Source organism: Chionomys nivalis, chromosome 12 (genome assembly GCF_950005125.1).
Source record: "Chionomys nivalis chromosome 12, mChiNiv1.1, whole genome shotgun sequence".
Taxonomy (NCBI): domain Eukaryota; kingdom Metazoa; phylum Chordata; class Mammalia; order Rodentia; family Cricetidae; genus Chionomys; species Chionomys nivalis.
Genome location: NC_080097.1, coordinates 55,019,771 through 55,163,949, shown reverse-complemented (window position 1 = coordinate 55,163,949; position 144,179 = coordinate 55,019,771). Strand labels below are relative to the sequence as shown.

The 144,179-nt window shown below is 43.3% G+C and overlaps 4 protein-coding genes and 1 pseudogene across 12 annotated transcripts; 2 read left to right on the top strand and 3 right to left on the bottom strand.

Moving 5' to 3' along the window:
• The first annotated feature begins 21,193 nt into the window (after positions 1 to 21,193).
• On the top strand, positions 21,194 to 27,835 carry Sap18 (Sin3A associated protein 18). The gene is made up of 4 exons (XM_057786577.1): positions 21,194 to 21,335; positions 21,457 to 21,566; positions 25,159 to 25,281; positions 25,587 to 27,835. Exons 1-4 carry the CDS (start codon positions 21,207 to 21,209, stop codon positions 25,738 to 25,740), a joined length of 516 nt encoding a protein of 171 aa, XP_057642560.1. The 5' UTR covers positions 21,194 to 21,206; the 3' UTR covers positions 25,741 to 27,835.
• Positions 27,836 to 30,301: 2,466 nt separating this feature from the next.
• On the bottom strand, positions 30,302 to 53,911 carry Ska3 (spindle and kinetochore associated complex subunit 3). The gene is made up of 9 exons (XM_057786814.1): positions 53,656 to 53,911; positions 51,011 to 51,075; positions 50,252 to 50,417; positions 48,235 to 48,649; positions 43,341 to 43,447; positions 36,410 to 36,495; positions 34,545 to 34,745; positions 32,342 to 32,466; positions 30,302 to 31,078 (listed from the first exon to the last, which is right to left on the bottom strand). Exons 1-8 carry the CDS (start codon positions 53,756 to 53,758, stop codon positions 32,344 to 32,346), a joined length of 1,266 nt encoding a protein of 421 aa, XP_057642797.1. The 5' UTR covers positions 53,759 to 53,911; the 3' UTR covers positions 30,302 to 31,078; positions 32,342 to 32,343.
• On the top strand, positions 53,882 to 56,073 carry Mrpl57 (mitochondrial ribosomal protein L57). 4 transcript variants are annotated; one of them, XM_057786816.1, is made up of 2 exons: positions 53,882 to 53,970; positions 54,300 to 56,073. In XM_057786816.1, the coding sequence occupies exon 2, from the start codon at positions 54,308 to 54,310 to the stop codon at positions 54,614 to 54,616; it is 309 nt and encodes a 102-aa protein (XP_057642799.1). In that variant the 5' UTR covers positions 53,882 to 53,970; positions 54,300 to 54,307; the 3' UTR covers positions 54,617 to 56,073. The 4 variants fall into 4 exon arrangements, with proteins under 4 accessions (XP_057642799.1, XP_057642798.1, XP_057642801.1 ...); XM_057786815.1 differs by having other exon boundaries at positions 53,889 to 53,984; XM_057786818.1 differs by having other exon boundaries at positions 53,907 to 53,948.
• Positions 56,074 to 65,628: 9,555 nt separating this feature from the next.
• Positions 65,629 to 133,890, bottom strand: Zdhhc20 (zinc finger DHHC-type palmitoyltransferase 20). 6 transcript variants are annotated; one of them, XR_009058100.1, is made up of 15 exons: positions 133,654 to 133,877; positions 121,348 to 121,374; positions 119,376 to 119,402; positions 110,660 to 110,763; positions 96,975 to 97,095; positions 90,180 to 90,249; positions 88,932 to 88,964; positions 88,095 to 88,215; positions 81,781 to 81,816; positions 79,394 to 79,526; positions 74,786 to 74,912; positions 73,013 to 73,102; positions 71,928 to 71,971; positions 71,463 to 71,578; positions 65,629 to 69,112 (listed from the first exon to the last, which is right to left on the bottom strand). XR_009058100.1 is itself a non-coding variant. In XM_057785749.1 (15 exons), the coding sequence occupies exons 4-14, from the start codon at positions 110,717 to 110,719 to the stop codon at positions 70,099 to 70,101; spliced, it is 945 nt and encodes a 314-aa protein (XP_057641732.1). In that variant the 5' UTR covers positions 110,720 to 110,763; positions 119,376 to 119,402; positions 121,348 to 121,374; positions 133,677 to 133,890; the 3' UTR covers positions 65,629 to 69,112; positions 70,060 to 70,098. The 6 variants fall into 6 exon arrangements, 4 of the variants coding, with proteins under 4 accessions (XP_057641732.1, XP_057641729.1, XP_057641730.1 ...); XM_057785749.1 differs by lacking the exon at positions 71,928 to 71,971 and adding an exon at positions 70,060 to 70,136 and having other exon boundaries at positions 133,677 to 133,890; XM_057785746.1 differs by lacking the exon at positions 71,928 to 71,971 and adding an exon at positions 70,060 to 70,136.
• Positions 112,304 to 114,442, bottom strand: LOC130884634 (SEC14 domain and spectrin repeat-containing protein 1-like; annotated as a pseudogene).
• Positions 133,891 to 144,179: the final 10,289 nt, after the last annotated feature.

Here is a 144,179-nt window from a genome sequence, read left to right as displayed (position 1 = left end):
AAGTAGCAGGCACACCATCTGATATAAATTAAAATTAAGAACAAAGCTTTTTTTCTCCTCCAGACAGGGTTTCTTTGTGTAACAGCCCTGATTGTCCCGGAACTCTGTCAGTTGGGCTGAACTTGTACTCACAGCAATCCACCTGCCTCTTAAAGATCTTTTTTAAAGATTTATTTATTTATTTATTTTTGGTTTTTCGAGACAGAGTTTCTCTGTGGCTTTGGAGCCTATCCTGGAACTAGCTCTGTAGACCAGGCTGGTCTCGAACTCACAGAGATCCGCCTGCCTCTGCCTCCCAAGTGCTGGGATTAAAGGCGTGCGCCACCATCACCCGGCTAAAGATTTATTTTTGTGCATGAATGTTTGCCTGCATATATGTATGTACGCCATGGGAGGGCCTTGTGCCTTCAGACGCCAGAGAGGGCTTTGAGTTCTCTGAAGCTGTTGTTATGGACAGTTGTAAGCTGTCGTGTGGGTGCTGGGAACTGAATCCAGATCCGATCCTCTACAAGAGCAGAAACTACTCAAGGCACGTCTCAAGCCTCAGGCATGAAGCTTTTGATTTAACATCTCACAGGGAGGAAGTGGCGAAACCAGGTCCCAAACTCATATCTGATCCACTTTCCCAAGTCAGTACATTGAAATTAATCAGACCAATGATGTCAACCAGATGGTGAAAAAAAAAAAAGACCAGAACTCTTTCTCTCTGTGGACACACACATCGAACAACGCTCCATATACATTTCCTCTTTATGAGAAATTCAGAGACTAGGTGAGAGACCCCTGTACCCTGAACAAGTGCAGAACCACATCTATCAAAAATGGTAGGAAAAGTCAAGATATTTGTGACCATAATCACTACCCTCAGCACAGCTCCATACAACCAGGAGACTGTAGTCCCCGGATTCTTCCTGAGAAAGGAGGGGGTTGGACTTGATACTGGTAAGATGTCCATAGTCCCGAAGCAATCTTTGGAATCAATGCTATCCCTGCCAATGCCCCAATAAGTAACACTTAGTTACAGAAAGAATAACTTTGAGATTCACTTGAAATCTGAAGGGGTCCCAAATAGACACAAGAATCTTGAAGAATAACAAACCTAGATGCAGCACAGTTGCTGGCTTCAACATCCGTCTCAAAGCTATGGGCATTAAAGCCACATGACACGGTTATACTGCTATTACTCCTGACATTTAGAGAAATGGAGCAGAGTAGGGAGCCCAGAAACAAACGCGTCAATCAGTTCCTAAAGAGAGCAATGTGCAGTGGGCAAACGCCAACAGACGATGCCGCAGATCTTGCAGAGCAATGGGCTGAACGCTGACCCAGTTTGCTTCTCAGTTCCTGTGATAAACACTGACTGATACCAACTTGGGGGATGGAGGGGCTTATCTGGCTCAAAGGTGACCGTTCATCTTTGAGGAAAGCTGGGGCAGGAACTGAAGCAGAGACCATGGAGGAATGGTGCTTATGGGCTTGCTTCCCTGGCTTGTTCAGCTCCCTAACACCACCCAGGATCACCTCCCCTATCAGGCTTGACCCTTGTACACCAATTACCAATGAATAAAATGCCCCAAAGGAGACAGAAAGATTGTAAGAGCCAGAGGCGGTGGATGACTCCAGGAAACAGGGTCTTCCGTACACAACAGACTGAGGCTCACGTGAGCTCCCGGAGAGTGAGAACACTCGTAAGACCCGCTCAGGTTCAAGCCAGGCAAAGTCCCAGCACCGAGAAGGGGAAGTGAACAAAAAGTCCTACTTCTAACCAAACTGATGCTTGATGGGAATGGGTGCCAAGCCAGCTGAGTGCCACCGGTGTATCAGCCACACACCAGGGCAGGCCAGGTGCAGGAGGAGTTGGCCAACACAAGTAGACTCCATGGTGCTTTTTTGTTTTGTTTTGGCACTTTTCTTATTGAGTATTTAAATTTTGTCTTGCTTTTGTTGTTGTTGATGATGATGTTTTGCTTTTTTTTTTCTTTTTTTAGAAAGACAAAAAGAAAGACTATGAAGTTGGATGGATAGAGAGGTAGAGAGGATCTGGGAGTTTGAAAGGAAAAAGGATTTTACCAAAATATAATGTAACAAAGACTAAGTAAAATAAAGTAATTATAAAAATAAAATTAGTAACAAAGAGAGAAAGAAAAAACCTCTCACAAGCAAGGTCATAGGTCAAGCCAATAAGGGCAGTTCCTCAGTTGAGACTCTTCTTCTTTGATTGTCAAGTTCATGACTGAAGCTAAGACAGTCAGTTATCTTCCATCATCCACAAAAATTGACTCAAAGTAGAGTCAAAACTTATGTATAAGACCTGAAAATATAAAACTTGTGGAAGATACAGCAGGAAAGCTCCAAACATTGATCATGGTGATGCACACCTTCTACAAGTTCAATATCTGTTCATGATCACAGCCCCAAGAAATGAGGAGGAGGAGCGTGACTCATGTTACAGAGGGCAGGGTGTGTGTGAGAGACGTGCGGCTACTGGGGAAGCAACATTATGGCTTTTGTAAAGAATGCCACTGGACTTTGGTAGGATTTGGGTTGACTAATCACTTTCAGCAATATAATCATTTTCACAATATTCTTTTCTCTTTTCTTGAAGCTGTTTGAGGGTGTGGTTTTTAGGATATTGTGGAGGATTGACTTTATGAGTAAATAGAGTTGACTATTAGAACAAGGAGTGAATGTTATTGCTCTAAGGCCCATGGAAGGTCACTGGGTTGTCTGTACAGCAGGAAGTTACAGTGATGAAGAGTTTTGGGCATGAATCCCATTTTAAGGGGGAGAAGAATCATGGCATCACAAGGTTTCTACAGAATTGACAGCCACTATCTAAAAGACAAGTGTTCCCAAAGCTCTGCACTTGGGTCCCCATAAGTTGTACACTTGTGTGTCTGTCTAAGAATCTGTCAGCTGTTCATTTACTGTATAACACTTGTGGCTCCACACAGGTGTACCACTCAATCCTACAGGGCAAGCAGTTAGAGAAAGATCTAATCGAGTTCTAAAACTTATGCTTAATAAACAGAAAGGGGTAATAAAGACCCCCAATGTTTCATTTTGCAGAGTTTGGTAAATTAAAATATGTATACTATACCATAGCTATATATTCAGGATTTCAATAGGCAACTACTTTGAGTTTTGAAAAGGCTGATTCTGTAATTGGACACTTATTAGTGTTATGGCCATCATGGGAATACCTGTGCAAATCAAGACTGACAATGTTCCAGCATATGACTCAAGTAAGATGAAACAGTTTTTTGCATATTACAACATATAACATATTACAGGAATAATGGCAGCCTTAAGTACCAGCCTTGGCACTCCCTCAGAGCTCAGAGCAGGACATCACAGCAAGTAAAAATGTCTGAGGGTAAATGAATAAATTATCTTAAGCACATTACTCTGCATGTTCTTTATTCTTTGGGCAAAGGGTATCTCCATCAGGTTTGTAGTTTATAAACGTGTTTTAAAAAAATTACACAGGACAAAACAATGATATCAGTATGCATTTCAGAATCATAAAAAAAGACAGGTATATCTGATAAAGCAGTACTCCAGGAAAAGCTGACACCACCCAGGAAGGGCCAGCATACAAAGCGAAATACCTGACAATCCAAAACATTAGATAAGGTTACTAAATATCCCTGAACCCTGGACTCACCCATTCCCCTCACCCCAATCTCTACTGTGATAACCAGTTTGTCAGTTAGGGCAAACACACTGTCTTCCTATCTTTTTGAAATTCCTACATGCCTTTCCTGACTTGTTTGCATTAGTATAGAGGGTAGGGACTCCAGAAATTGGTGTCCCTCTACAATGTGAGGAAGGATTCAATTGCTGCTTTTGGGATATTTGTTGTTAATTCCTCCCAAAAAATTTACTGCAAGCCCTTTGCCAATCTTCTGTCTGTAGACAGAGATTGCTTGTTCATTTCCCAACTGCTTAGACCTGAACTATATTAACTATATAACACAGAAACTATATTAATTATAACCCTTTTCAGCCAAATGATTCAGGTATATTTCTAGCTAGTTCTTACATCTTGAATTAACCCATTTCTATTAATCTGTGTATCGCCACAAGGCTGTGGCTTACCAGTAAAAGCTCTGGGTGTCTGTCTTCTTTGGCAGCTACATGATGTCTCTTTGACTCCACCTACTCTCTCTATATACATCTGTTTGGTTTTCCCACCTGGCTTTATTCTGCCCTACGATAGGCTGAAACAACTTTATTCATTATCCAATAAAAGCAACACATATACAGAAGGTTATCCCATATCATCTGTCCATAATGAGGAGCTTTCAACATTAGTAAAAGGTACTATAGTTTCTGCTGGGTCTATTCCTGCTAATTGGTAAAGTCTTAATTTTCCTTTTAGAATCAACAAGAAACCTTTTCTATATAGGTCTTTAATTTCTTACTGTTTGTGTGGTAAAAATTATTCATTCTAGGATATTATCTTTTCTCTGAATTAGAATTCCAGTAGGAAAATACATAGAAGGTAAAATAGCCAGAATATAATCAAGTTGTAGATGCAAATGATCCTCATGTATATTCTGTAATTTCTTTTCTATCAAAGCCAATTTTCTATCAGCTGATAATTTTCTTGATCTGTTTAAGTCATTATCACCTTGTAAGGTTTGAAATAAACTACTTAGTTCTTGAGTTATTAGTCCAGTTATGGACTGTAGCCAGTGAACATCTCCAAGCAACTTTTGAAAACCATCAAGAGTTCATAATTAATTTCTCTTGATTCATACATTCTGGGGTTGAATTTTTGGTAAATCTATCTTATATCCTAGGTAATTCATAGTATCTCCTCTTTCTTTTTTTTTTCAGGAATAATTTATAATCCCCAACAAGACAAATTTTTCTTTTTTTTTTCTTTTTTCTTTTTTTTTTTTTTTTGTTTTTTTTGAGACAGGGTTTCTCTGTGGCTTTGGAGCCTGTCCTGGAACTAGCTCTGTAGACCAGGCTGGTCTCGAACTCACAGAGATCCGCCTGCCTCTGCCACCCGAGTGCTGGGATTAAAGGCGTGTGCCACCATTGCCCGGCGACAAATTTTTCTTTACTTCTCTAAACATTTTCTCTAAGGTATCTGAATCTGAATCCGTTAGTAAAATATCATCCATATAATGGTAAATTATAGATTGAGGAAACTGTTTACTAATTATTTCCAGTGACTGTTGTATAAAATATTGACATAAGATAGAACGGTTTAATATTCCTTGTGGAAGGATTTTCTATTGATATCTTTTTATAGGCTGGGAAGTATTATAAGTAGGCATTGTGGAGGCAAATTTTTCTCTATTCTATTTTAGCAAAGGTATATTTAAAAAGCAATCTTCTAAATCAATCACTAGACTAGTGCATCATTTAGGTAATAGAGGAGGCAAGAATTGCAGGTTATAAAGAGCCCATTGGGGGGCTGGAGAGATGGCTCAGTGGTTAAGAGCATTGCCTGCTCTTCCAAAGGTCCTGAGTTCAATTCCCAGCAACCACATGGGTGGCTCACAACCATCTGTAATGAGGTCTGGTGCCCTCTTCTGGCCTTCGGCATACACACAGATAGACTATTGTATACATAATAAATAATAAATAAATATAAAAAAATAAATAAAGAGCCTATTGGTGAGTCACCTTATTAATAGCTCTTAAATCCGTCACCATTCGTCATTTTCCAGATTTATTTTAGTAACAAATATAGGATAATTTCAAGCACTGGTCTATTCTTCAATATGTTGAGCATTTAGCAACTCCTGTGCCAACTGCTATAATTTTTCTGATGTCAAAGGCCATTGATCCACCCAGACAGGTTTGTCAGTTAGCCATTTTAAAGGTCTACAGAGCAAGTTCCAGACCAGCCAGGGCTACACAAAGAAACCCTGTCTTGACAAACAAAACAAAAGTCTGTGAAAACACAAATAGTGCAATGAAATAATGAAAGTAATCTAAAACATGAAAGTATAAATAGAATCATTAGAGAAAGCCCAAACCAAGATAAATCTGGAAAAGAAAACTTTAGGAAGTCAAATGAAAACTTCAGAAGTAATCAGAAGAAATAGGAAGAATACTACGTACTCATTGACACTACATACTAGTTAAAAAACTACAACAGAAGGATATTACAATTCTAAACATTTGTGGACCAAACACAAGGTCACCCAAGTTCATGAGAGAAATACTTTTACAGCTAAAATCACATATAGATTCTCACACAGTAATAGTGGGAGACTTTGATACCCTATTCTTGCCAACAGATAGGTCATCCAGGCAAAACTAAGCAGATAAATGCTGGAATTAAAAAACATCATGAATCAAATGGATCTAGCAGATATCTATAGAACATTTCACACAAAGGAGTATACATACAAAGAAATATACACACAAAAGAGGAATATACACACAAAGGAGTATGCACACAAAAGAATATATACACAAAGGAGTATACACACAAAGGAGTATACCTTCTTCTCAGGAACTCTGAGACTTTCTCCAAAATTGACCACATACTTCGATACAAAGTCTCAACAGACATAAGAAAATTGAAACAACACCCTGAATCCTATCTGACCCCCATGAATTAAAGCTGGATATCAGCCATCACAGAAAGTAAAAAACTCATGAAAACTGAACAACACTGTACTGAGTGAAAAATGGATCAAGGCAGAAATTAAGAAAGGAATTAAAAACTTTTTAGAACTGAATGAAAATGAAAACACAATATACCCAAGCCTATTGCACACAATGAAGACAGTTCTAAGAAGCAAGTTCATAGCACTAAGTTTCTACATAAAAAACCTGGAGAGTGTGTGCATCAGCAATTTAATGGTGTACTGAAAGTTCTAGAAGAAAAAGAAGAAATGACACTAAAAAAGAGGAGACGGCACGAAATAAACTTGGGGCTGAAATCAATAAAATAGAAATAAATTAAAAACTCAATGAAACACATAGTTGGTTCTTTGAGAAAAATCAGTAAGATTGATAAACCCTTGGCCAAATTAACTAAAAGATGAAGAGAGACTATCCAGATTAATAGAATCAGAGGCAAAAAGAGGGACATCACCACAGACATCAGGGAAATCCAGGGAATCATAAGGATATATTGTAAAACTATGTATTTTACCATATTTGAAAAAAATGGATAAATTTTTGATATGTTTCATCTACCAAAGTTTTATCAAGAGTAGATGAGCAATTTAAACAAAGCCATAAAATAGAAGCAGTAACTGAAAATGTACCAACAACAAAAAAAAAAAAGGCCAGGGCCAGATGGATTTAGCACAGAATTCTACCAGCCCTTCAAAGAAGAATTAGCAACAGTACTTCTCAAATTATTCTGCAAAATAGAAACATAAGGAACATTGCCTTTATTATTTAATGATGCCACAATTGCCCTTTAATATCAGCACTTGATAGGCAGAGTCAGGAGAATCTTGTGAGTCTAAGGTCAGCCTGCTCTATAGATTTATTTTCAGGATAACCAAAGAAAGAAGAAAAAAGAAAGTTATGGAGAGACTAGGGATATAAGGGACATTCCTAGACATAATAAAGACAATTGACAGCAAGTTCACAACCAACATCAACTTAAAGAGAAACTCAAAGAAATTCCACTAAAATTAGAGACAATAAAAGAATGTCTACTCTTTCTATACCTAGTCAATATAGTATTCATTTGAAGTCTTGGCTAGAGCAATAAGATGACTGAGAGAGATCAAATTGAAAAGGAAGAAGTCAAAGTATCTTTTTTTTGCAGATTGTGGTAGCTTGAAAGAAAATGACCACCTTAGTCTCCATGGCACCATTGGAGGTAAGACCTTGTTAGAGTAGGTGTGGCAGTGCTGAAGGAAGTCCATCACTTGCGGGTCTCAGTTACTGAAGCCAGGCCCACTGTGGCACTCTCTCCTCCTGCTGTCTTTGGATCCAGATGTAGAACTCTCAGCTACTTCTCCAGCACCATGCCTCCCTGCGTGTGGCCGTGCTTCCCACCATGTTGCAAAATATTTGTTTAATTATGTAAAAGATATGTTGCATTTGTTTATGTCGTGGAATATTTGTTTAACTATGTAAATATATGTTACGTTTGTTTAATTATGCAAAGATATGTTGCTGTTTTACCTTGCCTGCCTAAGACACCCTTAGGCAGTACATTAGATTGATCTAATAAAAAGCTGAACGATCAACAGTGAGGGAGAAGGTACAGGCAGAATTTCCAGGCAGGGAGAGTAAGCAGGAGGAAGAATTTGGCTTGGGGGAAAGAAAAAAGAAAAAGAGATGACAGGGAGATTCCAGGGGCCAGACAGACAGAGAGGACGCAGAAAAGTAGGACATATAGAATATAGAATGAAAGAAAGGTAAAAAGCCCCAAGGCAAAACACAGATGAATAGAAACAGGTTAAATCAAGTTAAAAGAGTTAGCGAGACAAGCCTAAGATAAGGCTGAGCACTCATATCCAACAATGAGCCTCCATGTCCTTATTTGGGAGCTGGTTGACAGCCCAAAGAAAGTATCGCCACGACGATAACGGACTAAATCACTGAAATGTGGGCCGGCCTCAAGTAAGTGTTCTCATTTCTTAAGAGTTGCTATCGTCATGGTTTCTCTTCACAGAAATAAAACCCTAAGACACAGACAATATGAGAGTATACATAAGTGACCCTAAAAATTCCACTGGGAAACTTTGGCAGCTGATAAACATCTTTCAGAAAAGTAGTAGAATACAAAATACATTACAAAAAAAAAACAATAAATAGATTTCCTATATACAAATGACAAACAAACTGAGAAAGAAATCAGGGAAACACTAGCTTTCACGATAGCCTCAAAAAGTTAAAATGTCTTGGGGTAACGAACTAAGCAAGTGAAAGACTTGTATAATAAAGCCTTTAAGACACTGAAGAAAGAAAGTGGGGGAGTCATCAGAAGATGGAAAGATTCCCCATGCTCATGGATCAGTTGGTTTAATATTATGAAAATGGCCAACCCATCCAAAAGCAATCTACAGATTCAGTGCAACCCCCATCAAAATTTCAATACAGATCTTCACAGAAACTGAAAAGACAATTTTCAACTTCATGTGGAAATACAAAAAATTTTGAAAAGCTAATACAGCTGAGTAATAAAAAAATTGCTGACGGTATCACCACCCCCAATTACAAGTTGGATTACAGAGCTATGGTAGTAAAAACAGCATGACATTGACATACTGGTGAATTTAACTTAAGACCCAGACATAAATTCACACACTTATGGAGATTTCATTTTTCCCAGAAAAGCCAGAAATACAAACTGGATAGAAGGCAGAATCTTTAACAAATGGTGCTGCTCAAACCAGATGACTGGAGAAGAATGCAGATAGATCCGTATTTACCACCCTTTACACAACTCAACTCCAAATGGATCAAGGACCTCAACATAAAGCCAGATGTCATGAATCTGAAAGAAGTGAAAGTGGGGAGCAGTCTGGAACTCATTGGCACAGAAGACTTTCTGAACAAGACACCATTAACATAGGCACAATGATCGACATTAATAAATGTAACTGAAGCCGGGCAGTGGTGGCGCACGCCTTTAATCCCAGCACTTGGGAGACAGAGGCAGGCGGATCTCTGTGAGTTCGAGACCAGCCTGGTTTACAAGAGCTAGTTCCAGGACAGGCTCCAAAACCACAGAGAAACCCTGTCTCAAAAAACCAAAAAAAAAAAAAAAATTAAAAAATAAATAAATAAATAAATAAATAAATAAATAAATAAATAAATGTAACTGAAAAGCTTCTGTGTGGCAAAGGATACCATCATCCGGGCAAAGGATACCATCATCCGGACAAAGTGGCAGGCTACATCCAATACAGAGTTAATGTCTAGAGATATATAAAGAACTAAAAACCAGACCAAAGCTATACATCAAGAGAACAAATACCCCATTAAATATGGGATACGGAACTAAATAGTTCTGAAAGGATAAAACACAAATGGCTGAGAAACACTTAAAGAAATATTCAACATTCTTAGTTATACAGAAAATGCAAATTATCTCAGTTAGGGTTCCTATCACTGTGAAGAGACAATGACCATGGCAACTCTTTCTTAAAAACAAAACAAAACGAACCATTTACTTGGGGTGGCTTACAGTTTCAGAGATTTAGTCCATTTTCGTCGTGGCAGGACATGGTGTGCAGACAAGCACGGTGCTGGAGAAGGAGCAGAGAGTTCTACATCTTCATCTGCAGGCAGCAAAAGGAGTCTCTGTCTACACCGGGAGTAGCTTGAGCATAGGGGACCTCAAAACCCACCCTGATAGTGACACTCTTCCTCCCACAAGGCCACACCTATTCCTGCAAGGTCACACCCCTAATTGTGCCACTGCCTGTGAGCTTATGGGGGCCAATTGCCTTCAAACTACCATGCAGATCAATGCTGCTGTGAGATTTCCTCTTGCCCCAGTCAGAATGCATGATCGGTAAGCTTATGCTGGCAAGGATGTGGGGGAAGGGGAACACTCATGCGTTGCTGGTAGGAGAATAAAACCAAGTGTGGTGGTTCTCAGGAAGACCCAGCTAAACCACTCTTGGGCATATACCTAAAGGACACTTCATGCTGCTACAGAGTGACTTGTTTAACCACACTCATTGCTGCTCTATTCATAAGAACCATAAACTAGAAACATCTTAGACGTCCACCACCTGATGAATGGATAATGAAAATGTGGTATATTTACACAATGGAATATTATTCAGCTGTCAAAAAATAAAAACATGAATTTTTTCAGGTAAATGAATAGAGCTAGAAAAGTAATCCCCTTGAGTGAGGAAACCAAGACCACAAAGACAACTATTGTATGTGTTCTCTCATATGTGGATGTTAGCACTTAAGCCTCTGATAGTTGTGCTACAATCTGTATAGCCACAAAGGCTAGGCATGGAGTGAGGGACTAGGAGAAAGGGATGCTCCCCTAAGGAAGGGGAAATAGAATATGTAGGAAGGAATATGGGGAGGGCAAATAACACTAAAAACCATTTGAAAAACCATATGGAAACCTGCTACTGTAGAAGCTTCCTGAAACACCTCTATACATGAAAGGGATCTAAGTGGGGTCAGCAAACTGCAGGGGAGATGATGCTCCAACTAGACTTTGGCCACCAAGTAAAACCTCTAGTTCCTGGAATGGGTTACATCTTGTTGAGTTGTTGGCCAAAGGGACCCCATAGAAACCCCAAAACATCATAAACTATTACCAAGGTGATCGGTTACTCTCTACAACCTGGTGGTGAGTTCAGCCCCTGTTTCTGGAGACGACACTTACGTAGCTCATATCTCACCAAACCCTGCTGACTAGTGTTCATAGTCCTGGAAGGTACATATCAATCCAGCTGCAAACTCTGCACTCTACAGTGGTGCCCTGCCTGCATGATTGATGGTATAATGGCACAAATGTTGTGGGAGTAACCAACCACTATCAGATTGGATTTAAGCCCCACCCCATTTGAAAGACCCTCAGGACCCTTCCCCCCCAGAACCTGCAGCTGGCCTGCTCCCGTGAGAACATCCTGTTTGTTTGAAAGACCTTCAGGACCTGCAGTCGGCTGCTCTCATGAGAACATCCTGTTTGAGAGACCCTCAGGACCCCCTCAGGACCTGCAGCTGGCCTGCTCTCATGAGAACATCCCATTTGCTTAGGAGAACAGGATATCTGTGATTGGCATATGTGCCAAACTTAGAATGTCAGCAGTTCACAAAAGGAACAATCCCCCCCCCACACACACACACAGACTGCTCATCCTCCTGTGTCCCTGTGAATAATCTTCAAACATAACTCCATTCTGGGAATTGAGGCAAAGACAACCCACAGATGTTTCCCTTATCATGCAGCTATTCTGCCCTGGAATAGACCAAGCACTGCTAGTAACCCTTTGAATAAGCCAATCCAATAAGTTGGAAAACAACCTACAGGTCACCCCCCTTGTGTCTGTGGCTTTTTGCTTTAAAAGATGGACTGTAACAGCTATCGGTTGTCCTTCATATCCCGAACCTGAAGGGCCCTGTCATGACAGAATAAAAATCTTCTTGCTTTTGCATCAATTGTGGTTATGTGAGTGGTGTCTGGAGCAACTCCTCCCTGACGTTTGGACTTCTAGTCCAACACCATGAGATGGAATTCACACCTGATAATGCTCCTATGGCCAAGAACCTGAGACTAGACAGACCACAGGCCCAAAGGAAACCCAACTGTTGTCCTGCTAAAGGAACGCAGCAATAAAATGACTCCTAACAACATTCTGCTGGACTCACAGATCCATGTCTTGCTCAGCCCTCGTCAGAGAAGCTTCCTCCTGCAGCAGATGGAAACAAACACGGAGACCCACAACTAGACTATATGCAGAGAGTGAGAGACTTTGAAACACTTTGTGGAATCGTAAGTGAAACCCTCCTCAGGACTCAGGGAACTCTGAGAAGAGGAGGGGGCCGGGATTGTAAGAGCCAGAGGGGATGGGTGACTTCAAGGAAACAGTGTCTTGCAGAACAACAGGGCGGGTGCACACGTGAATGCACAGAGATTGTGACAGCTTGCACAGGTTCAAGCTAGTTTCCAGCACTGGAGGGGGAAGTCAAGATAAGCTCCCCTCCCTAATCAGGAAGGGGATTGACAGCCATTTGCATAGGAGGAAAATCTGTTTTTTTCCAATGGAGTTTTACTGGGTGTATAAACCACATTCAGGGCCAGGCCCCATGCCCAGCAGTAGATGGCCAAAAGAAAACGAACTCAATAGCAGTTTTAGAGGTTTTTGTTTGTTTGTTTGTTTTTTGGAGACGGGGGGGGGGGTGTCTCTGTGTAGCCCTGGCTGTCCTGGAACTTGCTCTGTAGATCAGGCTGGCCTCGAACTCACAAGGATCCACCTCCCTCTGCCTCCCGAGTGTTGTGATTAAAGGTGTGTACCACCATCACCCGGCTTTGAGCATTTTTTATCGTATACTTTTTATCTTTATATATTATGGCTTCCAGCTGTGTGTTTTTCTGTGTGTGTGTGTGCATGTATGTTAGTGTGTATTCTTTTTATTTTTATTTTTTTCTGCCTGCTTGTTTTCTAAAGAGATAGAAAGAAGGCATGGAGTTAGATGGGTGGGGAGGTAGGGAGGATCTGGGAGGAGATGGGGGAGGGGAAACTGGGATCCAAGTATATTGGTACGAAAAAAATTTATTTTCAATAAAAATGGGAAAAACAAAGTTAACAACTTATATTAAGCATTTTACCACTTTTTTTCTTCCAGGAAAGGAAGGAAGAAAAAAAAAAAAAACAGTCACAACATGACAACCAGAAATCACCTTTTCTATAAAGCTAGTGACTTGAATGAGGTCATCAAGGAGCCTACCTCCTCCTCCTCCTCCTCTTCCTTATTAAATTAAACACACTGCTCATCTGGAGCTTGGAACAGCTTCTAGTTGGCTTTACAGCAGCCAAACCAAGAGATGTTTACTGTGACATTTTATACAACGGGCCAAGATTGAGCTTCACTGAAAACTATGTAATACATTTGCAATAAATTGGCTTTTGTTTTTATTCCACTGAAAAGACTGAGGCTCATCTCAAAACCGAGGAATTTGAAGATTGTTTTTCATAACAAAAAGCATGTCAACAAAATATTAGCAAGTCACCAGACCCACATGGGAGGTTTGGGGCACTCAGAGGAGGTGACAGAAGCTGACTCGGCCAGGAGTCTCCTTTTCTGGCCTGGTTCCTCAGCAACTCTTATCAACAGCTCCTCCTTTCAGTCCGGACTTCGAACTTCGGGATAACGCAAAGTCTGACTGGCTAGGACCCAGGAGTGGTTTCCAGCAAGTCCATGCCATTCAGGAAATCTCAGGGGAGTCTCAGTCTAGACCCTGTTTTGAGCCATGAGCTCCCAAATGAGACCGAGAAAAGCAGTAGATCACTGTCTGCCGCGTGTGAAGTCAGAGCTCAACCCCCAGCACTGAATAACAGTAGCAAAAAACTAAAAATAGTGATAATTTATGAGACAATTTTTAGCTGGTATAATGGCACATAACTGTAGTCTCAGCACTTGGGAGGCTGAGGCAGGAGAATGACCATGTGATCTGGTTACTGTGTGTGCACACAGGTGCGAGTATCAGGTCCTGACGGCAGGCCTGACGTGTCCAGCGCTCTGCAGTAGCAATCAGTATTCATGGCATTCCTGGAATGGCGGTGAGAACACCCAGAATTTCTGTGAGCAGTGCGCCACTGGAAGTGCCAATGTTTCTAAGATACACTATATTTACACCAAAAGGAAAGTCAGTTTTAATCAGAGGTCAGATAAAATAAAGATGCAATTCTTACCAATTAGCGAACCCACTTGGGTTCTATCCACTTGTGATTAAGACGCTCTCAGCTGGACCCCTGTGTCTCCAGAGAGCCCAGGAGTTCAGAGGAGAAAAGGAAATAAATAAATAAATAAATAAATAAATAAATAAATAAATAAATAAGGGATGGAAGAAAAAAAAAGACAAGGAAAGAAAGAAGAAAGCAAAGAAGGAAGACAGATGGCAGGCAGGCAGGCAATAAAAATACAACCTGTACTCACGCTGACACTGTTTTAGTCTCTTTTCCTGTTGTGATAAAATACTCTCACCAACGCAGCGTAAAGGCAAAAGGGTTTGTTTGAGCCCACAGTTCCAGTTACTGTCCACCACTGCCGGAAGCAGCTGGGATACTGTGTGCAAAGTACATATGATGGTGCTTGGCTAACTCTCTCTCTCTCTCTCTCTCTTTCTCTCTCTTTCTCTCTCTCTCTCTCTCTCTCTCTCTCTCTCTGTGTGTGTGTGTGTGTGTGTGTGTGTGTGTGTGTGTGTGTAAGACAGGGTCTTACTATGTAGCTCTGACCGGCCTGGAATGTGCTATGTAAAGCTGGCTGGCCTTGAACTCATGGAATCCAGGTGTCCCTGCCTGCCTCAACCTCCCCTTTGCCTCTTCGCCCATTGCTTTCTTCACTCTTACAGAATCCACAGTCCCCTGCCTCGGGAAAGAATGATGCCACCTTCAGTGTGTGGGTTGTCCCACTTCCATGAATGTAATAAAGATAATGACCTTAGGCACGTTCAGAGGCCCGCCTCCGGGGTGATACATGATACCAACCTCTGTCATGTTGATAGTTAACAGCAACCCTCACAGCTCCACACAGGGATAGCCTGGGCTAACACAGTGTAGGGTCAGTACTTATCAGAAGCAACCACAATATGCACTGTTACTCCCTTTCCTTCCACAGGGACTGAACTTCCTAGCATGATCTGTAAACACTTTTCAGAACTCGGGAGAAATGGAGACGCCTAGTGTGGTGATGTGGATGGGAATATCCCCCACAGGCTCATATGTTTCAATGCTTGGTCCCCAGTCAGTGGGGTGTTTGGGAAGGATTAGGAGGTGTGGCTTTGTTGGAGGTGGTGTGTCACTGGCTTTGGGGTTTCAAAAAAGACTCTGCCATCCTGGGGTTCTCTCTCTGCCTCCTGCTTGTCAGTCAAGATGGGATCTCTCAAATGTTCTCTCTAAGCCTCTGAAACTCTAAGTCAGTTAAACACTTTCTTTATAAGCTGCCTTGGTCATCATGTTTTGTCACAGTAGAAAAGAGACAAAGGTGACAACACCATCTGTAGGTGACAGATACCATCTGTAGGTGACAGAATCATTGTAGGTGACAGACATCATCTGTAGGTGACAGACATCATCTGTAGGTGACAGACATCATCTGTAGGTAACAACACCATCTGTAGGTGACAGAATCATTGTAGGTGACAGACATCATCTGTAGGTGACAGACATCATCTGTAGGTGACAGACATCATCTGTAGGTGACAGACATCATCTGTAGGTGACAACACCATCTGTAGGTGACAGATATCATCCGTAGGTGACAGACATCATCCGTAGGTGACAGACATCATCCGTAGGTGACAGGCATCATCCGTAGGTGACAGACATCATCCGTAGGTGACAACACCATCTGTAGGTGACAGAATCATTGTAGGTGACAGACATCATCTGTAGGTGACAGACATCATCTGTAGGTGACAGACATCATCTGTAGGTAACAACACCATCTGTAGGTGACAGAATCATTGTAGGTGACAGACATCATCCGTAGGTGACAGACATCATCCGTAGGTGACAGACATCATCCGTAGGTGACAGATATCATCGTAGGTGACAGACATCATCTGTAGGTGACAGACATCATCTGTAGGTGACAGACATCATCCGCAGGTGACAGATATCATCTGTAGGTGACAACATCATCTGTAGGTGACAGACATCATCTGTAGGTGACAACATCATCTGTAATGAATTCTAACTGGAAACCACAGCCTAAAGCCTTGCATTTCTCCAGAAAACACTTAACAAGGATTCATGGATCCCCCCCACCCCCAGACAGGGTTTCTTTGTAGCTTTGCCTGTCCTGGAACTCGCTCTGTAGACCAGGCTGGCCTCGAACTTACAGAGATCTGCCTGTCTCTGCCTCCCAAGTGCTGGGATTAAAGCCATGCAACACCACTGTCAAGTTTAACAAGGAATTTTTAAAGTAGATGCAGCACATCGATGAATTTCTGGTCAAGTAACCACACGAATGTTCCAAAAATATCTGGGTGTGAAATAATCTGTTGCCCAGTGCTATGACGGACTGAAGTGAGCCTGATCACATTACATTCCTAGGTACAGTGTTGGCAAGCAGCGGTAGCTGCCAAAGAAAGAATTTAGAAATGTGCATAACGAAAGGGCATCTTAGCCCCGTTCAGATCCACACTGAGCGATTAAGATAAGTTTGTTGCATGTGTGTGTGTGTGTGTGTGTGTGTGTGTGTGTGTGTGCTAGAAATGGAACCAAGGGCCATCAAGCTCCACCGCCAGGCTTTCTCAGTGGTTCTCAACCTTCCTAATGCTGAGGCCCTTTAATACAGTCCTTTCTGTTATAAAATTGTTATCTTTGCTACTTCATAACTCTAATTTTGATACTGTTATAAATAATGATGCAAATATTTGATATTCAGGATATCTGATATGCCTCCCGTGTGAAAGGGTCATTTGACCCCCAGAGGGGTCGAGACCTACAGGTTGAGAATCACTGCTTTAGACATAACTATTAGCAAAGCAAGCACAAATCAGTTGATAAAGCCCATTTAGTAGCTCAGAGAAGTTCTAGCTCTCTGTCCTCAGAGTTGCTGTGCCTGTAACTTTGTGGCTGATACAACATTCCAGGAGAGATTGACCTCTGGGCCATGTGATCCTCCAACCTCAAGCCAGCCTCTAGATGCAAAGGCTGCAGCCTTCTGAATTCTCGTTCTTGCCAGCGAGGGCAATTTCTCATTGTTTTTAATCAGTTAGTACCTAGAGACCTTTAATTTCCTGAGAGCTCCCACCTCTGCAGGTTGTACCACTAAATAACAAGAAGCTACTCTATCAAATCAAAGCCCGTTTGTGAGATTCTGCATGTTTTTCAGAAAAGTCTAGGTGCTCACAGGGACACTAGGAGGACAGGCCATAGTCACCCACAGAGGTTCTACTTCCTGACAGGGCCGACTGACCCCTCCTGGACTCTGTTCTCTGTCAGCCGGCATCTTAATACAGTTGGTCATCACGAGCTGAAGTATGAAGGCACTGTGTGATGCATAGGCCCATATGCCAGCAGACCACTGTCCAGTGCTGTCCGTCATCCATGTACACCAGCAGACCACCGTCCAGTGCTGTCCATCATCCACGTACACCAGCAGACCACTGTCCAGTGCTGTCCGTCATCCATGTACACCAGCAGACCACCGTCCAGTGCTGTCCGTCATCCATGTACACCAGCAGACCACCGTCCAGTGCTGTCCGTCATCCACGCACTCCAGCAGACCACCGTCCAGTGCTGTCCATCATGCACGTACACCAGAGGACCACTGTCCAGTGCTGTCCGTCATCCACGTACGTCAGCAGACCACCGTCCAGTGCTGTCCGCCATGCACGTATGCCAGTGGAACCACTGTCCAGTACTGTTCGTCATCCACGTATGCCAGCAGACCACCGTCCAGTGCTGGCCGTCATTCACGTACACCAGTAGACCACCATCCAATGCTATCCGTCATCCACGTACGCCAGTGGAATCACCGAGACTCTAAAACACAGGCTATGTTGCTGCCCCAGGATGTCTGCCTCAAGGCTTCTAGCTGACGATACACATTCAGAGACGCGTCCAGGGATGCAGATGCCACTCTGTGCTGCATATCAATCAATTTGAGAGTCACAGATCATGGTGCTACGCCGATACTCTGGCATACAGTCACAGGCCACCTCACCGTGGTGACAAGTTCTGTATTGGATGAATTCCTCCTTGTGTTAATTTCCTGGAGTGCATTTGCACAAACTTAGAGGGACAGCACGTTAACCTCTAGATGGGACAGGAAACAGTACATAAACACAAGACATAAAAGGCTGCTTTTGGTAGAGAACTGAGAACTGAGGTCCTCTGTTTGTCTGACCACTACATCCAAGAGATTCAGAAGGTCACGTCAGGTACCATGGCAACACACTCATGCTACAGGGCTGTGGCCTCCCACACAGCCTCTACTTAACCTCCCTGTCCCCTTCTCTCAACGAAACCTAGGGTGTTTATTTTGTGACTCTACCCAGCAGGTTCTCCCTTCTACTCCTGTTTAGATCTCTGCTCTTCATATATTTTTCCATCACCTTCTACCTCTTTGACAAGCGTTGCTGTAGAGTTGAAACCACACCGCTGTTGGTAAGTAGTGTGGAAATGCCCACAGTGTGTGAATGGCCAAGACCACAGAGAACTATCAGCCCCTACAGTCTACCCACAGCCTGGGATCAACCTTGGAGAGCACTGGGGATCCAGGTATGGAATTTCTCAGGACAAACAAGGTGAAATACATAGAAAAGAACAATGAGGAGGCTCTGTCAGTACTTGAATAATGGCCAGAGACGTTCTAGATTTTATGATGAAAAGTAAAATAGTCATCCCTTCCATTCTTCACACAGGAAGTATGATAATGTGAATGTAATTGGTCCCCATAATCTCATAAGGAGTGGCACTATTAGGAGGTGTGGCTTTGTTGCAATGGGTAGGGCCTTGTTGGAGAAAGTGTGTCATTGCGGGGGCGGGCTTTGAGGTTTTCTATGCTCAGGATACTGCCCATTGTCTCAGCTGACTTCCTGTTGCCTGCAAGATGTAGGACTCTCAGCTCTTTCTCCAGCACCATGCCTGTCTGTATGCCACCATCCTTCCCACCATGATGATCATAGATGGATGTTTCTTCCCCACAGCTGCTCTCAATTAATCACTCTGCGGCTTAAAATTAATTACAAATGCTTGGTTGATACTTCAGTCTTGTTACCAGCTAGCTCTCACATTGAAATGAACTCTTATTTCTTTCTTTTTTTTTTTTTTTTGAATTTTTCGAGACAGGGTTTCTCCGTAGCTTTTTGGTTCCTGTCCTGGAACTAGTTCTTGTAGACCAGGCTGGCCTCGAACTCCCAGAGATCCGCCTGCCTCTGCCTCCCGAGTGCTGGGATTAAAGGCGTGCGCCACCACCGCCCGGCCCTTGACTGCTTCTTTGATCAATTAACAGCTGTCTACTAGAATAATACTCACGATTAATATATATCCAGTTATTCTTACCCTCAGATGTCCTCATAACAAAACCATAAGATACTATTCTCTACATTGGTGGAACTGTTTTGGTAATAGTATAGTGTTTGACACAGATAGGTGCAAACGTGATAAAAATGCTTTTATTCCTTTTTTCAATTACATTTAGTGTGTGTGTGTGTGTGTGTGTGTGTGTGTGTGAGAGAGAGAGAGAGAGAGAGAGAGAGAGAGAGAGAGAGAGAGAGAGAAAGGACACTTTAGTGGGAGTTCTCTCTCCTCTTCCGTGGGTCCTAGGGATGATCTTGAACTTCGGCTGTCAGACTTGCTTGCAGGTGCCTTAACCCACTGAGCTGGCCACCACTCCTCCTCCTCCTCTTTGGACAGGGTCACTCTTATCCCAGGTTGGCCTTAAATTCATAGCAATCTTTCTATATTAGCTTCCTAACTGCTGGCATCACAGGTGTATGCTATCACTCACAGCTTAAACACACCATTAATATAATAAACTAGGTATGATAGCGCACACTTCAATCCTGGCATTTGGGAGGCAGAGGCAGGTGGATTTCTGTTCAAGGCTAGCCTCATCTACAGAACGAGTTCAAGGTAGCAGCCAGGGCTACACAGAGAAAATCTGTCTCAAAAAATAAACAAAACAAAGGAAAGAAAGGAACTTTCATCAAATATTATAAAGTCAGTGATGCTATGGTTTAGATTGTAAATGTTACTCAAAAAAGTACTCAGCGGGGCGGTGGTGGCACACACACACACACACACACACACACACACACGCGGGGGGAGAGAGAGAGAGGGAGGGAGGGAGGGAGCCCTTGATTTTATAAGGTCTGTGACTCCAGAGAGCCCTGGCTAATAGAGCGCTGAGTGCTCTGCCACCACACTTCCTCCCAACCTTCATTCCGGGTTTTGATTCATTCTTTTTGTTTGCTTTTGGAGTTTCGTTTTGTTTTTGAGACATGGTCTCTCTCGATGGAGCCCTAGCTGTCCTGGCACTCACTGTGCAGGCCAGGCTGACCTCGAACTCACAGAGCTTCGCTTGACTCTGCCTCCGAGTTGAAGGCATGGACCCACCACTGCCGGGCCTAATTGACTTGAATTTTGTGTGTTCATTCCCTTCCCCAGTACAGACGCTTTCACCACCTCCTACAGAAAAAGCATTTCTCTGCCGGCCTTGCAGTACTTGTCTACTTTAGGGGTCCCCGCCCCTTTTATCACCAACGTCAGTACCTTGCTCATATTTTTTTAACATATTACCTGAATGTTCTTAATATTTTCGTGTTTTCTACATATTTTCATCGCTGCCGTATGTAAATGCCACGTTAAGCTGTGGACAGCTGTTGGGCTGTGGACAGACCCGTAAAGAAAACTACTAAGACCCAACTTTCCTACAGACAACTCGCAGACCGGCGCATGCGTGTGTACCGCCCCCCTCCCCGAGGTAACACGCAGGCGCGCCCAGGCTACACTCACAGGGAAGTGCGCCTGCGCCGACTGACGCCCCGCCCTGCCAGTCGCCCGCTATAAAACCTCGCGCCTTTCCTCGCGAGAAACGAGTAGCTCATGCTCGCTGCAGGGGTCGGAGGTCAGGGCGAGCGTCTCCCGGGCCGAAGGAGGAAGATGGCGGTGGAATCGCGCGTTACCCAGGAGGAGATTAAGAAGGAGCCCGAGAAGCCGATCGACCGCGAGAAGGTGCGGGCGGCGGGCCGCTGCGGGGCCGAGGCGGGAGGACGGGCGGGCGGGCGCGGCCTGCCGGCGGGTGGGCGAAAAGACCAAGCGGCGCGGCCGGGGCTGACTCCGCGCTTCTCCCCAGACCTGCCCGCTCCTGCTGCGGGTCTTCACCACCAACAACGGCCGCCACCACCGCATGGACGAGTTCTCCCGCGGGAACGTGCCCTCGAGCGAGCTGCAGATCTACACCTGGTGAGCCGCGCGGGACTGGGGCCTGGCGGGCTGCATCCCGGGGGGACCGGGCTCTTCCCCCGGCTTACCCGCCTCGGAAGGCTCTAGGGAGCGGTGAGGAAACGTTAGGGTGGAACGGACGGACCGGCCCGGCTCCCGCCATAGGGCTACCGGGTACAGAAACACGTAGGTCGTTTAAAATACCACGGCGAGATGGGAGACGATCGGGAGTTGGGTGCTGCGAGCTGTGCTCAGAGCGTTGACACTGAGAAGCCTCAAGTATCGCAGCACCAGCAAACCCGAGTCCTTTCTGCTCTGGCACTCGGTGTGAAAACGTTTGGTGGTGGTTCAGTGAAGACGGCTGTCCACTCAGCTAGGACCGTACAAGCTTTGTGTCGGGTAAACATCGTAATGGCTTTTGGAAAGCAGTAAAAGCTATTTTTAATATATTTTTGTTGTCGCAAAATGTAACCGGAAATTTGCCTCTTTAACTTTTGAAAGCTGTGCCCCACCTTTAAAATCTTTTCACACACTTCACAACTAGAAACTCTGCACCTGTTAAGCAAACAGTAATTTCTTGTTACTGCGTTCGAGGCCAGCCTGGTCTACATGGTGAAGCCCACAGAGACCCCATCTCAAACGCACACCCCCAAAAACAAAAGGTAGTGATTGAAGAAATATTCAGTAATGGCTTAATGTAAGCCACTTTTCAAATATTAAAATTCCATATGTCTTCCCAGCGAACTAAGATTCCAAATTTGTCAGTACTTTCCTTACACCCTGAGCTTGTAACGAACTGCCTTCTGCACAGAGCGCAGCTTTTCAGAGGCCACCTCTCTGTATTGTTCGAGATTGTTGTGAGAACCACATGGGTGTCAACAAAAAAGGAATGCAGTGCTTTTTACTTGGAAGCTGTATGCATCCTTCAGTTTATCCTTACGACTTTCGGCTGGTAATTCAGGCCCACCCAGACTCATAGAGCCTATTTAAGCTTTAGAAAGTTGTCTCCAAACAAAAGAAAATTAGTTATCTCACCTCATAGTTTATGCCAGCGTTGAAGTTCACTGGAGGCAAAATTTCAATTTTCGAGTTAATTGAAGAATAGAATATAAATTCTGAGAAAGTAAAATTCAACTGCAAATTCCATAAGGTCACAGTGAGAGTCTTTCCGTCTGAAGTTTTACAACTCTGACTACACAGTCTGTGTACAGCTCTTCTGAGAAAATAAGACTTTATGTGAAGTACACACAGCATGAACTACATATTTTTGTGTCATAGTTTCAGGATGCTATCTTTCAGTTTTTAATTTATTTATACGTATATAGGGTTGTTTTACCTGCATGTATTTGTATGCACCATATGAATGCCTGGTGCCCATTGAGCGTAGAAGTGGGGTAGGATCCCTGGAGTTACATGGGGTTGTAAGCTGTCCTGTTAGTGCTGGGAATTGGAACAAGGGTTTTGCAGAAGTATCAGGTGCTCTTAACTGCTGAGCCAGCTCTTCAGCACCCCCTCCCCAACCCCTGGCAGTGGTGGTGTCCACCTTTATTTAATCCCTGCACTTGAGAGGCAGAGGCAGGCAAATTGAGTTTGAGGTCAACCTGGTCTACAGTTGACCAGGACAGCAGTGAATTCTAGAACAGCAGGACAACCAGGGTTGTTACACAGAGAAACCCCATCTCAAAAAGAAGAAAAAGGTTTTTTAGGTTCTGAAGAGAGAGCTGAGTGGATAATAGTGCTCACGGGGCCAGAGTTCAGTTCCCGCACCCATGTTGGGGAGCTCACAGAAGCCTCTAACCCCAGCTCTAGGGCCATCCAATGCACTCTTCTGGCTCACACAGACATTAGGCACACACATGGTGCACATAACATATGCAAGTAGAATTCTCATAAAATGTTTTCCAAAATCCCTCTTGAATTCTGTATTTTAATGTGCAGAGAGGCCACAGTGATTATTTTTTTGATGGGTAAGAATTGTACTATATTTCATTGCATTCTAGAAAGCACTTGTATGCATTCTTGCAATGCATAAAGTGGCCTTTGGTCTGGAACATTCCCATGGGAAAAGATAGGGGAGACCGTCCAATCTGTTTCTAGAAATATCATTTCCTGTTCTGGGCTTGTATACTTCTTTATTCCGCTTAAGCATGTGTGCGTGTGCAAGCGTGAGTGTGACCACCACTGCTCTGTTCCCAGTGGGGAGGAAACAGGTAGACCATGTCTGTAGTGAGATAAGGATGCCAGCTTGGGGGAGCCTTTGCTGATCTAACTTGTATCTTTGTGAGCAAAGTATTTATAATTAATGTCTTTTTTGGTGACTGACACCTACAAGTCACTTATTAGCTTGATGCCAGGCTGGGACTTAAAAGATGCCAGGCATTGGCATCCTGTGCTATACTGTATGCAGGAGACCCTCCCCTAGAGGTGACAACAGGTGGCACTCCACAGCATTTATAGATTGGAGCTGAGGGTGGAGCTCAGTGGTAAGTTGCTTGACTGTAAGAACTCAGCACAGCTGAACAAGGTGGGAATGGATTTTCATCTGTGTTTAAAAGCTAGAATGGAAAGGCTTAATTAGGGCAAACTGGGGAAGCTAAATGAGTGGTTTATTTTAATCAGACTAGCAGAAAGGAGCCTATAGTTTGTTTTAAAGTTTCATGTCCTTGACTTTAAAAAATCATTTTTTATTATTTTGTGTTGTGCAGTGTGCAAGTACTGCAACATTTGTAGAAGTCTGAGGGCAACTTTTGGAGTATCTTCTCTCCACATTTACTTGAGAATTCTGGGGATTGAGCCCAGGACAGCAGGCTTGTGCAGCAAGTGCCTTTACCTATTGAGCCATCTCACTGGCAAATTTTCATTACACTTTTGTGTATATATGTGGCATATGGGAGTGCCATGGTACGTGTGTGGAGGTCAGAGGGCAGGTTGTGGGAGTTACATATGTCTTTCCATGATGTGGGTTCCTTGGATCCAATTCAGGCCATCAGGCTTGGCAGCAAGCACCTTTACCTGCTAAGCCATCTTCTGCCACCATCATTAAGATTCTATGAGAGAACGAGAAATTGCATATCTTTATGAAGATGCTATCCCTGCCCATTGATTCTAAGATGCATTCTGATTTTAGGGGCTATAATATATGAGAGATTATTTATCTTAGCAGTTAGACAGTTTGTGTAGTTGAATAACTTAGGACTGGTTTTTCTTGTAGGTAAGTATATCACTGAGCCAGATGTTGTTATGTAGCCTCAGAAGAGTTATGTGGGAATCTCTTTAATCTCTTGTAGCAAGATTAATTTATTGATGTTTTTAGCATTGAGGACAACAGGATATATTCAGAGGCAAATTAATTTATTATTTAATGTGTGTTTGTGCATATTGCACAAAATGCTTGAGGAGGTCAGGACAGCTGTGGAATTGGTTCTCTCCTTCTGACCTTCGCTTGGGTTGACACAGGTAGCCAGGACTGTGCAGCAAATTGCCTTTTCCATGCCAGCCATCTTGCAGTAAATCATAGTGCAAGGGCCCTGGAGTATGACTTGAGAATGTACTATGTACTGGTTTTATGCCCTTGTTATACTAATGTTTATTAATCATCTTTTCAAAAAATTAGGATGGATGCAACCTTGAAAGAACTGACTAGTTTAGTAAAGGAAGTCTACCCAGAAGCCAGAAAGAAGGGCACACACTTCAATTTTGCAATTGTTTTTATGGATCTTAAAAGACCTGGATATAGGTAGGTGACTTGTTTAATTTCTGTAATCTCTGGACTTTGCAAGAATTTCCCCCCTACCCCCACCTTTCTGGCAAGAGGACGGACGTTATCAGTCTGTCTCAGGCTTCAGTGTTGGAATTACATCATAAGCCGCCAGGCCTGGCTTTGGGATAATCTCTTTATGCCAGTGGTGGTGCCCATAAGTTTATATTCAGAGCTCAAGTGCTTACATTTTGGAAATTTGTTATGTATAGATCATTCTCTGTTCTCTGTACTGTTTGCTGATGCATTTTTAGTCTATTAACAGTTGACTTCCTTTCCAACAGAGTTAAGGAGATTGGCAGCACCATGTCTGGCAGGAAGGGCACCGATGACTCCATGACCCTGCAGTCACAGAAGTTCCAAATAGGGGATTATCTGGACATAGCCATCACTCCTCCAAATCGGGCCCCTCCTTCAGGACGGATGAGACCATACTAAATTCTATTGACTTTCTTGAAGTTATTTTTCAGCCAGTTTGTAAAATAAACTTACTTAATCTTTTCCTCCCTTGAACCTTGCCATTAAGCCTTTAAATTTTAAGCAAATTGTAACACATTTATTTAGGAATTAGAGTTGGATGTACTTTGGTATATTAAAGAAAATGTATGTTTTAAACCCTCTGTAAAATATGAAGAAAAGTGCTCTTAGCATTCTGTGTAAAACTATTGTGAAATACACGTGTGCAATTAGCCCATTTGTGAAAGTTAATGGTGACGTGGGAGCAATCTCAACTCATGGATTTTTACTAAGCGGCAGAGGGCATTTTAAGACCTAAAGAGGCAGAACAAGAAAGCCATGGAGTTTGTATAAAATGGTGCAGTATGTTTGTGGAAGAAGCTATCTTGTGTTGGAAAAGTTTGGCTCACTTAGGTGACGAGAGCTGGAGAGATGACTTTGGTTAAGAAAACTTGTTGCTCTTGCAGAGGACCCAGGTCCTATTCCCAGCATCTCCGTGATGGCTCACATTCTAACTCCAGTCCTAGGGGATGAGAGCCCTTCTCTTGACCTCAGCATCAAGCATGCATGTAGTGAGAGGAAATGACTCGTTCTAGGCTACAGTGAGCTACCTTCAAGAGCTGAGAGTGGAGGGAGAGAGGAAGCAGGTCCTGTGAAGTGCGGGAGAACTGCGAAACCTAGTGCCTGCAGGGCAGCCTAGATGGCTGAGTAGGCGAGTCATGGACTAGGTGGCATTCGTTTCAGTACCAGGTGTGTCGATGTGCGTGCTGGCACGTGTGTGAAGGGCAAGTGAGGAGGGAGAGCTAGTTATAGTTACTAACACAGAGCTGGGCTTGTCCTGCTTTCTAGCTTTTGTGGGACAGTTTAGCTGTACCAGGTACCATCTCAAAACTTCCACAGCTGAGGTGCAGTGATTGACTCCTGTCCACGGGTAAGGCTGTGCCTGCTTGAGTTCAAGGCAGGCATTTGGAATAACTGACCCTGCTTTATTGAATTCATACACAATTAGAAACTCCAATCTTAAAAATTCATGGTAGTTTCCACTTTCAAGGTGGTTAAGAAAGCAGAATGACTGCCTGTTGGGTTTGTTGTCATAAACACTCGCTGATGGCTATGATTTCCTAGGGTTGGCAATGAAATAAACTTCTCAAAGTATTTATTGCATTGGGATTAATGTTGATCAGGTAACCATTCTCTGAAGACTAAAAATCCCAGATTTTTTCCCCCTAAAATAAGGAAATTCCTAGGGGCACTAAGCTAAAACCTAAGATCAAAATAAAATGACATTTATTTGGAGGAAGGGGAGCGTGAACTAGGGCAACGTTGGGAGCTGGTTCTCTGCTTCCACCGTTGAGTCCCAAGGTTGTCACTGGGGGCAGCAGGCGACTTTACCCACCGAGCCATCTCACTAGCCCGAAGTGCATCTTACCAATTTCGTTATTTTATGTATATGGGTGTTTGCCTACGTATATGTGCACCACGTGTATTAATGGTCTTTTCAGAGGTCAGGGGGGTTGTGTCAATTTTGGACAACTGGTTGTGAGTCTGCATGTGGATGCCAGGAACCAAGAGGGGTTCTCTGCAAAAGCAACAAGTTCTTTGACCCTTGGTTTTGAGACAGGGTCTCACTGTGTAGACCAGACTGGCCTAGAATTTGGAGAAATAACCTGCCTCTGCTTTCTATACCGGGTCAAAGGCATGTGGGACCACACCTAGTACAAAGAGCATTTTTAATACCAGTCACTTTAGCAATTCACTTGGAAAGGTCCTGTGATTATACTTTTTGGTTTCTCAAAACGGTTTGAGAAGCCCTGGCTGCCCTGGAACTCATGGATCCACCTGCCTCTGCCTCCCGAGTGCTGCGATTAAAGGGGTGTGCCACTATCCAGCATGCGCAACCCAGAGCCTGGCACACAGCTGTTGGTTGTTTTCAAAGGGGGAAGGACCGCCTGTCCCTCTGCTCTGCACTGTAAGTTGCTGAGGATGTCCTAACCCTGTTCAGCAGCTTTTCACCACTTCCAAGGAAACTTCATGTACAGCAACTAAATTAAATAAAAACCGTTTTTAAGATGGTGTCTCTACTGTAGTCCTGCAACTCTCTAGTTAAGGATGACCTTGAACACCCGACTGTCCTGCTATTGGTTGTTCCCAACTAAAATAATTGGAATGAACGAGGGGAACTTTTAGATAGTAATCAGAAACTGGGAAAAAAACCCTGCTGTTTCTGATTTGCTCCACTCAAGTTTTCCAGCAGTGACAACAGGTGACTTAAATATAAAGAGACAGATCCTTAAAAAAACATAAGAAAAGACATGAAAAAGATAATTGCTGAAAGTATGCGATACAATTCTGGAGATTGTGTGAGTTTGTCCATCTCCAAGAAGGGCCACAGTGCACAGCGTTTTTGTGGTGCTAGGCTTCCAATGCAAGGTCCTTCATGTCAGGCAAGCACTGCCACTGAGTTAGACCCCAGGCTTTCACCCGTAGTCAAGAGTTGAAGGTAAGGAGGTATGATGGAGGTGGGTCTTGTATTAATCTGTTGCTTTCATTGGTTAATTAATAAACTGCCTAGGCCCATTTGATAGGCCAACCCTTAGGTGGGTGGAGTAAACAGAACAGAATGCTGGGAGAAAGCCGAATCAGGCAGTTGCCATGATTCTCCCACTCCAGACAGACGCAGGTTAAGATCTTCCCTGGTAAGCCAGCTCATGGTGCTACACAGAATATTAGAAATGGGTTAGATCAATATGTAAGAGCTAGCCAATAAGAGGCTGGAACTAATGGGCCAGGCAGTGATTAAAAGAATACAATTCCGGTGTAATTATTTCGGGGCATAAGGTAGCCATGCGGGCGGCCGGGTGCCAGGGACGCAGCCCTGCCGCAGATATTACAACAGAGGTAGACATGTCAGAGTACATAACCTGAGAACATGTCTGAGAACATCCCAGATTTTAGAGATTAGAGTTTTGCAAACAGTATAAAACAGGATATGAGGGAAATGCCTCAGTTTCCTCTTCTGAAATGCCATTGAACCTAACTCATGTAAGAATTATATAGAATTACAAACATAGCATTTAGAGTCGAAACTGACAATAAGTTAACAAGCAAGGATTCAGTGAGTAGCTCGTGGAGATGAACATGAGTTTACACTTGCATATACAGAACAAGTTCTACTTAGTGTGACAGATAATGCACCACCAGCTGGGCTGGGGTCTGGGACCAGCCCTCCACTACTCTTCATTGATTACAATCACAAACTCCAAGTAGCCTAGCACACAGGTTTATGACCATTTATATGGGAAGTCCAGGTAGACTCACCCTGGATGGCTCCAGGTGTGCCTCTGCACATTCCACCTAGCACTGGGTCAGAGATTGCAATGCTGCTTGGTTGAGCTGTAAGTTCTTTTTTGTTGTTTTTTCAAGACAGGGTTTCCTGTGTTATCTCTGGTTGTCCTGAAACTCGCTTTGTAGACCAGACTGGCCTTGAACTTACTGAGAGAGAGCTCCACCTGTCTCTGCCTCCTGAGTGCTGGGATTGAAGGCATGTGCCACCACTGCCTGGCAATCCATTAGGTGTAGAAAAAGAGGCAAACAATAGCTGTCAACTGCTGGAAGACCGAAAAGAATGAAGCAGAGTAGGCAGAAAATTTTAGGCAGAGCAGCCAATTTGTAAGCCCCAAGGCAGGAAGCTGAAGACTGGTGTGGCTAAGCCACACATTGCAGGGAGCAGTCACCTATGCCATAGTAAAGATCTTGGCTCTCATTTAAAGAATAGTGGAAAACACCCTGGGAAGACCATGGTGTATATAGCTTGGTGAGCTGGAAGCACCATTCTAAGCGACAAGCTAGGGATAGTAGGGAAGGGCTGAGGGTGAGGCTCAGGGAAACAAAATTTGTACAATCTGAGAATCCAAGATCAAAACAAGCAGAGCCCAAGCCCACTGCTAACCTTGAAAAGAGCCTATCTTGTCTTTCCCTTCTAGTCCTACCCATTTAGTAGCTGTCTTTAGCAAAATTCCAAAGAGCTGCCTAAACCTGCTCTCTACTCCCTCCCCTCTGCTCTTCTTCAGTCAGTTCCAAACTTCATGTCTAAAATTGATTGACATCAACTTTGGCAAACCTAACAACCTCAGCCTCCATATTCTCAGCAGCACTGAAAGAAATGAATGCACGGCCTAAAACACTCCTTCCTGCATCACCAGCCTCTTCCCCACTTCTGTACAACACTCCCCTCTTCCTCTTCTTTAAATATTAGATTTACTCAACATATTTTATGTGTTTTGCTTGTATGTAGTATGTGTACCACACCTGTGTGTGCTTGGTGCCCTGGAAGTCAGAAGAGGGCACTGGAGTTAGGGATTGCTGTGAACTACCACTCAGGTACCTGGAATCAGATGGGGTCCTCTGCAGGAGAAACAGCAAATAGCACTCTAAGGGCAGAGGGAGCCCTGTCCCCAGTGCTCTTCAGCTCTCTACTCCTCCCACAGTCCCAGCAGTAGTGTAAGGTAAATGCCATGGCGTGAAAAGGTGGGCTAGAGTTTGACTTTGAAAATTATTTATTTTATATTATGCAACAAAAAATACAAGCACTTAGAATTCTGGAATTCTCCACTTAATTTTCAATGCATAATTAAATAATCTTTATGTCACAAAATATTTCCTAAAGCTGCTGGGAGGTGGTGACACACTCCTTTAATCCAGCACTCAGGAGCAGAGGCAGGCGAATACTGGAAGTGAGTTCCTGGACACAGGACAGTCAGGACTACCAGAGAAACTTTGTCTCGGGGAAAGGGGTGGTTAAAAAAAGGGGGGGAGGGTTCCCTAAGCCCAATAAGTACCTTATTTGCTAATTTGTCTGAAAATTTTAGCTGGTCACTACAGAACACAAGCTCCTCATTCCCCTACTGGCAACAATGCAAAACTCTCCCAAAAGCACTATCATGAACTTAAGAGATTACTTTCTAGCTGTTCTTGGATCAGAAGGATCTTGGGCTCAGAAGGATATGAGAAAGTTGTAGAATCAAGATGTTCCCATGGCTCCTGGTTTCAGAATCTTCCAGACAGAATTAAGTTCAGATCTGCTGGGTGGAGAGGCCAACACAGTGTGGTGGAACAGAAACAATCGTGTAAGAATAAAAACAGTTAAAAACTGGAAGAAAAGAGAAAAGACTGACGGCAGTGAGCCCTCCTCCTCCTCAGGTCTGTGCGACCCAGCTAAAATTCCCAACAGAAAAATTCGAGAAGAACTTTAGTCCAGCTTGCCTCCCCATTTCTGTATTTCTGTCCTGCTTCTGTATTGGTAGTATCCACACTAGAATTCCTACAAACAAACAAATAAAATCAAGTAAGGACAATTAAGAGACATCAGGACATAAGGCAACATAGTAGCTAAGTATTCTACAAACACACACACACACACACACACACACACACAAAAACACTAAATTTTTTTATTTTTTATTTTTTTAGAAACCTGTCAAACTTAACAAGATGGACTTAAGACACTATTAAATATAGCCGAAGAACTTTTATTCTTCCAATGTATCTAGGAAGTCAATGCTTAGTAATTTATTTCATGATTTATTTTTTAAACGTGCAAAACTACACACTCATACCCCATTACTCTAAATTTTGTCATTCTTCCTTCAAGTCTGAAGAAAAAGAGTAATTTATGAAGTTCTAGAGACCAATCTCACAAATGTAACATTTATTCTCAAGTCTATACTTACGAAAATTAAGAATAGCCAGTATCACGCTGGCCTAAAACCTAACTAGGTTCTTGACAGTGTGAGCACATCTGTTGGCTCACACTAAAACACAAAATTAGACTGGGGTGTATGTATCTCAAAAAATTCTCAGGACATTTTAAAGACTAACATTAAAATTCCAACTTCATTGATTAACCAAATTAAACTTTTAAAATGTTTATTAACTGTGAATTAATTGCAAATAATTTTCTTTCAGGTTTCCAAGCACTTCAAAACTGCTAATAAGGCAATATAACCTTTAAAATGTGAAAGTAGACTATACATATTGCACTTTTCTAACAGGCTAGGCTAGTATCTTCTGCGATGATATAAAAAGTACTGAATAAAATACGTGTTAAAAATAGTTAAGTTCTTGATTAATCTCCCTCAAATTATAAATATAATTCTCAAAACATCCCAGGTTTTCCTAAGATTTAATTTCTTAAAAAACTTTTAAAAAATTTGCTGGGCGGTAGTGATGCATGCCTTTAATCCCATAAAACACTAAATTTTTTAAAAGAAAAGAGGATGGTGGCAGATGTTGAAGCAGGTAGGCAGATGTGTGATTGGAAGCCAGCCTGGTCTATGTAGCGAGTTCTAGGCCAGCCAAGGCTACACAGTAAAATGCTATTTCAAGAATTAATAATAAAAAAATATAAAAAGTACCACGCAAACAGACTAGCTAATTCGGGATGTGAGACCATGGGCCAGTTGCACGCTCAGATGCAGCCAGGCTGTCAGGCTCCCTGGCAATGCAAAGGGAGACGGCGACTTCCATTCGCGCCCTAGTTTGTCTCAGGTAACACAGGCTCCTTCTGCCGTGCCATCTTACTCACTGTCACCAGTTTTCCTTGTTGGCAGCACCCCGGACGCTCTGCCCCTCATACTTAAGGAAGCCTTTCCTGGGTGGCTTCGCTTTAACCTCCAGTGGAGTAGCTAGGTTTGAGTTGTGCTTTAACATCTAAAAAGCAATGACAAATCCAGAAGTTGTTATAAACATTCAAGAAAAAACAAAAAAAAAAGAAAAATAAATAAACATTCAAGAAGAGCTACCAACAATTAGATACAGGTTACTTAAAATACTTTAAAAATCAGCAGTCTATACAGACATTGAACAGCAAAGACAATAAAAAATGTTGCATGGAAGTTTGATGTCTGAAATCTAAATACACGTTTACTAAAGTTGATGGAAACATCCCGGGAGCCGTGTAAGTCTTACTGATGGTGTGGACGACAGGAGGACGGACAGACTAGCGCACTGAAGAGAAGGTGTACAATGCTGTGACTGCGCAAACCAGCACCCATCATGGAGAGGGAGAGGCTCTCAGGCCCTACCTCTCTCTCTCTGAGTATCTAGACACAGTTAATGAGGAGGATGAGAGTCTTCAGTGGCTTGGCCACTCCTACATACTCACTGGTGCTCCAGAAACAGCCCTAATGAAACTCATTTGAGGACACACTCACCCTCTTCTGTCTTAACATAAAAGGAGAGGGGCTCAGTTGGGAAGGGAAAGGGTTGCAAGACTGGGACACGAGAAGGTACTGGGTGTCTATGCGACTGTGAAGGCCAACAAGATACATTATGTACATGTATGAAAATGTTATCATGTAAGCCAGGAAGTGATGGCACATCCCAGCACTCTGGAGGCAGAGGCAGGAGGATCTCTGTGAGTTCGAGACCAGCCTGGTCTACAGCATGAGTCCCAGGACGGCCGGGATACAGAGAAACCCTGCTTCGAAACCAAAATTTAAAAAAAATCATGAAATCCATTATTTTATATAATTAACATAGGCTATTTAAAACATGAAAAGGCCGGGCGGTGGTGGCACACGCCTTTAATCCCAGCACTTGGGAGGCAGAGGCAGGCGGATCTCTGTGAGTTTGAGACCAGCCTGGTCTACAAGAGCTAGTTCCAGGACAGGCTCCAAAACCACAGAGAAACCCTGTCTCGAAAAAACCAAAATAATAATAATAATAATAATAATAATAATAATAAATAAAACAAACATGAAAAGAAAAACTAGAAGCAGCATACTGGATGTAACGTGTTCTTGGGACTGAGCATGTAATAAAAGGTAGAATAAGAAAAGCAAACAAGGAAACAAAGACAAGGTTCCCTTACTTTCTCATAGAAAGAAAACCCACAACAGGAAATTGTAACCTTCTACATATACCCCCACAAAGACAGCCGTTCTGTTCATTTTACCTCCTAAGAAAGCAAGCCGTCAGGAGGGACTGGAGACAGCTTTAGCACGTACGAGCAAGTACTACTCTTAAAGAGGATTAGAGTTCGGTTCCCAGCCCCACTTTGGGCAGCTCACAATTGCTTGTAACTTTAGATCTGACGTGCTCTTATCTCTACTCAGGCACCTGTACATATCCCACAGAGACACACATACATCACACACATAATTAAAGACAAAATAAATATTTAAAAAAGACAAAAACTGTAACTGATGCTTTGTTGATCTTTCCCGGTGAGTCAGTTCTACTGGCATTTAGGCATTTTCTCACAGGTCACTGTCCTCACGGCTCCCCATGAGGCGGAAGAGCTCTAGAATAGTCACTGAGGGATTCATTGCACCTGAGTACTGACTGCCCAACACTATAGTAACCCTGATTAGAGCCAGACTGGCCCGCAGCATCTACTAGTTGGTGATGCCATACTACAGAGTCACCTGTTTTAACATCAAGTGAGTCAGTTTGAGAAATACAGACACACGTTATTAACGACACCCTGCTGTGGTGAGTATACAGAAAACAACATTTTCACTTCCAGTGGAACAACAAATAGTGAATGTGGCAACCACAGATAAAAACTAACGGAAACAACACACTATAGAACATAAACTTAAAGAGAAAACACCTTCTAAGAGTTAGGAACTGGTACTTGGTTCAGGAAAACCTGAAGGATTTTCTCAATACTCAAAGTAACACATTGGCTTGATGGTAAATATGACAGTTTATATGCAATTTCGGTTCTCTAATACAAATACACAACTGTGAAAATATGAGAAAACGATAGCCCGGGAACCAACCTGGAGAATGTCCTCTGGAATTGCAGTGACTTCCGGAGGAGTAGGTGTTCTGATATTTTCACAAGAAGTAATTGTAGGAGAAGGGGGGTCTTCAAAATTCTCATAGCATTCATCTGAATTTAAAATTAACAGAGCACAATCTTCAACTTCCAGATCACTTGATGAACTATTTAGTTTTGATAATGGATAATTTCTATATACCTACAGGATAAGAATAAATCACTGAATTATATGGTAAGTAAATAATAATGTTGTAATGTATTCTATTAACTCCACTGGAGTCTATTAAAGCAGGCCCACAAATGATCCCACTTTCCTGACGGAATTCTACCAAAATCAAGAAAATTGTATATAAAGACAAAGTATTATCTTCACTATTAATGCAGGCTTTTGGGGAGAACTCAACAGAACAGTGGCTGAACCCTGGATCTGGGCAGATTCCCCACCCCATCTTGGGCAGCACAAAACTGACCAGTTGAGAACTGAAGAGGAAGAGCTGGGTAGCAGCTCCTGAGTCCTAAGGAGGAAGATTGAGCTCTAACTTCATGAAACGTTACCAAAGCTGTGAGCCAGAATTTCAGTGCTAAGGGTAGAGCATAGAACAAAGGAGGAAGGCCCAGCTCAGAACAGAATGTCTATATACGCTGCCTGCATACAAACAGGATGGTTCCCCATCTAAGAGAGACTTAACATACACTCAACTCATGCTAAGTCTCAAGTTAATAAAGACAGAGTGGCTAGGAATATCACAGCAACGGGGTGCCTTCCACAGGGATAGAAACACAACAAGTGGGCATGGTGGTGCAGGCAAGAGGTTGTAGTCAATTCCAGCGATGAAGCAAGGTCAAGGCCCCTCTGAGCTACGTGCAGCCCATTCTCTTAAACAAAATGAAAATACACACACAACAAAAGATGTAAATGAGCTGCAAACGGCAAGTGCCTGCAGTCAGCCTACACGTGAAAAGAAACTCTCTGCAGCAGCACTGCTGGGTATTACTTACTAGCTGCAGCTCAGTGCACCAAGCTACATTTCAGTGCTTAAAAATACTGCCTGATTGCAGGCCACCATATGAACACTAAAAAGGACAGAGCATTCTCACCATCAGCAGAGTACTGGCTGTCTCACCTGACTAATGAGGAAGGTTTTGATTTTGTTAGATAGGGTAACAAGGAAAACTGAACCGGGGAGACATTAAATTACTTAAAAATTTCTTACTCAGGAAGAACCACTTCGATCTGTTTCTACTAATTTCTTTTTTCTTTTTTGAGGGGGAGAAAAAAATTTCAAGACAGGGTTTCTCTGTAGCTTTGGAACCTGTCCTGGAACTCACTCTGTAGACCACGTGCTCTGCCTGCCTCTGCTTCCCAAGTGCTAGGATTAAAAACGTGTGTCACCACCACATATGCATGTATATAACCACTTATCTTCAAGAACAACAAATTTCTTGTAAACATTCTTTTTGCTTGGTCTCAGCTAATTTTCAGATCACGACAGACAGCTGCCATCAGCTCTTGGCTCTGCTCACTGTATTCACTCTGCTGCCTTCTCACTAGCTACTTACATTTCTGTAGGCATCTTCTCTCTTTTGGTTTTCTGAGACAGGGTTTCTCTGTAGCTTTGGTGCCTGTCCCGGAACTAGCTCTTGTAGACTAGGCTGGCCTCGAACTCAGAGATCCACCTGCCTCTGCCTCCCGATGAAAGGTGTGCACTACCACTGCCCAGCTTCCGTACTCCTTTCTATACTGTTATGAACAGATTCTGACACAATATGCACTAGTCTAATCTGTTAGACACACTAACTCCAGAAGTCATGACTGAGTCCTAAGGAGGAAGATGAGAGCTTTTAACTTTAGTGGAACTTTACCGAAGCTCTATTGCCCACTGTAGAAGGGATTTTCAAACCAGGAGTACAGAATTTAGGTGGCAATGGTGAATCTGTATATTCAGCATCTAGAAGACATAAAATAGAAATGAAAATTAAGTTGAAATTTGGGGCAGGGAGCAGAAACCAGAAGCTGCAGAAGTCACCATGCAGCAAGGAAAAGCCCTGGGAAATGCAGCAGTCGTGCGTGCGTTTGGAAAACCGACAAGTTGTCACACGCAATAAAGCTGTAAATTCTGCTGTGGCAGGGATTCCACAAAAAAACCCGCTTAGGTAAAAGCAAGCCAAGAGGGCAGGGCTGGGAGACTGTCTGGGCCGGGGACCGGCTAGGCCGTTAGTCCGTCCACCCGGTAGGCGTGGAGTCCGAATCCACATGGGCGACAAATGAAGGACACTTAAAAGAAATCCCACACTAGCTCAGAATTGAGAAATAGACGGTTCTTTATTTAGGGGTAAACTCACAAGTCAGAATCCTCTGCTTGAACGGAGACGAGAAACTGAATCCCGCAGTGCGGGCACATGCTCTACACCCTGGAGCTGGAGGTGCCTGATGTGAGCGCTAGGAATCGAATCCAGGTCCTCTAGAAGAGCAGCATTTGTTCCTACCACTGAGTCATCTCTGGGGCCCCAGTATTCCATTTTTTAAGTTAAAATTATTGTCTCGAAAAATTTTTAAAAATCTGATTATGTGTGTGGTTTGGCTGCACAAGAAAACAAAACAGTCCAATTCACATACATACCTATCATGAATTAAAGTTGTATGGTGTAAGAGCAGTACCAAGTCATGAATTCTGCTGTGATCTGTAACACACGATAGTGACAAACTACTGGGGACCTAACCCAGTTGTCAGAATGCTTGCTAAGGCCTGGGTTCAGTTCCTACTATCAAAATAATTTTAAAAAAAAATCAAATTAGCTACAAAGATAACTCTAACAAAGTCTATTAAAAACCATGTAAACAGGCGCTGAAAATGCTCAGCAGGTAAAATCACTTGCCACATAAACCTTATGACTGCTGTTCAATGCCCATGACACAGTGACTCTCAAAAGTTTTCCTTTGACGTCTGTACACACTATGGCAAGCACATACCCATACTCAAATACCCACCTACCCACACAAACAAAAATTAAAAAAAAAAAAAAAGAAAAAACCTAACATAGAACAAACAAGCAAACTGTAATGTGTTGGGTATAGTTCACTTCACTTGGCGGAGGGCCTCCTTCACATGCACGAAGCCTGGAGTTCAGTCCCCAGTACCACAGAAAACGTGGTGATGGAGGGTTGAAGAGGCGGCTCGGAGGTTGAGAGCACTTGCTGCTCTTGGAGAGGCCCTAGGTTGGTTCTGAGCACTCACGGTGGCTCACAACCACCTGCAGCATGAGCTCCACAGCCAGTGCCGCCTTCTGCCCTTTGTGGACACTACACACACGGTGCACAGACATTCACGCGGGCAAAACACTTATATACATAAAATGAAAATAAATCTTGTTGGGGAATGTTATGTTAAGGTGTCTTACTTTTTGTTTATGCTGCATTTGTTTAACTCTGTGAAGCTGTGGTTCTTTGCCTGTCTAAAACACCTCATGGTCTAATAAAGAGCTGAATGGCCAATAGCGAGGCAGGAGCAAGGATAGGTGGGCTGGCAGGAAGAGAGAATAGAGAGAAGGAGAAATCTGGAGGCCCAACAACAAGGAGAGGAGGACACAAGGGACCTGCCACTCGGTCAGCCACGGCTAGGAGTGAAAGTAAGATTTACAGAAGAGGAAGGTAAAAGCCCGCAGGAAAAAGGTACATGGGATAATTTAAGAAAAGCTGGCTAAAACAAGCCAACCTAAAGCCGGGCATTCCTAAGTAATAAGTATCCGCGTGTGTGACTTTTTTTTGAGAGCTGGATGGTGAGCCCCCCCAAAAACCAAAAGAATAAAACATCACACAACAGAATCTTTTTTTTTTTTTTTTTTTTTTTTTTTTAAATATTTATTTATTTATTTATTATGTATACAATATTCTGTCTGTATGTATGCCTGCAGGCCAGAAGAGGGCACCAGATCTCATTACAGATGGTTGTGAGCCACCATGTGGTTGCTGGGAATTGAACTCAGGACCTTTGGAAGAGCAGGCAATGCTCTTAACCTCTGAGCCATCTCTCCAGCCCACACACAACAGAATCTTAAAAGAAAAAAAAAAGATATTTTAACTGGATATGGTGGTGCAAGCCTGTAATCCCAGAACTCAAGAGGTTGGGACAAGAGGACTGCTGTGAGTTCAAGACTCAAGGTGAGACACTGCCAAAAAATATACATATATACATACATACATATTCTCCTTTCTCTCTTTCGGGTGAGTGCTGTGGTGCATGCACAAGTGTGTCTCAGTACACATGACTGGAGGGTAGAGGCAGATATCAAGTGTCTCCTCAGTTCCACCCCATTTATTTGTTTTGCTTCGAGACAGGGTTTCTCTGTGTTGCCCGGGCTGTCCTGGAACTCACTCTGTATGTAAATCAGGCTGGCCTTAAATACAGAGCTCTGCCTGCCTCTGCCTCCCTCCGTGCTGGCTCTAACATACACGCATCACCACGCCTGGACTTTTATACAAATTCTGGGAATCCAAACTCAAGTCTCTCCTCATGTTTGTGTGGCAAACACTTGACCAACTGAACTATCTCCCCAGCCATACTTTTTTTTTTTAAATTTATTTATTTATTATGTATACAATATTCTGTCTGTGTGTATGACTGCAGGCCAGAAGAGGGCACCAGACCTCATTACAGATGGTTGTGAGCCACCATGTGGTTGCTGGGAATTGAACTCAGGACCTTTGGAAGAGCAGGCAGTGCTCTTAACCTCTGAGCCATCTCTCCAGCCCCCCCCCCAGCCATACTTAAAAAAAAAAAAAACAACAAACATACTCTAATGATTTATTTACTTTGGTGTGTATGAGTGTTTTGTCTGCATGAATGTCTGTTCATACTTGTTCCTGCAGAGGTCAGAAAAGGACATTGGAGCCCCTGGAATTGGAGTTACAGATGGTTATGAGCTAGGAATCACAGTTGCTGGAAATCAAACCAGGTCACAGGAAGAGCAGCTAATGCTCTTAACTACTGAGTCATCTCTCCAGCCCTAATTTCTTTTTTTCTTTTCCTTTTTGTTTTTTCAAGACAGTGTTTTCTGTGTAACAGCCTTGGCTATCCAGGAATTCGATCTGTAGACAAGGCTGGTCTTGAACTCACAGAGATCCATCTGCCTCCGCCTGTCTAGTGCTGGGATTAAAGGCGTTCTTTTTTTTTTTTTTTTTTTTTTAATAGTATCTTGGGTGCTGGAGAGAGAGCTCAGTTGTTAGGACACTGGCTGTTCTTCAGAGAACTAAGGTTCAGTCCCCAGCACCTAGATGGCAGCTCACAACTGTCTGTGACTCCAGGCCCAGGGGAAGGATCCGACATCCTCTCCTAGCCTCTGAAGTTATCAGACATGAATGTACATGGCGCACAGATACACGCCGCAGACACAGTACCCAGACACACTTGAATAAAAAAAAACAGTACCCTGGCAGGCAGCTCTTCTGCTATTGCCATACCCGGCGCTCTCCTTGCCATACTCATGAGCCGGCTTTCTTTCTTTAAACAACTAGTATTCTTTAATACAGTCCTCTTCCTTAGAGTGGGCGGTAAGTTACCATGAGTACAAGCCAGTTACATTTTTAACTTACTTGTACCAGCAGTGCTTATTAATAACATGCCATGAAATCAGCAGACTTTTCTAAAAAGAAGTGCAAAACTTTGGAAAGATGATGAATACAATTTTAAACATTTGCCAATTAGTTGAAAGGAACTCAGAGATTTGCAAAAATTAAAAATTAAATGGGGGCTGTATAGATGGTTCTATGATTAAGAGCACTGGCTGCTCTTCCAGAGGACTTCAATTCAGTTTCCCAGCACCCACATGGCAGCTCACAGTCACCTATAAGTCTAGATCCAGGGTATCTAATGCCCTCTTCTGACCTCCACAGGCACCAGGCACACATATGGTATACATGCAGGCAAGGCACTCATACACTCAGCATTGAAGTGCCTGCCTGTTCTAAGCATGGGGCTTGAGCTCAGGTTCAGTGCTCCAGCACTGTCTCAGGTAAGGTTCCTATCGGTGTGAAGAGACACCATGACCTCGGCCACAATTATATAGGGAAACATGCAACTGAGGCAGCGGCTTATAGTTCAGTTTAGTCCATTATCATCATTGTGGGGAGCACGACAGTGTGCAGGCAGACATGGTGCTGGAGAAGGAGCTGCTATATGCTGATATGCAAGCAACAGAAAGTAGACTGTCTCACTGGACAGGGCTTGAGCATATGTGAGACCTTAAAGCCTGCCTCCTCGGTGACACACGTCCTCAAACAAGACCATACCTACTCCAACAAGGCCACACCTCTAATAGTGCCACCTCCTTTGGGGGCCGTGGCACTATGTGGTAGTAATTCCAGAGCTAGTGGGATGGCAGGCTCATCCCTGAAGCGCAATGGCCAGTCAGCCTAGTCAAATGAAGGGATCCAGATTAGCTAAGGTGGTCAACAATCAGGGAGATACTCTATTAAACCTCTGCGCCCACATGAACACTTCCAACCAGAGTAGCCTGAACTGTGGGGAACAAAAACCTGACACATACTGCACATAATAATACTGAAAACTTACTGGGGTGGACAGAGGGCTCAGCAATTAAGAGCACGGGCTACTCTTGCAGAAGACCCAGGTCCAGTTCCCAGCACCCACATAATGGCTTACAACTACCTGTAACTCCAGTCCCAAAAGCTCCAACGCCGTCTTCTGGACTCCAAGGGTACAACAGACATGTGGGGCACAGACATATGTGAAGGCAATCAAACACAGATAAAAGATAGATTAAAGAAAAAAACTATCAGAAAAATGTATTTCTCTCTCCCATGAAATAAAGCTGAACCTAAGTGGAATGGTACTGAATAGAGCCCAGCACCACAGATTCAAAAGATGCAGTAAGGGGCTGGGCAGATGGTTCAGCAGTTAAGAGCACTGTCTGCTCTTCTAGAGTATCCAGGTTCAATTCCCAGCATCCACATGGCGGCTCACAACTGTCTGTAACTCCAGTTCCAGGGATCTGACATCCTCACACAGACAAATGTGCAAATAAAAAACAAAAACAAAGCAATCTACAGATTCAACGCAATGCCCATCAAAATCCCAGCAAAATTCTTCAAAGACCTCGAAAGAACAGTATTCAACTTCATTTGGAAAAGCAAAAACCCAGGATAGCCAAAACAATCCTGTACAAATAAAAGACCTTCTGGAGGCATCACAATCCCTGATTTCAAACTCTACTACAGAGCTACAGTACTGAAAACAGCCTGCTTTTGGCTTAAAAACAGACAGGAGGACCAATGGAACCAAATAGAAGACCCGGATATCAATCCACACATCTTCGAACACCTGATCTTTGATGAAGTAGCAAAAAATATCAAATGGAAAAAAGAAAGCATATTTAACAAGTGGTGCTGGCATAACTGGATATCAACATGTAGAAGAATGAAAATAGATCCATATCTATCACCATGGACGAAACTCAAGTCCAAATGGATCAAAGACCTCAACATAAAGCCAGCCACACTGAACCTCATAGAACAGAAAGTGGGAAGTACACTTGAACATATTGGCACAGGGAACCACTTCCTAGATATAACCCCAGTAGCACAGACACTGAGAGAAACAATTAATAAATGGGACCTCCTGAAACTGAAAAGCTTCTGTAAAGCAAAGGACATGGTCAACAAGACAAAAACGACAGCCTACAGAATGGAAAAAGATCTTCACTAAACTAAGGTCTAATCTCCAAAATATACAAAGAACTCAAGAAATTGGTCAGCAAAAGATCACATAATCTAATAAAAAAAATGGAGTACAGACGTAAAGAGAGATCTCTCAACAGAAGAATATAAAATGGCTGAAAGACACTTAAGGAAATGTTCAACATCCTTAGTAATCAGAGAAATGCAAATCAAAACAACTCTGAGATTCCATCTTATACCTATAAGAATGGCCAAGATCAAAAACATTGATGACAACTTATGCTGGAGAGGTTGTGGGGAAAAGGGAACACTTCTGCATTGCTGGTGGGAATGCAAGCTGGTACAACCCCTTTGGATGTCAATGTGGCAATTTCTCATAAAATTAAGAAACAACCTTCCTCAAGACACACTAATACCACTTTTAGGTATATATCCGAAGGATGCTCAATCGTGCCACAAGGACATGTGCTCAACTATGTTCACAGCAGCTTTGTTTGTCATAGCCAGAACCTGGAAACAACCTAAATGCCCCTCGACCAAAGAATGGATAAGGAAAATATGGTACATTTACATAATGGAGTACTACACAGCAGAAAAAAATAACAACAACTTGAATTTTGCAGGAAAATGGATGGAGCTAGAAAACATCATTTTGAATAAGGCAACCCAGACACAGAAAGACAATTATCACATGTACTCACTCATAGGTGGTTTTTAAACATAAAGCAAAGAAAGCCAGCCTACAAACTACAATCCCAGAGAACTTAGACAACAATGCGGACACTAAGAGAGACTTACATAGATCTAATCTACATGGGAAGTAGAAAGTAGAAAAAGACAAGATCTCCTGAGTAAATTGGGAGCATGGGGACCTTGGAGAAGGATTGAAGAGGGGAACGGAGAGGTAGGGAGGAGAGCAGAGCAAACTGTAGAGCTCAATAAATATCAATTAAAAAAAAGAAAGAGAGAAAAAACCACCCAAACAAACAAACAAAAAAGATGCAGTAAACTACTTAAGGTTAGTAATCTAAAAATAGAGAATCGTTGTGTCCACAGTTAACCAGGAAAGAACACAAAGGAGAACTTAATTTTTAAACTCACCAGTCTTTCCCAGCTGCTGGCTTATAGAACGAGGAATGGCAAAAGAACTCTCAGTGGTCACAGGCCCTGTCCCCATGGCCTCTCCACTGGCAGTGCTCAGAGGGGAACTGTAAAGTCACAAGAGGTAAACTTTATCTTATTATACTTCAGTTTGGGGTTGTTCGTTTTTGGTTTATGAAATAAAGACCAATGAAAGAAATTAAAATAATTTAGAAATGCATTTGCCATACACACCTTTAAATGTTTACAGTAGTATACATATTTATTTTAAATAATCAAATATATAAAGCAAAATGTGGAGGCACATACACGCAATCCTAGCACTTGAGAGACAACAGGTCATTCCCTGCTTGATCGCCCTGAATCAGAAATCTGCAGATATTACCCAGTATACACAGTAAGTTAGCATTAATAAGCTAGTGTGGCAGGATTTTTTTTTTAAATTAGTCTATCTGGTAGAAAGCAAAATTATTGAAGCCCATTAACAAGTTGGGTGAAAGGAGGTTAGAGAGATGGTTCAGTGGTTAAGAGCACTGGCTACTGTTCCAAAGGACAATCCTAGGTGCTCTGACACCCTTTTTCGCCAGGTATGAACGAAGTGCATGCATAGACACACATTCAGATAAAAGACCCAAACATACAAAAAACTTAAACTAAAAACACACAAACAAAATAAAACTGTCATTATTTTAGAGTAAAAAGACTAAATCTGTCATTTTATTAAGATTGTCTTGCTCTAGCTGGGCAGTGGTGGGTGCACGACTTTAATCGTAGCACTCTGGAGGCAGAGGCAGGTGGATCTCTGTAGTTTGCGGCCAGCCTGGTCTACAGAGTAAATTCTAGGACAGCCAGGGCTACTCAGAAACACTGTGTGTGTGATGTGTATGGGGGACTGACTTGACCAATTACACAAATACACAGGAGAGAATACTGCATGCTGTGCAGATCCTATCACTCCTTAGGAAATTAATAGCAGATCCCTAGGACTCAACAAGATGGATCCCTCTGACCTCCAAATACTGGCCTGGGTGCACACAAAAGTGCACACACACAAATCAATTGGGCTGGAGAGATGGCTTAGTGGTTAAGAGCATTGCCTGCTCTTCCAAAGGTCCTAAGTTCAATTCCAGCAACCACATGGTGGCTCATAACCATCTGTAATGAGGTCTGGTGCCCTCTTCTGGCTTTCAGGCATACATGCAGACAGAATATTGTATACATAATAAATAAGTATTTTTAAAAAAAAAAAAAAAGAAAGAAATTAATAGCATGCACTTCATTGATGAAATTACTGATTCAAGATTTAAAATATGAAACAGTTGAAATCTTTCTAAAAGAGGGCTGGAGAGACGGCTCAGTGTTTCCTGTCTTTCCAGAAAACCCCAGTTCAGTTCCTAGGCACAGACATCAGGGATCAGGAACAGCTCATGTTACCCTAGTTACCAAGGCTAAGACTAAAAAAAAAAAAAGTGATGGCATACATACACTTTTCATCTCAGCACTCAGAAGGCAGGAGCAGGGGAGTCTTTGTGAATTTCAGGCCTTCCGAGATTCACACTTCGGAGATTTGAGTCAGAGAGGCCCTGACTCAAAGGAACAAAATCAACAACAAAAACTCAACCAAACACAAAACCCCAAATTTTGCTGGCATGGAAGTCAGGAAAGTGGGGAACATTCTTTTACTACTGGTGGGAGTTTAAACCACTGTTGGGCATGCACCCAAAGGAGTCTATATCCTACTACAGAGATACGTGGTGCTCAACTACATCCACTGTTGCTTCATTGATGGCCAGGGAAGGGGAAAAGCTTGCATGGTCATCGACTGACAACAGATAATGAAAATTTACACCGGGCGGTGGTGGCGCACACCTTTAATCCCAGCACTCGGGAGGCAGAGGCAGGCGGATCTCTGTGAGTTCGAGACCAGCGTGGTCTACAGAGCTAGTTCCAGGACAGGCTCCAAAGCCACAGGGAAACCCTGTCTCAGAAAAACCAAAAAAAAAAAAAAAAAAAAGAAAAAAGAAAATTTACACAATGGAACATTATTCAGCTGATAAGAAAGATGAAATCATGACATTGCAGGTAAATGGATGGAGCGGTAAACAATCATATTTTCTCTCTTTTTTTTAAATATTTATTTATTTATTATGTATACAACATTCTGTCTGTGTGTATGCCTGCAGGCCAGAAGAGGGCACCAGACCCTATTACAGATGGTTGTAAGGCACCATGTGGTTGCTGGGAATTGAACTCAGAACCTTTGGAAGAGCAGGCAATGCTCTTAACCTCTGAGCCATCTCTCCAGCCCTCATATCTTCTCTTGAATGTAGAAGGGATACAGTACTGGTGTGTGAGTGATATTGGACTCCCCTCTGTATGCTGTGAATATGATTGGTTAATTAATTAAGAAACTGGCTTGGCCTGATAATGTAGGGCAGAGCAAGGTAGGGAAAACTAAACTGAATGCTGGGAGAAAGAAAGGCAGAGTAAGAGAGAAGCCATGGAGCCACTGCCAGAGACAGACATGCTGAAATTTGCCAATATGCCACAGCCCTGTGGCGAAACACAGATTAATGGAAATGGGTTAAATTAAGATATGAGTTAACCAGCAATACACCAAGCAGTGATTTAATTAATTAATACAGTTTCTGCGTGATTATTTTGGGAGTCTGGGCGACTGGGAAACAAATAAGCAGAGTTCTATGACATGTGTGTCTGTGCGTGTGTGTGTTTGTGGTGTAAGAGATGTTGGCTGTATAACAAAGTATGAAGGATTAAGTGGGGTGGGGGAGGAGGGCAGAACAGAGGGACAACTAACACTAAAAATCTTTGAAAAAGTCATGAAGACCCACTACTGTAAATGCTTCTTAAAACATATGAAACATTTCAATGGAGTTACCCTATAACCAGGAACAATGGTTCCATCACAGAGATATCACAGATTAAAAATCCCAGCGATGGGCTGGAGAGATGGCTCAGAAGTTAAGAGCAGTGACTGCTCTTCCAGAGGTCCTGAGTTCAATTCCCAACAACTACATAGTGGCTCAAAACCATCTATAATGAGATCTGGTGCCCTCTTCTGGTGTGTAGGCAGAACACTGTAAACATAATAAATTAAAAAAAAATAATCCCAGTGCCTGGAATGGGTTACCTTTCGGAGTTATTTGTTGGTGAGGTCCCATAGACTCCCACACATTACAGATGATATACGTCCACTGGAATTTCAGAAATAAAACCATGCTTAACACCTAACACTACTATTGGGGACAAGAACCCATGGCTAGATGGGTCTTAGGAAAGAAACTACTATTAATTATGATACATAGAGATAGTATTAAACTGAAGCTTAATGACACTGCTATGCCACAGATTAGTGTACCCAATGCTTTCTTTAAGACAAGCTCTAGCCGGGCGGTGGTGGCGCACGCCTTTAATCCCAGCACTTGGGAGGCAGAGGCAGGCAGATTTCTGTGAGTTCGAGACCAGCCTGATCTACAGAGCTAGTTCCAGGACAGGCTCCAAAACCACAGAGAAACCCTGTCTCGAAAAACCAAAAAAAAAAAAAAAAAAAAAAAAAAAAAAAAAGACAAGCTCTCTATGTAGCCCTGCTTGTCCTGGAGCTTACTATGCAGACCAGTGATGTGGGATTCCCCTCTGTATGCTGTGAATACCATTGGTTAATAAAGAAGCTGCTCTGGGGCTATTGCAGCACAGAATAGGGCAAGACAGGAATTCCAAGCAGATGGAGGAGGAGAAAGATGGCAGAGTCAGAGAGAAGCCAAGTAGCTGCCGCAGAAGACCAACACCAGACACTTACTGGTAGGCCACAACTGCATGGCGATACAGATTAATAGAAATGGGTTAATTTAAGATATAAGAGCTAGCCAATAAGAAGCACGAGCTAACAGGCTAAGTAGTGGTGTAATAATACAGTTCCTGTGGGATTATTTCAGGTCTGGGCGGCCCTCCGACTACAGACTAGGCTGGCCTCAAACTCAGAGATATGCCTCCTGAGTGCTGGGATTAAAGGCATGCACCACCAGGGTAGCCTGATTACCGTATCTCTCTGAATCTTTATCAAGGCAGCTTCATTTTTTGTTGTTTTTGTTTTGTTCAAGACAGGCTCTCTCTACAAAGCCCCAGCTGTCCTGGAAATCTCACTACAGAACGTCCGTCTGGGAGAAGCTTCTTTTTGCAGATGACCATTACACAGTCAACATGGGGAGGGTAAAAGACAACAGAGTGCTCAGCCCTAACTGAGTCTTGGGGTCATCTCAGGAGAAGAGGTGAGAGATGAAAAGAGCAGAGGCAGTAGCTGACGACGTTAAAATGTGTTTTCCTAGCACAACAGGCGGTTGTTTGCACATATGAACTCACAACCATTTTGACAGAATACCTAAGGTTAAATCATACAAAATCCCAACATGGAGGAGGAAGTAACAAAGTCTCACCTTAGCAGAGGAGCTACAGGCAACTGTTATCTGCTGTTTTCTTTAAGGTAGACTAGACTATGCCCCAGCAGTAAAGGGGCAACACAAATCGGACTCCATGGGTTATCAAAACAAAACAAAACAAAAACAAACAAACAAAAAAGACATGAATTGGAGGAGCTTAGGTACTAAAATAAAAAACACTGTATAAAGTTTCCAGAGAATTAACAAAAATATTTTCAAGGGCCTGAGGCTCAGTTGTTAACATCACATATGACTCTAGGACCAGAGTTTGGTTCCCAGCATCTACATCAGACAGCTCACAAGGTCGTGCACCCCCAGTTCCAAGGGGCACCCAGTGCCTGTGCCTCTGAGGGCACCTGCACATGAGCTCACCAGCATATACTCACGCATATAATTAAAAACCACAAAATAAAGCTTTAAAAAAATTCCAAGTTGTTTACCTTTTAATGTTCTTCATATTTTTAAGTCCCATTGTATAATCTTCATTTAAACACATAGTGTATTCGGATATACCAAAGTTTTCTAATTTAGGAGTTACACACTCAAAATCATCCATCTTTAGAGCACACCTGGGAGTCTTTAGCACTGTGATGCAAGAGTCTTTGGCAGGAGGGGTTTCAGACAGGCATTCTTCTTCAGGGCTCTCAGCAGTCTGTGGAGGATTTGGTGGGACTTGGGAGACCATGTACCGCTCAAGTCCAAAATCTGAAAGCTGTGGGCTGCACAGTAGGGGCTTTTCAGCAACAGAACTGCTGGGAACACATGGCTCTGACTGCTCACCCTCCACTCCAGGTTTCTGAATGTCTTCACACACACCCAGCTCCAAGGTTGGGTCACTGACCGTGAGCTCACACACTGGGAGGAAAAGCCAAAGACGTAATTTCTGCTCAAACACCAAGACAGAATCTCTTGCTCATTAAAACAACACAGTGTAGCCAGCCCACCCCAAATACTCCGTGTCAGTCAACTGTCTCTTCTGCAAGTCTGGTATATACATCTTACCTACTTGTGTTCCATCTACACACTTTAGAGAAATGAAACTGCTTTGAAAAAACCAACACCCACTAAAAAAAAATCCAATTTCTTATTCCTCAATATGATTTATTAATCAGACTTAAGTTTTCTGAAAGTATTATTAGTATGGAATTAGTGTATAAGCAACTTTATTGTAGATTTAATACAAACTGTAACAATATGCTTTTAGACTTAGTTTTGTAAAAATTTTCAATTAAATTTTGTTTATTTTATGTGTGCCACAGGGTACATGGGGGTGCTGGAAACCAAAAGCAGGTTGTAAGGTCAGGTGACAAGTGCCTTTACCCAGAGCCGTTTTGCCAGCCATAGACTTAACTTTTGAGTACCCAAGCACAAAAGAAAAGGAGTATTTGAATCTGTGATTATTTTAGGAGGAAAGCAAACTATATTATACATTTTCTAACTTCCAAAGTAAACTGAATTCTAGTACATGTTGATTAACATACCACACATATATACTTGCTGGATTTCACTAATGCTTTTCTCACATACAAAGATCATCTTCATAAAAGACCAAGAAATTGAAGCATATTAAAGCCAGCCCTGAGAGATAATGAGCAGAATGGCGGCAGTAGCATTAACACTGGGCAACAATCACCAGCTGGCCTCCAAAGCGCTGCAAAATGCCAGCTCTAACTGGTCTCTATGAGACCTCATGAAGTAGATACATTAAATACCCCCACCTTACACTGAGGAGCAAGGTCAGTTATTAGACCCTGAGTAATGACAACTTTTCAGCTGGTGACCCTTCTCTCCCCGGTTCCTAGGTTACAGGCATGTGCTGCTTTGATGAGCCACCATGGTACAGTAAACTACTTTATTAATTTACATAGCTCAAGCACCTTGTTCTGCTGAGGAGGAATCTGAACATAAGAGAAACGAGCGAGCCGGGCGGTGGTGGCACACGCCTTTAATCCCAGCACTTGGGAGGCAGAGGCAGGGGGATCTCTGTGAGTTCGAGGCCAGCCTGGGCTACAAGAGCTAGTTCCGGGACAGGCACCAAAGCTACAGAGAAACCTGTCTCGAAAAACCAAAAAAAAAAAAAAAGAGAGAGAGAGAGAAACGAGCGAGTCCCCAGTGGTTCTCCAGCTTCTTATTGGTAGAGCTAACCAGGCTCACTTGTTCATTTTCAACAACTCAAAGACACTTTCACCCAGCACCATGGAAAGGAGAGCAAGGGCAGTTTTATTTCTTGCTGCAAGTCTTACTACTATGTAGCCCAGGCTAGCCCGAAGCTTGCTAGTTAGTGTCCAAGAGGTCCTTCAAGTTCAAGATCCACAAGGACTACCCACAGTGTACCACTGACTAGCACAGAGTGCTGAATGCTCACCGAACAACCCGGCAAACAGAACTAAGGCCCCAGTCAAGCCTTTTTTTGTCTTCTTCTGTACCGAGATGCTAAGAAATGAAAGTCAGTCAAACCTGAATCTTCCTTGTCACGTGTCTGATAGCCATACTTCTGGAAAAACTCTCTTAGTTTCATGATGTCTGTTGAATTTTTTTTCATCAGTACTTTTGTTGCCTTTATGAATCTTGTGCTATCTTGACTTTCCAATCTTGCTTTATTGAGATGAGTGGTAACATCATCCTTTTAGGGAGAAAGCAAATATAATACGTATGGTCTAATCTACTGTGTAATGGCTATCATTATGTTTAAAGTTTAGACTTACTATGCTCAAGAGACCAAGAAACAAAATAGCCTCTAGCAATAAGCCCCTAGGATTGTACAGGCTATCCCCTAATTGCCCACTTCCCTCCTTCCCCAGACATTGACAACTAATCTTAAAATTGAATGATCTTGTAAAATTTACTTTTCTTGCAAGAAGTCACAAGACTAACTGCCATTTCTGCTTTTGTAATCAAGCTTGCTTACTCTGCTCAAAGAGATGACTAGACTATCGCAAGACATACATGTTAAAACAGGCCCTACCTACATGCACGCAGAATACTTGTAATCCTTGGCTTTTGCTTTGATAAGCCCTGGGTTGATATGGCTAAATGCTGCAGCTTGGGAGCGCTCTCAGGGACTATTCTGGTCCCAAGCAGTCAGGTGCCAGTAAATAAAAAGTCTCTTATTAAAATCTTAGGTGCTGCCTGACTGGTGGATCTCTGAGACCTAGACTCGTAACAATTTAAGATACAGAAAATCACCCACCATAAAAAATGATAAATAAATAGTACCTTTAGAGTCTGAACTTCTGAGAGAAGGTCATATAAAACTCTCATTGGAGAATCCTCAAAGTCTTCTAGGAAGGAAGGGAAAAAGTTCAATAAGGATGAGGAAAACAGAAAAGTTAGTATAGTTCCTCAGACATAAAAATCCTGCTGGGTGTGGTGCCTTTTAATCCCAGCAGTTGGAAGGCAGAAGCTGGCAGATCTCTGAGTTCCAGGACAGTCGGAGCTACAGAGAAATTCTGTCTTAACAAACTAACAGCAAAAACAAAATAAACAAACAAATAACCTTCAATGAACAACAACAGACACAAAGTACATAAATCTCCAGACGTAGCAGGCCAGGTCTTTGATTCACAACTGAGGCAAAAAGCAGATGGATCTATTTGAGTTCAAGGCCAGATCCCAGGTTCTGATCAACACAGCAAGGGCTACACAGTGAGTTCTTATTTCACCAAATAAAGTACACCTAACAGACAAATGTCCTACAAACACAGAAACACAAAATATAGCAACTGTAATGGAGTAATGGAGTAAGTAACTGCTGTACAATGTGGGTGATGAACATGGGGAACGGTGCTAAAGGGCTACGGCCTCTAGGGTTCTTTTTATAGGAAAGGTCCCGAATGGGCAAGTCCACTCACACAGAAAGACAGAGGGTTGTCTAAAGCCAGCGGGATGGCACTGACAGGACTGGGGGAATAACTGGTTGCTATTTTCTTTCTTCCTTCCTTTCTTTTTAATGAATCGGTTTGGGTTCACTAAGAGACACCTGTAAAGACAGGAGCAAGCTAAACCTTCTTCTGTACTGAGAGTTCCACAACTGACTATACTAAGAACCAGTGAAAAGCACGTTGAAGAGTTTTACTGTGTATGTAAATTATCTGAAAGTGAATTTGGAAGTCCATTTAGTGATCCAACATTATAGTCACTGTTTGTTAGGGTTTCTATTGCTGCAAGGAACACCATGACCAAAAGCAACTTGGGGGAGGAAAGGTTTATTTGCCTAACACTTCCACATCACAACCCATCAGGGAAGGAGGTCAGGACAGGAACTCAAACAGGGCAGGAACCTGGAGGCAGGGGCTGATGCAGAGGCTATGGAGGATGCTGCTTACTGGCTTGCTCAGCCTGCTTCTATAGAACCATGACCACGAACCCAGAATAACCCATCTACAATGGGCTGGGGGCTGGGCCCTCCCACGTCCAAGCACTAAGAAAAAGCCCTCTAGGCTTGCCTACAGCCCAGTCTTAGGAAGGCATTTTTCTTTCTTTTCTTTTTTCTTTTTTTTGGTTTTTCGAGACAGGGTTTCTCTGTGCCTTTGGAGCCTGTCCTGGAACTAGCTCTGTAGACCAGGCTGGTCTCGAACTCACAGAGATCCGCCTGCCTCTGCCTCCCGAGTGCTGGGATTAAAGGCGTGCGCCACCACCGCCCGGCTAGGAAGGCATTTTTCAACTGGGATTCCCTTTTCTCAGAGGACTCTAGCTGACAGAAAATTAGCCTGCACAGTGATAAAGAGTGAAACTACTGGGCAACTATCTTCTGTGTAATTTTTACATAATAATTAAAGAATTATTACAACTTTTCATTGTAAAAAAACAAATGAAGTATGTGCAGAGGTAATGTTTTGGTAAGAATACTGACCAGCAAACACTTTGTGAAAAGCAATTTTTATAGAGTTGAAAATACTAATGCACTTTAATCTATTATGCTGTGTTCACTCAAAAACATAAACAAATAAAGCACATTTAATCCCCTAAAATAAGAATGGCAGAAATGCTGCTAAAACAGTAAGTTATGTCTCTTGTGAGTAAAACAGAAAACATGTATACTTTTTCTACTGTTCTCTATCTTAAAGTGCCTACGGTGCATATTGATTTTAGAGTCACAAAAACATTTCCAAATGGACGGTTTGTCACAACTAATAGGAATCTGTGTCTACAGGGTGCAATATTATTTAAGACACATTACAATTGTGTCATTTTAAGGAAACAATCTCAAAATTTGAACCACTGTTGCAACAATTTTTTTTGGGGGGGGGGGGTTTGGGTTTTTCTGTAGCTTTGGAGCCTATCATGGAACTAGCTCTTGTAGACCAGGCTGGTCTCGAACTCACAAAGATCCGCCTGTCTTTGCCTCCCGAGTGCTGGGATTAAAGGCGTGCGACACCATCGCCCGGCTTGCAACGATTTTTTTAAAGACAGGTTCTTTCTATGGACAGTCTGGAGCTCCCTGTGGGGCGCAGGCTGGCCTGAAACTCCCAAAGCACTTGGGAGACAAAGGCAGAGTGAGTTCCAAGACAAGCTCCAAAGCTACAAAGAAACCCTGTCTCAAAAACAAAACAAAAGAAATGGTGTTGAATTTTATTTAAAAAAAAAAAAAACAGCAGTTCTGAGTATTTGTACTGCAAATACATTATTACTGGAGAAACTTCAGATGTTAGCTTCAACTCACACACAGGAGAACTGAACTTAGTGCGTTTCCGAACAGACGAAGGTGGATGCTGTTGGCAAGTGTCCAACACACCCAGGACGCCTGGCAAGCACAGTCAGCCTGGGCGACACCGGCGGCGAAGCACAGCTCGCCTTCGCCCACCCTGGCGGGAGCCACCGCCCACTGACAACCGCGCCCGCCCGGCCACGCGCGCCCTCACCGCTGTCCTCGCCGTCCAGCGCCCGCGTCAGCCGGGCCGTCTCGCCGTCCAGCACGGCGGCCAGACCCCGCAGCTTAGAGTGGAAACTCTGGATAGGGTTCATGCTGCGGGAAGCTGAGCCGACCGCCGACCTCCTCGCTCACCCTCCAACCCGCGGCTCATTTGAATCCTACCGCCCGGTACCAGGCGCCCACTCCGCGCAGGCGCAGAAGACTCTCGCGAGAGTGGAGATCTCGCACCGGGGCCCCAGCCAGCCTCGGAGGAGACTCGCGCGCGCGTGCGTCCTCGCTTCGGTCAGTGTCTGAGAACTCGGAGGTGAGAGCGTCTAAGTGAGTTCGAGGGCCAGGCGGGTTCTTTGGGGGGGCTTATCGTCCCCCGCCGTGTGGTCGGCACCGGTGCCCCACTTCCGGTGAGGGGCAGAGCGAGCCCTGGCATCGGCCCGGTCCCCTGTCCGCCACTTCCGGTGAAGGGCAGAGCGTACCCTGGCATCCGCCCGGTTCCCGCTCCCCCACTTCCGGTGAGCGGCAGCGCGTGTTCTGGCATCGTCCCCGTGGGCGCGGGACGTGGGAGGCAGCGCGGCACGCTCGCGGCTAGCTTCCCGGCTCCGGATCTCAGCGACCCCGGCTTCCGTGTCTTTTCCTCAGGAGGCGCCATGTTCCTCACCGCTGTCCTCCTCCGCGGCCGCATTCCGGGCCGGCAGTGGATCGGGAAGCACCGGCGGCCACGGAACGTGTCTTCCCAGATGAAGGCGAACATGCTGCGTCGCCTGGAGGTGGAGGCCGAGAACCACTACTGGCTGAGCATGCCCTACATGACGGCGGAGCAGGAGTACGGTCACGCCGCGCAGCGCCGGGCGCAGGCGTTCGAGGCCATCAAGGCGGCCGCCACTTCCAGATTCCCCGAGCATAGATATGTCGCCGACCAGCTAGGCCATCTCAACGTCACCAAGAAATGGTCCTGACCTGGAGTCATCACCTTTGCGCTCATGGAGACGAGACTGTTGTGTACTTTGCTGGCCCCGGAGCTGAAGGAAAATGTATTTATGTAACCTTCGACCAGAATATTATTAAAGCAAACGTGATTAATAGTTGTTTCCTCTAGGATATTTGGGACTCTCCCTAAGCACTGGCTCACGCCTGTGACCCTCACACCCAGGAGGAAGAGGGAGAGAAATCTCTGCTGGTGTGCTCAGACCCAGCCTCAGAAAGCCAAGAAAAGAATATTTGGGGCTCTAACCTGGCTATCTGTGCGTAATTTCTGATCAATTTCAGTTGTGGTTTGTTTGTTTCCTGACCTCAAAAAGGTAGCCTTGCCTGTCTCCAGGTGCTGGAATGAAAGGCATTGGCTCCCTGCCCTACTGTGAAATGTGGTGTTTTATTTATTTTGGAGCCAGGTCTCCCTGTGTATTGAACTCACGAGATCCGCTGGCCTCCACCTCCTAACGCTGGGGTCAGCGGCTCCCCTTCGCACCTTGAGCCTTTTTTTTAAATGCTGTTCTGTTATAAAACTAACTTGAGGAGTCTAATCTGAGACACTTGTCTAGGACTTTGTTGTACGAGTTTTGTTAGTTTCTGTCTAGAACAGCACCTATGTGTGGGGAGCAACTCCGTCGGTGGGGGATGGGATATGTTGAACACTATTTCACAGGAGTCCCCTAAGACTATCAAAAAACATTTACGATTCATAACAGCAGCAAAATTACAGCTATAAACGTGCAATGAAAACATTTTATGGTTGGGGTCACAGCATTAGGAAGTTTGAGGACCACTGGTCTAGAGTGTTTACTCCCCAGCACAATAAGCTGGGTATGGTGGAGCATACCTGGAATCCCAGCATTCTGGAGATGGAGGCAGATCAGAAGGACAAGGTCATAGCCCACTGTGGAGCAAGGTTGAGGCCAGCCTGAGATACATGAGACCATTTCGCAAAAGAAAGCAGTATTTTCATCCAGGATTTGAGCACCGTGAGCGGACGTGTGAAGTGAAAAACGTTAAAGTCAGGCGGTGGTGGCGCACGCCTTTAATCCCAGCACTCAGGAGGCAGAGGCGGGCGGATCTCTGTGAGTTCGAGACCAGCCTGGTCTACAGAGTGAGCTCCAGGACAGCCAAGGTTAGACACAGAGAAACCCTATCTCAAAAAACAAAAACCAACAACAAAAATGTTTATTGAAACTATTAACAGGAAAGTTTCTGGTTTTTCTTGAGCACATCTCCTATGTTGCCCATGCTGGCCTGGAACTCCTGTCCATACTAAATGGAGATAGATGGAGTACAAGATTTTTTGTTTTGTTAAAACAAGAACGCACACAGCTTTTTTTGAACTAGGTCTTGCCATGCTGCTCAGGTTGTTGAACTTCTGGACTAAATTGATCCTGACTCAGTCTCCCGGGTAGCTCGCCGGGTCTACAAATGCACAGCAATTTAGGGTTTTTTTTTTTTTTTTCATGATAGGATCTCACAGTGTAGTCCTGGTTTGCCTGGAACTTGATATGAACACCAGGCTTGCCTGACACTTAGATGTTCCCTATCTCTGCCTCCTGAGTGCTGGGAGCAGAGGTATGGACTACCATGCCCAGCCCTCCTTTTTAATCTTTTTTTCTTGAATTGGAGATTTCATAGAAAGTTACCGAAAAAGAAAGTAAGTACAAGTCCATTGTAACTACCACCCAATTTCTCTCAATGGTAACACTTTTTCTCTAACCATATCAAAACCTAGAAATGGTTCCTTAGTGGTGATGGCAGTATGGGACTTTGATACCCGCACTCTGGAGGCAGAGGCAGGCAGATCTCTGAATACAACCTGGTCTACAAAGAGAAACCCTGTCTTAAACAGCCAAAACAAACAAACCAAAGCCTAGAAATTAGTATTAGTATGATGTGTAGAATTTACGCAGACTTCACTATTTTATATGGATGCATGTTTGTGTGTGTGCAGGTCTCTGCAGTTGTCTGTAACCATTCCATCACTGCAGGGCGTTTCATGCTCTTTGTAACCTCTGACCCCCCACAACTGTTCATCTTTATATTTCCGTTCTTTGAAGACCCTATGTGTACTGACACTGCCAAAATTGAAAGAATAATTCAGGTCTACAGTCCAGAGATTGCTGCTTTTGACACTCTGGTTTACATCTTCCCAGATACCTGCAGATGCTTAGTCACTGTTCATATAGAGGGAATTATACTAGTCTTTCAGAAATGCTGAGTCAAGTTTGCACTTGGGACTGTTTAGGCGTCTTTGCTTATAATCCACCCTCCCTCTGTAATTTGGTCATTACAGTTTTTTTTGTTTGTTTGTTTTTTTATAAATTTGCAGGAAAGTTTGATTCACGAAACAAGCAGTGAAAACAAAGAATGGTTCCCCTCATCATTTTGCTTCCTATTTCCCTTTCCTCAACAGCACAGTGTTTTCTTGGACATGAGTCAACTACTTTTTCTTCTGAACCTAATAGACATAAACAAAACTAGTACATTTAATACGTAATCCATACATCTACTCTTAACACGTAGTGAGCACTTCTAAACATGTAGCAAAACTAGACATTTAAACAAAGGGCCGAGAGGTAATCACCATACTCACAGGGCAAGGTAATACACACATGAAGCAACAGTTCTAATACAAAGATTTTAGAAGGAATCGGTCCACTTCCTTACAGTGTCATTTCATTTGTATTTTAATAAAGCTTGCCTGAGGATCGGGAAAGTAAAACAGCCACACTGGCCAGCCTTACAGACCAGGCAGCAATGATACACACCTTTAATCCCAGTAGCCACACTAGTTTGCTATAGAAGCCAGGCAGTAGTGGTGCACAACATTAATCCCAGCCCTATCGAGGAATATAAGACAGGAGACAGCTCTCAGTCCCAGTCTCTTTCTGAGCTGTAGTTTCCTGGAGGCAGGATCAACATTTTCGGACTGAGGTCAAGGTAAGAGCCAGTGCTGACTGCTTTGCTTTCCTGGTCTTGAGGCTGAACCCCAGTGTCTGTGAGTTTTTATTAATCATGCTGCACTTCCTACTTCCTACCCTCCTCCAACCTGTGAGGTAAAACTGGCTTGAATGAGTCCAAGAAGTGATGTGAACATCACTTTACAAACTTCCCATCTCTCTAGATTATTAAACTTGATAATGCTGGTGATGAAACCTGGGGTGTCACATGTTATACAGGTGATATGGGAGTGATTTCTTTCTAATCTGTTGCTTTCATTGCTTAATAAAGAAATTGCCTTGGCCCATTTGATAGGCCAACCCTTAGGTGGGTGGAGTAAACAGAACAGAATGCTGGGAGAGTCAGTGAGTTGCCATGATTCTCCCACTCCAGACAAATGCAGGTTAAAATCTCCCAGTAAGACTGGTGCTACACAGATTATTAGAGATGGGTTGATCGGGATATGAGAATTAGCCAGTGAGGGCTAGAGCTAATGGGCCAAGGAGTTTTTAAAAGAATACAGTTTCCATGTAATTATTTCGGGTAAAGCTAACCACGCGGGCGGCTGGGCGCTGGGAATGCAGCCCCGCCGCTCCTATTTCAACATACAGGGGCTCTGCCAACTGAGCTCCATACCCTGCCTGAAAAGTAGGGGATTTTGTTGGCTGTGATGGATGCCTTTGATCAGCATTCAGGAGGCATAGCAGATGACAGTTCCAGGCCAGTCTGGTCTACATAGCTCCAACCCAGCCAGGGATACATAGTGAGACCCTCTCAAAACAACAAAAATTGGTAGTGGCTGTGGTCCACAGGATTTGTGAAGACAATCACAATGATTCAAGTCAATAGAAACTATTAGCCAGTTGGTCACTACACTGGGTGTTTGTCACTTGAGTCCTCAAAACACCTGGTTGACATACTTCCCATAACAAGAACAGTTAGCCAGAAGCAGAAGTACAGAAGGAATAAAGAGTAGGAGACATTTAGAGACTTGCCCAGAACTCTGGACTTTGATGGGTTAGGTTCTGTTTTCATTTTTGGCAAGTGTGCTGCCTCTGTGCATGTCCATTATGCAGTGTTGGGGAATATTTTCAGGTGTGTGACTTTTGTTTCCACTGTATTTGTTTAACTCTGAAGCTGTATTACTATGCCTGTCTAAAACACCTGATGGTCCTAAAAAAAAAAATGCACAGCCAATAGTGAGGCAGGAGCAAGGATAGGCAGGGCTAGCAGGCAGAGTGTATAAATAGAAGGAGGAAATCTGGGAGGAGCAAGAGCTCCTGGCAAGAGAACAAGGAGAGGAGGACATAGGGGCCAGTCACCCAGCAGCCATGGGGGTAGGAGTGAAAGTAAGATTTACAGAAGAGAAAGATAAAAGCCCAGAGGCAAAAGGTAGATGGGATACTTTAAGAAAAGCTGGCTGATGGAGGAAGGTCATTGGCTAATAAAGAAACTGCCTTGGCCCATTTGACTGGCCAGCCTTTAGTTGGGTGGAGTAAACAGAATAGAATGCTGGGAGTAAGAGGAAGTGAGCTCAGACTCGATAGCTCTCCTCTCTGGGGCAGATGCGATGAAGCTCCGACCCAGGATGGACGTAGGCTAGAATCTTCCCGGTAAGCGCACCTTGGGGTGCTACACAGATTATTAGAAATAGGCTAGTCCAGGTGCGAGAGTTAGCCGAGAAGAGGCTAGATATAATGGACCAAGCAGTGTTTAAAAGAATACAGTTTGTGTATTATTTCGGGGCATAAGCTAGCCAGGCGACCAGGAGCTGGGGCGGCAGGAACACAGTCCACAGCTCCTACTACAGCTGGCTAGAAACAAAACAAGCTACGGCTGGGTTATTATAACTAAGAATAAGTGTGTTTACTTGGGAGCTGGGTGGCAGGACCCTCAAAAAGCCAAAATAGGGGCTGGTGAGATGGCTCAGTGGTTAAGAGCACTGACTGCTCCTCCAGAGGACCCAGGTTCAATTCGCAGTACCCACATGGCAGCCTGTAGCTGTCTGTAACTCCAGATTCAAGAGAATCTGACATCATTATACCAATGCACATGAAATAGAGTTAAATAAAGTTTTTAAAAAAGCCAAAATAATAAAACATCACACTACAGTGGTTTATGTTGTGCTAAGATCTGGGACTTGTTACAGGTTCATCATGTAACCCAAACTGACCTACAAATTATCTTCCCCCAGTGCTGGGATTATATGGAAAGTGAGTTTTTCAAACTACTTCCAGCACACATCCACATCCCCACACTTTGAAAGGAAAGCATAATACAGGCACCACATTCATTTGAAAAGATTGAAGTTGACTGCAGCACTCAGAAGGCAGAAGCAGGTGATCTCTGAGTTTGAGGCCAGCCTGGTCTGCAGTGAGTTCCAGAATAGCCAGGACTACACAGAGAAATCCTGTCTCAAAAAACCAAAAGAAAAAGGGATGGGCTGCAGGTATAGTTCAGAAGTAGTGTTTGCTTCCTTACCAGGTTCTAGACCCAGAATAGGAAAAACACAAAAGCCAAAAGGGCAGAGGCAAAGCTAGGTCACTCTACATCCAGGTTCACTCGGAGTTGATTAATCTTCCAAATACATGGCCATTACTACCAGTGGCCAATGAAGTCAGACTTAAGCTAACATCGTGTGTGTGTTTGAGACAGCCCTTTGTTACAGTTCAGAATGAATTTGAGCAATCCCGCCTCAGCCTCCAAGTGCTGGGATTACAGGTGTTGAGCTGCCACAAGTGGCAATGAGCCATTTCTTTGTGCCAGACATCTTCCAGAGCCCACACAGTCTTCAATTCTCTCACTGGCTATTACCATCTAACCATCTTAGCCCTCCCTTTGCCAGAGAACCCCAGTCGTTAAAGGTGCCCACATCTATACCCACTGCCTAGACAATAGCTGCTTGAGCCATTCTCGTCACTGACCCTGTGCAGCTCAATAGATGGCGAAGGAACTTATAAATACTGCCGTTGGGCCATCATGTGTGAAGATTCCTGAAAACTTTTATTTTCACTTCATCTTCAAGATCTTTCCCATGTATATAATTCAATTTTTTTTTTTTCTGTACTGGAACTATGTAGACTAGGCTGGCCTCAAACTCAGGTATCCTCCTGTATCTACCTCCAGAATGCTAGAATTGAAAGCTTATTCAACTATGCCCACACCCAGGGATGCCCCAACTTTTCTATCTAGTTATAGGAAACCTTTACATGGTTTCATGGTGTCTCTGTAAATGCAATGTAAGACAGGTCTCCCTCATTGAGTGCCTTGTAAAAAGCCCTCCAAACAACTCGCTTTCCCTGCTCACTCCTGTGTACATTCCTAAGGGCATTCATCCAGAGGTTACATCTCAGGCCTCCATCTAATCAGTGCTACTTCTCAACTCTTCATGTAAAGTCAATGCTTTCCTTTGATTACTAGCATGACAACTGAGCTGATTTCTTGGAATAGTTTTAAATTTTATTACATTCATGTGTGCGCACATGTACATGCGCTGGCTACTAAGAACACTGGCTTCCTGGAACTAAACCCAGGACTTCAGGTTAGAGGCAATTGCCTTTATCCGCAAAGCTATCGCACTGGCCCAGTAGATTTAAAATAAGTGCAAGTCCTATAGAATCTATGTGCATGAAATATGTGTATGAAAGAGGCAGACCACCCTCACATGGATAACACAATGGTCTTCTCATCATTGATGCGGACTATCTATGGGAAATTTTTCGGTTTAAAACCCAATGTAGGCATATGGTAGGAAAGTGTAAGACGTACATGGAAGCAGGTGCTGTCTGCTCCAAGCTCCCCTCTCTGGAAGCAGCCCTCTGGAGGCTTGGCTATACATGTCTTTAGACACTCCACTAAAACAAAAGTGGACTCAGACACAGGGCACTTCAGTCTTCTCTTGCTTCAAACAGTACTGTAATGGATACTTTTTCCCTTGTAGGGTAGAGCATGAATACAGTCTCCCATACCACAAATGATTCAGTAGGGTTTCTGGTCTCGAACTTGAAAGAACAATAATCAAATTCATATGGAAAAAAAGATACAGGATAACCAAAACAATCTTGTGCAATAAAGAAACTTCCGGAGGCATCCTTGACATCAAGCTCTATTACAGAGCTGCAGTAATGAAAACAGCTTGGTACTGATACAAACAGAGGGTGATCAATGGAATTGAATCGAAGACCTGGATATTAATTATGAACACCTGATTTTTGATAAAGAAGCTAAAATTATACAATGGAAAAAGAAAGTATCTTCAACAAATGATGAAGGCATAACTAGATGTCAACATGTAGAAGAATGCAAACAGATCCATATCTATTCCCATGCACAAAACTCAAGTCCAAATGGAATAAAGACCTCAACATAAATCTGACCACACTAAACCTGATAGAAGAGAAAGTGGGAAGTAGTCTTCAATACATGGGCACAGGAGACCACTTCCTAAATATAACCCCAGTAGCACAGATACTGAGAGCAACAATAAATTAATGGGACCTTCTGAAACTGAGAAGCTTCTGTAAAGCAAAAGACACAGTAAAACAAAAAGGCAACCTACTGAAGGGGAAAAGATATTCCCCACCTCACATCAAAGGACTGATCTCCAAAATATATAAATTACTTAAGAAATTAGACATTAAAATTCTAAATAACCCAATTAAAAATGGGGTACAGAATTAAACAGAGAATTCTCAACAGAAGAATCTCAAATGGCCAAAAGATACTTAAGAAAATGTTCAACAAGCCAGGCGGTGGTGGCACACGCCTTTAATCCCAGCACTCGGGAGGCAGAGGCAGGCGGATCTCTGTGAGTTCGAGACCAGCCTGGTCTTCAAGAGCTAGTTCCAGGACAGGCTCCAAAACCACAGAGAAACCCTGTCTCGAAAAACCAAAAAAAAAAAAAAAAAAAAAATAGAAAGAAAATGTTCAACATCCTTAGCCATCAGGGAAATGCAAATCAAAACAACTCTGAGATACCATCTTACACCTGTCAGAATGGCTAAGATCAAAAACACCAACGATAACCTATGCCGGAGAGGATGTGGAGTAAGGGGAACACTCATCCATTGCTGGTGGAAACACAAACTTGTGCAACCACTTTGGAAATCAGTATAGCAGTTTCTCAGAAAATTGGGAATCGACCTACCTCAGGACCCAGCAATACCACTCTTGGGCACAGTCTCAAAAGATGCTCAATCAGGCCGGGCGGTGGTGGCGCACGCCTTTAATCCCAGCACTCGGGAGGCAGAGGCAGGCAGATCTCTGTGAGTTCGAGGCCAGCCTGGTCTACAAGAGCTAGTTCCAGGACAGGCTCCAGAGCTACAGAGAAACCCTGTCTCGAAAAACTAAAAATAAAATAAAATAAGAGCTAGTTCCAGGACAGGCTCCAAAACCACAGAGAAACCCTGTCTCGAAAAACAAAAAAAACCCCCAAAAAAACAAAAACCAAAAAACAAAAGATGCTCAATCATACTACAAAGACACATGTTTAACTATGTTCACAGCAGCATTATTTGTAATAGCCAGGACCTGGAAACAACCTAGATGCCCCTCAATGGAAGAATGGATAAAGAAAATGTGGCACATTTAAACATTACTACTCAGCGGTAAAAAACAATGACGTCTTGAATTTTGCAGGCAAATGGATGGAATTAGAAAACACTATCCTGAGATAACCCAGACCCCAAAAGATGAGTATGGTATGTACTCACTCACAAGTGGATACTAGCTATAAACAAAGGATATTAAGCTTATAGTTCACGATTCTAGAGAAGCTAATAAGGTGAACCCACAGAAAAACATATAAAGATCCACGTGGAAACTGGAGACAGACAAGACCACCTGACAAAATTGGAAGCATGGGGGTGGTGGAAGAAAGGGTAGAAAGGGGAGAGAAGAGAAGGGGATGGATGAGAACTTGAGGGAATGGGATAGTGGAGATGGAGGAAGGACAGAGAGCAAAGAAAGCGCTGTCTTGATTGAGGGAGTCACTATGGGGTGAGCAGAAACCTGGTCTAGAGAAATTCCCAGGAACCCACAGGGATGACCAGCTAAGACCCTAAGCAACGGAGGAGAGGGGACCCGATCTTGACTTGCCCTGTAGTCAGACTGATGAATATCTTGTTTATTTTTATTTATTTATTTTATTTTATTTTTTGGTTTTTCGAGACAGGGTTTCTCTGTGGTTTTGGTTCCTGTCCTGGAACTAGCTCTGTAGACCAGACTGGTCTCGAACTCACAGAGATCCGCCTGCCTCTGCCTCCTGAGTGCTGGGATTAAAGGCGTGTGCCACCACCGCCCGGCTGATGAATATCTTAAATATCATCATAGAACCTTCATCCAGCAACTGATGGAACTAGAGGCAGAGACCCGCACTGGAGCACTGGACTGAGCTCCCAAAGTCCAGTTGAACAGTGGGAGGAATGAGAATATAAGCAAAGATGTCAAGACCATGATGGGTTCACCCACTGAAACAGTCTAATGGGAGTTTACCAACTCTAGCCACACTAGGAAGGAACAAGCATAGGACCAAGCTAGTCCCTCTGAATGTGGTTGACAGTTGCACGGCTGGGGCAGACTGAGGGGCTACCAGGAGTAGCACCAGGATTTATCCCTACTGCATGTATTGGCTTTTTGGGAACCTATTCTCTTTGGATGGCTACCTTGCTCAGCCTAGATATAGTAGGGAGGGCCTTGGACCGTCCACAAAGTAATGTGACTTACCCTCTCTGAGGATTGGATGGGGGGTGGGGGGTAGAAGGTCTGTGAAGGGAGTGGGGAGGGGAGTGGAACTTGGATTGGTATTTTTGAAAATCTAATAAATTATATAAAAAAAGGATTTAGAGTTGATTGGAGTCACACAACCAGCACTGCAAAATAGAAACTATGCTAACCAACCTGTCAGCCTGTGATGGAAGCCAGGCAGCTCAGGGGTAAAGGGGATGGAGTTTAAATGCATCCTAGAGTGGATCTCTGAGCAGAAGTAACACTCAGAAGCTTTATAGTTGGTTCAGTGCTTAGAAGTGCTTCCCACTCTCCAGAGGAATGTTGAGTGGCTCACAACTGCCTTTAACTCTAGCTCCACAAAATCCAGGGCACCCTAGTCCCTTTCTCCCCCCCCACCCACAAAAAATACACCTTAACACAAACAAACAAAAAAACACCCTATAAGGTGGGAGTCATGGACACAAGGTCAAAGAGTTAACATCATGGAACTGTTAAATACCCATAAAATCCTGTGGCTCCAAAGAGCTATTAGTTGCTATCCTTGTGGATTTTGGACCACCACCTAATGGTGCTGTTCTGTTGTTTAGAGACAGAGTTTCAACTATGTATCCCTCGATTGCCTGAAAATTGATATGTAGACCAGACTAGCTTCAACTCACAGATATCCTCCTGCCTCTGCCTCCTGTGTCGGGATTATAGATGCGTACCACCAAGACTGGTCTCAGACAGTGTACTTACTGAACCAGAGGAAAAGGCGGTCATCTCTGTGAACCTCTCTCTATTGGCTCTTATACATACTCTTGAGATTTTAATGGTCAAGATAACACCTATTACTCAGTAATTTAACAACCACAATTCAACCATTTTACACATGTAGCAGGTATGCAAGATCCTAAAGTATTCTGTGAAACAACCTGTGTCCAGTTAAAAGCCTAATTAAACCTTTTAGGTTCTGAAGAAAACTGAAGTACAATGTAACTTGCCTCTTAGAAGCCAGCTGTCCTCAGAAATCACTAAGCTCTCTAAACCAGTGGTCCTCAACCTGTGCGTGGGCCAAGACCACATCAAACATCAGATATCCTGAATCTCAGATATTTACATTGCGATTCGTAACAGCAGCAAAATTACAGTTATGAAAAATCATTTTATGGTTGGGGGTCACCACAACAAGAGGAACTGTGTTAGAGGGGTGCAGCATTAGAAAGGTAGATGAACCACTGCATTAAATAAACAATACTTTTAAGAGATTTTCACACTGATCAAAATGAAATTATTTCCTCATGTGGCAAATATCACTTTATAATGATAACAAAAACATTACAAAACAAGGCAATATCTTTTCTGTTTATTAATAAAGTAATTATGATGGCTGAAAAAAAAGTTGAAAAATGCACACATATAATGTAGGTTAGGCCATCCAAAATACAGAGCAAAGAGTCATCAGTCATGGTTGGGGTTCACACAAATGAGAAATAAACACAAGGCTTAAAACTACTTGATAAAGACAACTAAGATAAACTATATTAAGTATCACCTTAAATAGTACCCATCTTTTCTCTAACATGGGCATAGGCTTGTCTGTAATCCTGTACAAATATAATAAACTAACAGCTTTCTGAGCCCCTTAATACAAATTTGATTCCTTGCTTTACGTAACCCAAGAAAATAACAGTGAAGTCATTAGAAAAATATGGACCCTTCTGAATATCTATTGTATTTTAAATTTAAAAATACAGCTTAGATCATATGAAATATGAATTTCAGATTTACATCTTACCTATACTTTTACATATGTTCTTATTAGTTTGACTGAAATGCAAAAATATGTCTTAATATCAGATTAGTTAAAAATACTTATCCATGGCTAGAAGTACTAGTTTGTAGAACGAGATGTAAGCTAGGCATATTTTTGAGTTACTGCCTTTCCCAAATACACAGGCTCTAACACTAAGCCTTTAATAGAGATTTGATTCAGAGAGAACGGGAGATCTCATGACTCATTTCAAGCATTCCTGTAAACAGTCAAAATCTGCTTTCTGTAAAGATTAAAATTCAAGTAAATACCATACATTTAAGCTAACCTGTTATGCTCATAACACGTTGAATCATAACCACTATGTAAAAAGTTTTTAAAAAATCATTCTTATGTGACGAGAAAACAACTCTGTAAACATGTTCATTTCAATAGCTGGTGTACTGCAGCTGCTTTGGTTGGCACGGCGACAACAGCTGGGAGCCGCAGGTACTGAACGTCAGGTACCTCTGTACCTGGATAAACCAAGCCTCCTGTCTAATGTTTTTAATGGCAAGGGCAAGACCTGAAATTCAACTTCATTTTCTTCACAAATGTTCAAGTGTTTGAAATTTTGGCAAAGCTTAATTTTGACCTGGTCTTCCCAGCGGACAGCAGACTTGAAGTCAGTTGAAATACTGAAGTCAGCCTTCCCTGACTCCCCGTCACCTGCCGCCCCTTATCAGCGGCCACTGGCAGGTATGAGCAGATTCAGCCTGAACCAGTGGCAAAGGACTTCCCTAGTATGCACAAGGTCCTGGGGTTTGATTCCCCAGAACTTTAAAAACAAAACAAAACACAACAACAAAAACCAGGTAAATATTTTAGACCATGGCAAAATGCTGGCTATAGAGGCTACCAAAACCAAAAACTAAAAATAGTCTACCATGCTAACAAACAAATGGTAAGAACTCAAAAAGATGATACCTCTACACAATAGTGCTTTAAAGGGGCAACCTGTGCCAGGAGCATGCAAATCCCTTGATCTAAAAAGAGAACAGAAGGACCAGGATACTTCTGAAAGCAGCATGCCACTACCAAACTGAGGTTATAGTTTTGGGTGGTGATCTCTCTCTCTCTCCTGGTCTCATGAAGCACAGGCTACTTCTGAACTCACCACAAACCTGGCACGAACCTGACCTTCCTGCCTCAGGCTCCCAAGTGTTGAAACTGCCAGTGTGTAAGCGGTAATTTTTATCTCTTAATTCATTCTGTTTTTTGAGAATCAATAAAGAGTTGAAACAGAGAAATTCATGCTACATAACATTTTAAACCAAAGTTTAAAGCGAACTTACTTCTCTGGTCCAAAGGGGAAGTTTCTTAAGACACAGAATTAGTGCAATCAGTAAGAATCCAATCAATTCCCAAAATTACAAAGTTGGAACAGCAGGTGTCTTGATTTGTGTAGGATTGGGAAATCATAGCGCTATCTCTAGTATGTTTGGTATACCGAGGAGACCAGAGATAACTGGTGGGTAAATGAACTTCAACACTGGGGAATCCTGGGAGTCCGGTAGTTCAGTGCACTCAGGACACCCTCTCCTCCGCAGCAGGCACTGTGTAACCCTGGCACCTGCACATCCGAGTGACACTTCTCTCTGCTGGTCTACTGCGAGTCATCACTTTCAGGTTTGTTCCTCTGATAACTGCAGGAACTGAGAACATTTCTGCACTGTCTTTCTATAGGACACTGGAATGGCCTCCTGTTAAAGCTGGCAGGTGACTGTCAGGGAGTCACACTTAAGACTTCACATATGAGTCCAGAGACTGAGAATTTAAAAATTAGTGTCTGTGTGCACCACAGTTCACACATGACTGTCAGAGGACATGCGGGGCTGTTCTCTCCTCCAGCATGTGGCTGGTCTCAAGCTTAGGAGTAAATGCCTTTATCCACTGAAACATTTAATCAATCCAAGACTGGGAACTGTTTTAGCTTCCTCTGAAGTGCACTTTCAGTCACTGTTTAAGCCGCTGTAAGGTGACTGGAAAGGACCACAGGAATTCTTAGACATCACCTAAACTGAATGACATTCAGTAACATTTTGTAGCTTACATACTTCTAGGGCTGAGAATTTGTTTCTCTGTTGATAATGTTCCTTCTACCACTCTTTCCTTTAGCTATTTCCACTTATTCATACTGTCAACCTCTGTATACTATGTGCACCTCTGTGCTTCCATGCCAATATAAATTCCCCTGAAAATTCAACTTACAATAACCAATCAACAGAGAGAACCCAAAGATTTCTTTTACTACCATGTTTCCTGTGAGCCTCGGGCACACACGATACCACCCAGCTGCATTAATGCTCCTTTACTCCGCTCTTTGGATACAGTCCCTACGTAACCTAGGCAAGACTCAAACTCACAGCAATCTGGCCTCCTGAGTGCTGGGATTACAGGTGTGTATTATAGTGCTCCCAACTAAACCTTTGCTGAATTATATCAATGTCTTCAATGTTCTATATGATTATGTTTATTTATCTGAATCCTTCTGAGTGTTATTTCATAGCCAATAATAGAAAGTCTTTATTAAAATATTGAAAAGTATAAAACAGCAATTATAAATTAGTAAACATCTAATAAAAAAGCAGTATTTTCTTTCCCTTATACAGCACAAGAATCAGTGATTTGGATATCATTTTTAGCCACCATTTGCCCTAGACTTATTTCACCACTGGAGACAACTTTTTAGTTTTTTAGGGTGGAAATCTATGTAGATACTAAGAAATAACTCTACTGTTTAAACTCGGGTGTTAAAAAATACAAATGCCATGTTAACATGTGAGGATAGCATCTCAAGACAGGTGTTATTTCCAAAGGAGCTGTGAGGAACGCTGCACAAATGGACACTAAAAGTTAAGGCATCTTTCTGCTCTGCTCTGCTCCCATGGGTCCAGCAAACTGTACAAATGCTTCCTTTAAAAATATATCTTCTGTTATACTTCCATTATTTCACTCCATCCATCATTTTCTTGCAAATAAAACTGAAAATAGTCCAAAATGTGTTTTTATATACCTATAAAAACAGAAACAATTATTAGTTGGAAGCCAATTTTCTTATTTCCTTAGATATTCAGTAATGCCCTATGGACTAACAAGTTAGAAACCAAAGTCTTGAATTCTACAATAACACAGGTTTTGTAAAGAGTGGAGAAGGACCACTGAGCTCTCAACTTGCACTCAGGGTATCCTGCCTGCCTGCGTAGACACCACCCTGCCTGCCCGTGTAGACACCATCCAGGAGTCAGTCTCGCATCTGCATGCACATACTGCTAGAGAAACTCTAGCTGGGGTTTCCCCGACTACACGAGAACACCGTATGGCTGGAATGGTGCAGTGCCATAAATGCAGACCCTGCAGCTAGCTCTTCACAGTGTGGCTTATTTGGCTCAATGGAGGCTTGGAACCCCTGCATCGGGAGCCTGGATCACACATTGTTCAAGGTCTTGAGCCCTGCCTCTAACTGCATAGGCTCCAAGTCCTCTGCAAAGCCCTGACCTCATGATAAACCTGGAGGAGAGGATGCAGGTGCTCCACTTGACAAGACCCCAGATAAGATCCTCTGGAAAAATAAAAGTAGTCAGGAAAGAAAGCGGACACTAGGCCATAGGTTTGAGATAATGCTTTGTTGTGTCTTACAGAACTAACATTAATGAATCTGGAAGCCCTTTGTCTACCTTTAGTCAATCTTCACTTGATCAAACTTCAATAGTGAGCACCCTTTGTTCATTAAACTAACTAGTAAGGTACTGTAGTCAATTAGTTTCATTAATCTACCAGCAAATGATTAGTAACATTGTGTTAGATAAGGAAATAAGATTCTGGCAGAATGCATATTCCAGTCGTAGGACAGAACAGCTTGATTTGGGTGATATAGTTGAAAAAAAATTACAAACTGTTTTGAGATGAAATATGTAAATAAACTACATTTTGCTGAAGGAAATTACCTGTATAGCATCTTACCTTGCACTCATCAAATGGTTAGTTATGAACAAGTAGTACTCAATTTTCTATTGCCACTGTTACATGGTTATTTGTCCCTGTAAACATATAATTAATTATAAGACGAAAGAAGTATTAAGTTTCTGCTGAATGGAGATGTTAATTACATTAAAGTAAGTTATGTGAATGTTGAAGCTTAACGACAACGGTTTGCCTCCGTGTAGAAGGCAGGCATGAGTGCAGCGCGTTAAGAGAATTCGTTAGGTCTTCTTATATTCACCTCGTGAACATGGCCACTGGGTTGATATTAAGCAGCAGTAATTAAAAAGTGCATGAAACACATCTCTCCACTACCTTACCTAGCAGCTGAATAATCTTAAAGACCCTAAGGCCCTTCATTTATTTATGACATTTTTGATACAGAGTCTCACTCTATGGTCTAGGCCGGCCCCTAGTACTTCAGCTTCCAAGTACTAGAATACAAGGATGTGCTAGCATGACTGGTAAGGGGAAAGAGGTTCTAAATGCTTCTCTAAGACGAGAGCTATTCAGACCAGGTCACAGGGTACTTCCTGGACTTCCTATGAACTGACCTGAATAGCTCCAACCGTTTTCCTATGATCACCAGGTTACTGACACTGGACTCAGGAAGCTCCTGTGATAGCCTGAGAAAGAACTGGGGGTAGTGACATTCGTGAAGTGGTTAGATGGTTCTGGAAACCCAGTTCTGATCAGAAATCCACTCAGCCTCAGCAGCGTTCTATACTGCATCCAGTCACGGACTGGTCATTCAGAAAGGCTAAGTCTTTGTCCATGCCACTCTTTAAAGAGTACAAAGCTCACGACACCCTCAGGAGAGGTTTCACAAGGAGCCTAGCCTAGCACAGAACTTGACTCTTCTGCCTCAGCCTCTAAAATTACAGCTGTGTGCCCCATACCCAGTTGAGTACAATGCTTTTCAAAATTGTTCTCAATTAAATATATACTGGAACACTAAAAAAACCAGGTGGTGGTGGTGCACACCTTTAATCCCAGCACTTGGGAGGCAGAGACAGGCGGATCTCTGTGAGTTTGAGGTCAGTCTGGTCTACAGAGGAAGTTCCAAGACAGGCCCCAAAGCCACAAAGAAACCCTGTCTCAAAAACCAAAGCCAAAACCAAATTCTTAAAATATCATTCAGATTAGCCAACTTTCTGTACCTGGGTGAAGAAACGTGTGGCCGAGAACAGCCCACCTGACCAGGAGCAGAGTGTAACTCGGTCACCATGCTGTGCCGTCCTCACGGACACGCCCACAGCACTGACAGCTATGTGGGTGACATCTCAGCAGACGACCTACATTCTAGTACTGCAAATATCACTCCATTTTGGTTTCATTCAGTTTTGTTTAATCTGGTGATTTTCATCTGAACCAGGTGAGATTACCTGATCTGGTGACTCCTTCTTCAGCTCCATTCTCTAGCCACTGAGATTCACTGTCCAACAAACGGTTTTTTGATTCACTAAGTGGTTTGATAGGAAAAGGTTGATTTGAGCCAATACTGAAAAAGGAGTAGACAATTCAGTGAATACTTTAATGCTCAATTAAGGATACTTAATAATTAATAAGCAGCAAATTAGTATTTCTTTTCTGAAATATGTGAGGGCAACTCATGAGATCTTAGCACTCTGAAAAGGCTATCTCCAAGAGAAAAATGCCCACTACCCCCACCCTCCAGTCAAACGGCTCTCTGGGCCCAAAGTGTGTATTCCAACACTGCCAAAGAAACCAGTTAGACTAAGAAACAGCTTCAGGGGCTGGTGGGAAAGGGCTGTCAACACTTGTTAATCGGGAGCTGTGGTAGCATAGGACAGGTGGAGAGCTATGTCTGTGGCCAGTACAAAAGTTACCTGTCATCTCCCAGTTCTCTGCTTTCTACCTCTGCAGTTTAGATCTAAGGGGAAAAAATGATTCAGTAATTTATCGTAGACTTATTTTTCTAACTAAGAGAACCAGGGAGGAAGGGAAAGGAGGAGGAAAGGAGGAAACGGGAGAGAGATTGCCAAGTACTTCTTATGGGCCAGACACTACGCTGGGTGCTACATACTATCTCCCCCCTCTCGGGAACCCAGGGAAAGGAAACAGACTTGCCTGAGTGACTTGTGAGAACGGCAATAAGGGCTAGAGCTGAAGGGTCAAAGGCTTTCGGTGTAGTGTGGAGGCCTGCCTGCTGACGTCAACATGCTAGTCTGGAGCTTAAAGTCCTTTTCACCTCTTTTTTTTTTTTTTTTTTAACCAAGACAGGCTTTCTCTGTAACAGCCCTGGCTATTTCACACTGCAGACCAGGCTGGCCTCAAACTAACAAAGATCTGCCTGTCCCTCTGCCTCCCAAGTGCTGGGGTTAAAGGCATGCACTAGTATGCCTGAGTACCTTTCTTTTTTTGTATGTATGTTGACAGAAATATAAACTTATGAATCAGTTTTCTTGGTGTGCAATTATGTTAAGAAATTTCTTTTAAGATAAATAAGAAACTATTGGTACTTTCAAATTCTCATTAATTATCCTGACATTGTAATTAAAACCCAATTAAGGGTTATTAGAATAATGACAGTGCTTTTAAATTTTTCTTTGAAAAAAATACAACTTGGTATAAGCCAATATAATCAAGTCTTGAACGGGATTTTCATTTCAGGAGGATGAAGACAGCATATTTACTTGCTTACTAGGTTCCCCAGACATGAAGCTGCATGCATGTGTGCTGTCCTAACTATGGACATGCTCTGCTACTCCCAGTGTTCTGGTTTGCATGTAAAGTGTGGAAGAGCAGGCACCTAACACACACTGCTTCTCCATTAGAAAGAGAATGGAGATAGAATTTTTCTTTTTCTGTCCGTTTCTTGGAGTGTGACTGTTTGTGCATGCGTCATTCACGCAGAACAGGCATCAGACTATTTTACAATGAATACTGAAAAACTCAGGAACAAGGAACACACCTTCTGGCATATTCACTCTGGTTTGCAACAGAAGCTTGTTCCGGATCCATTCCCACAAGGCGAGTTGGAAAGCTGCAGCCATCACCCAAGCTGTAAGATGAGGAACAGCAATTATCTATGTACTGATTTAATAACAATGGTCAAGTTTAACATTCCTTTTTCAGTGGCACAGCAGAACCAAAGCTTATCAAGTCTAAGTTTGGAGGCTCCTGCCTCCACTGCAGACAGTCTTTTCTCTTGTTACTCACACGTACTTAGAAACAAGGTCGCCCTTGAATGCAGAGGCTATTCAATTGTCTGCATACCAGCCACCTTCACCATCACTGGAAACATCATCCACTCCCAAACTGAAATTGCAGTAAGTTCCAGGAAAGTTCAATAGCACTGTGAGAAGAGCTGGCACTCCAGGGACAGCTCAGTGCTGAGCTCACAGGGAGTCCCCAGGTACTGAAAAACCAATCAGCCAACCAAAGAGCTGCTCAACACCTTAGTAAGAAGTACAGTATACCAGTGAACAAAAAGACAAGCTCCCCCTGCGTGCTTATGGTTATACAAAGAACCCAGCATGTTCTGCTGCCTTCACACTCCTGAGCCATCAGAACTGTGTAGAGCAGAGCCACTCACCTCTGGTCGAGACAGAGTGGCTGTAAATTTGACATGTCGCCATCAATAATCACAAACAGACAGTATAGGGCAGGAGAGTAGATAAGAGGCAGGTAAGAACACTTGCTGCTTTTGCAGAGGACCCAGGCTCCTTTCCTAGCACACACATGGTGGCTCACAACCTCCTGGAATTCTAGTCTCAGGGCATCTAGAGCCCACTTTTTGCCTCCCCTGGCATCAGGCATACATGCAGCGTACATATATATGTACAGGCAAAACTCTCATACACATAAATTTTAGAAAATTCCATTTTAAAGCATAACAAGCCCCAGACATCTGCTAAAGTCTAGGGATGGGGTAAATGCAAGCAAAGTAGTCTCACTGAATAAAGGCAACAGAGAAGGAAGAAGCTTTGGGAAGCTGAGATGGCTTGAAGCTAAAACACAGGAGAGATGGCTATAGAAATATGTGAAGGACTGTTAACACATCTGAATGATACTAGCCTGCGAAGGCAAACTGAGAAAAACAGCTGGAAACCTTACAGTGAACAAGTCCAAGCCCTGCACCACTGGACAGCATCCCATTTGACCAGCCAGCGGGAGACTCTCTCAATTGAGATTCCACCTTTAGTAGTGCTAGACTTAGCCTTAAAGAAAATGCTACTCTTGATCCAACCTTGTAAGGCTTAAAACAAACCTCAAAAAGACTATTGTGAAGCCTAAAAAACCTAACAGTGTGTCAAAACCAAACCTATCAGTTATAAAGAGAGACATAAAATCTAGACTGTGGGCTATCTAGCATTCAAAACAACCATGTTTAATTGGAAGTTACTGACAATGAAAAATAACAGATAATGTGAACAGAATTAGGAAAAAACAACCAAGAGAAAACAAAGTGAGACTCTTGTCAGAGAGAGAAAGCGCATACAACACTCCTGTGTCATAATCTATGAAAATATTTTTATGTTTCTAAAAGCAATTTACTTTTATTTTCAAGACCTCGAGTCATTTTTATTTTTCTTCTTCCCATTCAAATGTGTACTCTTACTTTATTTTATGTATGTTCAAGATATTTTGAATTTTCATTTTAAAGTCCTTTAAGAACAATCTCAGAATCTTAAGCTATTTAGCCAGAGGCAGAGGCTACTGATTCCTACACTCTGTAACTTACCTGGAAAATACCGGAACTAGCCAGTACTTCTTCTCGTCACCAAAGACTTGTCTCCAATTTTTACTACATCCAAGAGAAAACCCGTTTCCATCTATTCCATAAGAAAACATAGGTGCGCGGAAAGACTCTTTAAAAAAAAACAAACAAACACAAATATGTATATACACATGAATAAATTTTATCTATTTAAAAATTATAGAGGGAATGGAAAATAATTTTCTTGCCTACAGCTATGCTATGGACAGCTATGAACATAGCTGTCACAAAGGATAAAAGGGATGACAATCATCTGAGGTGAAGATGTCCTAATTATCCGATCTGACCGGTACTGAAATGTTACCTCAGCAAACACACAATCATTATGTCAACCAAACTATACTTTAAAAAAGATAAATTTCAGACTTAACTTGGAGACAGAATATTTTTATTTCGACCCTCTAAAACGACAGGCCCAAATAATTATCTAATATTACTTTCATTTACTATTTTGAGACAGGGTTTCCCTGTGTAGCTCTGGCCGTCCTAAAACTCACTGTAGACTAGCCTGGCCTTGAACTCAAAGGGATCTGCCAGAGTCTGCCTGAGTGCTGGGAATAAAGGTGTGCACCCCTGCTGGCGGCTCTAGACATATAAGAATCTCAGAGCAGCCTGTGTTATGTAAGACCCTATCGGAGAGAAGGGAGAAGTGGACAATAAGATACATTTTTTTTTTCGAGACAGGGTTTCTCTGTGGTTTTGGCGCCTGTCCTGGAACTAGCTCTTGTAGACCAGGCTGGACTTGAACTCACAGAGATTCGCCTGCCTCTGCCTCCCGAGTGCTGGGATTAAAGGCATGCGCCACCAACGCCCGGCAATAAGATACATTTTTAGAGGCTTTTTTTTTTTTTTTTTTTTTGGTTTTTCGAGACAGGGTTTCTCTGTGGCTTTGGAGCCTGTCCTGGAACTAGCTTTGTAGACCAGGCTGGTCTCGAACTCACAGAGATCCGCCTGCCTCTGCCTCCCGAGTGCTGGGATTAAAGGCGTGCGCCACCATCGCCCGGCTAGAGGCTTTTTTAGAGGCTTTTCAGTTTCACATGATTAAATGCTCCAAGTGTGACTGTGACGAAGACTGACCAACATCAAAGGGATATAGACAAACTTCTCCATTTAAAATACTGGCGTCAGTGAAATCTGGGTAGGTGAGTTAGGAAGACAGGCAGAGGTGGCACAGCAGAATAAAGTACCCTCAAAGGAAGAAACCACAGGCCGGCAGGAAGCCAGGGTGTGGGGGTTGGGACAGTAAAGGAAGTGGTATGCGAAGGCTACAGGGTTTCCACAGCATGGCCACAGGATCATCTGATTGGCTGAACCAGACTGTCCAAAATATCAGACCACATTACATAGGACTGGAATTAATGATATCCTCTGAAATTCTGTTTATCGATGTAATTTTGTAAATATATGTGTACATGATAAGTCATGATATAAAATGGTTTCACTGGTAAAAATAATGTGGCAAAAATTATTTAAGGAGGACAGTAGGATGCCAAGAGGCACGGCCTATGGTCTGGACCTGAACTGTGTTCAAGGGTGCCACTAGTTGATGGCACTACCTGAAGGCAGTGGAACCAAGGAAGCAGTAGGTCCTGGAGGGAAGGGTAACGTCCTTAAGAATTTAATGGGACCTTAAGGTGTTCTCTCTCTCCCTCGCCCCCGTTCCTCCTTGGCTGCCATTGGGTCAGCAGCTTTTTGGTTCCACACGCTCCCTATCAGCGCACATGGGTCCCCACAGCACACAGCACAGGAAGTGAACATGGACAGAGACCTCTGCAAACACAGTGCAAAATCAAATCCTGATTCTGCTTCCTTCAAGTTGACCCAGCTGAGGTACTCCATTGTTCTTTTTCACAGAGGGGCTCAACACCACATGGAGAAACAAGCTATGTGAGAAACAGATTCAAGTGTTCACATCCCATCTACGACAAGGCTGCTCCTTAGACCGAGGTGGTCAGAACCAGTTGGGAAAATTGACCTACCACTACCACATTTATCATTATTGAAATAAATTCTTCAATTTTACTATTTAACATGTAAAGGTGTTTTGCCTGAACGTATGTATGTACACCACATGTGTGTCTCGTGCTCAGAGGCTGGAGGAGGCATCGAGACCCCTGAAACTAGAGTTACAGCAGATGTCATTTCTGGTTTTCTGTATTTCTATATATTGTTTGTTTGTTTGATTTTTAAAGAGGTCTTTAGGATAGGGCTTTGCAAACAGGTCACATTGTTGTCAGTTCTAGGGTAAGAGCACTTCTGTAAAGAGAACAAATTACTTAACAGACACAGAGAATTTTATTTATATGGAAAAAGTAAATCATAACGGACCTGAAGTGCTTAACAGTGAAGGGTGAGCTGGCAAGGAAGAAGAAAAACCCTTACACTGGAAGTCACATAATCACACAACCCAATAACAAGACCATGGGGCTGGAGAGATGGTTCTGTGGTTAAGAGCACTGCCTGCTCTTCCAGAGGACCTGAGTTCAATTTCCAGCAGCTACATGGTGGCTCACAACCATCTGTTATGAGATCTGGTGCCCTCTTCTGGCCTGAAGGCATACATGCAGAAAGAACACTTTATACATAATAAATAAATCTTAAAAAAAAATAATCAAGACCATATAATTCAAATATAGTAACTAAAATGTGTCCTCAAATCTCTTAATTCTCTATATTAAAAGTCGTTTCCTTCCAATTCTGGCAAACACACAGGCTTTGGATGCATGTGGACTCTACTCCTAAGTATTAACACAGCAGTTCAGTGTGAGCAGGGCCTCCAGAGTGTCTTGCTAGGCACCCCTAAGCTGGTCTCACACTTGTAACCCTGCCTTAGCCTCCTGACCGCTGGAAGAAAGGGCACACACCACAAAACCCAGTCCTACCACCCTTGAACACCTTTGTTGTGGAATATTATTTTAAGGTGTGTTACATGTTTGTGCTGTGGAATTATTTGTTTAACGATGCAAAGATATGTTACATTCTTTTATGTTGCATTAGTTTGACTCTATGAAGCTGTGTTACTTTGCCTGCCTAAAACACCTGATTGGCCTAATGAAGAGCTGAATGGCCAACAGCAAGGCAGGAGGAAGGAGAGGTGGACTGGCAAGAAGAGAGAATAAACAAGAGGAGAGATGTGGGAGGAGAAGATGAAGGAACAAGAAAAGGAAAAGAGTCACCCAGCTACGCAGCCAGCCATGGAGTAAGAAATAAAGGTATATAGAAATAAAAAAAAAAGGTAAACACCCAGAGGTCAAAGATAGATGGATTAACTTAAAATCTAGCTAGACACAAGCCAAGCTAAAGCCAGGCATTCATATGAAAGAAAAGGTCTCTATGTGTGATGTATTTGGGATCTGGGTGGCAGCCCCCAAAAGAGCACATGGTGATATTTTGTTTGTGATCTAACACATAAAGGTTGCCTGAAGATCAGAGTGCAGAGCTAAGCCACTAATTGGGCACACATCTTTAATCCCAGCATTTGGGAGGCAGAGGCAGATGGGATCTCTGTGAGTTCAAGGCCAGCCTGCACCACAGATAGATTCTGTTTAAAAGAGAAACAGAGCTAGGTGGTGGTGGTTCACACCTTTAATCCAGTAGTTGGGAGTTACAGGCCTTTAATCCCAGCACTAGGAAGGCTGGGCAGAGAGAGGAATGTAAGGTGGGAGGAGACAGAAGCTCATAAAGTCTCTCTAGTGACTGCTCCTTTGCTTCTCGGATCTTTTATCATTTATCCGATATCTGATTCTGGGTTTTTATTAAGACCAATTAGAATTCACCCAACAAGAGTAAAGAATAAAGAGTAGAAACAACCAACGACACATCTTAATTAATTATTCCTCTATATTTATTTCTGTTTTTTATGTTTGTTTCTTTTTGCATTTATCTCCTTATTCAGTGTGTCTATATATCCACATTGCTAAACATATGTGGAGGTCAGAGGACAATCTGTAGGAGCTGGTTCTTTCTTCTTCCACTATGTGGGTTCAGGAGACTGAGCTCAGATCATCAGGTTTGGTAGCAAGTGCCCTTACTTACCAAGCCATCTCTCCAGGCTTGTATTTTCATTTAAAAATTAGGAAGAAAAAGCTGATAACAATAATACTATGCACTAAATTTCACTGACAACTGACACAAAAATGAAAATAAAAAAACATGTCATAAGCACTAGCCCTTAGAACATATGCCCATCAAATGTGCATGGGGGGGCACCAAGAATACACATGAAATATGCTCTCTCTTAGCAAGAAAGTAAACTAAAGGATTTAAAACTTTAAGCATGAAAATCTATCATTCAGAGACTAGTTTTCAAAAGATACTGTATAAACACAGGTAATGACTTTTATTTATAAGTTTATAAACTATAAATTTTGCTATATAATACATTAATGAAATCATCTTACATATAGTCACTTCGGCAACCCTCTCCAACACGAGTCTAGGTATTTTATACACCCAATGTATCCAAAACTGAAGTTAAATACACAATTGTTTTTCGTTTCTTTATTGCCCACTACAGTTTTTCTATACATTTCACATTAATTTGTGGTCATTTTAAAACAAGATTTTATTTACCTATTGTTGTTCTATTTTTTCCAACTAGCCAGCAATGGTAGCTAAACAGCGAGAGCACGCTGACGAAGAACATTGCGGACACAAAGAAAAGGAAGAGCACGTGGAACTTTGCACGAGACTCCTTCAGTTCATTCTGAGGAAAGAAGATGGAAGGGTTATTGTGGGGACAGGAAACCTCTAAAATGCAACTTGTAATCTGGGTCTTCCTAAGGATGGAATCCACCACACACACGCAGACACACACACACACTAAAAATCATATATGAGGAGTAATAAAATAAATGAGACCATGTATTCTGAATCCAAAGTCTCATAGTAGGCTGAACCCATAAACAGTCCTAAGTCATTTAAAAACTGTCCTCAGGAGCTGGAGAGACAGCTCAAGGGTTAAGAGCGCTGACTGTTCTTCCCGGCGTTCACAAGGCAGCTTACCACAGTCTGTGACCCCAGTCCTAGGAGACCCACCACCCTCTTCTGACTTGTGGGCACCAGATATAAATGCAGGTATACTCCCACCCATACACACAAGAGAATAATAAATAACCCAAGCATTTTATTTTATTTATTTTTTTTTTTTAGGATTTTTTCGAGACAGGGTTTCTCCGTAGCTTTTTGGTTCCTGTCCTGGAACTAGCTCTTGTAGACCAGGCTGGCCTCGAACTCACAGAGATCTGCCTGCCTCTGCCTCCCGAGTGCTGGGATTAAAGGCGTGCGCCACCACCGCCCGGCTAACCCAAGCATTTTAAAAGTTTTCCTTAAGCACCTAATGATCTCAGCAGTTCAGTCATGAAATGAAAAGATGGACTTTCTTTCACACCGTGCGGATGTACTCAGATTTCCCTCTACAGCCGGAGGAACAAAGGCACTTCCATTTGTGTAAACAGCTGCTTACTCACAGAGGCTCTAAACTGAGCGCAATGTGACAGGTCTCTCTTTTTACTTCTGTGCATCTCTCCTCTAAGGGGTCCAAGTCCTTAGAAGCTCTGAGGCCCACTCCTCATCCTGGTTTATTTTCCTTTAGTCTTTGTAGGTGATGGGCATTTCATAAAGGTTGCCATAAGGGATTAAAGAATAAACAGATTCTTTCGTTCCTTCTTACAGAAATAGGCTATTAACAGTAAGGAGCCTTTAAATATTTCCTCTTAAATAAAACACTGAATGGGCTTGAGATGTAGCTCAGTCAGAAAAATGCTTGCCTAGTATGCATGAAGTCCTAGGTTCAGAACCTAGCATGACAAAAAACTGAGCATGGGAGTGCCTGCCTTAATTACAGAAGTGGAGGCAGGAGGATCACAAGTTCAAGGTCATCTTTAACTAAACAGTAAGTTAAAGGTCATTTGGGACACATGAGACTGTCTCAAAAACTGTATAGGCAAGTCTCCTAGTTTTTCAGAACAGGCCACACTATTTAATTTAAAAAATGTTTAACGGGCTGGACATGGTGGCACGCACTTTTAATCCTAGCACTAGGTAGGCAGAGGCAGATGATCTCTGTTAGTTTGAGGTAGCTATGTCTACATAGCTAGTTCCAGGATAGCCAGGATCACACAGAAAGATCCTGTCTCAGAGGGGGTGGGGGACTCACACACTGGAGGATGGCTCCTGAATTCAGGTGGCTCATAACTACTTACAACTCTAATGCACACACACCTTTTTTTTTTTTAATTAAAGTTCCTAACCAAAGGGCCAGCAAGATGGCTCAGAGGTAGAAAGTGCTTGTTGCCCAAGTTCAACAATCCAAGTTCAACCCCTACCCTAGACCCATGGCGGAAGGAGAACTGACTTCCAAAGTTAACCTCTCGCCTCCATGTGTGTACGCATGCACGCGAGCATGTGCACCAGACATACAACTGTAATTTAGTCCTAAAATTTAAAACAAAAAGCGTTTGATGGGGTTAGAAAGATGGCCCAAAGACCCGAGCTGAAATCTCCAGCACTTACATAGGTAGTGGGAATGGCTGCCCAGCCCTGTAATGGGGTAGAGACAGGCAGAGCAGAAAAATTTGCTGGCCAGGGAGAGGTGAAATGGCAGAGGAAGACATCCAGCATCCTGCATTCATGAAAACCCACACTCATGTACATACACCACACACAAACAATCCCACACATTACACACGCAGGCTTTGACAGACTGAAAGACTGTTTGCACTACTTTGTGTGTGCATGCGCGCAAAGGAGACTGAACCTAGGGACTCAAAAACTTTACCACTGAACATTTCCCCACGAGTCCTGCATTATTCTGATATTTATTTTTCTCCTCAGAGTAACCACTCTACTTTTAAAACAAAGTGACTATTCTTTCTTGCCAACTTGTAAAGCAAATTTCAATTACATGCATTCACTCTGTAAAGAGATCATGAGAATGTCATGGCAATGATGTGTTTTACCTTCGGGCAATTCTCTGTAGATTTCCTGCGGCAAAGCTTGTGCAAACAGAGACAATGCATTAAGAAAACAATTTTTATACAAAGTTATCCTGAAAACTAGGCTCTATCAGTCATGTGCATCTGGAAGGAACACAAGCAGTTGCCCTCTAATGGTCTACATCTTTCCAGAAAGTAAAAAACACCCAAACATACAGGTCACAACATTTCTCTCTTCAGGCACATGTCAGAGACATGTGCTTTTCCTCTAAACATGTGCTTTTCCACCCAACTACACAGAAACTTTGTGTCTGAAAGAACAAAATAAACGTTTAGCATGACCATCTGTAATTCTGTAATCTTGTTTGGTTAGTGGTTCCAGAAATGGGACCTGAAGACTCAGCACCTCACTGCTATTGCCTGTTTCAGCTGGGAAAACAACGGCAGCCTCCGACAGCTCAGCAATCAGAACCTTTTACAAGTCACAGCATGTCACCCTTCTGTTCCCATTTTACTGAAGACAGACAGACAGACAGACAGACAGACAGAGACACCTTCTAACACTAGAGATCACTGAAGTCCCTTTGTCACTTAGTCCTACCAGGATCCTGGGCTTCCTTTCAGTACCCATCCTTAGTCTAATCTAGCTATAAAAAGTTCCTATGGCACTGGGTGATGGCAGCACACACCTTTAATCCCAGCACTTAGGAGGCAGACAGGCGGATCTCTGAATCTGAGGTCAGTCTGGTCTGCAGAGTGAGTTCCAGGACAGCCAGGAATGCACAGAGGAAACGCTCCCTTGGTATAGTTCAAACATTCCAGTGGTACCTACAGACTCCTCTGGCTTAAATGCTCTTCCCTCAGACATCAATTCCCTTCTATCTTGGTTTAGATTTCCCACTCACAGTGCGGCCAGCCTTTTCCACTCACTTTAATAAGCAGCCCAGACACGTGAAGGTGAGTTAGCTGCTTAACCCTGGGGTCCACTGTGCATCTCCTGCCTACTGAGGGCACAGAAACCTCATACGGCTAACAATAGCAACACTGCCTATAGACAGACAATTCCAAAAAAGATGCATATTTAGAATACAATGTTTGTGACCTTGAATTTAACTGTATTAGCATTCTCCTAAGTCTAAAAAATACACCGTAAAAACCACATTTAAATTTCATTTAATTTTAGAGGCAGGGTCTTACTGTGTATGGAGAGCAGGCTGGCTTCAAACTTAAAGTATATTCTTTAAAATAAGAGCAATAACTAAGCTAGTTAAGTTTTGTTTAACTCTACCTATTTTTTAAACTTTGCTTCATCTTTTTTTTTTTTTTTTTTTTTTTTTGAGACAGTTTCCCTGTGTAGCTCTGGTTATCCTGGAACTATTTTGTAGTTCAGGCTGGCCTCAAACTCACTGAGATCCGCCTGCCTCTGCCTCCCAAGTGCTGGGATTAAAGGTGTGTGCCACTGTACCTGGCAACTTTGCTTCATCTTTAAATCTTGTAGGTTGCATCTTCTGAACAATGTAATTTAGCCACAAAATCATAATCATTGAAAGGATATTTAAATGTGACTCTGGAGAAACCTGCACCCATGCCTTGAGTGTGTACTGCCCTTTTCCTGCACATCTTCCTCTCAATGTCAGCATTTAACTCTAGCTCAGTGGTTCTCAATCTTCCTAAGAAACTCTGTGACCCTTTATTACAGTCCATGTTGTGGTGAACCCCAATCATACAAATATTTTCGCTGCTACTTCCTAAGTACAATTTTGCGACTGTTATGAGTTGTAGAGTAAATATCTTATATATGATCCCTATGAAAAGGGTCATGACCCCAGGCTGAGAACCGCTGCTCAGAAGCATGTACTCTAGCTGTCTTTGCTCACTAACTCTGGCTTGTCCTAAACACTGTTTCTGTGGAAGTCAGGACAGCGGCAGTGCTGGGCTGCATTTTCCTGATGGCGCTTAAGCTCACGCTATCACTGAGTAGAAACTTAATTAGTTTTTTGGGTTTTTTTTTTCTTTTTCTTTTTCGAGACAGGGTTTCTCTGTGGTTTTGGAGCCTGTCTTGGACCTAACACTTGTAGACCAGGCTGGTCTCGAACTCACAGAGATCCGCCTGCCTCTGTCTTCCGAGTGCTGGGATTAAAGGCGTGCGCCACCACCGCCCGGCTCGTTTTTTGGGTTTTTTTGAGACTAGGTCTCACTATGTAGCTCTATCTGACCTGGAACTCTGTATTTCAGGCTGGCTTCGAACTCACAGAGATTGCTTCCCTCTGCTTCCTGAGTGCTGGGATTAAAGGCATGTGCCACTATGCCCAGCATGTAGAAAGTTTAAAATCATACATTTTAAATTTTATTTTATACAAGTGGGTTTTTGTGTGGACATATATATGTGCACCGTATACATGAATATAAATGGCTGTGAGCCAGGATGCAGATATTGGGAATTGAACCTGGGTCCTCTGCAAGAGCAACATGTGTTTTAAACCAATGAGCCATCATCTCTCCAGCCCCCTGAATTACAATGCTTTAGTAAACATCTCTCTAAAATACACAAGGCATTTCCTGGAAATAACTGTGCTCCATGACTCAGAGCTGTACACGGCTTTTAAGAAACAAGTGACCTTGGAAAGTACCTGGACCCTGGGATAGACAGACCTGACTTTAAACTCTAATTTTCTACACTATGAAACACATGACCTAACTTCTCCCACCTCACATCTCACTCTGACAGTTGCAGTCACAACAACCCCCTGTACAAAACCACAGCTCCTCATCTTCCTGTACAGACACACTGGGGTCTTGGAGCTTCACTGACTTGAGGAGATAACACCTGAAGTGACATTTTGTGTTTTAACAAAGTTTGCCTGAAGATCAGAGTGCAGAGTTAAACCACCAAAGCCCAGGTAGTAAATCCTTTAAACCCAGGATTCAGGAGTCAGAGGCAGATGGATCCCTGTTAGTTCAAGGCCACCATGGGAAACACTACACAAAATTAATTCCAGTCTATAAGAGAAACAGAACTCAGTCAAAGGTGATCCAGCACTTGGGATCCAAGGCCTTTTATCCCAGCACTGGGGAGGTGGAGACAGGAGTGATATGGCTGGGTGGAGAGAGGAAGATGAGGCAGGAGACAGGCACTCAAAGCAATCTGAGGAGCAGTCTGAGAACAAGATCGCCCCTTTGGTCTGAGCATTGGCAGAGGTAAGAACTCTAGTGGCTGGCCACTGCTTCTCTGATCTTTCAGTTTTCACCCTGACAGCTGACTCTGGGATTTTACTAATAAAACCAATTAGAATTCACACTACAAATGGCCCGCCCAAGTTCACCAGTACTTAGAAAAGCACTCACTACTAGGAGGGCAACTTTCAAACGCTAACCAATCCAGAGCCCAAACTCCAAGCCTAGTCCAAGTTCCCGTTCCCTAGCCCCCTGCCACCCTTACCTAGAGGCAGCATTACTCATCCCACTATCCACTGAGATGGAGATTATTCAAACTGGTAACCCTAAAGCAGTTCATCTGTTTAGACACCAGCAGCTCTCACCCTCACTGAGCTTGTTAGGCTGTGTCTGTTCTTTCTTTGATTACCTTCTCAGCCACAATGGCCCCTAGGTCTGTGGCCTCACCAGACCTGGATAACAAACCACACATTTTAAACTTTCCCCTGGGTGTTAAAAAGAGTAAATGTGGACATACTTCTATACCACAATTATCTCCTCCTCCAAATCACAATGTAAAAGTGAAAATGGAAGCAGTAATGACATCAGAAGAAAATGGGTGACCAGACAGCAGACAGAAACATGAATAAAAACAGTTGGTTAAAAAATAGAAAACTTTGACAGAAACAAAACAAAACCTACTTAGAAGATACAAAATGAAATGGGAATGGAAGCTTTGCAGCCACAGTCAGAGAAAGACAGCACCAAGAAGAGCCAGCGCCCTGAAGACAGCATACTAGGCCAATAGCACTGAGGAGGCCTTTCAACTTGCAAACTCTGCTGTCCTGTGTGGCCGAGGGTGGGCTCACAGCTGGGGTCCAGACAAATCTATCTCCACTAACAGAGTCCTGGACTACAGGTGCATTCCCTACTGGTAGGAGAAAGTGTCAGTTTCAGTGCTGCCTATATTATGAACTTTGCTGTTATAGCTGGTGATTTCTGTATTTTATTGAAGAAAGGCTCATAGATACCAAGGTCATGAATAAAGATTAGTATCTGTTTTATGAAAACAAAAACCTATCAGAAAAAGTGGACATGGCACAAACGTGGGCGCTCACAGAAAGCCATGGCAACAGCTGGTAAGAAGTCTCTCTCACACTTGCAGAGTAAAGTTAGGTACTGTGTTTCTAGATTAATGGGCGCTGCACATATCAAAGGAGAGTAAGAACACAGCAGCAGGACACAGACATGGTTACAACAGAAATGGTTTGAGACATACAAGGAAAAAACAAAGACATCTCAATAGGCTAATGGAGGAGAATTGCCATGAGTTTAGGCCACACAGTGAGTTCTAGACTAGACTGGTTAATTTAAGACCCTGTCTCAAACACAGATGAACAGACAGACATCTACTGGGTGCTTATTATACAGCACATGCTTACATTCATTTAAACTATCAATTCAGTGCAGTAAGTATGACTCCAGATTTCATAACTGAAAAAGCAATCTAAGCTAACTTCACGCTGCTATTTTGCCACTCAGCAAACACTCACTAAACACTTACTGTATCGTGGGCCAGGTAACATCCTAGACGCGCCACCAATGAAAAAGATAGATTTTCTTGCCTTCATGGAGTTTAAATTATAGCAAATACACAAGCAAAGCTCATGTCCTTTCCCTGGGAGCCGTGTAATTCTAGATCTCAGTATGAGATGACTAAGAAGACCTCAGAGATGACATCACTATTCTAGCCTGGCAACCAACGGAAAGAAAATAAGAAACAGATTTGAAACGTCCATTTTTATGATGACTATTATGTCTGATGACTCAGTAATAATTATCAATTGAAGACTGGGTATTGGGTTCAGCAGTGTGACAGTCAAGGCTGAACCTACATTTAATGGGGCTGATGACACTAGGGAGAAAGAAATAGAGATGAAAATATTCAGATATTTAAATATTTTAATAAAGAGGTAGTTTTAATATATTTTAAAGTTATTTCTAAATTGTATCAGTAGAACATGCAAATATAAAAACCAAACATTGTGAGAATGTTATAATGAGAAACAGCAGTTTTCCACACTACTTCTAAGATGGAGTTCTTTCCACATTTCTGGTACTTATTTTCCCCTCAAGTATATACACTTCCACATTAAAAAGGTTTCAACTTGATTATGTATTCTGAACAGATGGACATTTGTATATGGTAACCAAAACCCCCAGGAAAACAGGAGCGAGCATTCTCCCTGCTGGCTGTCCCAGCGGTGAGCAGTGGCAGCAGCTCTCTAGCGTTCCCCTTAGACACCACCACATCCTACACGCGCTGATGTGGTCCTTGTTCTTGATGCATGGTACATCTCAGAGACCACTTCCCAGTTATTTGTCACACGGAGCTGCTTGTTTCTACAGGATTTCTCCTCAGATAAATCACACTTTAGTCCCTTGTTGATAAAACATTTGATTATTTTAACTACTTGTAGTTTTTTAAAAAAAAAATATTTATTATGTATACAATATTCTGTCTGTGTGTATGCTTGCAGGCACCAGACCCCATTATAGATGGTTGTGAGCCACCATGTGGTTGCTGGGAATTGAACTCAGGACCTTTGGAAGAGCAGGCAATGCTCTTAACTTCTGAGCCATCTCTCCAGCCCCCTACTTGTTGTTTTTTAAAAATCGGAAAGGATGGGGGCTGGAGAGACAGCTCAGCTGTTGAGAGCACTGGCTGTTCTTGCAGAGGACTCGGGTTCAACGCCCAGCACATATCTATCAGGTCAGCTCACAATCTTCTGCAACCCTCTTCTGGTTTCTGCAGGAACCAGGCACACATATGGTGCACAGACATATGGCGAAACATCCACATTCATAAAATAAAAATACATCTTTTCTAAAATTCTGAAAAAAAACGTACGCAGACAGAAAACAAGCGTTTGTCTGGCCCAAGACGCCACTGACTGCAGCACCACACAAGTGTCGTCACGGCAGTGGAAAGAGGCAGACATCGCTACCGCAGCTCTAACAGTCCGCACCAGTCACCTAGAGCCTGTGCACTGGACACAGACTTGCAAGTCAAGTGTAGTCCTGGCCGAGCCATTACAAAAATAGTAAAAAGCATCAAGAAACTTGTTTCAAATACACATCTTTAAACATTTTTAATATATGTTTAAGACAGAAAAAAGACTTACCGTCCAAAATTTTATGAAATACTCTAAAACTGTTGAAGCCACAAAAAGGCAATATAGTAGGGAATACAACAAAAACAGCATGAAGAATTTGTAATTAGTAAATCCCACACAGTTATTCACCCTAGAAGAATATAGAAAGTAACATTGTAAGATAAGACAAATCACAAATATACAGACAGAGAAAGCAAAACAGGGTCTCGGGGCCAGTGGGAGCGGGGTGTAGGGAATGCCTCATGGGACAGCTCAACTCTGTAAGATGTGAGAATCCTGGAGCTTGTACCAAAATGGGGATATACCTAACATTACTGAGTTTACGGAGATGGTCAAAATAGTAAATTAACAGATGCCTTGAAGTCATAAGTGGGGGAAAGAAAGCAGAAAGGTTACATCATCACTATCGGGAAATAGGACAAGTGAGAAGTGGGAAACAAGAGTATCGTAACTGTGGATGTTTTTAATTGTTATATAGATTTTTGCAACTCGAATGTTAATTTTTAATTTATTACCATCTGGATTATTTATCAGAAGATATTTTTAAAGGAAAAATATAAGTGCCCATATCTACATGTGTATGTACATATATACATATCTATATACATACGTGTGTGTGTATATTTATGTATTAGTAATTTAATTGAGCTCAAAAACAGGACCACTGGAATGGGGTATATGGTTTTAGTCATAGAGAGCACTTACAATGTGTAGAGACCCTGGATTTAAACCCCAGTACCAGTCGAGGAAAAAAGGATTACTTAAGAAAATCATTCTGTTTCCTGCTTCTAACGTCCAACCACTACCCCTTTGACTTAGGCAATTTCTACTATTTTTTATACATACCAAGGACAGTGATGATCCATCTTAAGAACACATCTAGGAATCAAGCATAAGAAAAGTCGTTCAGAAAAATCCTGACTCTAATTTCTCATTATTTTACTGAAGCTAAAATATCCCCTTAAAACTAAATCTTTGAGAACCAACCTAGAAACACCAGGTAACTTCTGCCACCTTCATCAGTACCTCCCCAGATAAACAGGCACTAGTTTTTACACTGTGATGTCAGTTCAACACAGCCAGCCTACTGACCACACCAAATGACATCTATTATTCAGTCTGGGAATGATTCTTGGCACATCCGAGGGCCCAGTTTGAACATCCGCTAAGGAGATAAACAGATGACCTCTAGTACTATGGGCATGAGCAGATCAAGAAAGTCAATCCTTAGAAGCGCACACACCAGACACTAACACACAGCTTAAGATGGTTGCTTTCCTACATTCTTTAACATCAAGTTTCCCCGTAGTGACCACTACTATACTTTAGCATAAGAACACCAAAACAAAACCAAACTTTCTTCCCTCTAGAGTACTTTTTATACATGTAGAAAGCGAGACTACAGAGCTCACAAAGTAAGAACGAGAAACTCAACACCCAGAAACTTACACAGCTTGTCTAAGAGGCTTGGAATAGTCAAGAGTTTTAAACCAAGTATTTTTCCTTTACCATACCACCTTCTCACATGAAAACAAGGATTAAAATGGAACAAATGGCAAATGAAAACAATTATAAAATTTACTTCAGTGATTTGTTTTAATATCAACATCGATAATAAAAACAGGAAAATACCATTATAGTATCATTAGTCTATGAAGTGGTCATATTTTACAAAGAGGTTGTAACTGCTGGCTTATCAACATTACATTAAGTGTGAGTGCAGAAAGAATATATTTATTTTTTCGGGAAAAGGTTCTCTGTGTAGCTCTGGCTGTCCTGGAACACATTATGGAGACCAGGCTGGCCTCAAACTCAGAGATCCATGAAAATGATGGCATTAAAGGCATGCATCACCACACCTGGCTAGAAAGTAGATTTAAAATTAAAATTCTATTCAACTAGCAGAGAAACGGTTATCAAAGACTTCTTCTAGTATATTCTAGCTTATATACGTATTTATGTCAGTTCTATGTCCACAGCAAATAATGGGAAAGGATGAAATGGTTTTGCTAAATATGAAGAAGCATGTAAAATGTTTCTCTGTTGCCAAATTCCAGGGCAGGGTTAAAGGAAAACAAAGTGAGTAACACTCACCTGTCGCACGCAGAGCAGTGATGAGCCCGGTCAGGTTTAATCAACTGACATTTTTCACAGTATCGGATAGCTAGAGAGAAGAAAAAAGGAAACAACTCAAAGGTGTGCAAGCTTACTGATCCATAAAGCTTGAAATTTGGAATATATTCTGGAAACCGACAGTGCTCCATTTTAAAATACCAAAATGCACCAGAGAACATCTCAAATAAAATGTCAAAAAGGGGGCCTCATAATGTCTCTTCCCAGAAGTTTTCAAACTAAATAAAGTAGATCTGAAGTAAGCAGTTTGCAGAAGGCTGAACACCAAGACAAACAGCAGAGCTCGTCCAGAGCTCAGGTCCACCGAGTCCCAAACCCAGTGCTCTGTTGACTACAGCACAATGTCTGTAACAGGTTCTCACACACGTAAGACCGTCACCTTCTGTCTGAATCCATCCTGTTCTAGACCAACAATGATTCAATTTTTCGAACAACAACAAAAACCTCTTTGAAACTAAAATTCTAATACATGCTATGCTATTGTCTGGTTCACATTCAATTGTTCAAAAGATACTATGTGCCAGGTAATCTAAACAAAAATCCCTACTTTGTGAAGCTTACATACTCTTATGTTCGAGGGACTAAGACAATCAATACAATAAACAGTGCATTGGATAGTGACAGTGGACAATAAGGAAACAGAACGGGAGGAGTCCAACTCACAAACACCCAAGAAAACAAAGGGAGTTTGAGGATAAGGGTGTATCTCAGATGGCAGAGTGCTAGCCTAGCACTCAGGCACAAAACCCTAGGTTTGAAGGTCAACACTGCGTGTACAAGACACTGTGGTGCACGCCTGTAATTCCAGCACCTGGGAGGCTTGAGGCAGAAGGATCTGAAGTTCAGGGTCATTATCGACTACACAGGGAGTTTGAGGCCAATATGGGATACAGAGACATGAAAGAAAAACTAACAAACAAAACCTCCTACTCTCTTGGAAAATGAAGAATCTAGTTAGAGGAACAAACTCAGTGACAGAAAACTGCTTTATGTGCCTGAACAGTAGCCAATGCGGAAACTGGAAAGATGGCTCGGTGGCTAAAAACATCTGCTGCTGCTCTTCAGAGAGGACCAAGGCTGAGTTCCCAGCACCCATGGCGTGCGGCTCACAATCATTTATAACTCTAGCTCCGGACCTCTGGCCTCCTGGTATACATACTTACATGCAGACAAACACACACACACACACACACACACACACACACACCTACACCTAATTAAAAATAAATCTTTAAAATATAACAAATAAGAATGCTTATTACAGCTATTTTAAATTTAAAAACGCCAGGGTAATTTCCTTTTTTAAAAAAATGTGTACAAATGTTTTGAATGAATGTATGTTCCATGCAACCCATTCATGCCTGGTGGCCTTGGAAGTCCAGAAGAGGGCATCAGATCCCTTCGAATGGAATTACAGTTGTGAGCTACCATGTAGGTACGAGGAAGTCCTGGGTCCTCTGGAAGAGTAGCCAGAGCTCTTAACTGCTGAGCTATTGCTCAAGTTCCTAAGAATAATTTTATCCATGAAATGGCTAAATACTTTATGGTGTGTCTACATAGTGCACTATTCTGCAGAAGAAGACGTTCCCACACAAAACACATATTCCGTTAAGGAAAATACAGCAAGCTGAAGACGGCACCACTAATGCTTAGTCTATATACCAAACAGAAACCTAAGGTTACAGTGTAGGAAGCTCAGGATCAGAAAGAAGCCAGGCACCTCATGTGCCCATTCCTCTACATCCTCCCTCTACGCTGTGTGACAGCTGCGCACATATTTAGGTGCAGGGATGTGAACAAAATCAAACAGGTCCTACCAGAAAACGGGTTGGAAAGAAAGGAGGAGAGGGAGGGAGGGAGGGAGGGAGGGAGGGAGGGAGGGAGGGAGGGAGGGGGGGAGGGAGGGAGGGAGGAGGGAAATTATTACAGTATTTAGAAGAAGGAAGCAGATTGATTACTGTCAGTTCAATCCTCGCATGTTCTACATATCGAGTTCCTGGGCTACATATTGAAATCATGTCTAAAGGAGGGATAGAGGGAGGGATAGAGGGAGGAGGAAGGAAACCATACTTAACAAATGAGCAGATAAAGGCAAATAGTTGCAATCAAAGGAAACTTCATTTTTGTACAGAGCAACCAAAAAAAGGACAGTGTCAAAGACAGAAATAGAGCAAGGTACAGATGTTGTTTCATTTGTTCAATGAATACTTGTGAGTTTTATGTATGACAAATACTGCCCCTTTCTAGAAATAAAGGTGAACACCTTTAATGCCAGCACTCATGAGGCACAAAGGCAGATTTCTGAGTTTGAAGTCAGTCTGGTCTACAGAGGGAGTTCCAGGACAGCCAGGGCTACATGGAGAAACCGTGTCAAAACAAAACAAAACAAAAAAACAAAAAAGGATATAGCTATCACCCTGCTGTTTTGAAAATTATACACTGTCCAAATTTTGCTGAACTTGGGAATTCATAAACCCATTGCAAGTATGGACCGGGGTTAAAGACATCTAATATACAGAACTACAACTACTATGATCAACTAGTTGTTCCAAAATTCTTCATAAAATAAAAAGGATTGCTTAATATTAGCTGTCACTTTTTGGAAATGAGTTCTGCTAAAAACCTCATCACATGCCGAGATGCACACTTGGGTGCTTCCCATCTCATCTCACGTAGCATTTCTACAGACCCAGAGAACAGACGAACCCTCAGGCTGAAATGAAGAGACTGCAACAGGACAGGAGGCAGGGGAGGGGAGGGTTCTCATCCTTCTGGCTAAGAATGAAGAAAACCTCACAGACAACATGAACCATGGTACAAATTGCTTGCTCTGACCTCTGTACAATGCACGGTTAGAGTTCCTTTGGCTTTCTGAACTGTTTCTATCTTTTCAATCTGAAATCTGTACAATGTACCTTAAAGATCACAGAGTGGTCTCATTTACAAGAAAATAATATACCAAAACACCTTTACTTAATCTCTTAAGCGTTTTTAACAATGTAACTTCAAAACCCAGCTTTTGTTAAGACAGAAAAGTAACTCCTTCCTGAGAAGCCCACTCCTGTGGGCACAGCCATCTTTCTCTTAAGCTGGCAACCTCTCTAGCACTAGTGTGTATCTGTATCAAAAACTTTTTAGAAGTGTTTGTTTTTAATTAGGTACGTAAGTGTGTGTTTCCGTGAGTATGTGCATGTGGGCACAGGCGCCTGTGGTGGCTAGAAGAGGGTGTTGCTTTCCCCTTGAGCTAGTTACAGTTACATCATGAGAGACATGATGTGGATACTGGGACCAAACGCCGGTCCTTCACAGGAGTAGACAGAACGCTGAACCTATCGTTTTTCTTAATAAACTCCAACTCTGCTTCTTATTGACTCCTGAAATTCTGTGATATGTGTCACAAATCCTGGCTTGACCTTCAAGCCTCCGAAAGGACACTTGGGACTGCACTGCTAGCAGCATCAAGCTGTGGCTTCTGTTGCTACTGACATAACTTGGGTTTCAAATATCTAAGTGACTTGTACAGCACTAGTAAAGAAAACATGACGGTTAAATCTACATTAGATGATTTTTTTTTTTTTTTTTTGGTTTTTCGAGACAGGGTTTCTCTGTGGCTTTGGAGCCTGTCCTGGAACTAGCTCTGTAGACCAGGCTGGTCTCGAACTCACAGAGATCCACCTGCCTCTGCCTCCCGAGTGCTGGGATTAAAGGCGTGCGCCACCACCGCCCGGCTAGATGATTTTTTTTTTATTTGCTTTTCTTGTTGTTGTGTTTCTTGTTTTGTTTGAGACAGAGTTTCTCAGTGTAGTCCTGGTTATTGTGGAATTCACTTTACAAACCAGGCTGGTCTCAGAACGCACAGCCTGCCTCTGTCTCCTGAGTGCTGGGATTAACAGTGTGTGCCACCACCCCCAGTTTGCAACACAGTATTCCTACACTTTAATATGCTAACTATATCTTTTATCATGTGTTGCCTGTGTGTAGTATGGTATACATATAGTACACTCTTGTGTGGAGACCAGGAGGAAGTCCGTCTTCCACTGCCTTGACAAAGGTCTCAGCAGGAAGCTAGCTGTTTTGGCCAGTGCTCTCAGGAAGTGCCTGTCTCCACCCTGCAGGGATACAGGCATTCATTGTAAAGCTAGATTTTTTTTTTAAACTGGTTTTTAAATATTTGTTTCTTTGGTTTTTCTTTTCTTTCTTATTGTTTTAAAAAAAAGACCTATTTATTTATTATATATACAACATTCTGCCTCCATGTATGACTGTAAGCCAGAAGAGGGTATTATAGATGGTTGTGAGCCGCCGTGTGGTTGCTGGGAATTGGACTCAGAACCTCTGGAAGAGCAGCAGTCAGTGCTCTAGGCCTCTGAGCCATCTCTCTCTCCAGCTCAACCCTAGGATTTTTGCATAGGTGTTAGAGACTCAAACTCAGGTCTCATGCTCGTACAGCGAGCACTCTTCCCGAGTCCTCTCTCCAACCCACCGTCCTGTTCCATACCTACAAATCCCGATAACCCCTTTAAAATATTGCAGACAATTAAAACTCCTTTTTCTTTGTAAAATATGATTTCTTAAAGGTTTATTTATTTATTTATTATGTATAGTGTTCTGTCTGCATGTACACCTGCACACCAGAAGAGGGCACCAGATCTCACTATAGATGGTTATGAACCACCATGTGGTTGCTGGGAACTGAACTCAGATCCTCTGGAAGAGCAGCCAGTGCTCTTAACCTCTGAGCCTTTTCTTTTCTTCCATTCCTTTCTTTAAAAGACAGTGTCTCGTGTAACCGTGGCTGGCTTAGCACTCACTATGCAAGACCAGAGTCAGGATCGATCCGTAGTCACGAAGGTAAGCTTCCTGTATGTGTGCTGTCACTGACAAGCCCACTGGGCTCCGAAGCTAGAGTACTTGGACTCAAATTCTGCTTCCTTCGCATACAGCCTTGTGTGATCTTGAACAAGTAATTCAACCGGTGGAGTAGAGATCCAATCTGACAGACTACCGCCACTCTGAGTCACAGTACACAAACTCTCAAGAGTGGTCACTGTTGGCTCTTCCTGCGGTCTGCTAACATGCTATAAAGGAACTAACTATTTATAACTGCACTCAAATGCCTGCAATGTATCGGACTCCATTTCAGAACTCCAGAGGCCACAGTAGGAGAATCTTAATTGAAGGCCAGTCTGAGCTACTCAGGCTGTATCACCGTAGTCAGTTTGGTCAATAACTCCCAACTGCGTACTGATTTCTCTGCTGCTTCTCACTGATCTCACAGAACCTTGGCCTGTTCTCATTATTGGGACAAAATTATCCCCGAAGTGTCTTACTCTGACACGCACTCATGGGACTAGGTTATTGTGAGTTTAAATGAGTTATGAGTAGAACTCAGTGCAGAGGAACCACTAAGTTGCTACTATTTATAATAGAAACGATTTCTTACAGTAATGTGACCAGCTCAGCACCTCTAATTCCTCTCTATCAAAGAGTTAAACCTAAGAAAGGAAGCTGCTGTCTCAGTCGACCCTTATAGGGGTGCTATGAAATAATCCTTCTGCATACTGTGAACATATATTACTCTCACTGAGTAATGAAGAACTGACCGGTCAATAGCCAGGCAATAAGTATAGGCAGGGCAGCCAAACTCAGAACGCTGGGAGGAAGGGTGGAGCCAGTGGGGTACCAGGAGACACAGAGGCAGCAAGACATGCTGGAGAACAGGTAAAGCCACAAGCTATGTGGAAACACATACATTAGTAGAAATACAGCTAATTAGAGTGCTAAGAACTAGCAGAGAAAAGCCTGAGCTATCAGTCGAGCATCTGTAATAAATATATTACAGATATACTGCTGACGACACAGAAACTTCCACCTACATAGAGCAGCAATCTCGGAGGAAACAGGCAGGTTGGGACCAGGGAAATGAACTGTTCTAGTTAGGTTCCATTGCTGTGATGAAGCACCATGACCAAAAGCAAATTGGGGAGGAAGGGTTTATTTGCTTATATTTCCACATCCATAGTCCATCACTGAAGAAAGTCAGAACAGGAGCTCCAACAGAGCAGGAACCTGGAAGCAGGAGCTGATGCAGAGACCATGAAGGGGTGCTGCGTACTGGCTTGCTCTCCATGGCTTGCTCAGCTTGCTTTCTTACAGAACCCAGGACCACAACCCAGCATGACCCCACCCACTATGAGCTGGGTCTTCATCCATCAATGGCAAATTAAGAAAATGCTCAACAGGCTGGCCCACAGCCCCTTCTTATGGGGGCATTTTCTCAAGTGAGGCGCCCTCCTTGCTGAGGATTCTTGTTTGTGCCATGCTGACATAAAACGAGTCAGCACATAGCTCATAGTTCACGGCCTCACAAAATCCTAATTTGGTCAATTTCTTCCCTGCTGTCTTAAATTCTCCCATTTTTCATACATTCTTGAGTTCTTTTTATTATTCAGGACATAGCATAGATAAATTCAAAGCAGAATTTTCAGATGATAGCGTTCTGGGAACAGCACTGAAAAGGCTGCGTGTTAGAGGAAAGCAGCAATGAGACAAACCAAACTCAGACTCACGAGAGTGAAGCCCTCTAACCACCTGCGCAATACAGCAAGCATCCATTCACATCTGAGATATCACACAACATACAGTAAACTGGAGCCCGTGATCCTGGCATCACAGGCAGGATTAGTCAAGCCAAGCAGATCTATCAGGACAGAGACATTTAAAACTCCTTTGCCAAGTTCAGCCGGTTTCTCTTACCTTTTGAAGCTGATGTGGTGTAGACAGGCAAGTCTCTTGCGGCTCTTCTTAAAATGTCTTGCTGTCTTTCTTGGCTGAACTCCTTCTCATAACGTTCTTTTTCCAAGTTTGACAAGTAGAACTAGAAAGAGAGAAATAACTACTAAACCCGTAATTCTTAGTTAATGTGCTGACGAAAAGCTTTATCTAAAATACGGAGAGTCTCATGAAGCACAACAAAACTTGTTTCCAACTTAACTTTATGTACATTTTAACAAAAACTGCACAGACTAAAGGAGTTAGGCAGGGTGGTAGTGCCACGTGATTCAATCCCAGCACTGGGGAGGCAGGGGCAGGCGGAGCTCTGTGAGTTCAGGGCCAGCCTGGTCTATAAAGGGAGTTCTAGGACAGCCAGGGCTCCACAGAGAAACCCTGCCTTGGGGGAAAAAAAGTGTTAGTGCTTCCTAGTAATGACTGGATAGGGCAGGAGATCCACTATCTTTGCACCTTTGCCTTTTATAGATGAAATTAAAATCCTTAATAAAAAATAGCTTAACACATCTATTCATTCAGTAAAAAAATATTGGCGGCTGGAAATATGGCTCAGTGGAAGAATTTATTTATATGTAAACGTGCACTGCATGTACACCTGCAGGCCAGAAGAGGGCGCCAGATATCATTACAGATGGTTGTGAGCCACCAAGTGGGAGCTGGGAATCAAACTCAGATCCTCTGGAAGAGTAGCCAGTGCTCTTAACCATTAAGTCATCTCTCCAGTCCCCCGAAACTTTTACTTTTTACAAGGACAGACAAAGGTTGATATGCTGGGTGAGAGGGAGACCCCTGTCACGAAGTCCCATGTTTTGGGGCTCCTTTTCTAAATGCCTAGGTGCCATCAAAAGTCACCCATTCCTACTTTCCATTGTTTTAAACTTTATTTTTTCTTCTAATTACCATGTAGGTATATGCCTGCATGTGGGTATATAACTGTTAGTTTAGGTGCTCGCAGAGTCCAGAGATACTGGATCCCTGGAGCTGGAATTAGCGCTTTGAAGCCACCATCTGTCATGGTGCTGGGCACTGAACCCAGGTCCTCTGGGAGCAGTCAGTGCTCCTGTCTGCTCAGCTACCTCTCCAGCCCCATCATCTTTATTTTTGAAAAGCCAACCAACTGTGCTATTCTCTCCAGAATTACCAGGGTTCACCATCTCATTGATAACCTCCTTTCCTCAACAAAATATTCCTTTCAGAGGTGTTTCTGAATGGTTTTTATTGGGGGGGATAGTTTTTCATATAATATATCATATTCATATATCATATTTTTCCCTTCTCAACTCCTAGATCTTCCCCACCTCCCTACCAACTTCATGCTCTTTCTCTCCAAAACAAACAAAAACCAAAGAAACAAATTAAAACAACAAAACACACAAAAACATCATGGAGTCCTCTAGTTTATTAGGGTCGCACTATGCAGCTGGCCTGAAACCAGCTATGTACCCCAGGCTGGCCTTGAATGTTCAATCCTCTCTCCTCTGCATTCCCAGTGCTGGGATTACAGGTCACCAAGGCCACCTGGGTTAATTTTAGAAACATTTTCCCTACCAAATATGAATTTAATTTCTCTTCTTTTTATGTCCTTCCATCTTTTTTTTTTTTTTTTTTTTTTTTTTTTTGGTTTTTCGAGACAGGGTTTCTCTGTGGTTTTGGAGCCTGTCCTGGAACTAGCTCTTGTAGACCAGGCTGGTCTCGAACTCACAGAGATCCGCCTGCCTCTGCCTCCCAAGTGCTGGGATTAAAGGCGTGCGCCACCACCGCCCGGCTATGTCCTTACATTTTCTAGGACTTCTTGTAACTAGGAATTCCTGTATTTTTAATCAAGTCTATTTCACAGATTTGCTTTTTAAAATTAAGAATAACTTAGACTTGTTTTTAAATGTTTCCTATTGTAACAACACTGACTGTTTTTGCTCGTGTTCTCCTAAGGAACTATTACCTGGAATTTTCACATGGTCACACTGAGCTGTGCTAATCAAGCAGGAAGCGGTTCCACTGTCGCATAGACTGTTCTATATCTTAAGTAAGGCAACAGCTTGTGACTAGAAAGTCAGGGGTTCCAGACTGCAGCATTACTGGCAGACAGGTGGTCTGTATTCTCTGGCTCTTCTTCTCCATGTCAACACTAAGTTAAATGCTCTAGCTTCTTCCAAGTGCTATCACCAACTGCTCACGAAATGCCAACAAGCACAGCGCATCAGAACGCTAACGCTGTCTTCCTAGATTCTCCAGCACTGCTTTCACAAAGCAAGCAGCAGAAAGAGCAGTCAGAACACATGCACACTCTCTTAAGGTGAACATCTTCACAAACTTAACTCAGCCTCACAGACAGCTGAACACTTTCAGAAAGAAAGATAAAATCTCATGGCATGATGTTCAATAAATATTTAGAAGAGAATCTGGTCAGATATCTGCAATTCCTCTAGGCTGAGATATCTAGCCTGTAGTGACATTTCAGACCTTGGCTTGCTTGATTGCACGTTTGTTTACCCATCTTTACCATTACTGCGATGGTTTGAATTCAGAATTCAAAGGTTATTGTGATGGTCTGGATAGGAATGGCCTCCGTAGACTCAAGTGTTTGAATGTCTGGCCCAAAGGGAGTAGCACTATTAGGAGGTGTGGCCTTGTTGAAGAAAATGTCCCTGCGGAGGCGGGCTTTGAGGTCTCACTGTACTCACTGTGACACTCTCTCCCCACTAATGTGGATCAAGACACAGAACTCTCAGCTTCTTGTGCAGCACATGTCTGCCTGCACGCCACCTGCCATGATGATAACGGAGTAAACCTGTGAAACTCTAAGCCAGCCCCAATTAAATATTTCCCTTTATGAGTTGCTGTGGTCATGGTGTCTCTTCATGCAACAGACACCCTAAGATAGTTATAAAACAATGAGAAGCTTAAATGAAAAATTTTCAGATATCAGGGTATACAACACTTAATACTACTGAGTATAATTCAAATTAAATTACAATATGCCATTATTACCTTAAATTCAATGTTCAGAAAATTCCACTTAAATATTAGACCAAGGATGGCTCAGCATACCTTCACCACACACAAAGTCCTGGGTTCAATCACCAGCAGCAAAATGACTAAGAATAAATGTTTATAAATTACTATTTTTGTTTTAAAGGGACAGTTTTGCTACATTGTTTAGGGTAACCCCAAACTCCTGAATTCAAGCAAATCTCCTGACTCAGCTTTGTGTAGTCAGACTACAGGCTCACTCCAGAGTCTAACCATAAGCATATATTAAAACTCTGTCTCAAAACAAAACAACAGCTATAACGACAAAACAACAGCTAGGCAGTGGGGCTGAAGAGATGGCTGGTCCAGTGATTAAGAACATCTGCTGTTTCTGCAGAGCACCTGAGTGCAGCTCCCAGCACAGGCATGGCAGCTTACAACGGGGTCTCAGCACTTGTCTGACCTCCACTAGCACCAAACACATGCAGTGCACTCATACATGCAGGCATAAAAATAGTGAATCCTTAAAGTTAGCATTGTTTTAAATGGCACAGGTCCAAAGATGACTAAAATAGGAGCCTGAGAGATGGCTCAGTGGTTAAAAGCACTGACTGCTCTTTCAGAGAACCTGGGTTCAATTCCCAGCACCGACATGGCAACTCCAGGATCCAACATCCTCACACAGACATATATACAGGCAAAACACCAATAAAATAAAAATAAATTTTTAAAAAGATGAATAAAAGGCCGGGCGGTGGTGGCGCACGCCTTTAATCCCAGCACTTGGGAGGCAGAGGCAGGCGGATCTCTGTGAGTTCAAGACCAGCCTGGTCTACAAGAGCTAGTTTCAGGACAGGCTCCAAAACCACAGAGAAACCCTGTCTCGAAAAACCAAAAAAAAAAAAAAAAAAAAAAAGATGAATAAAAGCAAATATTGCCTTCCAAACAAAGAATTGTAAAATACAAGCCAGTGCAACAGCATCACAGGTGCTATGCAGCCCAGCAGTGGGCTCTGTGCGCTAGAATAGCTATACCTGCCAGGAAGGTGTCCACCGGAGCAGTGACAGCAAGACTGTCGTGAAGTAACCGACCACTTTCCGACCACTTTTCTGACAGGCCCTGATGCCCTCATCCACATTCCTGGTAGTGTAAATCTAGATTAATACCCATGGCTGGAGGTGGGAGTTGGGTGGGGGTAGGGACACATTGCTGTTCTTTTGGAGACAAGGCCACGCATGCGCAGAAAATACAGTCTCCAAGTGGACTACAAACCCCAGTGGTACAGTGGAAAACCACGCACGTGCAGGACATTTTCTCCCAGAATGCCCAGAGCCCTTTAAAAATGGGCGTTCCAACCCGCCCTTCCCTCTCTTTTCCCTTCCGTCTCTTCACTCCCGCTCCTTGTATGTTACCCTCCCCCATTAAAGTTTACCCACGTGGGACCCCGCGTGTCTCGTCTCTCCTTCCCCAACCCCGCGTGTCTCGTCTCTCCCTCCTGAACAACAACCCCGCATAAAAAATAATAACATTGGTGCCGTCTGCTCGGGGACCTTCTCGCCCCGGGGCCCTCACCTGAGGCCTTGACTCTGGGTTTTGGCGCCTCCTGGAGCTCGGGGCCTCCCCCGGGACAAGGTCAGAACCGGACGACCTCCGACCACTCCACGTGTTCCACTCATCTCAACACGGCCCTCTCCGACCATCAGCGGCTAATTCGTGAGTTTATCTGGGTTGGCTAACCATCCCCTCTCACCTGGAGGAGGCTGGCCGAGCTCCCGGCTTCCTCTGGCGTGTCCTGGGTGCGGTTGCTAACCCCCCCCCCTTTTCCCCCCGGCCTTCCGCCCTAGGCTGGACCTGTTTTCATCCGCGCCCAAAAGTTTGGTGCTTTTGGTTCTTCCGGCTGCAACGGGCAGCCTTCGGGCTTAACTGTCCCCTCCTAGCCGAGACCCCCGTCTCCCGTCGAAAACTAGGACCGGGTCAACGTTAGCCCATAACACGGTCCTCTGGGTACTCGGACGCCTGTGTCCAGATCAACTGTGTTCGGAGCATCTTCGGGTGCCTTCTGCGGATATTTTCACGGTTCTAGCCATGGGCGCTAAGCCTTCGAAACCAATTCCCCTTCTTCTCCCCTGGGATTGCTGTTGGAAGCTCTGCAGCCTCACGCCTTAATCCAGATTCGTTGGTGACGCAGCTGCTTCTTCTCCTGGCCCCACAATCTCCTGATACTAACACGCCCTTTCCTCTTCCAGCCTCCCAAGTGGACCCTCTCGTGTGGGACACCCAAAATCCCGCCATCGCTAAACACCATTCCCCATCGTTATTCCGTTAAAAAAAAAAAAATCCCACCAAGTATATTACTCAAGCTCAATACCCCCTCTCTTCCCAAAGTCTCAGAGGACTAAAACCCATAATTTCTGACCTTCTAAGGAAAAAGCTGCTCCGCCCCACCTCTTCTCCCTTTAATACTCCTATACTGGCTGTTAAGAAATCTAATGGAACTTACCGTTTGGTTCAGGACCTCCGACTCATTAATTCTGCTGTTGTTCCGCTACACCCAGTTGTCCCTAACCCCCTCACCCTTCTGTCTAACATTCCTTCAGGGACCTCCCACTTCTCAGTTTTAGACCTAAAAGATGCCTTTTTCTCGATTCCCCTCAGCCCTCAATCTCAAAACATCTTTGCCTTCACCTGGACAGATCCTGATACTAATTTCTCCACACAACTAACTTGGACCGTCCTCCCTCAGGGATTCCGGGACAGCCCACACCTCTTTGGCCAGGCCCTGGCCTCTGATCTGCTCTCACTGTCCCTCCTCACCAAGCCAGGGGCTCCCTTCCGGGAACTGACTGGCAGCTGGATTTTACTCATATGCCCACAGTTAAAAAATTAAATATCTCCTGGTGTTGGTGGATACAATGTCTGGGTGGGTTGAAGCTTTCCCCACCTCTAACAAGAGAGCCCAGACAGTTTCTGATATCCTCCTCCGAGAAATTGTTCCGCGGTTTGGGCTTCCAACTTCTCTTCAGTCAGATAACGGCCCAGAGTTTACTTCCCAGATTTCTCAAAATCTGTCTAGGGCACTCGGAATCCCCTGGAATTTTCATATACCATACCACCCCCAGTCTTCAGGTAAGGTAGAACGGACTAACCGCTCTTTAAAGGATGCCCTCGTTAAGATGTCACAAGAACTTCACCTTGACTGGGTAAGGCTTCTGCCTCTGGCCCTTCTCAGACTTCGGGCTCTCCCAAAGGGCCCTCTTTTCATTTCACCATTTGAACTTATGTATGGGCGGCCAGTTTTAACCCCTGGCCTCCCATCGGGAACCTCTCCCCTTCCTGATCACCTGCTCACTCCCCTCCTTTTCCACCTACGTTCACTGCTGTGGGACTTTACAGATCACTCACTACCTCAACCATGTGCTAACACATGTCCACCGCCGGTTAAAATAGGAGATAAGGTTTTATTCTCACCTCCAGGTCAACGTCCCTCACCCCTTTCCCCTAAATGGCAGGGTCCCCTCAGGGTAATTCTTCTAACTCCCACAGCTGCCAAGCTCGAGGGAATTCCTCACTGGATTCACCTGTCACATCTGAAACCGTTCATCCCTACAGCTCAAAACAATCCTCCTTACACGGTAACTCAGACGGGACCATGTTCCCTCAAGTTCCAAAGGACAACAGGTCCAACCCCCTCTACTCCACCCTAAGGAAAACAATGGTCTCATTTTTCATTTAATCCTCCTGTGCTAATACACCCTCCCTTTTCTAAATTCCTAAATAACCATCCAGTTGTCTCTACAGAAATCATCATCAAACACAGAGCCAAGAGGTTCAGGTGATAAGCAAATTCTTAACAAAGTTCCTGACATAACAGGTTCGTCACTGACTGCAGCAGTGACTCCTAAAATGTTAAGGAATATATGATTAAAATCTATTTCTTTTAAGACATTTTCTTTAAGCTCCAAGACACCAGCCTGACCCACCTGGACAAAGCAGACACAAGCGGAACGGAATAAGTATCATTCAATTAATGGAATAACATCCTAACGGTGACCCAGCTACTCAAGAGCCAGATAGATACAAGATCCAGACAGATGCGATCTCCAGACAGATGCGATTTCTTCAATCAGCCACTTGATGCCAGCGGACAAAACATCGATAGGACATCATCAGGACCATCGGACCATCGATAGGACATCATCAGGACAATCGGACGCTCCCCGGATCCCTCGACGCCCAAAGTCAGCAGGAAGCAGTCATGAGAGACCGGGCTACGCCCCTATTCCCTACCCGTTAAGACCCTCAACCCCCCCTCAATTTTTTTTTTTAATAAAACCAAAAGGGTGGAATGCTGTTCTTTTGGAGACAAGGCCACGCATGCGCAGAAAATACAGTCTCCAAGTGGACTACAAACCCCAGTGGTACAGTGGAAAACCACGCACGTGCAGGACATTTTCTCCCAGAATGCCCAGAGCCCTTTAAAAATGGGCGTTCCAACCCGCCCTTCTCTCTCTTTTCCCTTCCGTCTCTTCACTCCCGCTCCTTGTATGTTACCCTCCCCCATTAAAGTTTACCCACGTGGGACCCCGCGTGTCTCGTCTCTCCTTCCCCAACCCCGCGTGTCTCGTCTCTCCCTCCCGAACAACAACCCCGCATAAAAAAATAATAACACACATCATTGTGATTACTGTTGTTGTCCATCTGTCTTGTAACCGCTGAAGTCTGTGCCCACGCAGTAGAGCTGCAGTCTCAGCTGTGGCCGCCAACCTTTTTTGCAGTGGCTGATTGCTAATAATGAGAGACTTATAACTGGCCAAAATGCTAAGAGTAAGCTGACTGTTGAGTGGTCAGCCCTCAACACAACATCTCCAGCATCCTTTCCAAAGCTCAGGAAACTCAGTGGAAGGAGGCAGCAGAAAGAGAAGGACGGTGTGATAAAACACCGTTTTCTGGACATGACATGCTGTGGTGAAATACTATTTTAAGGTGTGTACTTTTGTTTATGCTCTGGAGCATTTGTTTAATGATGCAAAGATCTGTTTAATTAAATTAAAGTCACCTGTGGTCAGGAGGCTGCGTCACCAACTAGCTGACAGGAAGGGGTGGGAGGAGCCAGGTGAAGGGTTTTTAAGGAGGGGCGAGGAAAAAAAGCAGAAGGCCACCTTGGGAGGCTGGGGTGAGCTGCTTGCTATTCAAGCCTGGGGAGGGGGGGAAGGACACAGGAGTCTACCAGCACCTTTGAATCTTGAGTTCTTTAGAGGACAGAGATGCAGATAAGTTCCCTTTGTAACTCTGAAAGAGTCGGTGCCTTAGGGAACAGAATATCTTCAGGCTGCAGCTCAGCTCTTGCAGCCTAACCTCTGTGGTAGCAGTGGAGTTGCAGTTGCTGACTAGAATGGCCTTAGCATACTAGGCAGCAATAACTAAGAGGACAACAACTGGTCACTGCACTCATAGATTCAGCAGGTACAGCTACCTGCACAAGCCTGAGTCAACACGCCATCACAAATAGGAGGCTCCTACGGCCTTACCCCAAGCTGAGCTGGCAGTTAATGGTACAGAGATGGGGGAATCATTTTTACTCAGCAGTGTGGTCATAGGTAAATTGCTCATGCTCCAGTAAATAACTCCATACCCACGCTCAGGCAGGCCACCCTAACCCAACTCAGGGAACCGTAATCACACACATTCGTGTGTGTATACACAGGAGGGACCTTGTTGGGAAAAAGGGATTCAGAGGGCTGGGGTAAGATAATGGTGGCTGAGTATGATCAAAATACATCATATACGTTAATGAAACCAAAGACTTTTTAATCTATGTTAATCGTAATCTTTATTCCAAAGTAAGATAAAATATTCATTTCAAATGAGATTCTTGGAGACAGTTGTATCTAAGCTAGATAAGGGGTGTTTTCCAGAAAGATAAAGGAAAGAATCTTGGCAAGGGAACAGTGAGAGCCAACAGGACGTGAAAACAGCCTGCTGCTGGAAGAGCCAGTTCCCCTGCGAAGGCAGTGGTGAGGAAGGTCTAAGACTGCTGCAGCTACAGAGCAGAGCCGGTCTATTAGGTACCACGTGCATAACAATCTGTATCTTGCAGTAGACTGGCAATTTCTGTACAATTATAAGCAGGAAACAGTGGTAAGACTCTAGCAGGAATGGCAAACTTGGCTCTGACAGGCCTTGCCCCTCCCCATTACCTCTGCCTTGCTGTTAGATTACATTCCACCAAGGCCCATTCTCTTATCTGGGGACTTCCTTCCCGAGGCTGACCAACCAGGGTCCAGCTATCAAAGTTCATCAATCAAAAGCCTCCTTTTGGCTGCCCTGATTAACATGCCCAATCAAAACAAACCAACTCCTCCTAACAAGGGGTTTCCCTTTCTCCCTTTATAAACTGCCCTTTGCCTGTGGACCGGACCGTGCTGGTCTCCTTTTGTCCCTCCCTCTGGTCTCTCAGTAGCGCCATAGTTTAGATTGGTGTACAGGTCCGACCCCCACCCCACGCAGTTCTCATACACCTTCCGGCACCTGTCCTCCCCAATCAGCATCAGCTAATTGTCGAGTTCCCTATAGGTGAGTCTAATTTTCCTTTTAGAGAGGATAACATTTTGCTGGGCATGGGGGCTCATGCTTACAACCCAGCACTTGGCAGGGCAGGCTGAGGTAGGAGGACTGCCAAGATATAAGGTCAGCTTGAAGAGAGAAACATTGTCCAAAACCAGAATGACAGAAACAAGAAAACAAGCAGATATCTACGTTAAGGAGATGGCATGATGACAGTCAGCTGTTTGCGTCTGTAGCTGCCCTTTCAGCCATCTTTCAGGTTTTAGTCCGCTGCCTTTTTATAACCAGGTCTGATTTAGACAATGGTGACACTGCAGTGCACAACAGGAAGCTCAGGGAGAGACTGAGAAACACCTCAGCTGGACTCCACCTCCTCCCTGAGCACTACTGTCTAGCTACCACCGGAAAGGAGCTTGTTCCTCCCAGAGTAACTTTTACCCAGCTATGCTAGGCCGTATCACTTTTCCCAACTTCACTTCAATCTTCTAAATTTATAATTGTTCTGTCATTTGCTCATTTACCACCTTTAACTTTCACATAAAGACCAGGTGTCTACTGATTTCCACGCAATCTCTAACCCAGCAGAGACACAAAGCTAGAAAGAAATTCCAGCATTATTGTAACTCAACTCCCCTAAAAAAATTTAGTTTTTGCTTTTTAAGCCAATCTGATTCCCTGAGTCCTAACCCTTACTCTCTTTCACTTCTGACCTAAAACGGTTCCGCAGCACCAAGCTCACGAGTTCTGCAACTTCATCTATAATGCTATCCATTACTGTATGGCATCTCAACAAGAAAAACAATTTTTGGTTTTGCTTCTGCTCTTGGCTATCAAAAGACTTAGTTTAGGTGGCTCTTGAGGACTTGAAAATTCATTCAACATTTGTCAAACATCCATGATGTGCCAGATTTTCAGGTGGGGGTATTGTGAAGAACTGAACACAGTGAAAGATCTGTGTCTCAGGGACTTTAAGTTTGATAAAGTGAAACATGTCCAAGTACCAGGTGAGCTCCGTACTGTGGTAGTTTGAATGTAACTGGCCCCATAATCTCAGAGGGAGCAGCATTATTAGGAGGTATTATTGTGGGATTTCAATCCAATCCATTTAGCCAATGACTTTTGGGGCAAGTCCTAGGGTGTGGTCTTGTCTGTGTCTGTGACCACTTAAGAGCCAGAGAGGTGTGACCCCTCTCCCTCAGCACTCTCTCTCTCTCTTTCTCTCTCCCTCAGGTGGTCAGAGTCAGAGCAAGGAGCGGCTGGTCCCTGGGCAGAACGGCAGGACATGGGCATCTATCTGATCTGTATCCGAGAGCGTTTATCCTTATCTTACACCTAAATATATTCTTGAGGCCCTTTAACACCACCATGCTCCCACCGTGATAACAATGGACTGAACCTCTGAAACTCTAAGCGAGTCCCCTCAATTAAATGATTTCCTTTTAAGAGTTGCTGTGTTCATGGTGTCTCTTCACAGCAATAGAAACCTTAAGATAATGGCAGAGCAGACCTACAGTTCTACGGCAGGGCCAGTGGACCAAACTTAGCTGAAAGAGTCTGTGGAGTAGTGAGAATGTATGGGACAATAGGTATAAAAAGGTAAGGTCGAGGCAATATAATAAAACCACCAGAGTAACATTTAGCAGCCCCATGATGTTAGGCCATTCTTAGAGTACTGTAAACATTTTATGTGTATTTACTATTTATCCAGTCCTGCAGCAATCCCATGTGGGATACTCCCACGAGGGAGTGCTGTCTATCTCATTTGCCAGAGGAAGCGGTAAAGGAAATCTCCAGAGACACCGCTGGCAAGTGGCAGAGTGGTGTGACTCCAGAACCAATTCTTGGCCCCTCAAGCATCTGAGGTGGAGTTCTCCCTGTTCTGATTCTCTACTTATTTCCTGTGTTGGGAACATTTACTTGTTACACAAGCTTACTCTTTTAGCTTCTGCCGTTTTGTTTTGAAATAGGCTCTTACCATATAAACCTGCCTACCCGTGCTTTCCGAGTGCTCGGATTAAAGGCATGCTCCTCCATGTCCTATATTTTCAAGACATCACTACTAAGAATCACTTAATTAGGTATTTTTCAACTTAAAAGGTTATGAATGGATAGAAGTTTGTAATGTAACTTTAAGGACTAACCATTACCAATGTTCAAAGAACATATCTAACAAACGATTTGGTTTGATTTATGGGTTTACTTTCCGAATGGAAAATTGGCAACAGCTTGTATAGCCTTATCCGCTCAAATCCAGCATACGTGTAACTGACAGCAGCCTGGATCCCAGAGGGACATGTACAGCCCTACTGTGACCACCCTACAACAGGCCTGGTAAACACGTTATCCACCCCAACACAAGAGTAATAGCAAAAATGACCTACAACAACACAGATGAACCCTATAATTAGAATGCTAAAGAAAAGGCAGACACACAACATATGAGAATGAGAGAAATGAATCTATGTACAAATAAGGCAGAAGAATGATTTCTTATGAGGTGACTGATGACGGGAATATTCTGGTCCCTGAACTTGCTGGGATAATGGCTAACGTATGTACTCAGTTTCTGTGAAGTAATGTTTGTTTGTTTTTGAGGCAGTCTCTTTACTAAGTAGCTCAGGCTGTCCTGGAATCTGCTGTGTAGACTAGGCTGGCTTCAAACCCAGAGATCTGCCTCTGCCTCCCAGAGCTGGGATTAAAGAATAACCAGACGCACTAACTAGTTTTATGACAACTTGACACAAGCTAGAGTTATCTGAAAGCAGGAACTCAAGAAAATGTCTCTGTAAGATCTGGCTGCAGGGGATTTTCTTAATCAGTGAGGGAAGGGGCAGGGCTATCCCCAGGGTGGCCGTCGGGGGTTAAGAAAGTCACACGGAGCAATCCAGTAAGCACACCCCTCCATGATTTCTGCTTCTGCCTCCAAGTTCCCGCCCTGTGTGAGTTCCTTCCTGACTGCCTTCTATGAACACTCATGTGGAAGTGTCAGTCAAACAAACCCTTTCCTCCCGGACTCGCTCTGGCCATGGTGTTTCACCACAGCAATAGTGACCCTGACTAAGACACCTGGCCTACTTTGTGTGACATCTTACCAAGGGTACACCTGGGACTTTATTTTCTGTATATAGACTGTCTATAGAATATTAAATGGAAGTTGGTATTTTAAATTAAATGGTCTATAATTTTTAACAAATTCTGAAAAGTTAACATGAAGGAAAACAACTATATTACTTCTATCATCCAATATTTGAATATTCATCCTGAAACAGGAATATCTTAAAAATTGGAAAATGTCAGTCCTCACATGCATCCCACAGAGACAGACACAATTTTCTGAGAAGAAAACCGAAGCTCAGAAATTAATGTGTAGAAAAACAAAAACCAAAACCTCAAACAGTCTTAACTCTGTGCATATGCAGTGTGTGTGTGTGTGTGTGTGTGTGTGTGTGTGTGCGTGTGTGCGTGCGCACACGTGTACATATTATTTGCTTGTTTGGAGGACAGGGTCTCACAGTGTCCAAGGTTGGCTTTGAATTTGCAATCTTCCTGCTAAAAGCTACATTAACAGGAGTGTACCACCATCACGCCCAGCCTAGAGAGGCAGCTTGATCACCATGCTACATTACATTTCAACGAGGAAGAACTCATCTGTGTCAAGGTAAGAAAGACTCCAGTTGCAAAACCTTCTGCACTTAAATGTTTAAAATATTTTCCAATTGCATCCTCCAAGCAGAGAAATGCAGTCACAGCAAGACGAACCCTGAATAACTGTTTTCCACAGTGACAGGTGATTTAGATACAGCACAACTGTTCATGCCTGAGAAAATATGACGGAGGAGTTTCTAAAACCCAGCCCCACTGACCTAACTCAATTCTGACCTGAACTTCTTACCCCAGTGTTAAGAAAATTCAGCATGCCAGTAAAGTGTTAGGACAACTAAACATTTACTGTGCTGTCAGTAAATTGTGCTGAGAACAAGTCAATGACTCACACTACCCAGGAATTTTACAAACGGAAACAGACAAATGTATCATGCAGGGTTTTAACACAGGTAACACAGGGGATATCATTCCATAATCAGTTAAAGCATTTGACAATTTATCAACATAAAATTTACCTCTTTGGAGGGGCTAGCAGGAGATGTGAATATTGTCATCCAATAGGACCATACAAACATAACAAAGAACAGATGGAAAGCCACAAGGTAAACAACGGTCTTTCCTGGTAAATAAAAACAAATAATATTTTATTGAGTCTGGGTGAAAAGAAAAAAATACATTAGAACAGTATGGTCACAAGACCTGATTTAATAAAAACTTTCATTTAAATATCAAATATATAAACTCCTTTATCTTTATGCTACAACAGTAAGATATAAAGAAATATGCTATCCTTGTTATTTCGAGGTGTAAAGTTATAAAATAAGCTTATAAACCTAACTTTATGAATAAAGGCTACATTTGGTGAGAATTAATTACATTCAGTTGCTGAGGCTCTAAGTTAAAAAAACACCTTTGAAAATTTTTGCTGAGTTTGGTTTCCTTCCTTCCTTTCTTTTTTGAGACAGTGCCTCCCTACATATTCTTCGCACTCACCATGTAGACCAGGCTGGTCTCAAAATCAAACTCAGAGATTCACCTGCCTCTACCTTCTGAGTGCTTGGGTTAAAAGTGTGTGCCACCACTCCCAACTGGGTTTGAATCTTTTTTTTAAAATTATATACATTTTAGAACTTAATACAAACATAAAAAGCATTACCCTTTTATGACCAATTTTATTTCTAAAGATCTGTAGTTTTTGTGACTAGACTTCTTCAGGATGATTTTGTCTCTAGTATCATGAGATATTAAATATTATTAACAATTTCTGCTTTAGTTCCAGAGCAATTACTGGATATAAAAGATTACATTGAAATAGTTAAACATACCTTCACCCTCAGCCCTCCTTCCCCAAAGACAAGCATCTTTAGAGTAGTTAACTATTTGGACAGTATTTTTCAAGAGAAAAATTAAAAATAGTCTTCTATTATTGTTCTTAAAGGTCTAATCTTTTCACAATAAACATGCTTATTTTTATTATATACACATGCATACATACGAAATTTCTGCCTAAAATACATGCAGCCACCATTAAAACCAAATGACTAGCCCATCCTCACAACCCTAAGAATGGCCTTTCAGTAAGGCACTCACGTTTAGAATCGGGATGTAACCACCAAATTAAATGAGAAGCTTGAAGAAGACTTTTATGAGGCACAGACAACTTTAAATACATTATAACTGCAACAGGAAAATGTCTTTCAATGAATAGGATATATCAAAGATCTGGAGGGTTTTCTTCATATAGACAATAAAAATAATCAATTTTGAAGAATTACAGAGTGAAATTTTGAGGACGCCACTATCCACTAACAGTCTAACCATGGTCTAAATATTCTACATCACCTGGGGAGGAAGGGCAACCATGTTCTTATAGAGAATTCCTAAGCTCCGATTAGCACCATTCAAAAGCTTATTATCAGTTGTTCATCTACAAACTGGCCAACTCAGGTAAAAGCGTGAAAGCAAGGACCCAGTGCAGTGTTTACAGTTCCTTCTGTTAAGGTACCTGGAGTCTAGAGCATCACAGCACATTACGTGATTATGCTTTGGTAGCCAAGAGGTGTTAGCATTTAGAGAAGTGTTGTGGGAAGAAAGGAGGCTTGTCCTGCTGGGAAATGCATCTTAATGAGCTGTGGTTAACACAGCCATGCCACCAGTGACATGTGGGCATATGACCTGCAGATCTGTGGGAGCTGGGGACATTAGCTTTCCGTGGTCACCAATTCGGGATGTCTCAGCTGCTGCCTTTTGAGACTGACCAGTTTCATTCTGTCTCTGATGTGCTCGGCAGTAGAAGCCATGTCACTTGGACTCTCAAAATACTGTTCAGTTCCGTCAGGGTAAACCACAGGGACAGTGAGTCTATCCAGCAGTGACTTCCCAACTGCTTCAACTTCCTCAAACTGCTCCTCGTCATTAATTGCTCTGGCTCCTCTGGGCAGTCTTGCAAAATCTTTTCAGCGCTTGAGTGGAAGGCAATCGACATCTCCAACCGATGCACCCTCTCTTCCGACGCTACTGTAAACTGCTTCTTCACTCTGTTCAGCCGAGGAAGCGTGTCCCCTGAGGACCGGGACATACAGCCCAAGGAATGGCACCGAACAACCGTGGCCTGCAGCAACTGCCTGCTGTAGTCGTAGGTGCTCTGTGCAACATCGACAAATTTCCTATGCTTTTCCAGTAAAACCTTTGTTTCCTGAGCATCTTCACTCAGTCTGATGTGGGTCTTCAGCAGGGCATCCAGAAGTTCACTTAGCCATTCCACTGCCTGACTGCCTGGGAAGCATCCTCTTCACACTTAAACAACTGCACCATCTGAAGCATCTTTAGCCTCCGCACGTTCACCATGTCCTCACATCTTTGTTTTCTAAGCTGCATATCTTCCATCACGCCTTGTATGTGGTCCACGTTTTCTTTATTTTCAACAGTCACGTCCTTTCCGTAGGCCCAGGAAGCCTGATTGGAGATCTGATCCAGGAGACCTTGGCCTTTTTCTCGCAAGCCTTGCAATCCCACATCAACACTTTTAGCTTCTCTTCAAGCAGTTTTAAAGTTTGCTGAACTGATGCTCCATCAGCTGGTGTCACATCTACGCACAACATGCCTAGTAAGCCATCCAACTGCTGAGACAAATCTTGGGCCACACCATGAAATTCCAAAGCTGCCTGTAGGAGATTCTGCCTAAACTCTAGCTGACTGGCCTGTTGGTAGCAAACATCGCTGAGCTGTTGCTGTAGAGACTTCAATTCCACCAGGTCTTCCTCGTCCCGGGCGTTCAAGAGCGCTGCAATCTTCTGGTTAAGCTCCACACAGACTGCGAACCACTCACTGTGCTGGCTCTCAATCTCCTCGTGCTTCTGCTGCAGGGTCTGGGAAGCCCTGATTGAGTCACCAATGCCCCACTGTGCTCTCAGCTGCTCAGATCCAGGCCCTTCCAGCCAGTTCACAACCTGCATCACCTTCTGCTGGATCTCCTCTAGCTGTGTGCGCTTACTGCACTTACTGCAGACTTCCAGGTACCGCGTGTACTGCTCCTGGAGTGAATATAACAACTTCATAACCTGTGGCTGTGTGAGCAGCTCATCATCCATAGGAGACCACGAGACTCCGCCATCAGAACTGTTAAATCAACGCTGCTGTAATTCAGATAACAACTCATGCCCTGTCTGAAGAACTGTCTCAGGATCAACAGATGGAAGAAAGTTTAAATCCACAGACCTTTCCTTCTCCTGCTCGTTCCCCTTATCACTTCCATTGTTAATCAGAGCAAGTTCATCTAGCAATGACGTAGATTCCTTCGTAAAACTTCTCAAAGACCAACCTCTTATTTAGCCAGTCCATGTGATCGTAGGTAAGACTCCCACCAAAGTCTTCTGTCAACTGGCATGGCTCTACGTAACAAGTCAATTTATTGACAGACACTAAAATAACCTCAAAGCCAAGTCTATCCTTTTCTTTCCAAAAACAAAAGTGGATTACTTTCTTATCCCAGAATTCATCTGGCTTCACTAACATACAAGGGATACCTCAGCAGAAACAACATTCTGCAGCATTAAGATGACCGTCTTCACCACATTCCACTGAGACTTCCTGTCGTTCACGATCACAGTGAATCCTCTGGCCTTACATTTCTCACTTGGAGTGCTGAGTAGGTAGTCCAAAGTGACGCTCAGCTCATCCATGTTCATCTGCTCAAGGCATAGCGGGATCGTCAGGATGAGGCCGCTGCGCCTGTCCTTCCCTCCTGACAGGAAGGCCAGCTTTTTCTTCAGGATGGGCAGTATCACCGAGGCCTCCATCTCACTCCTGCCTGACTGGCGCAGGCCAGGCTGGCGGGTGCTGGGGACGACCCCAATCTTTTGTTTTGAGGGTGTCTCTGTGTAACAGCCCTGAATGTCCTGGAATTTGCTTTAGATACCAGGGTGGCCTTGAGTTCACCTAGTTCCTTACGCCTTTGCCTCCAGTGCTAGGATTAAAGGCTAGAACTTTGGAAAAGAGAGTTTTTGACAGGCTGGCCTTGAACTTACTTTCCAGTCCAAGATGGCCTGGATTCACTTCTGCCTCTGCTTCTCCCGCCACGCTGGCTGGAGAGAACTAGTGCGAACAATGTGCACACAGCTGCCACTCGCTGTAACTGAGTTTTCCTTAAATGTTAATTCTCACTGACTTAAAAATTATTTAAAAGGATCCATCACTATAAATATCACACCAAGGGGAACTGGAAACAGAAAGACAAAAAGTTTTACTAAACAATAATGAATAAATTTGAAAAACAATTCCTGTCTGGGTTAGAGTATTTAGGGTAACAAAAAAAAGTTAGCCACTGTGAACTTCTCCCAGTCTTTCCCAAGCACACTGGTGTCACAGGTGACATCTGGGACGCTAACTATCACTCACTGGTGTAATATTAAGTCTTCTGTTGTGCTCTGCAGTTTTTCTATCTGAAACGAATAAGGTTAGTTTTTATAAGAAGCAAGAACCAATGGCCAGAGCTGAACCCTGTACATGTTTTGGTGTAAAATTTTACACAAACATACTCTGAAGACAAGTTTGAACTCAATTCATCTTTAAAGTCAGACTATAAAGTTCTCTCCACTCTCAGAACTTACTTTTCCTCACAACTATGAAGACTTCGATAAAACACTTGTTTCTTTTCTTTTCTTTTTTTTTTTTTGGTTTTTCGAGACAGGGTTTCTCTGTGGTTTTGGAGCCTGTCCTGGAACTAGCTCTGTAGACCAGGCTGGTCTCGAACTCACAGAGATCCGCCTGCCTCTGCCTCCCAAGTGCTGGGATTAAAGGCGTGCACCACCACCGCCCGGCAAAACACTTGTTTCTATAGTCATCAGATGCTTAAGAATGATAAATTAATAAATGCAAAACACCACGTGTCCTAACCAAACTAGGGGACTTTCTAGTCACAGTTGACTTTAGCTTCTCAATTCTTCATTTCTTCCTACCGAAAGCCTCTTAGCATATGACACCTGCTTTCTTTCTAACCCTTTGGCATGTAAACACGAGAATCAGAGAATTTTAATGTCACTTGTAAGAAGCCTTAATGCCAGAACTGAAATTCATAACTCCTTGATAAAGATCTAAAGTTTTTACTTCTGTCACCGAAAACTGTTTTCCTCCACTTTTCAGTCAGCATTTAACTGTCAGCTTACTTCTCTGCCAGTGTCTGGACTCCTCCCATAGCTGAAGTACTCTTTCTTTTCATTCCCACTAATGTGCTGTCCACTGTAAACATTCTGGCTCCTCAGCAAGCTGCATTTCTCTACGTTGTCTGTTCCCTTCAGGTCAAATCCTGTAGTCTATTGAGTGGACTCAAAAAATATTGAGTTGCCGGGCGGTGGTGGTGCACACCTTTAATCCCAGCACTCGGGAGGCAGAGGCAGGTGATCTCTGTGAGTTCAAGGCCAGCTTGGTCTACAGAGCTAGTTCCAGGACAGGCTCCAAAGCTAGAGTAACTCTGTCTCAAAAAAACAAACACCCCCCCCTCCAAAAAAAAAAAAAAACCAAACACTGAGTGATTGATTTTTCCTTTGGGAACCCATTTGGGGACTCACTCCCTCCTCTGACCCATCTCTAAGGCCACTCACTGACTCTGAACTGCTAGTTCACCAGTATGTCCTGTACTCATTTCCTGTCCGTCAATCAAGCTAGCAGTCTTCACTCACACCATTGGTTCTCAACTTGTGGACAAGGATCCCTTTGACAAACCTCTACATCCAAAACTATTTACATTAGTATTTGTAACAGTAGCAAAAAAACTATAATTTTATAGTTGGGGAGGTCACCAATACATGAGGAGCAATATTAAAGGGTCGCAGCATTTAAGACGGATGTCAGCACACAAGTACTTTAAACTTGATTACTTACAACCAAGATTAGCATAAACAGATGCTTCAACTTTTAACATTTACTATTCCTTTAGGAAATTTCTACTCTCCATACACACAAAATGGTTTGCTTTAAAACACATTTCAGTTAAATAAAATTAACCTCTTAGCACAATACTTGGGATATAATTAACAGACAATAACAAATAATAATAAAAGAAAATACTGCTCTTAACTAAATTCAAATTCATGTGATGTGCTATTTTTTTCTTGAGGGGCTGGAGGGCTGAGGACCACTTAGAGTTGTGTGTGTGTGTGTGTGTGTGTGTGTGTTAGTAGCCTACTACTGAGCTGCCCTCCAATTCTCTCTCCTTTTCCCTCCTCTTCCCCCAAGACAGGGTTTCTCTGTGCAAGCCTAGCTGTCCTGGAACTTGCTCTGTAGACCAGGCTGGCCTCAAACTCAGAGATCACCTGCTTCTGCCTCCCAAGTGCTGGGATTAAAGGCGCATGCTATCGCACAGGGTCTTGATATATAGCCTGGGTTGATCCTAAACTTATAGACCAGGCTGGCCTGTGCTGTGGGATGATCTTTCCAATCTCTGTAAAAATCTGTTGCTCTCATTGGTTGATAATAAAAGCTAAATTGGCCTATAAGCCAGGCAGAATAAAGTTAGGTGGGAAAGTCACACATATATACAGGGAGAAAGAAGGGTGGAGTCAAGAGAAACTCAGGTGCCCAAGAAGTAAGATGCACGGTCACACGGCAACATATAGATTAACAGAAATGGGTTAATTTAAATAGAGGAGCTAGTCAGTAATAAGCCTGAACTATAGGCCAAATATTTTGTAGTTAATATTAAGCATCTGAGTGATTATTTAAAAGCAACTACAAGACAGGGCAGGACAAAGACAGCTCTACTTACAGGTCAGGAACTCATAATGCTCTTAGTCTTAGCCTCCCAAGTGCTGGATTATGTTCCAACATACCCAGCTTCCATGACTATTAAGAGGAAAACTTTGAGTCACATTTATGAAAGTGGGCTGGCAAGATGGCTCAGCAGGTAAAGGCACTTGCCAAACTGAGAGTGTGGCCCACACAGTGGAAGGAGTGAACCAACTCCCCAAAGTTGTACTCCTCTGAGTGTGTGTACACGTGCACACATACCCAATGTGAAAAAGTAAATGTATAAAGTAAAAATATTTGTAAAAAAATTAAAGCTCTAAGAAAAATCTAAATCTATAAATCAAAATCTATGTTCAAAAATCACCTGTAACTCAATGTATCATAAAACTTCAAGACAGCTTTTAACAAGTGGGAAAAAGAGGAAAATATTCTTTTAAGATGTGGCTAAGCTGGGCGGTGGTGGCGCACGCCTTTAATCCCAGCACTCGGGAGGCAGAGGCAGGCGGATCTCTGTAAGTTCGAGACCAGCCTGGTCTACAAGAGCTAGTTCCAGGACAGGCTCCAAAACCACAGAGAAACCCTGACTCGAAAAACCAAAAAAAAAAAAAAAAGATGTGGCTAAAAGCCGGGCGGTGGTGGCACACGCCTTTAATCCCAGCACTCGGGAGGCAGAGGCAGGCGGATCTCTGTGAGTTCGAGACCAGCCTGGTCTACAAGAGCTAGTTCCAGGACAGGCTCCAAAACCACAGAGAAACCCTGTCTCGAAAAACCAAAAAAAAAAAAAAAAAAAAAAAGATGTGGCTAAAAAGAAACCTGCAATACATACTAGTACAAATGAGAACTTTGAAAAAAATAAAGTCAAGGCTGAACAGATGGGATACGCCTATGACACCAATATTTGGAGGCTGAACATGTTCTATATCTGTAAGGTCACCATTTGAAGGCGGAGGCAGGTGAATCTGAAGTGAAAGATACACAGTAAATCCTGGAAAGCCTGAACTACATCAAAGACCCTGCCCTCAAAATACACAAAACAAAACCTTCAGATAATCCCTTCATTTGTGTCTACACTTTCAACACACATAAAATAATTCTGCATTGAAAGATGCAAAGAAAGACAGGACCTCCAAGATTGAATCTGTCTCTTCTGTTACTGAAAAGCATCCTTAAGGGCAACTTTAATCAGGCATGATTATCTCCAGTAATAAGAAAAAATATTAAGCAAGGAGTGGTAGCACACACCAGGGAAGCAAAGGCAGACGGTTCTCTGTGAGTCTGTGGCCAGCCTGGTCTATAAAGTAAGTTACAGAACAGAAAGGGCTACATAGAAAAAACTTGTCTTGAAAAACCAAAAATATAATAAAACAAATATTAATAACTGTTAATTATTTAATTGTTTCAGAATCCTCTGGGTTTTTGTCTGTCAAAATCTAATTTTATTTTTGAAATTTTACTTCAATGGTACTACTAAAGCTTTTTTCAATTCTAGTGAAATTCGTAGAAAAGATCTTTTCTCCTAGGCTTTGTTTGTTTGATCATTATAAACTAATTCATTCCCTTGACCTAATAATACAAATTTAAAATGTGATTTGATTAAATATCTATGAGTAATAACGTACTCTTCTAAACAAATACACGAACAATGGAACCATCCCTAGGATTCAGGCATTGTAAAAGCAGACCTCCCCCCAGCCCAGTGAAGACTACTACCAGAACTGGAACAGACAGAGCTCCAGGGAACACACCAAGCAGAAATGCATGAATTTATACAAAGTAGTGCTAGGAGCCTGCTAAAACATAGCCACGTTAGTCATTTAAGATACTGCGTGCCTAGGAAGAAACCCAGCTGAAGTACTCTCTCCTTCTAACTAAAAAGTTAAAGACACAGTCATTCTTTAAGGAAAACAAAACCCCATGAATTCACACCATTAGGTAAAAAGTACACGGTTACAAACGACTCTACTTAAAGTGGGACTATGAGAGTCTTACCGTTTTCTCCTTTTCCAGAAACAGTAACTGGAAGAAAAAAAATAGGAGTAAATATACTATACATGAATTTTATTTCATTTTCATAAAACCTGAAAAACATTCTATCATTAAGAATGCAAGTACTTTTTTTTTTTTTTTTTGGTTTTTCGAGACAGGGTTTCTCTGTGGTTTTGGAGCCTGTCCTGGAACTAGCTCTTGTAGACCAGGTTGGTCTCGAACTCACAGAGATCCTCTTGCCTCTGCCTCCCAAGTGCTGGGATTAAAGGCGTGCGCCACCACCACCCGGCAGTACTTAACATTTTTAGACCTCTTTAAACTTCAGTGTGTTGAGAGAGTCCTTTACTGCTCTCCTCAATCCCACAGCGAGAAAGCGCTGTCCTTTAGAACACAGTACACGCTCAGCTGGCAAAGCACTGGCTGCGGAAACACAAGGGCGTGTGCTGATCCCCCACCCGTGTGCGGGAGGCGAGCACTTGGAATCCTAGTTGTGTGTGCGAGTTACAGGCTGACCCCTGGGTGGCCAGCCAACCTCACCTGGGCATCCATTCGGGGCGGGCGTAAGGGAACAGCACAGCTGGGCAAGGCCGGACGAAAGGAAACGTAATACTAATCAAGGTGCCTAGTTCCCGAGGGACGATGTCAGATGGATTTCTGACCTACGCACACATTCATATTTCCTTTTAACTGAAGCATGGTAACCATCATATTCAGGGAAAGATTGTAATAATTCATGTATACATGTAAAGTTCTCAAGTTAGGGTAGCTGACAGAGAAAAGGTACTCCATCTTTTTCCATTTTGTACTATTTTTAAAAAGTTTTTATTAGCTGGGCATAGTGGTGCACACCTTTAATCCCAGAACTCAGGAGGCAAAGCCAGGTGGATCTCTGTGAGTTTGAGGCCCGCCTGGTCTATAAACTAAGTTACAGGACAGTCAGAGCTATACAGAGAAACTGTCTTGAAAAAAACAAAAGTAAAATAAAATAAATTTTAATAGCTGTGTACTGTTTAACTGTTAATTATTTTAGAAGCCTCTGCGTTTTATGTTAAAAATCTAATTTTATTTTTGAAATTTTACTTCAAAGGTACTACTAAAGTTTTTTTTTTTAATCCCAGTGAAATTCTTAGATCTTTTTCCCTAGGCATTGTTTGTTGATCATTATTAACTCATTTATTCCCTTTACCTAATAATACAAATTTAAAGCCTGGTGGTTTGATTAAGTATCTGTGTAATAACATACTATTCTAAACAAATATATGAATAATGGAACCATCCCTAGGATTAGATGATGTGGGATGTCCTTCCCTATATGTGTTGCTTTTATTAGTTGTACAATGAAGCTGTTTTGGTCAATGGCTTAGCAGAGTAAAGTGAGGCAGGAAATCCAAACACACATACACACAGATAGTGCACGTGAGTGCGTGAGCAGAGTGGAAGGAGACACCATGTAGCCTCTGAAGAAATAACATGTGGCACTGGTAAGCCAGTCTTGTAGCAATAACAGATAAATAGAAATGGGTTAACCTAAGAGCTAGCTAGGAATATGCCTGAGCCATGGGTCAAACATTAATGCAATTAACATAGTTTCTGTGTGATTATTCAGTATGGGTGGCCGGGAAACAAAAGCATAGTCTCTGCTTATTTTTAGATACTATGAAGCAGACTTCCTCCCCAGCCCAGTGAAGGCTGGTACCAGAACTGAAACAGACAGAGCTCCAGGGAACACACCAAGCAGAAATGCATGAATTTATACAAAGTAGTGCTAGGAGCCTGCTAAAACATAGCCACGTTAGTCATTTAAGATACTGTGTGCCTAGGAAGAAACCCAGCTGAAGTACTCTCTCCTTCTAACTAAAAAGTTAAAGACACAGTCTTTCTTTAAGGAAAACAAAACCCCATGAATTCACACCATTAGGTAAAAAGTACACGGTTACAAACGACTCTACTTAAAGTGGGACTATGAGAGTCTTACCGTTTTCTCCTTTTCCAGAAACAGTAACTGGAAGAAAAAAAATAGGAGTAAATATACTATACATGAATTTTATTTCATTTTCATAAAACCTGAAAAACATTCTATCATTAAGAATGCAAGTACTTAACATTTTTAGACCTCTTTAAACTTCAGTGTGTTGAGAGAGTCCTTTACTGCTCTCCTCAATCCCACAGCGAGAAAGTGCTGTCCTTTAGAACACAGTACACGCTCAGCTGGTAAAGCACTGGCTGCGGAAACACAAGGGCGTGTGCTGATCCCCCACCCGTGTGCGGGAGGCGAGCACTTGGAATCCTAGTTGTGTGTGCGAGTTACAGGCTGACCCCTGGGTGGCCAGCCAACCTCACCTGGGCATCCATTCGGGGCGGGCGTAAGGGAACAGCACAGCTGGGCAAGGCCGGACGAAAGGAAACGTAATACTAATTAAGGTGCCTAGTTCCTGAGGGACGATGTCAGATGGACTTCTGACCTACGCACACATTCATATTTCCTTTTAACTGAAGCATGGTAACCATCATATTCAGGGAAAGACTGTAATAATTCATGTATACATGTAAAGTTCTCAAGTTAGGGTAGCTGACAGAGAAAAGGTACTCCATCTTTTTCCATTTTGTACTATTTTTAAAAAGTTTTTATTAGCTGGGCATAGTGGTGCACACCTTTAATCCCAGAACTCAGGAAGCAGAGACAGGCAGATCTCTGAGTTTGAGGCCAGCCTGGTCTACAAAGTGAGTCCCAGAACAACCAGGGCTACACAAAGAAATACTGTCTCAGAGGAGAAAAAAATAAGTTTTTATTTTTATTTTATGTATATGGGGGTTTGGCCTCAATGTTCCTGGTTCCAGACGCAAGCTGCTGTATGGGTCCTGGGAAATGAACCCAGGTCCTCTGCAAGAGCTTCAGGCCACATCTTCTCTTACCCTTAGAGTATCCTAAAAGCAGTCCGTCTACAATGTCTGAAAAGGTGGGAATTACTGTTCATTCTTTCTGGATGATCCAAAACCATGTTGGACAAGACTATTTCCAATACGTCACGGCTCCAAGCCCTCCCGTCATCCCTTACCTTCCTCGAATTCGATACTAAGGCATCTGCCATATCAGTTTTACACTCAGCACCAGCAAAGACGACGCTGACTACTCTTCAGCAGCGTGCCTTCTGGGCAGCCACACTACAGACCTGCCGTAATGTAGTCGTCTGGCTGGCTTATGCTTTTGGTCTGTTACAGAACACAATGTCCCAAATACTATGTTCCTTCTGATCCACCTTTCAGAGCCATGTGAACACTCCCGCCTCTCTAAAGCTTCCCGAGCCCCCACTTCCAGAATAAACACCACACTCTTCTGTTACTGCTGCTCACTCCCACATCCGTTCTCGTTCTCTTGCACTTCCTCATCGCCGACAGCATCACACATTATTCCATATTTTAAGAATGTATGTATGTGTGTGTGTATGTATGTATGTATGTATCAGCAGGACTTAAGCAAAATCAAATTTGAACTAAAATCTGTAGATAAGCTGAAACTACATGGGCACTTTCTTAACAAACCAAAAATAAATTTATTTATTCATCCACCAGCATCATAACACTAAAGAAATTGTGCAATTGCTTTGGAGCCTGTCCTGGAACTAGCTCTTGCAGTCCAGGCTGGCTTCGAACTCACAGAGATCCGCCTGCCTCTGCCTCCTGAGTGCTGGGATTAAAGGTGTGTGCCACCACCGCCTGGCTAAGATAAGTTTTTGATCATTACTTTTTTTTGAAATACACTTCACAGAAGCATAAAGTTTCTCAACCCATCTCAGATGTTAGGTAAGGCCTGAATATCTCAGCCCCCTGAGCACACATTAAAAATATGTTCTGTACAATAAAAATTATAATTGTAAAATTTAAAAAATTTTTAAGATAATGTCATGACTTGAATGAAAATTGCTGAGAAGTATGATACCGGCCACACTAATTAGAGAATAAACATAAAAATAAAACTGAGGGTTGGTGGAGACTCCAAGGTGATAGGGCTGCCAAGCCTGACTACCTGAGTTCAAGCACTCACTGCAGCCACATGGCGGAAGGAGACAACCATATTGTCCTCTGACCCTGCACATTTGCCATGGCGCCACACACAATAAGCAAATGTGGAAAAGAAATTTATTTTGTTGTTTCAAGACAGGGTTTCTCTGTGTAGCCCTGGAGTCCTGGAACTCGCTCAGTAGACCAGGCTGGCCTCGAACTCACTGAGATCTCTTTGCCTCTGCCTCTAGAGTACTGGGATTAAAGGTATATGCCACCACTGCCCAGAAAAAAAAAAAAAAAAAAAAAAAAGAACTTTTTTATAGATTAAAAAAAAGGTTGAAGATTCTCTTTATGATGGTGCAGCAGAGCCTTAGCCAAGCCAATGCTGCGCTCTTGTCATGTGGACTGAGATAGCTGGAAAACAGCAAACATGGGAATGGAGCACGGCATTCACAGCATCAGCACAAAAACTCTGAACCGCATCCTTACAACAAGCTTGTCTTCATGGTGTGCATGCAAATGTGACAAACTGGTCAAGACCCATGACACACCAATCTTGACATGAAGAAACTAGGGAATGGAATGTTGACTGTACAGTTAGCTGCAGCTGTGTGTCATAGACTATGGCAAAGAATCTCAGGCCAAGGGTGTCATCAAAGAGTGCCACAAATGCAAGAAACGAATAAAAAGGGTCAGAGTGGCCCTAGCTTTCCTTCTCTGGTGTCACTCAGTGTGGTTAGGAACTCACAGCTACTCATCTTCAAAGACAGCCACAGTTCTGGCAGGCTGCATGGGCCTGACCAAGGCAAACCGGTGCCCCCTGGAGACAATCAGGCTCAATATAGAAACTGGGTCTGCTTCTAGGCAATCAGCACTTTGTTGCTGGGACATCTGGTTCCATGAGAAGAGTGGTGATCACATGGTCCAAATTAATGCTACTTGGCCGTCCAACTGGCCCCGACAGTAACCAACCCTGTTGTTGTAAGGCCAAAAGATTAGAAGTCCTAGTGCCCAGGCTCACTACTGAAAACACATCAGGAGGATCAGCGTAAACCTTTGTTACTCTTTATTAACAGTGGAATTTAAATGTTTCCAGAACTGCGGAGGCACAGAGGGGAAGGCAAAAGCAAAATCATTGGCTGAAAGAATTTTAAGAAAGAATTCAAGCCAGGTGTGGCGGCACATGCCACCTGTCACTCAGGAGCAGAGGCAGGCCAGCCAAGACTACAGAGAGACATATCTCAAAGACATCATAAAAAAAAAAAAAAGGAAGGGAGTTCAGGTGTTTTACACACGCGCTCTCTCCATTCTGCCAGCTGTATGTATCTGTCACCAGAGCCGGCATCTAACAACTTAGTCTCACTTCCTGACAGCCCTCACTTAGCCTTAGAGGAAAACATCTAATGTTCCTATCAGTGTGTAGTTGTACATCTACAGCCAGCTTGGCTACATGAAGCTCATTCGCCAGCAAACTGGCTTCACTGTAGACACCCTTTAAGGGTCTTACTCTGTCTCAGAGATCCACCTGCCTCTGCCTCCTGAGTGCTGGAGTTAAAAGCATGTGCCATTCCACCCAGCAGGGATGATGGTGGAGGCAGAGGAAGGTGGATCTCTGTGAGTTTGGGGGGGGGGAAGATGGTGACTTCTCAAGGCCAGGTGACTTATGAAATGTCTTAGATACTCTAGCAATCACTACACAGTAGCACACATCTATTTTTTTAAAGCACTGCTGTTTCCCATCATGTGGGTGTTCTGTTTTACAATCAGACTTCTATGAGTGGACATCTGGGTTGCCTCCAATTTTGTGTTATTAAAACAATCAATAAATAACCCTGTGAATGTGCTATTTACTCGTGGAAGCTTATGTTCAGTGCAGAATCCTCACAGCAGGATTACGGATCTAAAAGTACATGTCTGTTGTATTTTTAGCTTTTCCCAAAAACCTTTTCAAGGATTTTGTGTTCCTTTAAGCAATGCACGCACACCCTGGGTCTTTTCAGTCTAAGTGTTTTCAAACTCTTGGTGCTACGGGGTGATTTTATAGTCTGCACTTGTAGATGAGCGTCAACATCTCATCCTGTGAACTGTTTATGTCTATCCATTTCTGGTTTTGTCTATGAGATCTGGCAATTCTAAGCTCCAGCGCGAGGGGCTTTCATTGGTGTCTCCTTAGAGATTATCCACTTTTCGTTTCTTCTAATGCTTGAATATTTTTATTTTTTAAAAAAAAATCAGATTAGCCGGGCGGTGGTGGTGCACGCCTTTAATCCCAGCACTTGGGAGGCAGAGGCAGGCGGATCTCTGTGAGTTTGAGACCAGCCTGGTCTACAAGAGCTAGTTCCAGGACAGGCTCCAAAACCACAGAGAAACCCTGTCTCAAAAAAACCAAAAAAAAAAAAAAAAAAAAAAATCAGATTAGGTCCACTTTGAAACAGCCAATTCCATTATCAGGAAAATTACCAACCTTAAAAAACTATGGTGGCAGAAATAAGTATTAAAAGTGAGGGTGGCTGCAGAAACGGGGATGTGACTCCTATTGTCCTAATCAGAGACAATTTAAGCAACAAGATAAACTCATAAAATGGGATTCAGAACTGCATGTTCATGGTAACAAACAAATGTATCAACTAAACAGGGAGGCTGGACCAGCAGGCTGGCACAGTGAGTAAAGGCACTTGTGACCCAAAATGGCAGAACTGACTCTAGCAAGTCATCCTCTGCCCCCCACCCCCCACACAAGAAATATATAGGAAGGGAGGTTATTCCTGCCTATAGAACTCTAGATAGTAAATGTAGATAAAATGGTGGCATTAGAAAAAAAAATCATCATTTGGTAACTACTTTTTTTTTTTTTTTTTTACAAGCAAGAATCTTCAGAGTAGCTGGGTGGCAGTGACCCATGCCTTTAGGCAGATCTCAATGAGTTGGAGGCCAGTCTGGTCTTCAGAGGGAGTTACAGGACAGCCAGGGCTGTTACACAGAGAAACTGTCTCAAAAAAACAAAAACAAACAAAAACAAAGCAAAATAATCTTCAAAGGACGCTATATAGGAGCCCAGGGCCAGTACCAGGAACAGATGAGTCAGAGTTTCAGTGCTCCATACGAGGTAAGATACCTGTCTGTCTTAGGCTGGGTTCTGTAGAATCAAATGTTGTGCTAGCTAGTTTTATTTTATTTTATTATTATTTGCCAACTTGACATAAGCTAGACTAACACAAGAGGGAACCACAGCTGGAAACTGCCCGTGTAAGACTGGCCGCAGGAAGTCTGTGACTGGTGTACGAGCAGAGCTAGGCAGTGAGCCATCCTCGTTGGCCTCTGCTTTGCTCCTACCTCAGGAGTTCCAGCTCTGACTACTTTCTATGATGGACAGTGATGGGGATGTGTAAGCCAAATAAACCTTTTCCTCCCCAAGCTGCTTTTGGTCATGGTGTTTATTTTCATTACAGCAACAGAAACCTTGACTCAGCATTAGGTGGGTGCTGAGACAGCGCCTGAAGTGTGGTCTGTTTTCCAGAAGAAACTGACAAAAAGCGGAAGCAAAGCAGAACAGAGCTGAGGGGACGCTGTGAAGGAAGCACAGGCTTTGCAACAGCAAGGCACTGAGCTCTGCAGGGAGCAGCCCAGCCCCATCTCTCTCAGGCACAGCCAGCAGACTGCACCAGAAAGGGTGTGACCTTGGGTGAGGCAAATCGCACAGAAAGAGCTGGGCTGCTGCCTCCTGACCGCACTTGCCACAGCTGAGCAGCAAGTCCTTCCTCGAAATCCCTGCGCTGAAACTAGAGATAACCCACACTGAAGGACATCCTACCAGGCCTGGGCCTGTGTTTTTAAAAATGTCATAAAGACTGAGGAACACTTCAGATTAAGGCGCCAAAGAAGAACAGCTGTAAAGTATGAACCCTTATTTATTTGCAATGCTGTGGATCAAACCAAAGTGTCTTGCACATGCTCACAACTGACTTTGTTCTATGAGATAGGGACTCAGTATGTAGTAGACTACTTAGCTCACAACTCAAACTGCTCTTGAACTCACAACCCTGTCTCTGCTGAGTTTGCAGTGCTGAGACTGCAGACCTGGGCCACGTAGCAGTCTCTAATGTGTAACCTTGACTGGACTGCAGAGCAGGAGGAGGAAGATGGAAGTTACCCAGTTTGCAGAAAAGGGTCTCAAGGGGAGGTAATCACACTATGCAAATTAAGCTAACACAGAAAGACAAATGTTTTCCATCATTTAAGGTTCAAACGTGACAGCAGAAATAAACCGTCTAGGGGACAAAGGAGAGTAATGAGAACTGTGAGAACAGGGATGTCAGGAGGATCATAAAAGAAAGTTCAAATTATATATGTGCAAAATCTTGGAAAAAATCTTAATCTTTACAGTAAGCAGGCATAGCATCCACAGCTTACTCTCAAACAATCAGGAGACTGTGACCGCAGGACCCAGGAGGGAGAAATAACAACACATAGGAGGAAATCTCTTCACAAGTGAAAGTAAAAGGCCTGGCCTCAGCCCAGTGAACAGGCTCACAAAGCAGGCCCCAGTATTTCAGAAGACAAGACAGACAGCAGTGGAAACACCTAACAAGGAAAATGAGGTTTGATTCATGTGTAATCAATCCTGAACAGAGAGGCACGGGACTTTCTCTTATCAGTGGTTGTCCCAACTTTTCCTCCAGGATTTGAGTGCTACCTTCCCTGTATTCTAGATTGCCTATTTCCAAATATGGCATTCTATTCCACTGCCAATATATCTGTCCATTCACTAGAATATGTAATCTTTAAAAACGTACCATTTGGGAGCAGTTTTAGATGCTCAACAAAACTAGGAGAAAGCAAGCTGTCATGTGCCCCTAACCGCCAACTAATTACAGATAATTGGTTTTACTTCTAGTAAAGATCAGGGTGTGGTGGTGCACAACTTTAATCCCGCTGCCCAGGAGGCAGAGGCAGGTGGATCTCTGTGAGCTGAAGGCCAGCCTGGTCCACACAGTGAGTTCCAAGTTAGCCAGGCTATACAGTAAAACCCCGTATTTGCCTTTCTTGGAGCCGTGTTAAGAGTAGAAGAAACTCCCCAGGTAGAAATGGGTCTGTTCAGTCACTGGCTAAAGGAAAGACAGCCCCACTCACTTAAAGTTGTGCTAAAGAGACAGAAGGAGCCGGGCGGTGGTGGCGCACGCCTTTAATCCCAGCACTCGGGAGGCAGAGGCAGGCGGATCTCTGGGAGTTCGAGGCCAGCCTGGTCTACAAGAGCTAGTTCCAGGACGGGCACCAAAGCTACAGAGAAACCCTGTCTCGAAAAACCAAAAAAAAAAAAAAAAGAGAGAGAGAGACAGAAGGAGCTAGGTCTTCAGGTTCTGGATTGTTCTTCGCCAGAGCCCCTGCCCTAATTTATGGGTGTAGGCATGTTGTAGGGTCCTTAAGTCTGCCACTTTTTCTGAAGTATTCAGTTTTCTGAACTCTCCAGAGAAGCAGAACCTTTCTTCTTTCTACGTTTCCGAAGCATGCTTCCCTTAAATTTGGGTTCTTGCCTCAACATTTTGGGGTTCCTGACCCTTAGTGTCATGTTGTCTGCCCTCCATTTGCTCCTCCAGTCAACTGTTGAGGTTTACAGCTTGCCTGCCCTGTAATTTCTCTTTGAAACATAATAAATTTTGTCATGTGCTTTTACTTAAATTCTTGAATTCTTCTATTAAGGAAACTAAGAACCCCAGCTTGGCAGTGGTGGCACACTCCTTTAACCCCAGCCCTTGGGAGGCAGAGGCAGGCGGATCTCTGTGAATTCGAGGCCAGCCTGGTCTACAGAGTGAGTTCCAGATCAGGCTCCAAATCTACACAGAGAAACTCTGTCTTGAAAAACCAAAAAAAGAAAAGAAAAAGTCAGGACAAAAGGCCATGGGAACAGCTAAATTCACTGAACAAGGTGGAGAGTACTGGAGATTGTGAAGCAGACACTTAACAATCCTGATTTTGGCTTTAATCCTTAGTTTTGGATTCAATCTAGCCACCTGGGGGATGGCAAAGAAGAATGTAAAGGGGAAGAGATGAGAGGCTCCTGACATCTTTATCTCCGCACCAATGAAGTAGACGCAGGTGGATCTCTTGTGAAACTGAGGCCAGCCTAGTCTATACAGACTTGCAGGCTAGCCAGAGGTACATAGTGAGAGCCCGTCTTAAAAAAAAATACATTGAGCATGTGTACATGATATTAAATATGGTCACTGTCTTAGGTAGGGTTACTATTGCTATGGTAAAACAACATGACCAAAAGCACCTAGGGGAGGAAAGGGTTTATTTGACTTACACTTTCACATCATAGTCCATCACTGAAGGGAGTCAGGACAGGAACCCAAACAGGGTAGAAGCCTGGATACATGAGCTGACACAGGTCACGGAGGAGTGCTGCTTACTGGCTTGCTCCACACACGGCTTGCTCAACCTGCTTTATTACAGAACCCAGTACCACCAGCAGAGGGATGGTACCACCCATAATGAGCTGAGCTGTCTCCCAGCCATCACTAAGAAAACCCCTGGTTGGACAGTGGCAGTGCACAGATTTAATCTCAGCACTATCAAGGCAGAGGCAGGAAGATCTCTGTGAGTTTGAGGTCAACCTGGTCTATAAAGTGAGTTCCAGAACAGCCAGGAGTATTACGCAGAGAAACCCTGTCTCAAAAAAACAAAAAGAAAAGGAAACTCCCTACAGTCTTGCATAGTATGATCTTATAGAGGCTCAGCTGAGGCTCCCTCTTCTCAGATGACTTTAGCTTGTGTTAAACTGATATAAAACCACCCAGCACAATAATAACAAGGATTTTTAGGTACTTACAGGAAATATATCAGTCATCTTTTGAAAGAACAAAATACATGTTCTTTACGTATATACATTTGGGGACGGAAACCTACACTCCTAGCACTTAGGAGGAAGCAAGAGGGCTACAGTGCATTTGAGGCCCCCTGGACTACAAAGTCAGGCCTTTGTATCAAAATGAATCAATAGAAACCTATCCTGGAATCGAGGCTCTCACTGCAGTGTTTCAGATAGGTGCTCGTCTGCTCAGAAGTGCGTGCTCCATTTCCAGAACACCCGTGTCTGCAGGAGTAGGAGGTGTTGACTATCTCCAGGCTGCAAGTGATGATGATGGGAGGGCTCCTTAGACAGTACATATAATCCCGACACTACCAGCAGCTTAGCATCAAAACCGGCACACTTGCCATATCTTTTTAAAAAAAAAAAAAATCTAGCTAAGAAAAAAAAAACATGAGGAGGCAGAGGCAGGCAGATCTCTGTGAGTTCGAGGCCAGCCTGGTCTACAAGAGGTAGTTCCTGGACAGGAACCAAAAGCTACGGAGAAACCCTGTCTCGAAAAATCCAAAAAAAAAAAAAAAAAAAAAAAAAAAAAAAAAAGAAAAGAAAAAACATGAAAAGCGTTCCACACAGAAGGCAGGCTCGGGGTTTGGACAACAAATCGTGTTGTCTAAATTAGTTTTCTCAAACATCAGTGTGGGGAAAGAAAAGGAAAAAAAGGAGAACAAAGGGGAATTCCGATCTAAAACTAAAACTCAGTATTATCCCGGTCTTCTCCACATATCACTCTGAAGGCCAGGCGGTTGCATGGATCACTGCGGTCAACTGTGCTCTAAGTAATGTCCTTCCACAGGGCTCAGTCTCCCTTCATCTGCAGACACACCTATGTCTGGAGAGGCAGCAAGAAAGGAGAGTAAAGGAAGTGCTCCCTCTAGTCAGTCATTTCTCTTTATTTCAAAGGCAGACGTGGGTCAAGGGGCTTACAGTCAAGCTGAATTCAACTACCCACAACCCACAGGGTAGAGACTGAGAACCTGCTCCTAAAAGTCAGATTACAAACAGACAAAACAGACAGACAGACACACAATTTAAAAATAAAGGGATGACAAAATAAAAATAACTGGACTTTTTGTTTCACTGTGGGTATTTTTCAAGTTAAGCTGTGCAATCTGACCCTGACTCGCATTTTTGGTGCTCCTTCAGCAAGTTTAGCTCATGCCGGTGCTGGGTGGTAGTGGTGGTGGCTGTAGTACATGCCTTTGGTCCCAGCAGAGGCAGACCAATCTCTAGTTCAGGCCTACAGAGCAAGTTCTAGGACAACCAGGACTTCACGGAGGAGCAGAGACACAATTCCAGCCGCCTCCAATTCCCCCATCTACCTCACCCCACCCCATCTCAAAAAACAAAAGAAACATTTAAATCTAGTCAATTTTAATTAACTCAACAATTTTAGCAAACATTCTGGTATTAAAAAGGATGAATCAAAATCATTACATTCAACAAATTTACTATTTGGAAAGGTATGCCATAATTTATTCTGAGCATAGCTACGGAGATAACTAAAAAATGAGGCTCAGCATGTAGGCAACTGACACGCAGGCCTGATGACCTGAGATCAATCTCAGGAACCTGCGCAAAGGTGGAAGGAGAAAACTGACCCCACAAACTTGGCCTCTGACCTCCACAAATGAGCCTTAGCCTATGTGCACCCTTGTACGTCACATAAAAAATAAATTATTTTTGTTGTTTTGAGACAGGATCTCTCTACATAGCTCTCTGTCTGTCCTGGAACTCACTATGTACATCAGGCTGGCCTCGATCTCACCAAGACATGTCTGTGTGTGTCGCCTTAGTGCTGAGGTTGAAGTCCCAGCTGTTTTATTCTAAGTCAGGGCTTCACTATGTAGCTCAGGCCAGCAGCACACACTCTTTCCTCTAAATCAATGTTCTCAGGTGCGGCCATTTTCTTAAGGATGTTGCCACTTAAAAACCCAGTGGTGGTAGAGCGCTCCTTCAGCTGGATCTCTGTGAGTTGGAGGGCAGCCTGTCTACAGAGTGAGTTCCAGGATAGCCAGGGTGGTTACACAGAGAAACTCTGTCTCAAAAAGCCAAAGATAAATAAATGTCTTTCTATGTACAGAAGCCTAGCTTTTCTTTTTTCCCTTAAGATTTACTTATTTATTATGTATACAGTGTTCTGACTCCATGTATGCCTGCAATGCAGGCCAGAAGGAGGCACCAGAATGCATTATAGACGGTTAGGAGCGACCAAGTGGTTGCTGGGAATTGAACTCATGACTTGTGTAAGAGCAGCCAGAGCTCTTAAGCTAGGAGTCATCTCTCCAGCCCCGAGAACTTTAAACAAGTACTTGGTTCAGAGCTAAGCAAATCCAGAGCCACAACTGAGGTCTAGAGTCTGCCATCTTTATTTTTTTTCATTCTTGTATTTACCACATATGCTTCCCCCATGGAATGGTTGTCCTGTAGATAACTGGGCTGTCAGAAAATTAAAACCACATCATTTTGGGGAAACCAAGGGACTGCTTTGTCTTGGATTTTCATTTGATAAAGCTGGTATGAGAAAAGCACAGAAAAGGGCCAGCCGGTATAAAACATATATATTCAATTATTCAATATCACAGACAGTAATGGCCTCCGGTGTTTGGACGACAAAGAATTTCGTTCCACGTTAAAGGCAACCTATCTGAACCAAGAGGTTAAGTCCTTTTAGTAAAATGTGATGCTATTCCTTTATTCCAGGAAATCAGGTAAGAGCTACGTGGTAAAAATTAAAAAGGGAAACCAGCAAAAGTAAAAATAAAGCAAAGCCCAAAGATTAAAGGTATAAAAAATACAAACCATCAAAATAAACAGCCAAGAAAAGCTAACCGTGCTATGCACCTCTCGTTCAATTCTTTCTGCCTCAAGACAACATCGCGTATAAATTCAGCACTGACATTCGAAATGATCTTTAAAAAGGGTCAAATACTGCTCAAACGAGAGGATGGCATTCCCTGTCCCCGGACTGAGCCCTCACTGCAGACCTTGCAGACACACCTCCCTCGCCAGGCCGGAGGCCGCGCTTCTTCTCGCGCAGTCAGGAGATAAACAATCTGGGAGAAACAAGATTTCTTTGTTTGTTGTTTTTAAGGCCAAATTGACTTCACAAGCCATCTATGAAGGGCGATTTTCTCCAGTTCCAAAGGAAAGGCCTTTGTGACCATTCCGTCACAGAAGGGTGGAAGCCCCAAGGCGACTGCAGCCACCCGGAAGCACCGGACGTGGGCGGCGCGCAGGCCCGAACTCGGGACCCCAAGAGCAGCGAGCCGTGAGCCGGAACCCTCGGCCAGGGAGCCCACCCGCGGGGCAGCGCGGGCCGGAACCAAGTCCAGCCCGTGGGCTAACACCCAGCGCCGCAGCCCCGGCCTGCCCACCGCGGCCCGGCCCGTCGCCCGCGCCTCCCGTACTCACACACGCACAGCTCCACCACGTACGCGTAGTAGGACCAGACGACCACGAAGGTGATGAAGAGCACCGGAACCCAGCCCACCACGCGTTGGCAGCAGCGCCAGAGTGTCCAGGGCGCCATGTTCCTCCGGTGACCCCCTGCGCCCGATTCCCACGATTCTGCAGGGCTCCAAGACCCCGGTCGTTCTTCCGCCAGCTCCCCCTCCCCCGAGGTACGGCGGCCCCGAGCAAAGGCGTAGGGCGACGCCGCAACTCCGCCCCCTGGGGCGGCCCGGCTGGGCCCGCCCCCACCCCGCATCCCGCCGCTCCGCCCCTAGCCCGGGCGCCGGGCTCTCCCCGTAGGGGGTGGGGCTTCCCGGCCGAATGAGGCGGGGCCTGAGGTTGGGCGGGGCTCTTATCAGGCCCGCCCACGGGATTTGGGGAGGGGTCTGGGTGGAAAGGAGGAGAGAGTGCTAAGGGTGTAGGAGACCACCCAGGACAGGGTGATAAGAGCGATGGGGATGCACATGGGGAGAAGAATGAATCCTTAGCCACCGTGGGGACTTCAGTGCTCAGACAAGTTGGGGTCCGTTTTTATATAAGGCCATACTCACTCCAGTATGCAAGCGAAAGAGTATTATATACATTAAAATAAAAGACTTCATGATTCTGATGTGTCTCCAGCGAAGAATCCCTGAGATAATGTGATCCTCATTCCATCCTTCACCCCCATGATTTTTTGAACTGGTAGGTGCCTGTGATTTAAGGTGAAAGACATTTACAGCCGGTTATTTTGATTTGGAGCCCACATTTAAGGTTACATCGTGAAAGCAGAATATATAAACATTCCTTTCCCGGCACTGAATTTTCAAAAGTTTATTTACTGCTAGAGATCGCTAAGCAATGACTGTAATCCTAGTAGACTCTAGAAACCATGCTGTGAAGCATCATAATGCACCATCATTAGAAATAATTCTAAAAAAAAAAAGTAGTAATTCATTTCTTTGCTTTGAATATGGATGCTCACAGTGTGTGTGTGGAGGGGGTCTGAGGACATTTTACTGGAGTGAGTTTCTCCTCGTGGGTACTGGAACCACACTCAAGTCAGGTTTCCCACCCTGAATTTCACTGACCCCAGACTGCATGCTTTATTTATTTATTTTTTTTAGGTTTATTTATTTATTTGGCAGTGGGGCATGAAGACACACGCCTTTAATCCCAGTGCACTTAGGAGGAAGAGGCAGGTGGATCTCTGTGAATTTGAGGCCAGCCAGAACTACATAGAGTGTGACCCTGTCTCAAGAAATACATTGTTTTTCTTTTAGTGTATGAGTATTTTACCTGTAGGTTTGTCTGTGCACCATTTGGGTGCCTGGTACTGAGGAGACCAGAATAGGGCATCAGAATCCTAGAACTGGAGTTACAGATGATTTAGAACCACTAAGTGGGTGCTGGGAACTGAACCCTGGTCCTCTGCAAGAGCAGGAAGAACTTCTCGCCAGCCTCAGACAGCATTCTTAATGCCAGTTCCTGCCACTGCCATGGCAGTTTGGGTTTTAGATAAAGTAAGATTTTAGTTAGCTACTCTTCTCTAAAATCTCCAGGAAGAAGGCAGCTGCTTTTACAGTATGATAAAGATTTAGTAAAACGAGTACTAATATTTAACCACCACACAGTACTGTTTAAAGTGAGAAAATGAGAAATGGCCTGGCCTCAATTTTCAGACTACATATTAGTGACAAAGTCGACACAAGGTCAACTAAGGATGCTGAGGTGGATAAGATTCAGCCAGTTTTCTAGAAAGGTGCTTCTACGTCTTGCTTATAGGGGGAAACATGGGATGTGGAGGTTAGGGGTATAGCCCAGTGGGAGACCGCCTCAAGAACAGGTGTAGCGATAGGTTCAATCAGCAGTGCGGTGTGTGTGGGGGTGGCTATGATGGAATTAGGATTGACAGAAAAACTAATATTAAAACTGCTGTCTCATGAGCCTGGTGTGGTGGTGTCCCCGTTAATCCCAGCACTGGGGAGGCAAAGGCAGGAGGATCTCTGTGAGTTCAAGGCCAGGCTGGTCTACAGGGTGAGTTCCATGACAGCCAAGGCTACACAGAGAAACCCTGTCTCAAAAAACAAACAAAAATACTGTCTGAGGGCTAGGATTGGCATGTAGTAAATGAGCCCCCGTTTCTCCTGCCATCGCTCTCTATAAAACTGTGCTAAAAAGCTTACGCCCTTCACAACTTCTCTGTAAAACAAAAAATTTCTTTGTTGTGTCATTCACTGGGCCCTGCACAGCTCTAGAGACTGGCCAAATTGGGGTGTCTTAGTCAGGGTTTCTATTGCTGGGAAGAGACACCATGACCACAGCAACTCTTATAATGGCAAACATTTAATTGAGGTGGCTTACAGTTCAGAGGTTCAGTCCGTTATCGACATGGTGGGAAGCAAGGCAGCATGTCAGCAGACATGGTGCTGGGGAAGGAGCTGAGAGTTCTTACATCCTGACCCATAGGCAACGCTGGGTGTGGCTTGAGCATATATGAAACCTCAAAGCCCACCTCCACAGTGACACACTTCTTCCAACAAGACCACACCTGCTCCAACAAAGCCACACCTCCTGATAGTACCACTCCCTATGAGCTTATGGAAGTCACCACCACATGGGGCATTAGGGGAATAAAGGACCGCTTTACAGAAGAGCAGAGATTGGGTGGTGTTGGCTCTCTGATAGCGAAGACTCAGCACCCTAGGTCTTAGTCAATGCTCTGTTGGTGTAGAGACGCTATGACCACAACAAATCTTATAAAAAGAAGCATTTAATTGGGGCTTGCTCACAGTTTCAGAGGTTTAGTCCAGTGTCATCATTATGAGGAGCATAGAAGCACAAAGGCAGACATGGTACTGGAGAAAGAGTTGATATATATCTATATATACTCTCAAGTATATAGTTCAGGCTGTGCTCAAACTGATAGTCCTCCTACCTCAGCATCCCGGAGCTTGAATTGAAGATGTCCTCCACCACACCTAACCTAATGTAGAAAGAATTCTTCTTTGCTCCTTCCATCTTGTAGCTATGGCGTGAATCCTTGGCATTCCTTGATTACTGTGTCCTCCAAGATCCACCTCCCTTGTCACCTGGTGTTTTGCTTTCCCGCCGTTCTCTCAGCGTCTCAGATTGGATTAAGGCTGACCTCTGATCCAGGAACCTTGTCCTAACCAGTACATGAGTGATGACTTACTTCCAAGAAGGACCACATCCCCACTTCCTGTGGGTGAGCACCTCAGCTTATCTTTGGGGAGGCACAGCTTAGTAGAGAACATAATTTTGAATCTAACTGAAGTGAATCATCTTGCCTATTACTTTGGAAGGTTCTTGAAGCGAGAAAGTATTTATTGTGAATCAGTGTCATATGGGTAAGAAATATTTGGCAACTGTAAAATGAATGTTTGAAGGTTTCTGTCTAATGTTTCAGTCAATCAGTCTCTGATCTCTAAGTGAGTGCCATGTGTATGTGTCCCTAAAGACAGTAGTAACTTTTACAAGGGTTAAGGAAATATTTCAGAGCTGGGCAGTGGTGGCGCACGCCTTTAATCCCAGTACTCGGGAGACAGAGGCAGGCAGATCTCTGTGAGTTCAAGGCCAGCCTTATCTACATGAGTGCGTTCCAGGACAGCTGGGGCTGTTACACAGAGAAACCCTGTTAACCCTGTTTCAAAAAACCAAAAAACAACAACAACAAAAAGTTTTTGTCTTAAAGTCACCTTTGGGGCAGGTTGTAATTTTCTTTGGGCATGGTTAGGGTTACAGTAGCCCCCGCTAACATTTTGGAAATGTGTCTTTAGTGCTCACACACACGCATTAACTCCTGCTCTACTGCTCGTGAGTAGTAGGAACCAGCATCCCCAACCCCTTCTCTTCCTCAATGGGCAGGCACGTGACTTCACTCTATCTCTGCCCCTTTCGAGTTAAGGTAGGGTCATGATGTGAACGGAGAAACTGCATTTGATGACAATCACTCAGACGACGGGTTTGAAAGAATAGTGAGGACAGAAGACTAGAGGAGCAGCGGGGAGGCTGAAGCAGTTCCCAGGCATGCGGAGGCAGCCTGACGTGGGACTGAGTGCAGAGAGAAGCTGTTCTGAACTTCAGGTTACCTTTGATGCACTGCTCCAAAACACAGCAGTGAGAGAAGATGGAAAGTGAAAATATCACATCCTCCATCCCCAACCTTTATTTTCCCCACAAAAGAAATAGGAAAAAAAAAATGTCTCCAGTCTCTCAGACAGTGACCTCCTTCCTTCCCTCCTGTCCTCCACCTCCTTTTTTTACCAGCTGCCAGTTAGCCCTGACGATTGATTTCTGGGGTCTCCATTACAACCACCAGCAGGAACCTACGTATAGTTCAAGTTCTCTCTCCGGATTGAGGGAGAGGACTGACATAAAGCACGCGGGTGTGAGTGTGCAAAGAGTGCAGGTGAATCAGATGTGGTAGCACACCTGAGTTCCAAGCACTCACTCACCTGAGGCCAACACGGACTGAGAGTTTAAAAACAGGCTTCCTGGGCCACACGAAGACCTTGTCTCGATAAACAAAACAAAGAAACTAATTCATATGTCTCAACTAAAGCAGAATTCCACAACACATGAAGAAAAAGGACTATAAATAAAACCCAGGAGAAGACAACTGCTGATGGCTCAGAGGTTAAGAGCACTGACTGCTCTTCCGGAGGACCCGGGTTCAATCCCCAGCACCCACATAGCAGCTCAAAACTGTCTTTAACGTCAAGATCTGACACCCTTACACTGCAGTACATGCAGGCAAAACACCAATGCACATAAAATAAAAATTAAAAGAAAAAGTCAGCAGAAGAAAGAATACAGGGACAGAGTTGTGGCTCGTGGGGGAACACAGAACCCTCACAGGAGAGCACTTTGCTTGAACCCCAAGAAAAGAAGTCATTAGCCCAGAATGCATGGAGGCCTTGGAGGAACCAACAGGCCTTGCTGAGCTCCTGTTTATTACCATTATGTCATACGTTTCTCCTCCAATCACATTCCCGCTCCACCATTCCTAAGGATGGATGGGTTCCCTGTTAGATATTCATACTTAAAGGCTCCACATCACATAAAACACATAGTAAATATATCCCGATGGTTTTCTGTAGCTCACCTTTGGTGCCTCGGCTATGGAATTCACAGTGGATGAAGACTCAGTTCTCAACGCACTACCCACGTAAAAATCTTTCTGAGAACTGCAGGTGGGTTGTGTCTTGCTTTAGGAACAAATGACTCAGTAGATTCTGTCAACCAAAAAAGGCAAGTTGAGGCACATGGGTATGAAAATGTAGAATTAGAGGCAATTCACTGATGATCCCTGAGGGACCAGGTTCTAGAGATCCAGAGCTAGAACCCCTCATGGTGTGCAGGGGTCTGGTGCTTTTCGGGTTTCTGTATGTGTGCTAGGGATTTTATGTAGGCCTCAAGGAAAGATGTGATCTAGTCCTGCCCCACTTCATCCCCAGCCCATGGGCAACAACTCCATAAGAGAGATACAGATAGCCACACTGATTGAGTCAATTAAAAGTATGAGTCCTTTAATTTTTGGCCAGTGACCAAGAGTGGGTTATGTCTTTTGATGTCAAAGCTCAGGGGTATAGCATTTTTTTTTTTTTTTTTTTTTTTTGGTTTTTCGAGACAGGGTTTCTCTGTGGCTTTGGAGCCTGTCCTGGAACTAGCTCTTGTAGACCAGGCTGGTCTCGAACTCACAGAGATTCACCTGCCTCTGCCTCCCAAGTGCTGGGATTAAAGGCGTGTGCCACCACCGCCCGGCAGGGGTATAGCATTTTTAAAGGCAAAAAAACACAATTACATCAATGTTGGATGAGGGTCAGAGTAACATTTCTTTTGACAGAACATAGTAGTTATTTCAGATACAACATGGCAATTAATTTTGATTTATACCTTTGGTTATTTAAGTTTATATAAATATTAATTATTTTGGTTAGTACACCTAAGCCATGCTCAGGGACATAAAAATCTCAAATGTGTTGCCAGGGCAGACATGACTGTTGAGGGAGTGGAGGGCTGAGAACCGTCTAAGTGATTACAAAATGAGTCAGGGCAAGATGGCGTTACCTTAGTCACTTCATGTGGATGGGCTATTATAGATAAAAATAAAAAGATGGAGGATGTAATAAAATAATTTGTCACAATTAGAGTGTCTGGCAAGGACAGTGCTGGATGGTGATTGGCAGTGGCTCACATATAATATATCCCCAGGAAAGAACTGTGACAAGCACTGGGTGTGGCTCCAAGGCATTCACATTTCCTACCTGCCAGGTTCCAGGTTCTGTAAAAGAAACCCAGAATGCAAATGGACATTTCCTGTCCAGACTGCCTGGTCCCAAATAAACATAGAGCCACTTAATATGAATTATAAATGCTCAGCCGGGGCTGGAGAGATGGCTCAGTGGTTAAGAGCATTGCCTCCTCTTCCAAAGGTCCTGAGTTCAATTCCCAGCAACCACATGGTGGCTCACAATCATCTGTAATGAGGTCTAGTGCCCTCTTCTGGCCTGCAGACATATAAGTGCTCGGCCGATAGCTCAGGCTTGTTACTAGCTAACTCTTACACTTAAGTTAACCCATGTGGCTCATGGGTTGTTACCTCATCTTTACATGTCTTGCTTATGAGGCAGTTGGTTGGCCTTTCTCTTAATTCTGTTCTCCTTCTTCCCATCATTCTGTTTGGCTTTCCTGTGACTACATTGTATTCCTCCTCAGCTACCAGCCTGTCAGTTTTTTATTAACCAGTGAGAGTAATACATATTCAGAGTGTAGAAAGGGATTGTTCCACAGTACCTGACACTTGCATAACTGATTTCCTGATGGAAGTACCATTCAGGTTGTAAAACTCATCATATAGACAGCACCACCTGCCAAAACTAAGAAGTCTAATTGATCAAAATCCATCGTTTTGGCAAAGTCTCTAAATGCACCAACCTTGTTTTGTGGCTTTTGTAGTTCTGATTCTGGCTAAATGTTCAGGTTCACTGAAGTATGTCAACTGGGGACATGTTTTTTGTACTTAAAAGCTCACCCTGAGAAAGGCTTGGGGGACACACTGGGATCTGAAACATTGGGATACAATGTAGTCACCGACTGACTGATAGACTTTCTATTGGCTTAAACCCAGGTCTGAGCAGTCTTCTCCAGTGGATACTGTTAATCCCAATGTTGAGAATAAGACCATTACCACAATTTGAGCCAAATTTAAAGCAAGCTTGATATTTTTATTGGGGTGCACCCAGAAGTTGGCTAGTGATTTCCTCCTAAGTTGGGTAAAAGAGAGCAGCTCCAAACTTACCTCTTGAGCCTTTTTAAGGAGTAAAATTATGAGTGGTTTTACAGAAGAGAGACAATGGGGCAGTAAAGGTAAACAGAACTCAAAAAAAAAAATCATCATGTGACTAAGGAGGTTCAGGGAGGGTCAGATAGAGTAAGGTAATTCTCAAAAAACAAGTTGGGGTCATGGGTTGGGAAGGTCAGGTTCCAGGAGACAGAGAACAACTCACTCTTACAGTAAATAAAAACTTATTTTTAACAATACAGCATAATGGCTACTGCCTTCAAAATGGAGTCAGGCAGGTTCATTACCTAAACAGGTTCCTGTGTTACTCAGGGTTTCCTAGAAGAACAGAACCAATGGGAAGATATATATATCTTCAGATTCAAATTAGTCATCTTTAAAACAATAACCACAGCAGAGTCAGACTTGAGAGCTGAGAACCTGGTTGTGACTTGGTCATGAGTCCTAGTGTCTCAGTGGCCAGAGAAGTCCCACAGCAGCGGCCTCGCACCAGGCTCCCTCCTGACATTTAGTTACTCAGTCCACAAGGCCGGGAACCTCAGCAGTCCCAGTCTGGTGCCAGAAGCCTAGAAGGTTCCTGAAGATGGACTGGTCTATGCCCACGTTGAAAACTAGGAAAAGCAAGTTGTGATGTCAGTGAAGGGAACATGGGTGCCAGCCGCTGCACCTCAGCCCCAGGAGGGAAGGCCAAGTGAGCTAAGGGCCAGACCATCTTCCTTCTTCCCATGTCAGTCTTGGCCATCAGTATAGTTGTTCAGGCGAGGAGCTACACTCAGGTGATGCTAATTTGTAGCAAGCTGATATGAAAACCATAATAGTTCCATCCTTAGTACCCCAAAACCAAATGAACAAACAAAAAAACAGAGGCACAGACTCTGCTCTTAAGGTTTTTTTTATTGTTTTATTTCTGGTCTTTTTTTAAAGATTTATTATGTATACAATATTCTGCCTCCATGTATGCTGACACACCAGAAGAGGGCGCCAGATCTCATTACAGATGGTTGTGACCCACCATGTGGTTGCTGGGAATTGAACTCACGACCTGTGGAAGATGGCTTAACCTCTGAGCCATCTCTCCAGCCCCTTTCTGTTTGTTTTTGAGACAGGGCTCCACACGTAGCTCAATCCAACCTTGGTTTTTGTTTCGTTGTTGTTGTTTGTTTTGTTTTTTTGAGACAGGGTTTCTCTGTGTAGCTTTGGAGCCTGTCCTGGAACTTGCTCTGTAGACCAGGCTGGCCTTGCACTCACAGAGATCCACCTGTCTCTGCCTCGCCTCCTGAGTGCTGGTATTAAAGGCCTGTACCACCACCCTCAGCTCAGTCTGACCATGAACTCTCCATCCTCCAGGGTTGTTCTCTGCAGCATTGAAGTTACTGGCATGTACCATCAAGTCTACCTCTATGTGTGATCTTTATACATTAAGGCCTGCAGAAAACAGCAGCGGAGATCAAAATGACTAAGGCGACTGTCTTAGTTACTGTTCTCTTGCTGTGAAGAGACACAATGATTCAGAAAAAAAGAAAGCATTTAATTGGGAGCTTGCTTAGGCTTTCAGAGGGTTAGTCTGCTATCACTATGATGAAAGGCAGACAGACAGGAGTGGTACCCGAGCACTAGCTGAGAGGTGTACATCTTCATCCACATAGAGGGGGTGGGGCGGGGAGAGGCAGGGACCTGAGCTTTTGAAACATCAAACCCACCCACAGGATCACCCCTTCTCCAACAAGGCCACCCCTCCTCCAACAAGGCCACACCTCCACCAACAAGGCCACACCTCCTCCAACAAGGCCACACATTCCACACAAACTTCAGAGCTTTCCCAGCACGAGATTCCTGAGGAAATTCCAATTTCCTGGAGCCAGCATTTCAATAATCTGATGATCAAAAGGGCCCATGTGTCCCTGTGTTAGCTTACCTTCCCTACTGCCAGGCCACACACACCTGGTAGCTAATAGGTCCAAATCTCGACCCCCACCCAATCTTCCCCAGATCATGACTTTGCAGAATGTGGAAGTAACATTTGATGGTGTATTTTTACACAGCGGATGAAAACATGCTTTAGTACAGCGCTTTGGATTCTGGTGTGTTTTATTTTTCCTTATTTTGTTTTTTTTTTTTTTTTTTTGGTTTTTTCGAGACAGGGTTTCTCTGTGGTTTTGGAGCCTGTCCTGGAACTAGCTCTTGTAGACCAGGCTGGTCTCGAACTCACAGAGATCCACCTGCCTCTGCCTCCCGAGTGCTCTTATTTTGTTTTTTAAACTTCTGAAACCATCTTAGTTTTATGGATCAGCTGGAAAATCAGCACAGAGAATTTCCGTAGAGACCTCACCCAGCTTCCCTGAATGTCAGCTCACATAACTGCCAATATTTATACAAACTCAGAAGTTAGGAGGGCCCAACAATATTATCTAAGCGGCTTCACTGGGATATCTCAGTCCCCACCAAGGCCCGTTTTCTGACCCAGGATTTCTCATATGTGTGTAGACACTGGACCGTTTAGTCAGCTCTAGTCCAGCTGTGGTTTCTCAGTCTTTGTTTCGCATGAAAAACATTTTGGAAAAGTCCTGGCCAAGAGGCCCAGAAAGACAATGCAGTATTCTCACTTGTATGTGAATTTGGAACAATCGGATTCACAGAAGCAGAGAGGAGAAAGATGTTTACCAGAGGGGTGTGTGTGTGTGTGTGTGTGCGTGTGTGTGTAAGAATGTTGGTGCAATGCTTCAGTGAGACGGAAGGGATGTATTTTAGTCCTTGGTGGCACAGCGTGGTGATCATGGTGGTATTTTGCACGTTTCAAATTGTTGAGGGTCAGTTGCAAATGCTCTAACTACAAAAATAGTATTTGAGGTGACAGATACATTAATTTAATTTAACCATTTTGCTTTTTGTGTATATATATACACATCACTCATACCTCAATATATGTATAAAATTTATTTTGGCCCATTTGCTATATTTAATGTAATATTACTGTGTGTGTAACCAAAAGACAATTTGGTGGCATCAGGTTTCTCCTTCAACCTTTAAGTGGGTTCCAGGGATGAACTCAAGTTGCAAGCCTTTCAAGGCAGGTACCTTTTCCTGAGACACCATCCTGTAGGCCCCCTTCTCCCATATACTGTAAAAGACTTAGAAAGTCCCTCAAACGCAATGCTCCTTTAGTTTAAAAAAATAAATAAAA

What these genes read in the sequence shown, in the direction of transcription:
- Ska3 (XM_057786814.1), bottom strand. Translation starts at nt 53,758, where the DNA reads ATGAACCCTATCCAGAGTTTCCACTCTAAGCTGCGGGGTCTGGCCGCC. An exon ending in CCAGCAGCTGGGAAAGACTG is followed by an intron (nt 36,496 to 43,340) that starts GTGAGTTTAAAA and finishes TATGTCTTCTAG; the next exon opens with ATGCTGAATATACAGATTCA. An exon ending in TTCCAGAGGACATTCTCCAG is followed by an intron (nt 32,467 to 34,544) that starts GTTGGTTCCCGG and finishes ATTGCTTTTTAG; the next exon opens with ATGTTAAAGCACAACTCAAA.
- Sap18 (XM_057786577.1), top strand. Translation starts at nt 21,207, where the DNA reads ATGCTCGCTGCAGGGGTCGGAGGTCAGGGCGAGCGTCTCCCGGGCCGA. An exon ending in GAGCTGCAGATCTACACCTG is followed by an intron (nt 21,567 to 25,158) that starts GTGAGCCGCGCG and finishes TCAAAAAATTAG; the next exon opens with GATGGATGCAACCTTGAAAG. An exon ending in CTTAAAAGACCTGGATATAG is followed by an intron (nt 25,282 to 25,586) that starts GTAGGTGACTTG and finishes CCTTTCCAACAG; the next exon opens with AGTTAAGGAGATTGGCAGCA.
- Zdhhc20 (XM_057785746.1), bottom strand. Translation starts at nt 133,771, where the DNA reads ATGGCGCCCTGGACACTCTGGCGCTGCTGCCAACGCGTGGTGGGCTGG. An exon ending in TTCTGGAAAAGGAGAAAACG is followed by an intron (nt 110,764 to 119,375) that starts GTAAGACTCTCA and finishes TTTATTTACCAG; the next exon opens with GAAAGACCGTTGTTTACCTT. An exon ending in CAGAGTGAATATGCCAGAAG is followed by an intron (nt 71,579 to 73,012) that starts GTGTGTTCCTTG and finishes CTCCTTTTTCAG; the next exon opens with TATTGGCTCAAATCAACCTT.
- Mrpl57 (XM_057786816.1), top strand. Translation starts at nt 54,308, where the DNA reads ATGTTCCTCACCGCTGTCCTCCTCCGCGGCCGCATTCCGGGCCGGCAG.